Below are 144,179 nucleotides of genomic sequence, written 5' to 3'. Positions count from 1 at the left end.
TATAAATTTAAAAGAAAATGATTTTCTTTTCCTGAGGACAGAACGCTTTTATAACTCCACTTAACTAGCTGAATCATTCGAAGAAAATGTATTCTACCGTACATTGCAAAGAATTCGATAGTTGTTGGAATTGCCAAATGTATCAACAAACTCAAACATATCATCGATGAGTTTGAAGTTCCATGAAAATTTTCATCGTATGTCTGTTGTGCAGTTGTGGGCATGTGGAACAAATTTAAACCGTTTGTAGGCTACAACAATGACATTTTTCAAGACATTTTGGATGAGTTGGTACTTTTGACAGAAAGCCACACAGCAAACTTCACCTGCAAACCAGAACGAACCGCACCCCATAATCAATACAAGAAATCATTGATTGTAACTTTCGAAAGGTTTTTCCAAATACTTTTGTTATGATTTTTTTTGTGTTCCGGTAGCTACCTCCAACGGTCGCGCTGTGAGAACGTGGTTTTAGCAATTACTGACATTTGTAAAGAATTGTTTGCGCTCCAGTAGGCCTATGCATGGGCCTATGACTCAAAACCGATTGAAAAGCCTAACTATACATGTTGTGCATCAATTCAGACGTCGCTAAATTTTATCATTTGATGCTGTGATCCGCAACTTTGCATTGCAAAAAATCCAGAAAGGGTTGAATTAAATCAGGGATGTCCAAAGTCCGGCCCGCGGGCCAACTCCGGCCCACGAGACGTTTTTGTATTGCACGCGCCTGTTGTTGTACAATGTGTTATTTTTGGCCTGCAGACACACAAAAATCATATAAATTCAACTTGCAGTTTTCAGAAAAATTATTGTGGCTGTTGGCCCGCGAACATTCATTATCAAATCTGGCTCGCGTGGGAAAAAGTTTGGACACTCCTGAATTAAATTTTTAGTTGAACTATTGTCGTTGCCTGTAAGCCTATTATGTGTTTACAAACTTTTCTAGACAAAATAGTTTGCCTCAATGGCATTTTTGCTGCAAGTGTAATCCAGTGATTATTGATGATTTTTATATTGAACGAAGTTCTTTTCATGCTGAGGAAAGTAGGCTAATTTCAGCTTAACACGAACATGCAACGCTAGATACAAATTAGTTGTATATTTGCTAAAAAATATTATGGGGCCCATTTTTCGTATTGTTTCCCGACCAGTGCTGAATTCTCTCGGAGGCCCTGCCTGTAGTCTACACCTCACGTGATCTGTTTCCCACCGCATAATTTACTCGTAATCATTCTCGTATCATTTGTTCAGTTTGTGCTTTTCAGTCCAGAGTGTCGTTACAGTTAGAGTGCAATCAAATTTATCTTACGATTTTTCATTTCATGTATTGCAGATTTAATTCCTGAGAGTTGATTTTATTTTAATTATTATGTTATATTTTTGTGTGTAATAAAGTATGCTAAACCCGCTAAAGTTACTATGTTTTATTTCTCTATGGTTCAACAAAGCAAACTCTCTACCAAAGCTTTATAATCTAAGAGTAGGAAGCTACGATCCTCGGTGGTAGGCTGCGGTAGTTGAAATACGCGTTTGTGTGTGGAAAAAAGTTTATGTGGCTAGAACCTTGGAAGGTTATGTTCTCTACCGCCACCACATGGATCTTTCAAGTTAAGCTACAGAAAGATCGTCGTAGTAACAGAATAAAATATTTTTAGTGTTATCATGGCGTAGGCTATTTGTGACATTGTATTAGGCTAGGCCTACATGTTGAATGATTTTTGGCTACTTTCAGTAACTATATTTTTAAACAAACTCTTATTTCAAGCCTTAAAATATTTGCCCACCTAAAATTTTCTTTCTAGCTACGGTACGTCACTGCCAAATGAGCAAATGTAAAAAGGCCAAAAGCACCGACAAGCCTTGCGGTTTTTCAGAACCTACGTTACTAAGAGTTATAACCCTCAAAAATGTTTTGCCCATAAAATTAACTAACACTGATGCGTTTTTTAACTGATTCTTGCTACTTTACTTTATTCATTTCGTCAGTATGTTTTTGTGTTGTGCCATCGTTGCTGAACAGGTTGTGTATACCTATTTTAGCCACCTTGATAAAGTCAGTCGTGCTGACTGACGAAACGTCGGAAATAAAAGCTAGGTATCATCTTTAACATCAAGAGGCAACCTAGTAGGCCTAGCCTATAGTCACCAGAAGAACGCAAGTGAATTTAATTATCAAATGCCTGGTGAACAGTTTCACTCTGTTTTTAACTAACACTATTGCTCTCCCAGGTAAGTTTTAACATCGCAATTTATGTTAGTTAGCCTTGCAGTGCCCGCTTGCATATTAAGCCTACCTTGGGACCGGGCGATTTTGGGCTCATTAGGCCTCTAAGGGAATGAATTTCTGCCACTTGTATACGCATGCTGTAGTTGACTATGGTCGACTGTGCTATGGCTAAAAGTTGCTAAATCTATTAACGATCCGTTCTATTATGTTATAACTTACACTACAGCATACATTTTGCAGAGCGGCGAGAATTGCGTTTTTTGCGAGTCGGGTCAGCAACGAGCCGTGTTTTGTAGCCTACAACTCAACGATCACAGAACATTACGAATTGAGTTAGCAGCGCAATAAAGCGTGAAATTGTCGAAGACGAAAAATAGTCATTTGTGACGCCCTTTTACACAATTTCAAGCAAATGTAGGCTAATCGAAAATTGGGCTTATTAAGCGATTTTTTTATCACTAGAATGTATAAGAGTAATTCTGGACAGGACCAGAGCAAATTAAGCTCCGCAAAGCTGATTTTATACCATAATACTCGATAAAAATCTGGTTCAGATGTTAAGTAAAATGGTCTTGGGGAAAGTTTGTTTCCCTCTGCTTAGGACGTTCGAATATCTTATGGCGCTCTTAGAAAAGAGAGGGGGGTTAGGGTTATGTCAGAGCTGTCATATGGTGTATATCTGTTGGCTGTAAACTGTAGGTGTGGCAAGATGACATCACACCGAGCCTATCAGAGGACAGTATGGGTCCGGTACCAATAACCACGGCCTCCAATCACGACCCCTCTAAAGAAAATAATATCATTGCAATGACGATTTCATGCTTTCTGTTTTCAAGGTCCTTTGCGAAGATTCCAGGCCCAAAAGCACCCACTGTCAACGCTAATGGCGTCTTGTGATATTTGAACATTACCTTTTACATTTCAGGCCTATTCCAATGACCCACACCCAGAATTTGTCACAAACGTGAAAAAATACATGCAGTTTATTACACAAATAAATCCCCCAACATACGAACATCATAACATGCACTTGGTAACACACTTATGCAACAAACAAGCAATACATGGCATCCAATAGAATTGTGACCAACAATCATTCTAGTAACTGTTTAACACAGAAAATCAAGCATGCATCCAGTAAAAGGAGATTACCCATAATGTAAACTACAGTCGCAACTCACACAGCAAATCAGTCGTTTTTTACATTGATTCAACGTCTGTAGACGTTCACGACGTTGAATCAATGTAAAAATCGAAACGACTGGTTGCCTGTCTGGGAATGTGGTGCCCAAAAATATAAGACTGGTTGAAGATGCAATCGTTGGAAGACAGTAGCCTATGTTCTGCTAAAACAAAAAGATATCATTAATAAAAATCAAGCCAATTCTCGAACCAGTCCATCTTTCGTTCCAAGTGCTGCACCGATCGCAGAGCATTAACCCTTTTCATTCATCATCGGCGGCTGAACAAAACATAAATAGAAAGTCCCCAAGAAATGAAATGAAAACAGCAAAAAACAACACGAAAGTAGCTGTTAACCACTCAAGTATAGTATAATCATTGCTAACGCGATGAAGCAGACTCTTAAAACGAATGAACAGCACAGTTTTCCGCATGCAAGTCAACAGAGTAATCGCCTTTCTTTGTGAAGTATGCTCTGGTATATACATCAGTTATATTCAAAGAGCTTTAAACAGTTTAAACAATAAAGCCAGTATCACAACAGAAAAATGTAATACGACTGAGCACCGCCTTGGGTTTCTTGGTGAACAAACAACGGGCAAAAACTAAACATGTGCATCCATATGTTATTTATGCAGGGTTTTCAGGATTATTGTCAGGAGTTTAGTTGGTTGGAAGTTGTAGCAATAGTTAGTGATTATCATCGCTCATTTATACAAGAACGCTATTGCTCCCATGATTGGAAATGTTGCAAAATGAATATCAAAGGATATCGAACCAGCTAAATCAGGTCTACCTACAACAGAGGTTTTTAACCTTGACCCAGTTCTTAAGGTATTAACTTGGATACTTTTTGTTTGTGCAACATACAAAGGCAGTGCATGATGAAAGAGCAATAACTAATCTTTTTGGAGATCCTCAACCTAACAATAAAAAAGATAAAGGACTGACATGATACAAAAGCAGTTTTTATATCAGGATTTAGATTCAGTCGACTGAAAGGAATCTCCATCACTTTGTCTACTTTCAAGCCTGTCAGCAAGTCTCTTGCTAAGATGCAATCATATGTTCATGGTGGGTGTCGAACCAGCATCCATTCGATTTCGCAACTCTCCTGGTGGGGATGGGTTGTACTTTTAAAGGCAAGTTTGACATGGTAATCAGATTCAAAGTCAAATGCATCTAATGATCCGGCAATAGCTGGTGAGTACACCGACGGTCTGCGGGTCTTGATAAAGATTAAGAATGTCACTGTACGAGAACAGGTCAAGCGCATATTTTCAAACAATCCGCACACTTAATGTGATGTGCGTGGGATATAAAAATGACTGATGCTTTCATCATCATGATCATTTACATTCAGCTTTGCCCCACCAATGAGAGTGGTAGATTATCAAATGGTTACGAAAAAATTATATCATTAAGCAATAAAATTCCAAAAAATCATGAATAAGGGTAGAAAAACCGCTGCCAACGATAGCAGAAATAAAAAAGCTGAAAACATGCAGTAAGGTAACTATAAAAGAAAATGACATATTTTCGCAAAACGTAATGCTACACACTGTCATAGCAGATATCGCAAAAGAACAAAGCTTGCTATATCAACCAAAGTCTGTGCGGCGATAATATAAAATATAGGGCGTCCTGATTGAGTTATGACGAGTTACTTCTGTGTGTGGGATAGCCCATATGTTTCGATCATCCATGCGAAGCCACGAACCTAATCCAATGTGAAAAACGTCGGTTGTATAATGGCCACCGGTCACTTTTTCACCGTGGTGATATACAACTGCAAACAATTTATAAGATCTCTGCGATAAGCTATGCTTTTTCGAAGATTTTAGCAAAAGTTCTTTACTTATGATTAAATCAGTCTTAAACTCAATTTGTTTATCTATTTTCTTTGTGCCACCATTTTTGTCGTATACAAAACGTTTCAAATGGAGAATAAGCACAGGCGGTAAAATGTTGATTGTCTGTTGACGAGATGCATCGCTATCAGAGTCTTTTTCTGTAAAACTTTCCTTTTTTGTCAAAGCGAGCATAGCATCTTCTAAAGATGACGCCTGGTCGGACGGCACGTGTAGAGGTATACAAAAGAAGGGCTCATACGAAGCTGAAGCCTTTTTCCCTGACCGGAAGACAGTGGTACACAATTCTCCTCGAAATATTCTAGATATTAAAGTATTTGAAACGTCCACTCTTCGAGTGATAGCACTTCGGTTACGTTTGAGTTTAACAACTTCTTCCCAATCATTCATGTTGTCATCATTGGCGTTTTCTGTGTCATAGCAAGAATTAAGGCCATTGACATATTCAACTTCATCGTTCTTGCCAGTGTCACTGTCAGTCAACAATCTATTAGTATTCTTATCATAATGCTGCAACAACTGGGTCATTTCCTCATGAATTCCATTTAAAACACAGGACAAAAACTCTTCAGCATCTTCTTGGCTACCTCTTTCGGACAGAGTAGATTTGATGGTTGCCAGCATCTTGTAAACATAGCTTGGCTCAAAAGGAGGACCTTGCTTCACTTCTTTATTAGGCTGCTGGTTACGCTTTGCTGACATCGGTCGAAATTCTGAAGCTAGTTGTAAAAAACTGTCCATGATGGGAGTTGATGTTTCCATACGCTGGGATGGGTTGATAAATGGTAAGCACTTCAACATTTGAATGAAGGGAGGACATGCCAACAAAGCCTGGAGGGTGGCATTAATATAACACCAGTTGCTTGTGTTGATGAATCCTCTTGGAATAAACGCCTGTGGCTTAAAAACAAGATTGATGTGCAAAAGTTTTTCTGCATACAAGCCAGCTTTGGGGTCTTTATCAGGTTTTACGACCACTACTGAGTTAGCACTTTTTTCTTCTGTCGTCACTTCAGTCTTTAAAGGATTTAACTTCTTGTTTTTCTGTTCAGCCATAGAAATATATTTTCTCTGTTGTAATTTATCACACTGACTAGTGGTTTGTGCTGATGCTACAGGACCTTCATTGTTTCGTAGCAAGCTTGCCCAACTTGGCCGAATTTTCTGACTTTTTTGTTCAGTGTTTGATTTACAATTGTCATTTGTTTGCTCTTTTGTTGCCGGGACTTCTACATTTTCTTTGTCATGTTCACGTTTTGCAGATGTTTTTTCTTCATCAACGGAAGTCACAACTTCAGCAACAATTGACTCATGTGAAGACTTTTCACTTCTGTCATTGCCTGACGCATTGTTTGAAATTTCAGAAGCAACTTTAGTAGATTCAATACCGCCTTCATCAACATCGAATCCTATGATATCACACTCCAAGTCGTTTTGACCAGTTTTCTCACTCTCTTCTGCGTTTTGAAAGGCTTGTTTTGATGGATTATGTTTACCTACTTCCTTCAACAATATACTGCATTGCGGCTCCTGTAACTTCAACGCCTTTGTGCCAGAAGCAACATTTTTAACTGGTAGAGTGTTTTGAGCCTCTACTGCAGAAAACGTGAAGTTGCTGCAGTGCTGAGCACCTCTGTCTTCCAAGGGCCATGAAGGAGGAAATTCAATACAATCATTGGAAGCAAAACCATCAAAATATTTGCTGTCAATCTTTCCAAACTGAAGCTGTGGAATCTCAGCACTGTTGACCTCCATAAGGTTAGCTATAGGCCACTATATTATACTACATGAAATAAACATACTCTTCAAACTCCTTAAATAGCATCTAGAAAAAGTATTAACAGAAACTTATAAAAATCAACAGTACTTATGGTTTTATCCAAATTGTGTCATTGGTCAAAACAGCAAATTCAAGCTCAATTTGGATAACACCCACAATGTTTAGAGTGATGTAATCACAAGAAATGTGCATGGAACAGAACAAGAATTAAGTATTTCACTGTGTTGTGAGTGGGTCTGCTACTATCCGGAGAATCCGATTCGGAGAATTCCCTAATATTCGGAGTCAGCCTTTTTTGGAGAATTGTAAAATCACAGCGGCATATGTACATTGAAAGGAATTAGCTTACAATAGAGAAATGAATGATTGGATTGTTGATGTTTGTAATGTATTGATGGATTGGATTGTTGTAAAGACCATCTGTACGCATAAGCTATGGCAGTAGTTTCCAAACATTTTTAGCCATACAGCCGTTTCGCAGCATACACATTCTGGGCTATACAATCGATATTGTTTCATCCACCTTCTTTGCATCATGTTTATGTCATTTGTCATGCCATTCATTTTTTAAATAAGCTATTTGTTGATTTTATATGATATTTCCAATATATTTCATCCAGTGTTTACTTTTGAGTGCCTTCAGCCTGTAAGTTAGTATTTTGAACAGACTGTTCAAAATATTTGTTTTACATCAAAACAACCTTTTTCGCAAAAAGATGCTGTAAGTCAAAACAATCAAAGCATGTCAGCAAAACTTTTGAATGTAATGCAAAGGTAAACCAAACGTGGTAGCCTATCGGTTTCATCGAAATAAAGGAAATATGTTTGCAACCAACTAATTGGTCAAGTTCTTCGGTACGATAGCCTAGCTCCCGGCCCCAGCAAAAATTGTCATTTTTACATAGTCTAGCGACGTTGAAACGTTGATGTCTGAATACGTTGAATCGTGTACTAACGGGAACTTTTGCCGACTAGGTATAGGTTGTAACTGAGAAAAACATTTACAAAAGCCATTCGATTTGTTCAAAAAACCCAACTAGCCTAACAGTTCGTATTTACATTGATTCAATGTCTGAATACGTTGAATCACTCAGTTGGCCTATCACTTTTCTTTACATTGATTTCACGTCTGAGCAGGTTGATTCAATGTAAAAAAACTGTTTTGTTGACTGGCACGACAAGCTTGTAAATGCAATGGTCATTTTGCCGATCAATTGCAACACCGATTTGCTCCAACTGAGTTTCATGATTAACAATAGAGGTTAATAGGATAAAGTCTCAACGAAAAAGTGTCAACAAAAAAAAGACAGTTACCAAATAGCATTTGACATAATCAACTAAGTTAAAAAACTTAAAACCTAAGTGGCAGTTTAGAATGTGAATTGTTTAGAAACAGAAGGCGTCATTGGATTTACAGAAGGCGTCTGTTGAATTTTCAAAAAATCTCCGAATCGGGATTTCTCCGAATCGGATTATACGAAACGGGCCATTCCGGCTGTGAGTACCGTACATACAGTTATTTCCAGAATAAACTGTCACACAAGTCATAACCCAATTGTTGTTAAGCAATGACTAAAGGTTGGTGAAGAAGTATGGAGAGCATATTCAGTAGAAACATTAAATATATAAATAACACATTTATGGAAGCTACAGCTTTTTAAATATGGTCTAAAATGTGTCTTTGCATCAAAATGGGGGCACTTTGGGCCTCCATCTTTTCAAAATGCTTTGAGACAATCTAATTTTGAAACTGGATTCATGTACCGGTAATATATATAATATATACAGACGAAATCGGTTAATAGTATACTGCTTAAACGTATCAATCATTTATTTGAATCAAAACCTGAAATCCCAAACCAAATCCAATCTGATGTTAAGTAAAAACATCGGTTAAGCGCATACCGCTTAAAAGAATAAGTCGGATAAAAGCATCAGGATTTGCTTCTAGTTTGCATACTTCATTCATTTAATCGTATAATTATACCCGTTAGCAAAAAGAGAATGTCTCTTTTTTGCTTCGCATTATTGTCTGCAATGTTCAAAGGCGAAATGAAGCAAAGGTGAGACAGACGCATGCGCTCAAAACAAAAGCCATAATCTTATGTGCTAGACATCGCACTACAAAGAACCAATTTTGGCACAGCTGGGCTTCATTAAAACAGAAGAGCACACAAAAAGAATAATCACACTAAAGAAGTTTAAATGCTTTTGATGTCATCCGTCGGCGACTGGCCTTCCAAGGAATGGGCATGGACAAATTATTTTGGCTTAAGAGGGAAGTGTTGGAAAGCATGTCCGAAAGTTTTTACCAGAAAACTTTGGAGAATTTTTTTTAAATTGCTGAAAAAAAGTAGCCTACTGTTGTGAAATGCAGTGCATCATTTCATTTGTGCAGTTTGGTTCAGTTGAAGAACATTGCAAATTAATTATTTTACCAGACAGTGCAAAAGACTTGAAAAAAAAACTTTGCGATTTCAAAACAATGTGTGTGAGCCGTGTTTTTCTACCATGTACCACTATTTTCGCAGGCCACGTTCCATACTCAAAACTACACAGCTGGTACGAGCTAAAAATAGCATGCTTGAATCAAAAACATCAACCTCAAAGTTCGCGTTGTGACGTCACAGAGATCGGTGAGATTAAAAGAAGTCCGATTGCCCCAGTTTGCAGAAAAATGCTTTGATCATACCTGCTCAGCCAAGTCAGCAAAGCTGGTCTTTTTTACATTGTTTCATCGTCTGCAAATGATAAATCAATGTAAAAAGGACCAGTTTTGCTGGCTGGAACATACAGCATAGTATAGCTTTGGTAGAGAGGTACTTTTTAAAAACCATAGACAGACAATCGATAATAACTTAATAACATTGAATTGCATAATTCAAAATTAATACAGAAATGAAATAGATACATAATTTCAAACGTTTTCGGCAAAACATGACCACACTCCCGCATAATTATGACAGATTGCTACCACCTTTTGTGTTTGTTCGTCAGTTGTTGCTTGTACGCAGGTCAGTGCAGTTTTATTGAATTTCAGCCATTTATTATTAACATTTCACGAATAATTTTGTTTTGTTTAGATGAATTAAGATATTTTCCTGAAGAGGGCAGAAAGTTTTGCCGACAAACGTTTGAAATTATGTATCTATTTCATTTCTGTATTAATTTTGAATTATGCAATTCAATGTTATTAAGTTGTTATCGATTGTCTGTCTATACAGCATAGTGTTATGTAACACAGAACTAGTAAACTCTTTAAAGTTTAACCAGAATTGTAAACAGTTGTAGGAAGCATCAGTTGTAATGTGCGTTGCAGCCTAGTCAGCACAGACATCTTCCCAACAATTACGCCTATTCACAATAAACCTTTTTTTTAGTAAATTGGTTAAACGAATCAATCGTATAATCGTATCAAAACGTATCAAAACATCTGGCAAATAGGTGATTTGATTAACCGATTTCGTCTGTATTTTCATTCCATTTTCAAAACATTGTCATTCCACTTACACTACAGTATACCTTTTAGTAAACCTTTTCGTCTCCTGTTTCATGCTAAAAAATCTAGTTTGTTGCTAAACTTTATGTTGCGCTTAGCTTAAAGAGTCGCAGTCCATCAACTTCTTGCATGGCATGTGTTTGCTAACCGAAGTGGTCGAGTTTTGTTTATAATAATTAATGGTACCGGTAGGTCGAACGTCGCGATAACTCCGAGTGTGGCAATAAAAGCAATCCTAGTGTGACGACATAATTACGTATACGTCATCCATCTGCATGACATTATGCTGAATTTACGTTGCTGCTGATGAAACACGCTTTCGCCCCCACGACCAAAAAAATAGTTAGGCGCCTATGTCCTACAGGATGGTCGATTGGTCATCAAACCACTCGACATGCAACAACTCAGTTACTTAGCAGGTACATTTTAGCAACTGCCCAGTCAGGGCTGCGATTTTTTCTTTCTTGTTGAACGACCAAAAATTCTGCGTTTGTTTGTCGAATAGTAGTATGACATCACAAGAGTCAGATTATAAGCGTTTGGCCGCGAATTACTGCATGATAGAGAATTTTTCCTTTGGCATCTCTTTAGTCTCGCTTAGTACGTTAATGCTTATGCACGGGGTCTGCTACTATTCGGCGAGTCCAATTTGACTAGTCCGATTCGGCGAGTTCCCTATTTGGCGAGAGCCCTTTTCGGCGAGTGCCCTATTCGGCGATTTTTGAAATTTTTAAAAGAAAATTATCGGGTACCGTAGCTTAATTATAATTGCCGTTTTTACATCGTTTTAACGTCGCTAAACGTTGAAATCGTGCAGAAAGGAATAAAAAGAAAATGTTTGAACTATTAAATTAAAATTCGTCATGTCAGTTCAGTTGTTTTTATTTCTGACCATCATGTCAAAAACAATACACGTCAACAAAGCAAAGGTAGAAGCGACAAAACGCGAACGTTAAAACGTGCTTGAATTCGTCATGTCAGTTCAGTTGTTTTTCTTTCTGATCATGATATCAAAAACAATACACGTCAACATAGCAAAGGTGTAGAAAAAGGTAGAAGCGACAAAACGCGAACGTTAAAACGTGCTTGTGACCGAAGTAAGTTATTGAGTTGAAAGAAATTTGGCACGGTCGCAACACTTTCAGAAAAATTTAAGATATGAAGGGAGAATAAAACAAAGAAAATGTTACAAAAAAAAAAAAAAAAATTATGTTTATGTCTATAAGTTAGTACTTTTGAATAGTTAAAATGATTAGCTTGGACCAACAAATGTGTGGCCTACAGCTTGGATTGAAAGGAAATTATCGGGTACCGTAGCCTAGTTATCCCGACCAGCAAAAATTTGTTCCAAGAACACAGTTCATTTTTACATTGTAGTAACAGAATGAAAAGGCTAAACAAATGTGTGGCCTATCGTGTTAACATCGCTAAACGTTGAAATCGTGTAGAAAAGGGAGCTTTTGCTGACTAGGACACTTTGAAACTGAGAAACATTCACAGAAGCCCTACGATTTGTTCCAAGAACCCATTTAGCATAACATTTCATTTGTACATTGATTCAACGTCTGAATACATTATCTTAAAAATGCAACGTATCGTAGACTTATATATAGCGACCTTTCTTATCTGTGTTTCTGATTCTGAACATCTGGATGGAAACTAGGCTATTTTCTTGATGTAAAAAACTTGCATAATAAGTAGGCTTTATTGTGTTCTTTTATTGTGTGCTTCTGCGATTATTTTCTCCTGTATCAATCACCTGCTTTAAGTTATATAACGGTCCAAAGGAAATCTTAAATTTGTTTTCGTCATCTTGCACTGGCTACATAAATCCATCATTGTTAAATCTTTCAAAGGATGGCATCTCGCCTGGTGCGAGACAAATTTCCTGCAGATGTCCAGACTTCCCAGCCAGCAAACGTGTTTATATATTAGGGTGATTCATAAATTGATTTTTTTTTTAAATTCAATGGGGCACCCTCTTGTATCGTGTCAATACCTGAAAAAATAATCCTGTCAAATTTTTAGGGCAATCGAAAGCATTTTTAAGGTTGCTACCGACTTTGAAAGCTGCACATAATTCACAAATGGGTTATTCCCTGTTAACTCAACAGGGTGTGCAAGCTCGACCCTTTTAGATTTTCTTGAAATTTACACTAAAGTTTCATATTGATGTATAATGAACACAAAAAAAATTTCAGCTTATTATCTCAAGACGTTTAGAAATTACAGCCCTTCAAAAGTCACCATTGAGGTCCCTCAAAATGTGTTCATTGTTGAAGTAAAATTGTTGAAGTTTGGAGGGTGCAAAGATGAAGCCCGAACCATCTTTACACCCTCCAAACTTCAATAATTTCACATTTGTTTGGTGTCAGTCTCATGGTGGTTAATTATCAACTAGTATAGATTAATGATATGCAAAACGGTAGTTCTGTGACTATTGGTTTGGGAGATAGCGGACATCAAAAATTGATAAAAAATTTTCAAATGTAAAAAAATTCAATTTTTGAAAAGTTCTATCTAAAACTAATTTGAAATTAGCCATTTAGGTGGTAGATATGAAAACTAGGGCTACTTCTTAATCAGAATACCAAATTTCAGCTTTGTAAATGCTTTAGATTAAAAGTTATGAAGACCCAAACATGGAGGAAAATGTACAATTGTACATGCGAACACATTTTGAGGGACCATGGTGACTTTGAAGGACTGTAATTTCTAAACGTCTTGAGATAATGAGCTGAAATTTTTTTTGTGTTCATTATACATCAGTATGAAACTTTAGTGTGAATTTCAAGAAAATCTAAGAGGATCGAGCTTGCACACCCTGTTGAGTTGACAGGGAATGACCCATTTGTGAATTATGTGCAGCTTTCAAAGTCGGTAGCAACCTTAAAAATGCTTTCGATTGCTCTAAAAATTTGACAGGATTATTTTTTCAGGTATTGACACGATACAAGAGGGTGCCCCATTGAATTAAAAAAAATTTCAATTTATGAATCACCCTATTATATATACACACTTACACAGCACAGGGTTCGATCTTAGCGGTAGTCCGCTAGCCAATGGCTAGTGAAAATTTGCGCAAACTAGTAGAAATTTTGCAGTACTAGTCCGATTGGCTAGTGAAAATATTCACCGGTGAAAAGTTTTGGTTTACAAAATGGCGATCGGCGACGTCACTCTGAAATACTGCAAACGAAGAAGGCGGCAAAGTCGGTCGACTGAGCACATGACTACTTTTTCTCGCATTTTCGCTAGACACGACGCGTGGTAATAGTCAGCACAGAGTTGCCAATTTGGCTTTTTTGAAGCCAGATTTTGAGAATCTGGCTGTTTTTCAACTCGCTTGGCTTATTTTTTTTTAAATAAAAAAAGCCAGAAAAATTAGGCTTTTTCTGGCTTTTTTTTCATGTTTCATCGATTTTTTGTCAAATTAATAAAAAACCAACATAACTTTGGCTTTTTTTGGCTTAATTTTATCTTTCGCAATTTTTTTTTAGGAAAAAGTTTGGTATGCGTCAATTCGAGCAGTAATTTCTACCTTATATTTGGTTGTAGTGTCCGACCGAATTTCGTTTTGAAGCCGAAACTAGAAATTATTCTAGTTGCTTGTCTTTTCATTAACTATGTTTCTGCGTTGTCGCTGAAGTCAAAGTTCGGTGGGGCACTATTTGGTTGTGCACTTTTTATATGTGTATGTTTAATGAATACTAATTGGCTTTTTCAGCTGTTTTTTTGCTGGCTTTTTTTGTGACTAGGTCTGGCTTTTTTTGGTGAAGACAGGTTGGCAACCCTGGTCAGCACGGAGAAGACAGCATCCCAGCAAGCAGCAGTTAGCGAAATTAACGTTTTTTTGTTGGTATATTGTGATCAAATGCTGATTCAACGTTACTACAAAGTGTCTAACGCTTAATGTTAGCTGGGTAGTTATCGCTATTGAGGCTTCTTTGGATTGCTACCTTGTCGTAGTTGAAGAGCTTGTGTGCCTCCGTGACCTAGAAGATGTTTTTGTGCGTATTGTTGCTCTCTTAAGTGCGTACTGAAATCTGAAAGCCTTTAGTTAGTTTCAGTCTAAGCCAAAACACTTATCTTAATACGTCATCAGACAAGTGAAAAGGCAGTAAACTGGTCGGACTAGTGAAAACGGGGAGCAACTAGTCCGGTGGGCTAGTGAAAAAAAAAGTTAAGATCGACCCCTGATACATGTCAATGTAAAAACGACGGGTTTTGCTAGCTGGGTTGTGTGCTTTTGTGAATGTGCAAAATCGCCCATTACGTAATCACAGAAACTCTTTCAGTGGAAGGAAGTCGAGTTGCAACCGTGTTTATCTGTCTATTATTCTTTATTCACATTGCAAAACATTTCTGCAATCTTGGAACAACAAGTGCATAAGTCAGACATAAATACAAACTTACAAACACGTTGACAACTAAAAGTAGCCTACTTCGGTTATTTTATCTATAAAAGAAACCTGTTGTGTCGAATAGCATGAAACGTGTGTGGCGAAATGTTTGATGGCAGGCGTTAGAACTTCGATCAAAGCATTTTTCCGCAGTGCTCAAAATGTTCTGGAAGAGAACTCCTTTCCATAAAAATAGCGGCTTTTTTCATCTGTATTTCTGAACATCTGGTCGGAAACTAGGCTGTACATGTGAAAAACTTTCATAGCAAGTATCCAACAGTCATTTTACCAGAGCAATATTGTTAATTGGCTCAAACGGCGAAATACAAACTGGCATAAATGTTGACAACTCAACGTAGCCTAGGTTATTTCATCTATAAAAGAAACCCGTTGTGTCGAATAGCACGAAACGTGTGTTGCGAAAGGTTTGATGCCAGGCATTGGAACTTCGATCAAAGCATTCTCCCACAGTGTTCAAAATGGCGGCACTGACGCATTGGGAGTTTCTCGTGTGAAACATCGCTTTTAGACCTTGCTTTAAAGTACCTGGCGCAAGAAACTTTACGTAAGTCAGCACTTTTATGATTGCATCACGTGATGCCCTCTCCGATTGTTCCTCGATCTGACGACGTTTAGTCCTCTCTCAGTTTTTTTTCCTTTTTATTTTCTGTAAGGCACGGCGTTTGTCGAATAGTGATGGCGCGTGTTGAGTGACCTCGTCACCAAAAAAGGCAAAAATCGCAGCCCTGTGCCCAGTGTCCAAGTCAGCCAATGACATTTACTTGCTCAGTTCAGACTTGTTTGGTCAGGGTGGCAACGATGTCGTAACCCCGATGTCGTTGTCTCATACGTCGGGATGAAAAAGCTTCATAAGCTGTTGTCCGCGGTGAGTGATTATGAATAACGTTGCCGAATAGACTTCATATTCGTTGAGAATACACTTTTTGCTGAAGCGTAGGCCACAAAAGCAGAATTTTGAAAGTAGGCTATTACATTTTCAATATTTATTGTGGTGTTTGTTACGATATTCTTTTAGTTTGGTACAGCTTGTGGGATTAGTTGATGAATAAACAAAAAAACAAGCAATTTGGTACGCTACCATTTTTAAAAGTTTCTGATTTTATTCGATTACATTTTTCTGGGTTAATTGTTTTGTTTTTTTTCAGATGTTTGCTAAAAAAAAAAAAAGTGGCAAAATTTCGTTTCGACTTAAAAAAATTCGTTTCAAACAACCCTAATTTTTACCTACATATTATAAATGGACAAAAAAATTTTGAACATCTGGCAACACTTCTTTCAAGGGACGACGTGTTCAGGGGACGACATCGGTGGCATCCATTTGGTCATTGCTTGCTAAACTGAATGCTGAATTGTTGCTAACTCAGTTGTCACTTGCTCAACTGCCATTAGCTCAGTTCACAGTTAGGCTACTGACTTGTAGGAGACTTCCTACAGGAATGGTACCGTGGTCTAGTCCTTTTTTAATAAATACACTGGCCACTGATTCTGATGCAGCCAGAGCCAAAAACCAAAGATGTACATGGACTTGGATATAATATAAATCATGTCGGATTTCTGCTAATTTGGATGATGATGTTCGCCCTTCGTTTCCGAAGTTGGCCGATGAGACTGAGATCAAGCTTTTTTAGTGTGGGCTTTGGTCAGTGTCAGCTGCATGAGTGCGGAGATGGCTGATGAGTGATGAGGCCTATCTGTGCGGTGAAACTTCTACTGCAGGATGGACAATGGAAAAATGGTTGGCTAGGATCGAGAAACATGACTTGCGCGTGATTTTGTTTTAAGTGAGGGAGGGCTGCGCAGAACTCCAACCTCACTCTCTTGTCTCAGGTTTCAGGGACTAATGCCAAGACATGGTTAAGACGATTGGGTGAAACATGAGATCAGGATGACCATAACGTATTCGTGACACGTTATGCTCTTGAGCACGTCCTACAACTGTGATACTGGGTGGCGCCTTCCTGTCCGTTGATCCAGTGATGAGTTTTTCCACACAGTCTGCACAGTGTTTGTCCGCACACATCCAGATTTGAGTATGGTGACAAGCCAGAGTGGTGTTATTTGAACCATAGCTGGGGCCCTGACAGGTGCTACTTCTACGGGCCACAGCAGACCTGGGAGTAATGGAAAACTAAGGAGTAACTCATTCCCCATCACTCCAGAGTTCCAAGACTGGATAATGTTTTCTTAAAAACCACAAAAAATACTTTTTGTTCATTTTGTTTTGACAAAATGGTTGCATAAAAACCTCTAACCATAGAATCGTGTTACTTTGACAATTTTTACTTTTAGACTTGTATTATAATGTTAATTTATTGTTGGACTTATAATCGGATTTGGATGTCAACTTCAAATCCGGGAGTGGAGTTCAGTGCTTCCACTTTTACAAAGCTAGATTCCCACTTGTATTACCACATTTGTCCTCAGATTACCACATTTTCTGCTGGGATTTTCTTCCCGATTTCAACCGCTTTTGACTTACTTTTACATTAAATATGACTCGAATCGATACTGCTAGATGTCATGGTTTGCAATCTCGAAAATTAGGTTGTGACTGTCGGAAAGCTGCTACTGGAAGAAAGTAAGAAACACTATCTTTGTGTTTATCACTATTACGGTGTCTAGTTAGCGCTGATGCTAATTGTTGAATGGTATATTTATGATAGTCGCACAAAGTTTGCAAAATGCTTTCCCTTCTTTTTCCAGGATGCCATCGATGTCGTCCTCTGAACACGTCGGCCCCGGATGTCGTCTCTTGAAAACACTGTTGCCAGATGTTCATCTTTTTTTGTCCATTTAAATGTAGATAAAAATTAGGGTTGTTCAAAACAAATTTTTTCAAGTCGAAACAAAATTTTGGCCACCTTTTTTCTAACAAACATCTGAAAAAAAACAATTAACCTAGAAATTAATTTTTATTTTTGAGATGTAATTGAAGAAAATCAGAGACTTTTAAAAATGGTAGGGGTAGCGTATCAAATTGATTGTCTTTTTTGTTTGTTCATCAACTAATCACACAAATTGTGCCAAACTGAAAGGGTAACGTAACAAACAACACAATAAATATTTAAAATGTGAACTAATAGCCTACTTTTGCAATTCTGCTTTTTTGGCCTATTCCCAGCGAATATTAAGTCTTTTCGGAAGCGTTATTCATATTCACTGGATGCAACCTAATTCGTACCATGAACAATTTATACCGTCAGTTCGTACCTTGAAAAGGTAGAGAGAAAAAATTAAAAAAAGCTGAAATCGCAGTTTCCACAAACATTTTAAAATTTTCCGCAAACAAACAAAAATCTTAGGATCATTACTAGAAATTTTAAAATGTTTGCAGAAACTCCAATCAACCCTAACCCCTAAACCTTTTAAAATGTTTGCGGAAACTCCGATCAACCCTAACCATTTTAAAATATTCTCAGAAACTGCGATTATGGACTTCGGCAAACTCTTAGGATCATTACAGGAAATTGTAAAGTGTTTGCGGAAACCGCGGAAAAACGGAAACTGCAATCAGCGACTTCGGCTTTGTTCTATTTTTTTCTCTCGATCTTTTCAGTTTGTTTGTTTGCGGAAACACCCTACTGTAACCCTTTTAAAATGTTTGCGGAAACTGCGATTAGCGACTTCGGCAAACTCTTAGGATCATTACCGGAAGGGTCAAATCATTATATTTCAACAAGACAATTGAAGCGTTTAGAACGAAAAGTGACTAAGTCACAAAATACTACTAAGGAGATATTGACATGAACAGTATTCAATTGCATTGTAATTTGTAAAATCAAGATTTAAAAGATTTTTTTGTTTTTGCCATATGTCAGTGTCTACAACCCCAACCTAGTTCTGATTGCACTATTAATTGATTTTTTAGTTGAACTTGTCAAAAAATATTGATAATATTCTTTTTTGGACTTATGCACTTTTCTTCAAAATTGCTGGACTTAGGCACTTTTAGACACAAATGATGGACTTAAGCACTTTTAAGTGTTCTATAGGCCTAACAGAATTTGCCATCTCTCACTCCAGATACTACTGTAAAGTAAGCTATTTAAATATATTTCTTCAAACCTCGTACTGATAAGACATTGGAATAATCTGCAAAGAATTATTTTGGGTTAGAAATATCTTGAAAAAATTAGGCTGGCAGCACATAACTGTTACTGGTAATTAATGGGGTGAAAAACAGGTAAAGTACAGAGACTTCCCCACCTTCATTGGCAATGTACAGTAGAATAATAATTGGGTTAGGCCTACTAGACTACATAATAATAATTGGGTACACTCTCAAAACCTTCTTCCCTTCATTAGTAGTGTAGTATAGCAGTAAAGAAGACTGGTAGATAGGCTAGGACCTTTACAGCATAAGTTATAAAAATAATAGTCCAATCTAATAGGCTACTTAATCTTAGGTTAAGTGTACTTCATTTCGTTATCTGCTGGCACCAACACTCCATCGAATAGCCTAATCATGTCCCATGAATATTGAAGTCTGCACTGCTAAACTTCTTGCAAACTGGACCTGTGGACTGCTGAATTTGATTCGAAAGCAGCAGGCCTATAAATACTACCGGTATTTGATCACTTATTTGCAAAATATCTACAATTAAAAGCTGATAAAAACACTACCTTTCTTAACATTTCTTAAAAACACTACCAATGATCCTAATTCTTCACCTACCCTACCTAAACCAGAGGCAGTGTCCCAGTCTAAATAACCGGTAACCAGCTAATGACTTTAGATCCTCTAAAATGGAAACCGATCAAAAAGCAAAATAAAAATCATGTCACGTGGTTAAATGACTCGACGCTATTGGTCAGAACGGACTTAGCTACTTTTAGAAGAAAAAATCACCTTTCCGTTCAAAACCTGTATTCGAAAATGATGGCTTAGCAACCTTTATACCAAAATATTTTTGTGTCTGGTGACAAAGGACAATGAAAGCAATACGTTTTTGTACTTAACTCAATTCGAGTGAAAATGTGACTTAGTCACTTTTCGTTCTAAACGCTTCAATTGCAATTTGTAACCCAATGTCTCAAAAACTCATGAATTTTTGATATAAGGTGCACTTGAATGAGCTAAATCTGATAAAAGAAATTTCAGTGAAATCCATCAAGAAATGGCGGAGCTACACTGATTTGATTGTACCACTAGAGGCGCTGTGCGCGACAAGGTAAAAATACAAACATTGATAAAATTTGTAGTTCTAATGCTAGGAATGTGGCGAAAACTGGTAATGTACCATTTTTGGGGGTGTAGAATTCAAAAATGAGGTCAAATTAAGCAAAAAAGACTTGCAAATGGGTCAAAACTGGGATTTTATTTTCAAAAGTGACCTATTTCAAGCGCGTGCCCTCCGAAAAGGGGACATTGTTTCAAAAAAATAAAAATAGGAAAATGACCTTCGGGAATCAAGGTATCATGTCCAATATTCAAAATAGGTGCCCCAATGCGTTTTATAGACAAATTTCAAATTTTAAAATTGCAATGAAAAAAAACTCTGAAAAAGCACAAAATACTGTAATTTAGTGATCAAATTCAAACATGAAAAGTTTTTACAATTTTTCAAACAGTTTTTACAAGTTTTTTTCAATGCATTGGGGCACCTATTTTGAATATTGGACATGATTTCTTGATTGCCGAAGGTCATTTTCCTATTTTTATTTTTTCGAAACATCATCCCCTTTTCAGAGGGCACGCGCTTGAAATGGGTCACTTTTGAAAATAAAATCCCAGTTTTGACCCATTTGCAAGTCTTTTTTGCTTAATTTGACCTCATTTTTGAATTCTACACCCCCAAAAATGGTACATCACCAGTTTTCGCCACATTCCTAGCATCAGAACTGCAAATTTTATCAATATTTGTATTTTAACCTTATCGCGCACAGCGCCTCTAGTGGTACAATCAAATCAGTGTAGCTCCGCCATTTCTCGATGGATTTCACTGAAATTTCTTTTATCAGATTTAGCTCATTCAAGTGCACCTTATATCAAAAATTCATGAGTTTTTGAGACATTGGGTTACACCCCTTGTTGAATTATAATGATTTGACCCGGAAATTAAATAAAACATCGATCAGCGATGTTCTATTTTTTACTCTCGATCTTTTCAGTTTGGGCACCTTTTAAAATGTTTGCGGAAACTGCGATCAGCAACTTCGGCTTTTTTAATTTTTTCTCTTGATCTTTTCAAGGTACGAACTGACGGTACAAATTGTTCATGGTACGAATTAGGTTGCAACCGCGGAAACACCCTAACCCCTCACCCTTGTAAAATGTTTGCGGAAACTGCAATCAGTGACTTCGGCAAACTCTTAGGATCATTAATTTTAAAAGGAAATTTTAAAATGTATGCGGAAACTGCAGAAAAACGGAAACTGCTATCAGCGATGTTCTATTTTTTTCTCTCGATCTTTTCAGTTTGTATGTTTGCGGATACCGATACTCCGATACCCTAATCTTAACCCTTTTAAAATGTTTACGGAAACTGCGATCAGCGACTTCGGCTTTTTTTAATTTTTTCTCTCGATCTTTTCAAGGTACGAACTGATGGTACGAATTGTTAATGGTACGAATTAGGTTGCACCCATATTCACTCACTGGGAACATGGGCGTTGACGCTCGAGCTAAAATGCAACAGACGCAGCATATGAAGTCTATTCGGCAACGTTATTCATAATCACTCACCATGGACATGGGCATTGACGCTTGAGCTGAAATCCAACAATCCGCCGCATATGAAGCTTTCTCTTGCGGCGTAAATGATTGCGCGTCCCAATATGTGAGGGGATGACATCGGGGGTACGACATCGGCAGGGGACGACGTTGTTGCCACCCCTTTTTCCACTAGCCATCCAGAAAAATTTTTGTTGGTTAGCCATGCTTTAAGAAAAATTGGTTTCTGTCATTGTATCTGTTATGTTATTTTCTGTTTCTTTTATTGGTTCAAATCCAATTTGATTTCTGTTTAATAATCTCTGCCTTCTTTGCTAGTACCGGTAGGTCTCACACAATTAGGCTACTCAGTTTATTAACAGTACCGCCACCGGTTATTAACAGTTATTAAAACGTCCAAAATAAGTAAATAAAGTATTTGACACTGAAGCTAGAATCTGAAAAAATGTCTTGACTATGATCACATGGTCACCCTACCTTTAAAGTCAGGAGTCAGGACGCATTCCGAAATCAAACTGAAAACAGACGAACATGTTAGTCAACTAATCGTATGCTATGATCGTTAGTTTTTTTGCATATCTGTTCGATTTCGGAAGACAACAGTTTAAATGCTCTTATTTATTGATAATATTTTATGACAAATTTTAAAATTTCCATGTTACCACATTTTTACTGCAAGCATGATGAAATTTCCACAATTGTGGACTGTAGTAATTTCCACCACAGTGGAAACGCGGGTTGGTCTACCTAATAGGGTTGCCAGAGGTTAATATAAAAAAGAGCCCAAGCTTATGCAAAAAGTAGCCCAATTTTTTTGGGGGTTATAAAATGGAGCCCAAAGCAAAGAGATAGGCGATTATACAAAATTCTTCCCGAGCGCTTAATGATCAGTCCCAAATTATAAGTGTTTTTCCAGTTTTTCACATCTTTCAGACAGATTGGCAACCATGCATGCACTCAACAGTTTGTTAAATTACCGTAACTATAAACAAGTAGCCTACTGGTACCACACCAAGTAACACAAAAAATGGTTTAATTGCTTTTCGTGATGAGCTAACGCATCAAGAGTGTTCCCCTCAAGACCATCAACAGTTTTAATGACCCTCCAAGGTCGATCAACGTAGAAACTATCTTTTTTGTCTTTGTTTTTACTCAAATAAATTGTTAAAAAAAAATTCACTAGCCTTTTTTTTCTCATCTTTCCACATTTGTAAAAACTTTATTAAGGTGTTGCAACCATATGCCATAACTGATTGTCCTGCTTTGGCATCATGCACGTTATAGCGTCCGTGTTTTGTCGCTTCTACCTTTTTCTAGACCCCTGCTATGTGTGACATATATTTTTTTCGTTGTGTTGGTCAGAAATAAAAACAAACTGAACTGATGTCTACTACTCCACTGCATTTTCATGAAAACCTGGCTCACTTCAGTTGCAAGGATTGCCAGATATTAAAGTCTAAACATGCATATTTTTGAAAATTGGCATCTTTATACCAAATTGGTTAGTCTGACCAGCCTGACCGAGGCCTCCGAAAACGATGCTCCTCAATGAAATAACTACGAATTAGGTAAAAATCTCAAACATGATACAATTTTTGCATAAAAAGTTATAATATTTTTTTAAAAAAAGTAGCCCAATTGGGCGCCAGCCAAAAAAGCGCGCCCAACGCGAATTTTTGGCGCTTGGAGAAATCAAAAGTAGCCCAATTGGGCGTAAAAGCGCCCAATCTGGCAACCTTACTACCTAACTCTGAAATCCGAACGTGCAAACCAAAAACCAATGCGGACAAATGTTGCCAGACGTTTACAAGTGAACAATGACTTCAATTTTCCTAGTCCGAATCAATTAGGCCCCCAAATTTGATAAAGTCATTTGGTTGTGGTGATTTTCATTAAAACATACTTTATTGAAAAAAAAAAAAGCTTTCTAAGAATAATGCAAAAAGAAATAAAAAATGCACTTCCATCGGCTTGCTGGTGCTAGTGATGTGTTTGCAAAATCTCTTTTATCAAAGGATGAATAAATAGCACAACACGCTCGGAAGTGATGTGACCTACTTTATCAACCACCGTTCACTCGACAGGCGGTCATTGTTTAGTTGAAACATGTATTGCTTGCAAAGTTATGTTACCTAGATAATTTTTTATTGCTTTGAAAAATGTGTAGGAGAAATAAAAGCGGACATTAGCTTTTTTCTAACAATTACTCTTAAAAATAGCATTTTTTCTCTGTCTGCTAAAAAAAATTAAAAACCGTCCTGGCTCACTTGGCTCCAAAGCGTTTGAAATGATTTTCTAAGCTCTTAGTTAAAAACTTCTTTACTCAAATGGAATGATATTTATTTTTTATTTAATGTTAGCTTCGCTTTAATTTTTGAAAATTTGTGGACAATAGATTGCCATCTTTCAAAAAATGAGCTTTCTATGGGCCTATTCTGCTTGTGATTACAGATTTTTTTGGGTAACTGGTTTGGGAAAAAAAGATGTATGAGGACATATCTAGGCTACATAGGAGAGATGTGGTACCAATGAAACAAAATGAGTATTTTTTCCGTTGTCACGCGTGATTTTTGCAGTAGCCTACAGGGTTACTTAAGCGTTTGAGGGAAGCACATATTCTTAGCCTACTGTATTTAAGCATAGCTAGGGTTTCGGATTGGATCACAGATTAAAAAATCATTTCAATTTTTAAATGTTCACTTTTTTGTATCATTAGTCCCACCTGGGTGGGACCTTTGCAACACACCAATGGGACCAATGAGACAGGTTTACTACTTTCACAACAACTGCATTTTTCTGAAGAAATATTGCATTTTGTGTAAAAGCAAAGAACAAGCAGTTTCTACAGGGATATCTAAAGAAGGGGATACGAAGGCTTTTATTACGTCTGACAATAGAAGGGCTTATTGTTTATTGTAAATAATCTGTGTTTATCGTAAAATGACAATTGGCACCGATAGTAGTTTAATAAATCTTGTTATGATAACTTGCATTGCGCTATTAGCATCAGGCCTGGATATTCACAGCATGCTCATGGTTGCTTGTTAATTCAACTACCCATATACTTGCTTTACATCTAGCCTACTGCAAAGGCTTTGTTAAAAAAACAGCTTACTTGCAACTTTTCAACTGTCTTTGTAAACAAGTATTCTTTAAATATACTCTATGTAACATTTTCTAACTGTCTTCTGTAGCTCATTGTACCAGCTGCACTACAAAATTTTCTACGATTTTAAAAGGAACCACATGTTTAAAGCACTGTAAACTACCGCCCTGGTAGTGTCATGAGAATAAGGCAATCACTGCGAGCCTTCATATCCCCTTCTCTAGATATCCCTGAGTTTCTAGAACGAACATGGACAGATGGAAGAACGAACAAGCTGATTCAACACAAAATTGTTTAAACAGTAACAGTTAGCTAGGGAGGGGTCGTCACAGACAAGTCTTTGATCGGGCAATGTGATATTGTTACAAGTTCATTGCAAGTTTCAAAACACCAGACAAGCGTTTCGTTTTGGCAACAGAGGTTGGATCTCGCAGAAGACACTCAATATCACAGTGTTCCAGCCAATTGTTCACCAAATCAAACGTCATATAAAAACCGTTATGGTCTACTTAACCTAGCTGGCATCTTACGTCATGGAAATTGCTAAAAAATGTCCAAATATTGCACCATCGGTCGTAAGACCTGATGAAATATCGCATCACTACCTTTGAACACCGGTTTGAATTGCGTGACAATGTCTTTCACTATTGCGTCACAGTAGCCTACTGTGTACGTGCATTTGAGATATTGCTATCTATTCTGGTCATTCGTAAAATTGTTTGTTGGAAGTCAGTCGCAAATTTAACTGTTTGCTTGGTGCTTGCTAGCTGGACAAATTTTCCGTCTTTTATCCAAGTAATCTGTTCTGTAGTGACAGTTTTAGAGGCGTACGGTGTTGCGTCCCATTTTCGATAGTCGCGGGCTAATTTTACAGGAATACACTTTTGAATAGACGTTTCAAAAGAGTGTTTATTTTTCGGTCATTACATGCAGACGAACGGATTTGGGAATCTTATGTTACAATTTTCCCACGAAGAGATTATGGTTTACCGCTGTGACCACACAGTGAGACACAGAAGCCACATTTTCATTTTTTGGGACCACAAACGTTCCTACATTTTGTCAGATGTTTTCTCAATTCAATTTCATATTCATTATCTTGATTGTGCAAGCCGGCCGATAAAATGTTTAAATTTATCATCTGCATTTGCATGAACTTTGGCCACTACATAGGTTCCAGTTGAAAGACGATCAGGAATTATGTTTGGCAATGCATTTTCCTCTCATGAAACATCACTGGTATCGGTGCAAACACTCTCAACGTCAGTTTCTAGATGAACTTACACAACACTGCTTGTGCTAGATTCTGTAGATTTTCTTTTAAGATGTTGTGCTAGCCGCTTCTTTGGAGAATTGTCAATAATCACAGCTGATTTACGTTTTCGTGATTTTCTCTTTCTTCCCTTTGCAACAGCTTTTGGATATGGCCGTATTGAAAATAACAAAATCGAATCATTTTGTTGTAAAGAAGCTGAGGTACAAGGTTCAGCTCATCAAGGCTTAGCTCATCAAAAGTTATAAAATTCTCACATTGTATGTTTCCAGAAATACCTAGATTAGTCTTGGAGACATTCATAAATTTAATGTAGTGTGATAACACTTCAGAAAATGTCCCATTTTTCATCCATCCTTCAAGTGTCTTCCAAGAGGGGTATGATCAAATTTATGTTTTTTGGCAGCTTTTCTCACAGATAAGTTATATTGAACAATGTCATGCAGAGCATTATTTAAAGCTTCATTTGAAAAATTCATTTTTAAACCTTTGGATTGCTTTAATATAGGCATTTTCTGCAAAAAATGCTTTCAAATTCATATAGGGACCTTTGAGACATGGTCTCAATTGACAGTGTCTCAAAGCTCTTCCATCTCAAAAACTTTGAATTAAACGATGGTTTTACAAAACTCGACTTATTATCTCTCATAAAGCCTACCAATCTTGTAGAACACCTTCTCACCTAGTAGCCTACATGAAAAAACTTAAAATCTTAGCATTAAAAACTTAAAAACATGAAAAACTTAGCATTTGCTATAACAAACACCTTGTAATGATTGCTTGCCTGTAGTTCACCTTGTTTACTCGCTTACATAATCATGTGTGCCCTAGGTAATTGTACGCTTTCTAGTTCTGTACTCTAGCCTTGCCACTGATTCATCCTGCAGTTGTACTGGCAGAACGAGGAGAATAGAATTGCGCAGAACTATGTCTACCGTAGATATATTTAGTTAACCTTATATTTGTTTTGTTTGTTTAGCACGAATTTAAGTTGATTAAAGCCAAGTTATGTTTCTAGTTTGGTTTATATCGTAACAATTTAATCAACCTTATTTATCTGGTGATGGAACGTTTGTTGAAACCGAAAGGGCTAGACCTTGACCCGAGTGACGCACTTGCTGTTAAGCACTACAGACATTGGCTGAAAACGTTTAACGCCTTTCTTGAAGCAGTTCAGCGTTCTGTGCCAAGCCGTGAACCCTCTGAAGGCGACCAAAGCTCTCAGAATTTCGTAGCAGTAGATAAAATAGCATTACTGCACTGCTATTTGTCACCTGAAGTGTACGACCTTGTTGAGGACTGTTCTACCTTCGACGCAGCAAAGGAAGTACTCGATAAAGCCTACTTAAAGGAGAAAAACGAAACTTTTGCCCGTCACCTTTTACTCACCAGGGAACAGAAGCATGATGAAACTATCACATCGTACGCAAGAGCACTCAAGGCACTTGCCCGAGATTGCCAGTGGCGAGCTGTCAGCGCAGGAGATTTCAAAAGGGAATTAACTCGAGATGCATTTATTACTGGAATCTCTTCTTCAGCTATCAAGCAGAAACTACTAGAAGAAAAATCACTCACCTTTGAGGATGCTATAGCTAAGGCTGAATTACTCGAACAAGCGCACAACCAATCCGGATGTCTTTCAACTACTCTTCAATCTTCCGTCGCTGCATCGTCAAGAAATGCTAATATCCCACTAAGGAAATGCTACTTTTGCTCTGGAAAACTGCACCCGGGCGGAAAGATGGAATGTCCTGCTCGGGACGCTTCTTGCCAAGCATGTGGAAAAAAGGGTCATTTCGAAAGAGCCTGTTTAAAATCACAAAAAAGACAAGACAATCGTATCAAAGCACAATCTGCATCTGCTTCAATACTGGGAGATCAGCACTTATCGTCTGGATCTGAAGATGGCATTGTCGCTTCAACAGTTTCTTCTTATTTATTGTCGGTTTTAGCCGGTGTGCCATCCTGCTTGTCGTCTTTTTCAGTTTCCGTGGAAATAGCCGGAAAACACATCACTGCTCTTCTAGACTCCGGGGCATCTCATAGCCACATTGATTGGAAGGTTGCGAAATGGCTTGGGCTGGATCCTCCATCAGGACCCACTTCTTCAGTTTCACTAGCTCGCGTAGCTCAAAATTTTGAGTGTCTCGGAAAGACTGCTGCTAAAATGACTTTATTTAATCGCGAATATGATTTACAACTGGGAGTTGGACGCGAACTTTGTGCAGACATCATCCTCGGACAAAACTTCATGGCGCTGCATCGACGGGTGATTTTTGAATTCAATGGTAAATAAGAGGATATCATAATAATACCTTCAAACTGTAGTGTTGTAGCGGCTAAAGTCACAGCACCTCGTCTATTCAAGAATCTGGATCCAGGAGTCCGACCAATCGTGACGAAGTCTAAACGTTTTAATCCAGAAGATCAGCATTTTATTCGCCAGGAAATCAACAAACTCCTTGCTGATGGGGTTATAGAGCCTTCTACTTCACCTTGGAGAGCTCAAGTTTTAATCGCAGATGACTGACGCCATAAAAAGCGGATGGTAGTAGATTACTCTCGCACCATTAACAAGTTTACACTTCTTGACGCCTTTCCTTTACCAAGAATTGATGACCAAGTGAATGCCATTGCCCACGGAAAGATATTCAGCACATTAGATCTAAAGTCAGCTTATTACCAAGTTCCCCTGTGCATGGAAGATCGAGAATACACTGCATTCGAAGCCGCAGGGAGACTGTTTCAATACTGTAGACTCCCTTTCGGAGTTACAAATGGAGTATCAGCATTTCAAAGAACTATAGACGATATTATCCGCAAGCATAAACTCCGAGGGACATATGCATATTTAGACAACATTACAGTTGCTGGAACAAGTAAAGAAGATCATGATCATAAGCTCAAAGCTCTCTTGAAAGCTGCTGATGAAGAAGGTTTAACGTTTAACGATTCAAAATCTCTTATTTGCAAATACGAAATCGACGTAGGCTTACTTGGCTACAAGGTTTCTCATGGAGTAATCAAACCCGATCCCACAAGATTGCAACCACTACTGGATTTACCCGTTCCAAAGTGTAAAACTGAACTTCAAAGAGTCGTTGGGATGTTCGCTTACTACGCTCGTTGGATACCTCAATTCTCACAAAAGGTAGGCTACGTCTACTAAACCTCGCAATTACTGGAAACACTTTCCCCTTATCTCAACTGGCGTTACAAGCTTTTGAATCATTAAGACAAGGACTTATGAATACTTGTCTATCGTTTATTTGTGATGACTTGCCCTTTCAGGTTGATTGTGATGCATCTGAACATACAATAGCTGCAACTTTAAACCAAGGGGAAAGACCGGTAGCCTTTTTCTTAAAAACACTTTCAAAATGCGATAGAGCGTACCCTGTTGTAGAAAAAGAGGCTTTAGCTATAATCGAAGCAGTTAGACGTTGGTGTCACAATCTTCATGGAAAAAGTTTAAATTAATTACTGATCAACGAGCTCTTTCATTTATGCTTGACCCAACTAGCAAAGGTAAAGTCAAAAATGCCAAAATTCAACTTTGGAGAGCAGAATTGGGTTGCTTCGACTACAGTGTAGAGCATCGGCCAGGAGTCGATAACGTTGCTCCTGACACTCTATCTCGCTCCAAAATGATCGCTAGCTACTCTCAACAACCCAATCTAAAAGACATTCATCGCCAACTTGGGCACCCGGGAGTTACTCGTCTTTGGCAATTCACTCGTTCAAAAAACTTGCCGTTTTCTCTAGATGATGTGAAAAATGTTTGCAAAAGCTGTCGTTCGTGTTGTGAAGTGAAGCCTCGCTATCACAGCTTGGATAAAAACCAACATTTAATACGTGCCACCAGTCTCTGGGAAAGAATAAGTATCGATTTCAAGGGTCCAGTAAAAGGTGTCAAACCATACATTTTAATGGTTATTGACGAGTACTCTCGTTATCCATTTGCTTTCGCATGCAAAGACTAATCCTCATCAACAGTGTTAAAGTGTTTATCAGAACTTTTTGTACTATTTGGCGTTCCTGGATACGTAGCCTACATAGTGATAGAGGTTCGGCCTTTATGTCCAATGATGTAAAAACCTACCTTACAAGTAAAGGTGTGGCTACCAGTAGGAGCACACCATATCATCCCACTGGTAATTCACAAGTAGAAAGAACGAATCAAACTATTTGGTAAACCGTACAGTTAATGTTACATGATCGTCAACTTCCACAGGAGAGGTGGGAAGAAGTCCTACCTGACGCTCTACATGCAGCGCGATCATTATTATGCACCAGCACAAATGCTACTCCGCACGAACGTTTTCTTAGGTTTGAACAACGTTCAATGCTCGGGAAGAGTTTACCTGGTTGGTTGCTCCAACCAGGATCTGTCCTGCTTCGTCGGTTTGTCAGGAACAAGGACGAGCCATTAGTAGATGAAGTTGAATTGCTCGATGCGAACCCTAGCTTTGCACATGTTCGATATCCAAATGGCCGAGAATCAACTGTATCGACTACAGACCTTGCTCCTTGTCCGCAAAAAGAAAAACCAGCAGAAGACAACAACGTTACCACCTCACCCGAACTACTGGATTTAAGTTCACAACCTGCACCTGAATCACCAAAGTCCGTACTTGAATCTCCAAAGTCTACACCTGAAAATCCGGTTGTTGAACACTCGCACAAACCGGCCGTGATCGATGTTGAGGTTCCTGCCCTTCGCAGATCCTATCGGGTACGAAAAGAACCTGACCGATATGGTGCTTATGTGAAACATTGATGTATCTATTTTCTTGAGACAACAAGTATCGAAATTCTAAACATGTTCATAAATCAGCGGGGAGGAATGTAATGATTGCTTGCCTGTAGTTCACCTTGTTTACTCGCTTACATAATCATGTGTGCCCTAGGTAATTGTACGCTTTCTAGTTCTGTACTCTAGCCTTGCCACTGATTCATCCTGCAGTTGTACTGGCAGAACTAGGAGAATAGAATTGTGCAGAACTATGTCTACCGTAGATATATTTAGTTAAACTTATATTTATATTTGTTTTGTTTGTTTAGCACGAATTTAAGTTGATTAAAGCCAAGTTATGTTTCTAGTTTGGTTTATATCGTAACACACCTGAACATAATATTGAAAGTTTTCCAGAAGTACTACTTTTTACTTTTGCCTGCCAAAACCAAACTTTTGTCTCTCGTTTCCGCGTTTGCAACAAGCTAACTTTCAAACCTCGTGGCAAAGAAGGTTTATGTAATCTCGTTCCAATAACTACAAAAAAAGTTAATTTTTAGTAGGGGTCGAAAACGAGCTGTGTTGTATTGGTCCCCTTGTATCATTGGTCCCACATCTCCCCTAAGTTGCAACACAATCTAAAAACTACAGTTATTTTTCAAGCGTGGAGATAGTCTAAGATAGTCTAAGTAGTTCGTTTTGGAGACCTGTAAACAGTAAAGATGCCTTTGTCAAACCATGGTCAAACAGCTAGCCCAGGTATGTGTAACATTCTTTTGCTATCGTACCAAATACGCAACTATAAACGATAACGCTGGCCGCATTAATTATATTAGAAGAAACATTTAGTAGGCTATCATTTTTTTATAATCTTTAGAGTCCCAGTTCAACTAAAAACCTTTTTCAAAGCAAATATCATTAGCCTAATGTTTCTAGGCCATCAAGTTAAAAAACTTAAAAAGGGATGTCGATTTGCAACACTCTCTCTCTCTCTCTTTAGGTATCATAGCTGATGCAGCCCTCGATGTACAATGATGTTCCAGTTTGATCGATCTCGTGCTTCTTGCCAAATTTTAGTAGGGTTTTTGATAAGTGGTTGAAAATTGTGCAAAAATGTGAATCTTTGTGCTCCTCTTGACCGTTTACCTAGAATTTTTCCACTTAAAGATAAATCTTCAAGTTCGCCTTTCCTTATAATGTGACCTAAGAACTTCAGCTGTCGCATTTCTAATTTGTTGAACTTTTGCATCATTGTAGACTTGGCCATAGTACTGAAGTAGGTAGGCCAGTTCCTTTCTTCAGCGCCTCTGTGTTTAGTCAGCCGCACTGCTTCCAGCCGTACCACGAGGAGGTAGGCTACACACTACACACTTTGCAACACTAGATGTCGTTAAAGAGGCCTTGAAACAGAGGCTACTTCAACCCTTCGCTAACAACACATTAAAACTTCATTTTGCACAACATTGAACTTTACGTTGATGCTTCGTCGTCTATCGTTGATATAATAAATCAATAACATCTTTCAAACGTGAATCCTTGTTCTTGAAGTAATTGCGATCAATCATCATCTAAGATTTTAAGTCAACCCAGATCATAGGCCTATCCATTTTAATCAGTGGCTCACGCAGACACGCACAGAGTCCTTCATCTGGTGTAATATTCGAGCTTTCGTAAGTGTAGTTTCCCTGGAAGATGCACAAATGCATTCAGCTATCGTGTCCTCCTTTTAGCTACTAGTTGCCTTTTAGTTACGTATACTTAGCGAGGCAAAACTGTGCTTTAGTTTACTTGTAGGCTATCGTTTCACATTAGGCCTATAGCCACACTAGCGGGTCGCATGTTGTTTGGTTGTGGTGGCGAGTCAATCAGTTTTGTTTGGTTAAATATTTAAGAATAATAACCGTCTTTGTTTAATCTTTAGTGTTAAAACCAACTTGCATGGGGGATACTATCTCTAAATAGGGGAAAGTCGTGTAATATGGACCAGCGTGTAATATGAAACAGCACGTTTTAGCCCTTTTAAAACCTCGAAAACGATATGCTTCGTAAACAGCTTGAAAGAAGAGTTGAACTAAAGGATAATGGCGGAAAATTTATTTCTTTGTGCAGCTTTCAGAAGGCATGGCGAGGGAAAACTTCAAAGGGGTCTGTGCTATCTTATTTACAGTGTTTATGTGATTAAGGTTTGTGTAAGTTCAAAGATACTTAGGACTAAGGAAGGGTTATTGTCGTATAGTGACGTTATTGCTAGTTAATGTATGGAAGAAATTTTAGTGTTTGTTCTTTTAATTATTTTATGAGGTTGTTAAGATTTTTTTGTTTAGTGAAGTGTAATATGGAACAGGTGGTGGTGTGTAATATGGACCACTGTTCCACTGTTCCGTAATATGGACCACTGTTCCATATTACACGTTGCTGACAGCTGTTGTTCTGATGATGCAAAACTGCAGGATAGGCTATTTCAGTTGTAGGGCAAAGTGGGGCGTGTTGTCACAATTTTTACAAATCAGCATATATCTCGTTCTGTACCAATGGTATCGAAATGCTTGATAGTGCAATTGAAAGAGGTATCATTCGACTTCTTTTAGCTATAGCTAAAGTTTTTCTGGATTATTTCGTTTTTACATAAATGCATGTTAAATGCAAGTGAATGGGCTGTGACAACACGCCCCACCCCGGGGCGTGTTGTCACAGAGCATGGGGCGTGTTGTCACAAAATTTCTGCACATGCTTTATGACTAAAATGTGACAGAAACCAACAATAATGGTTTTAATACAGGCTGAACGAATAAAAAAATATGCGAGATGCAAAAAAATTTAATTTACAACATATTGGTAAAAATTTTATGCCCATTGTCAAAAACAATTAAAATGTCATCTTGAGAATTATGTGTTACTATCGAATATATGTGAGTATCATTATCTAATATTAATTTTTATTTCCTGAAAAAGCGTTGTATTTTAACAAATACGCATATTACCTCGTTGTACAGTATAAGCATAATTAATTTTTTATGTTTCTTAATATTAAAAATGCACACCACGGAGCGTGTAGTCACAGCTGTGACAACACGCCCCGTGGTATGAAATCACGTGGTTTCAACAACCATGTGTACATCTCTACTTGCATGTCTTATCTGTTTGGTATAATGAAAAGAGCAGGCATAAAGCTAATAAATGGTATCTTTCCTGATCAGTTATGATCATACCTTAGTTTGCCAGACCATTTTTTAGTTTAGTTATAAAACCTGATTTTGCCCAAAATTCAATGGCACTCCTCATAATTTCTGCTGTGGTGAAAAATTTATTAACCTTCACTGCTTGTACGAAAGAGAACTGAAAAGTATGCCTTCCATTGAAAACTCGTGGTGACACGCTTGGGTTATCACATGGAAATCGCGCTGTGACAACACGCCCCTGTGACAACACGCCCCACTTTGCCCTACTCTAACTGATTCTTTATTGATATAGATTAATCAAGGCAACACATTCTCGACTATAGACAAATATTGTACAAAATGACAACCCGTTTTTTAAGCAAGTCCAAGGGCATAGGCTACGTGGAAAATGGGATTCTAAAGCTTTGGATCTCGCCATGCGGTCTGTAAATAATGGCACTATGGGACTTAATCAAGCTGCCAAGAAGTTTGGTGTACCTAAAGCAACATTGAGTAGGTACATTAAAGGTTCTAATGAACATGAACCTGGGTCTAAAAAGCTCCTTGGAAGACAATGTGATCTTCCACAGGAAATTGAGGACCAATTATCACAACATATTGTGAGCATGGAGTCGCGATTTTATGGTTTGACTCTCATAAGCCTATCAAATCGTCGTCGTGTGAGCCTCTGGGGCCGAGGGTCTATCCTTTTACAACCCCAGATTCACGATGTTCCCGGACTACACTGGAAGGCTACTAGAGAGCAACCAGTCTTTGGTTTCATCATCCATGACACGCAGACCTTCCACTCCGTTAGGTGGCTTGAATATGGAACAGTCATTGATGATGTGGTCTGCGGTCTGTTCCTCGGCACCACATTCACAAGAGGAGGAAGAGGCCATTCCCCATTGGTGCATGGTTGAGCGGAAAAGCCCGACACCCGTACGGAGACGGTTGAGGCGCACCCATGCCTGTCTTGGTAGTGTCAGGCCGATGGGGCGCGTGTCGGCGTATGGGATGAACGAATAGAGTCTGGTGGCGCTTAACTTCCATTCAGAACTCCATTTGTGGTCCGCCCAATTAGCCGCAGAGATGTCTTGTACATCAGCTTCGTTGATGAGAAGTTGAGCGGATGGCACGAATGGGTGTCTTGATTTCAGTCGACAGGGGTGCTCGCTAGGGTGCATCATCTGCCCCTCATTTTTTTGTTTGATTTTCTGCAGTGGATTAAAATGTTCCTTTTTATGATTGTTGAAGATGTGCAACTTTTCAGACGAATTCATTAACATCTAGGGGTACCACAATTGGATTAAATTATGTCATTTTGTGTTATTTTGGGGTCATTCCATGGCTACTGGTACAGTTGTAGAACCACATGTCGTCGATTTTTTATGAAATTTCATATGTAGAACCTTCGTGCAATTCTGAGAAAAGTGATACCAATTTTACCAAAATTGGCAAAGTACTTTTTGAGATATCGGCGATTAAAAATTTGCTCTTTTTGTGATCGCTCATGGGTAAACATTAACTGCAAATTTTGTTTGACCTATTATGAAGGTGTTTTAAATGGTAACTTGAAAAATCCACTGCATATGAATTATCCAAAGTAAGGAGATTCTAAAAAGATATATTGTTTGTTTGTTTTTATATCACTACAGGCCACCAAGTGGCTAGTTTCACACATGACTATTTGTGATCAGTCATGCATGACGAAACTTTGATCGCTTATTGCAAAAAACACTCTACTTCGATTTTTCTGCAACTTGGCTTAAATGAAAGGTAATTTTCCTGGCTTTCTAGCTGCCAAATATGAAGTGGGATATTTGAGCAGAAATGAGGTAGTTTGCTGTAGTAAGTGTACCATGTATTTTTTAAAGTGAAGAAAGAGTGGGTAGCACAGTTTAAACAACTGACTGAGGGGAGACGTTAAAACTAATTCCGTGATCGGTTACAACGTAGTATGCAACAGTTACAACGTTAAATTGGGATTCTCATGAATTGGACAAACACAAACTGAATGGGTTCCGGAAGCTCCTACCAAAACGCACCATTTTGGCCTTAATGTGCAAAATTTTGACAAACCAATCTTCTTATCTGGTTGTCTCTTTTTGAACTCCTGATACAACTCATTTAGTGTCACCAAAACCAATCTTCCAAAACCTCAACCACGTCAACAAAGGGCTTTCCCTCAAGAGATTATTGATTTTGTGTTTAAGTTCTATAAAGATGATGAATTTAGTAGGTTACTTCCAGGTCAAAAAGATAAAGTGTCTGTGGGAAAAAAATACTATCAACAAAAAAGATTGGTTTTGGGGACACTAAATGAGTTGTATCAGGAGTTTAAAAGAGATAACCAGATATGAAAATTGGTTTGTCAAAATTTTGCACATTAGGGCCAAAATGGTGCGTTTTGGCAGGAGCTTCCGGAAGCCATTCAGTTTATGTTTGTCTAATTCATGAGAATCCCAAGTTACCGATAGAGGCGGGAAACTTGGCAGAATCTTACAAAGACTTGCTTTCTTTAATGGTTTGTGATATTACCTAAGAGAATGCATGTTTTGCAAGTGTGACCAATGTCCATCTTTAGAAGTTTTGAGAAGCCACCTTAACTCGCTGTTTGAGGATCATGACGAAGACATCACTTTTAAACATTGGACGACAGTTGATAGAGCAGAAATTGTTACGATGATCACGAGTAGCCTATTTCAGATTTCATAGAAACCTTGATTGAGAAGCTGGTCTAACTTCTTCCACATAGTTATGTGTCCAAAGCACAATCAAATTATTACAAGTCCAGAAAAGAAATTTTGCAAGAAGGTGAAGTTTTGATTGCAATGGACTTTTCAGAGAATTATTCCTTTCATGTGCAAAAAAAATGCAGGGCTTTCACTGGCCACACGCCCAAGCAACTGTGCATCCAGTACTTTGCTATTACAAAAACGCCGACTCCGACATGGTTGAACACTTATATATCTCTTTGCTTTCTATCAGGCATACTGGTTCGTGACGTGCAAATGGTGTATTACATTCAAATTGCAAAGTTTAAACATCTTGTCAAATTTATCTTGTTGTGCTATGGCTGGTACTGGTTTTTAGCACCGTGCCAAGTCAATGCACCAACAAACGACTTGCGCTTTGTTGAAGTCTTACACCAACAAAGAAGAATACAAGCTCTCTGGTAGCCAAGGTAGCACTCAAGTATTTTATGCTACACACATGGTACTTGTCTGGGGAACTTGCTCCCTTTGCCCTTTTCAGCACCAAGACACTGCCAGCTGAGAAAGCAGCAATGGCAAGAGTAATACTAAAGAAAATGAAAAGTTTCAGACAGCCATTAAAAAGATTTGGAGAAGGTTTTGGAAAACCAAGGTTGATTCCAGTGTTCTTCATTGATTAGATCGGCCAACTTGGTGGCCGGCAACACTGGAATCAACCTTGGTTTTCCAAAACCTTCTCCAAATCTTTTTAATGGCAGTCTGAAACTTTTCATTTTCTTTAGTATTGCTCTTGCCATTGCTGCTTTCTCAGCTCCTGCCAAAACGCACCAGTTTGGCCTTAATGTGCAAAATTTTGACAAACCAGTTTTCATATTTGGTTGTCTCTTTTTAAACTCCCGATACAACTCATTTAGTGTCACCAAAACCAATCTTTTTTGTTGATAGCATTTTTTGCCCACAGACAATTTATCCTTTTGACCTGGAAGTAACCTATTAAATTTATCATCTTCATAGAACTTCAAAACAGAATCAATAATCTCTTGAGGGAAAGCTCTTTGTTGACGTGGTTGAAGTTTTGGAAGATTGGCTTTGGTGACACTAAATGAGTTGTATCAGGAGTTTAAAAAGAGACAACCAGATATGAAGATTGGTTTGTTAGAATTTTGCACATAAAGGCCAAAATGGTGCGTTTTGGTAGGAGCTTCCGGAACCCATTCAGTTTGTGTTTGTCCCAATTTAACGTTGTAATCGTTGCATACGACGTTGTAACCGGTCACGGAATTAGTTTTAACGTCTCCCCTCAGTCAGTTGTTTAAACTGTGCTACCCACTCTTTCTTCACTTTAAAAAATACATGGTACACTTACTACAGCAAACTACTTCATTTCTGCTCAAATATCCCACTTCATATTTGGTAGCTAGAAAGCCAGGAAAATTACCTTTCATTTAAGCCAAGTTGCAGAAAAATCGAAGTAGAGTGTTTTTTGCTATAAGCGATCAAAGTTTCGTCATGCATGACTGATCACAAATAGTCATGTGTGAAACTAGCCACTTGGTGGCCTGTAGTGATATAAAAACAAACAAACAATATATCTTTTTAGAATCTCCTTACTTTGGATAATTCATATGCAGTGGATTTTTCAAGTTACCATTTGAAACACCTTCATAATAGGTCAAACAAAATTTGCAGTTAATGTTTACACATGAGCGATCACAAAAAGAGCAAATTTTTAATCGTCGATATCTCAAAAAGTACTTTGCCAATTTTGGTAGAATTGGTATCACTTTTCTCAGAATTGCACGGAGGTTCTACATATGAAATTTCATAAAAAATCGACGACATGTGGTTCTACAACTGTACCAGTAGCCATGGAATGACCCCAAAATAACACAAAATGACATAATTTAATCCAATTGTGGTACCCCTAGATGTTAATGAATTCGTCTGAAAAGTTGCACATCTTCAACAATCATAAAAAGGAACATTTTAATCCACACTGCAGAAAATCAAACAAAAAAATGAGGGGCAGATGATGCACCCTACTGCTCGCTTGGGAGAGCAGAGATCTTGTGGTGAAGAAGGTGGCTAGACTCCAGTGCCCGTCGACCGAGGGACAGAGTGGCTTCTTCGCGACGAGGCTCAGCAGGTTGGATGCCAGCGAGAATGGGGAGACTGTCCAATGGTGTGGGACGCAGGCATCCGGTCACTGTGCGCAGGGCGCTGCCCATGGCAGCGCCGCTGCTATGGCAATGAGCACTGCGGCACCAGACAGGCGCACAGTACTCTGCTGAAGAGTAGACAAGGGCTAAGGCTGCTATACGCAACGTATCAGCCCTCGCCCCCCAGCTAGAACCTGCCAGGCGCTTGAGTAGCGCAGCGCGGGATGTGAGTTTCTTGCGCAGTGACACCAAATGGTGGTGGTATGTGAGCGATCTGTCCAGTGTCACCCCAAGGTATCTTGGTTCGGGGCAGAAGGACAGAGATTTTCCGTTGTTCTGGACGTGTAGCTCATGGTCAGCTTCCCGATTGTGGAGGTGGAAAGCTGCAGCACCAGTTTTGGTTTCGCTGAGTTTCAGTCGCCAGTTCTGGAGATAAGCTGAGAGAGTTTTCATGTCCTGGCTCAAAGTGTCTTCTAGATTTTCCCACGACTTTGTAGAGTGGAGAATTGCCAGGTCGTCCGCATAAGCGTATTCTGCGGAGACCGTAGTTGGCAGGTCGTGGGTGTAGATGTTGAAAAGAATTGGAGCCAGGACCGATCCCTGTGGGATGCCGTTTTTTAGGCGTCTCAGTCTGCTTCGCCGTGGGCTACCGGTGGTGAGGGTGAAGCTTCGATTCCTGACGAGTTCCATAATCATATGAACCATATGTCGGTCAGGAAGCAGGCGAAGCAGCTCGCAAGTAAGGCGCGATGCCATACGGTGTCATAGGCAGCTGTGAGATCTAGAAAGACAGCGCCGGCCTTTTTTTTGCCTCAAAGCAATCCTCGATGTCTTGGGTTAAGAGTGTGACCTGATCTAAGGTGGATTTTCGGCGCCGAAACCCAGTTTGCTCTTTTGGAAAGAGCGGGTCGATGATTGGGTTGACGCGGGCATAGATCATTCTTTCGAGGATTTTGAAAGGAACACAGAGGAGGGATATCGGACGATAACTCCTTGGGTCCTCTGGTGGCTTGTGAGGCTTAGAGATCGCAACTACTAAAGCTCTTCTCTAGATTTTTGGGATTGTGAGGTGGTGCAAGCAGGAAGAGAGGAGTCTACGTCACCAGGATTTTAAGGCATGGCCAGCATGGAACACAAGCTCAGGGCAGATCTTATCCGGCCCAGGAGACTTGTGTGGTTTCACTAGGCGGAGGGCGGTGGCGAATTCCTCTGGAGTGAAGTCTCCAGAGATTGTTTCTTCTTGTGATGCTTCCACACGCCACAGGGCAGATACTTCCTTGGCAACAAGGCGGGATGCCTTGAGGTCCTTTGTCTTGTACACCCCGTTCTGCACTAGCTGGGAAGCGATGGTATTAGCAGAAACGGGGCACTGACGAGGGGAGTTTGCTGAGCGCCCAGTGAGGTTGTTGATGATGCTCCATGCTTTGCGGCTTGAGTGTGAAAAGTCGATGGTTTGGACAGCTTCGTTCCATCGCTCAAGCTTCTTTGTGTTCAGCCGCTCAAGTAGTCTGGTGACGGCGGTGTTAGAAGCAGCACCACTTGTGGCGCCTAGGTAGGAGCGATAGAGAGCTTCACACTCAGAGTCCCAGCATGGTGTGTAGCTGGTTCGATGGCCACGTGGTATTGTGGCCATTGCCACAGTTATTATGGCATTGCAGAAGTCCTGGTATGCCTCGTCTGCGTTGCATGTTTCAGTCGATGGTAACTTTGCAGCAGACTTTTTTGAAGTTCCATCGCTTCACCGGTGAACTCGGGACAGGAGCCACAAGTTTTGAGGCGATAATGAGGGACGGCCAGTGTTGGGACCGCGGGAACTTCTCAAGCACACGTCTGTCTGGAAGAGAGCTGTCGACACTCGCGAAGGCCAAGTCAGGGTTTGTCCTTGTTCCCCAGCGGCCAGAGTGGAAACTGGCTGGTTCCTTTGGGTTGAATAGGAGGGCAAGATAGTTTGCAGAGGCCCAGTCAGCCAGCAATTCTCCGTCGCTGGTTGTGTTGCTGTAGCCCCAGTCAATGTGCTGGCAGTTGAAATCGCCAGCGTAGAGACTGGGGGAGGGGAACGTTGGAAGGGATGGTGGTAACATTCGCGAGGATGGGGCTTGTAGATGTTGACGATGTTGTAGTCTGAGATACAAATGCACACCCACTCAATCTCGGGATCAGTTGGAGATTGGTCGACAAAGGTCCACTTCAGGCTCTCATGCACAAACGTGGCAATGCGTACTTCCTGCTTAAGGTAGACCCGGCTAGCGTGTAATAGGGAATAGCTAGCCTATCTGCAGAGGCGCAGTGGGTCTCTTGGAGGAGGATGACGAGTGCTCGGTTGGTATGGGAAAGCTGCTCCACAACTTTAATCTTTCTTGTTGTGTAGCCTTTTGTGTTGAGCTGCAGAAAGGTGGGGCGTCTAATCTCATCAGTTGCCCCTTGCAGCTGTGCCGTCCATGTGGAGGCTCTTTGTTGACAAGTTTCGTTTGGCATCTGCTTGGATGCAGATGTTACTCACAGGATGGGGCACGAGGAGCCACTTGTCGTCCATCCCAAGCAATAAATCAACCAAACTTGCTGGAAAAGAGTGGTTGTATGGGTTTTTGCGGCGACATCCACAAATTTCTTTGAGAAGTCCCGAGGCAACCTCTCTTGTACGAGCATCTGGGTTCAACAAGATACCAGTTGATTGATTTTTTAACTTGTTGCAAGAGACTGTTGAAAAGGAGGAACTTTCTGCTGATAGAGTGTACAATATGGACAAATCAGGAATTAGCGTTGTACAAAAAATGTCGAAAGTGTTGGCCCAAAAGGGTAAGCATCAAGTTGGGTCGATTACAAGTATGGAGAGAGGCCAAACAGTTGCAATTATTTGCTGCATGAATGCTGAAGGTAATTTTATCCCTCCTGGAATGATTTTTCCTCGTGTACGAATGAAGGATGAACTCAAAGATGGAGCTCCTCCTGGAACACTTTTCAATTGTCAAGTAAGTTCAATAGCCTGCAGTGATAAGATAGGCTACATTATATAATGTAAAGAATGGTTATGATTTCTAGTTTTCAGATTATTTGTTGGAAGGCAATCTCCAAGTTGTTTCTTCCTTTTTTTTCAGAAAAAAGGATGGATGAATTGCGAGATTTTTTCAGAATGGCTCGAGCATTTCAAAAAGCATACCAATGCTTCAAAAGAGAACAAGATCTTGTTGATCTTAGATGGCCATAAAAGCCACATTCAAAATCTTGCTGCTTTAGAGCGTGCAACAGAGTGTGGGGTTGTCATGTTGTCTCTCCCACCCTACACTAGCCACCGCATGCAGCCATTGGATTTGACTTTTTTTAAGCCTCTCAAAACATATTATTCCCAGCATATTAATCAATGGATGCATGCTCATCCAGGGCGGGCAGTAACCATGTTCCAAATAAGTTCATTGTTGGGCTTGGCATATGGTAAAGCTGCAACTGTCAGTCATGCGGTCAATGGGTTTCGCAAATCTGGTATTTATCCTGTCAACAACTTGCAGTTTGAAGGGAGTGACTTTCATCCGGCAGATGTCTGCGATAGACCTTATTCTGGGAATGTGGACCCTGGGTTACAGGTACTAGATTCAGAGGACAAGGGAGCTAATAGTGTTCAACCCAGTGACAGTTGCAACAACAAAGAACAACCTGATGTGAATTCACCAACAACAAGTACCCATTGTCAGTGTTGCAGGTGTTCCAGACAATTGTTCACCAAATCAAACGTCATATAACACCGTTCAGGTCTACTGAATCTTGACGTCTGACGTAATGGACTATTGCTAGAAATAGAAAGTGATACCTGAACCGTTGAAGGAAGACATTGATTTACCTAACAATTTTGTGTTGGCGTCAGATAGAGTTGCTGCTTTAAGAAAGAAGGCTTTAAAACAACCTGAACTTCGTAATTTCCTTACTAACACCATGAAGGATTTTAAATCTAATGGCTATATTGAGCGTGCTGGTGAAGCAGAAAATGTAAAGGGATTTGAGTGGTATTTACCATATTTTGTGACGTCACAATTAAAAAAGCGTATTGTTTACGATGGCAAGTCTGAATTTCGAGGAACTTGTAGCCCTTAGCTAAATACACGCGCCGAAGTATGCTCAGTCAGCTTGGACAAAATTTTGATCCGCTAGGCTTTGGAGCGCCATTTTTTCTAAAAGCACGCCTGATACTTCAGCAATTGGCGATAGACAAGTTTGATTGGGACACCGAGGTCCCTGATAGCTTTGCTAAAAAGTGGGAGTCGTGGCTTCGCTCTTTGGACCTGCTTAAGGATTTTTCGTTACCGAGATGGTATTTTGCAAACTCTGGTGTGTGTAGTCCGGATGATGTTGTTTCATATCAATTACATGGGTTTAGTGATGCTTCGAATCAAGCTTTCTCTTCTGTTGTTTACTTACGTAGACTGGTTAATGGAGTTCCTAGTGTGTCTTTCGTTTTGGGTAAATCTACCATTGTTGTAAAAAATCAGTTTTCTTGGCCGATAGCTAGGAAAGAGCTTGTTGCCGTTTTGAATACAGCAAGACTCTTAAAACAGGCCTACGAGGCCTTGAAGATGTCTGAATGCATTAAATATTTTTGGTGTGATTCTCGGACTGTGTTGCAGTGGGTTAAAAACCCTGAGTTACATTTGAATAAATTTATCACGCGTCGAGTTGAGCATATTTTATTGTTGTCTGGAGCCCTGGATTGGCGTTTTTGCCCTACCGATATGAACCCAGCCAGTGGCGTACACATGATTTTCTCAAGGAAGGGGCCATTGACAGTAGCGTAACCAGGAAATTTGAAAAGGGGGGGCTTTTCGACCGGCGGGCGAAGCCCGACGGCGTTTTCGCCTAAGACGTCACCCAGCCGCGGGGGGTCTGGGGGGCCTCCCCCTGAAAATTTAAAAAAATTACTTTGAATTTGATGCATTCTGAGAGCATTTTCAACAAAAATGTGGGTATAAATATTCCTGTAAAATGGTGCTGTCAGGTGGCATAGCAAAACGATAAGATCACGTTTTCTTCGGCATTTTTCGGAAATAAAGCTAAGTCTCTATGTTTTCTGTTGCTAATTCCTGGCTGAAATGTTTGAATGTTTGGTATTGGCAAAACTCGCTCTTTTAATGCAGTTTTGTTTAAAATTAGGCAAGTTTTTTTTAGACTGAAAGCATCATTCCCAAGCATAAAGAGACTGAAAGCATCCTTCTCAATATCGTGACGTCACACGCGTGCCGAAGGGGGGGGTTGTAACCCTCGAACCCCCCCTGGCTACGCCACTGGCCATTGATATCCCAGTCGTCTTCATGATATCCCAGTATGGTTTTAGTTTAGACTTTATCTATTTCTTTCTCACTATAATAGGCTTACAGAACACTATGCTACATTGGCATACCTGGGGTGGGGTAGGTGGATTGGGCTATGTATTTCGTATTGGCTTAGTCTATAGAACAACATTGTTAATTGCTTTGACAGTGCAATCCAAAACACATCAAATGCTTTAATCTACGTCGTTAACTACTAAAACATTTTTAAGGGGGGGGCATGGCCCAATGGCCCCCCTGCGTACGCTAGTGAACCCAGCTGATGTTGGCACAAGGCCAAATCTTATTACAAAGTAAGAATTTCGAGAGTTGTGGTTGAATGGTTCTAGTCTTCACTATCAGTGTGAAGAAATTCCATTTGTAGAAAATGCCACTTTAGTACCTGTCCATAGCCTATATCTTCGTGACGAAGAGGAGTCGCTTGATGTTGGACAGGGTGGCCTTAACAGATTGATCGAGGCCGCACCTTCTTTGTATGTTATGAAAAAGAGAATCGCTTATTTGGTTGCTTTTGTTGAATTTTTGTACTGTAAAACAAGAAAGCGTAGCTTTGTGAAGCCAAAACTGGATGCATCGTATCTTAACAGTGCTTTAGAGTTGGCTGTAAAGTTTGTTCAGAAGAGCGTGTATGGCGATGTGGTACATTTAATGACCAAACGATCGCCGGATGCCCTTGAAGAAGTGATAAAGCGGGGTAGTGTTGGCGCTTCGCAAGGTGAGAAGGAACGCTTGAAAGAATAGAGTTCACTTAAAAAGTACAGACCTTGTGTAGATGACGCTGGTGTAATCCGCATTGAAGGGCGCTTAAGTAATTCTCCCGAGATGTCTCTAGAAGCAAAGCATGCGATTGTTTTGCCTTCGAAACACCCCTTCATCAGGCTTGTTGTACTGTCGCATCATAATCGAAATGCGCACTGTGGAATACAGCACACTTTGTTGTCGACGCGACAGAAGTTTTGGATCGCTAATGGTAATGCCTCCGTGAAGAGGTATCTTAATGACTGTGGTGTATGTGCGATTGAGAAATCGCGGCCTACAAGGCAGCTCATATCTGATTTACCCTTGTCTCGCACAACTGCGCATAGGAAACCCTTTTTTGATTGCGGCTTAGACTATCTTGGACCTTTAACCTTTGTTGAAGGTAGGAGTCACAAAAAAGCTTGGGGACTCTTGTTCACATGTATGGCATCTCGCGCTATTCATGTTGAGCTGGTTACGTCATTATCGCTGAGTGATTTTTTACTTGCCTTTACAAGGTTTACAGATTTACGTGGGCAGGTTAATGCTATCTATTCCGATAATGGAAGCACCTTTCAGGCAGCATCTAAAAAGTTACCCGAGTTGATAAAATCAGCTGAATTTCGCAACGAACTGAGACAGAAGCAGATAAACTGGAAATTTATACCTCCGTATGCTCCGGCGCAAGGTGGCGCTTGGGAGGCAATGGTAAAACAATTTAAAATTGCATTTTTTTACATTTTGAACACTTCAATACGCAAGCCCAATTTTATTGAACTGCTTACGTACACAGGCAGTGCCGTTCGGATCGTGAACGAACGCTCTTTGGTACCTTTGAGTGACGACCCTAGGGATTTTACTGTCATCACCCCTGCCTCACTTTTGACCCCATACTTAGACCCATACTGTGCTGTTGGGAAACCACATGATCGTGACCAACTAAGAAGGGATTATCGGTTCAATTTGTCACTTTCTCAGCAGTTTTGGAGCAAATGGATAGACTTTTACTTGCCAAGGCTTTAGGGACGGAAAAAATAGTTAAAAATGGCCGAGAATTTGGAGCCTGGTCAACTTGTAGTGGTGGGTTCTCTCCAAGACATTGGTAAACGTGGGAAGTATCAACTTGATAAGGTGCATGAGGTAGTTCCACAAATTAGGAAAGGGAAGTCTGTGGTTCGTAGAGCTAAAGTTGCCGTCTGCAACTATGATGACATTACGGGGGAAGTGAAAGTAGACTACGTGTTGAGGGATATTTCGTGCCTCGCTCCCGTAAAGAACACTTAAGTGTTAGGGTTTGAGCCTGGTTTTGTCTGCGGTGGTCGACACTTGAAGAGCCCAGTTCCAAAACCGCTTAGGCGCCACTTTTACCAAAATTGAGTTTAGAGTGTCATTAGGTAGAGTATTACCATAGGTACCTACTATCCATTCCTTTTTTTCCAAAACCTTCTCTTTCTGCTTCAAATTCGACACTAAAAATTGCGTTTTCTTCCAAAACCGCTTACGCGCCATCACACTTTGTTTCCAAAACCACTTGTATCCACAATTAACCAATCATATTAAGCCATTGTATGACGTGACATATCGCTGATTGTTAAACCAGAGATATAAATACAGAGATAGGCAAAGTGGCCAACTCGTAAATCGATGTTGAAAAATGATGACGTCACCGTCACGGTGCGTGGATATGGATCAACCGCGATCAGGGAAAGGCTACGAGGCATTCACTACAGTATTTCCGATTTCGGAGTTCACTTAGTTTACGTTTTGAAAACGAAGGTTATAAAAGCATACGATATATTTTAGGCTATAGGAAAATGGAAGTTTTATCTATGTTCCAATACGTCTTGGCTCACACGTTTTGTACAAACAAATGGCATGTTGTTTGACAAAAGAAAAGGCATCCGATAATTCCAATCATGCCATTAACTGATAATTTCAATCCTTTAAAGGTTTGGTCAGATATGATTTCTTTTTTCTAATTGTCCTGGAAACTTGAGTGTCTGCATTTATATGTTCATGCCAACTATTAAGATACGGCAAAAATAGGGGAGAGTGCCCAACAGTGCCCCGGGTGCCTACAGTGCCCCTCCCATCGTTTTTCACAATCCGTGACAAATTATTCACTCAAGCGTGCATTACCATGGCCACGTGGTCCGTAGAAGCTGCTGAAACTAAGTTAGGCAGAAATAAGTCATTGCTAGGAGTAGGCAGAAGTGAAAGTTTGTTTTAGGTGGTAAAAAGTAAATTTTCAGAACTGTATTACTTTTTTTGTTACAGTTTTTACGGTGGCTTCAGAGATGCTTCACAAGTTTTTTATGTTTGGTCAGTCACTAGACTAGGTTTCAGTAATAACGTTTCAGATCGTAGGCCTGGGTAAAAAAAACTGACGCCATTTTATCTTGTAGGCCCGTGGTTCCAACAGTGCCCCACCCTGAGGTCTCCTACAGTGCCCCGGTGGAGCACTGTTGGAAGCCATGAGATTTTATTAATCAATGTACAGTGCCAAAATGATTATCAACATTTTATGTTCTAAATGGCAGATTGTTAGGTATTTTCTGAATTAAAAAGCTATTTGTGTCCTCTTATCAAGAAATGGCAAGACGTAAGATTGGAAATTGTCCTCCTAAGGACATGAAGGAAGCTTGCAAGTGTGTGCTGAATGGTACTATGAGTCAGCGAAAAGCTGTTAAAAGCTTTGGCGTTAATAGGCGTTCACTGGCACGATACATGAAGAAATGCCAGAGTGGTGGACTGGACGATATGCAGCTGTCCGACTTTGAACCAAACTATGGGGTAAATGCAATATTTTCAGCCACAGAGCAAAAAGCTGTGAGTTGCTATTTCATAAGGACTGCCAAGCTGCATTATGGCTTTACTTTCAAAAATGCAAGACTTTTTGCATATGAGCTTGCTGTTAAATATAACAAGGCAATTCCGCCAAGCTGGACGAGAGAGAAAATGGCTGGAAAAAAATGGCTGAATTCTTTTATGAAAAGACATCCTGAACTATCTTTAAGAAAACCTGAACTGACCAGCTTGTCTCGAGAAACTGGTTTTAACCGCATTGTCGTTAGCGAATTTTTTGACAATCTAAGAAGAGTGTGCGAAAAAAACAACTTTAGTCCAGATCGCATTTACAATGTGGATGAAACTGGGCTAAGCACAGTCCAGAATGCAGGCAGGGTAATTGCAGAAACTGGATCTCGCCAAGTAGGGCAGGTAACCTCTGCAGAAAAGGGGATTACCACTACAGCAATTTGCTGTATTAATGCACTGGGAAATGCCATTCCTCCAGCGATGGTGTTTCCCCGTGTCCATTTTAAAGACCACATGATCAACGGAGCACCAGCAGGAACAATTGGTTTTGCTAACATATCAGGGTGGTCAAACACCGAAATCTTTTCGCAATGGCTACAACATTTTGTGAAATTTTCCCACCCCACTGAGGAAGCTCCAGTCCTTCTTCTCATGGACAACCATGTATCACACATTGGTGTGCAGTCATTGGACTACGCAAAAGAAAACCATGTTGTGCTTTTGACGTTTCCTCCGCATTGCTCACACAAGTTGCAGCCGCTTGATGTTTGTGTGTATGGCCCACTGAAAACTTACTATCACCAAGAGTGCAGCAATTGGATGCTAAACAACCCGTCCAAACGCGTAACTATCTATGAAGTTGGCGAGTTGTTTGCAAGAGCCTATGTCAAAGCATTTAACCAGCAAAATATCACCTCCAGCTTCAGAAAAACTGGATGTTTTCCATTTGCCGATAACATCTTTAGCGACGATGATTTTGCTCCATCTGAAGTTACGAATCAGCCAGCTCCAGAATTCGACTCTGAGGTACAAGCCCCAGCTTCATCCAGTGTTGATGAGCAAGAGGTTGAAGGCAGAATCTCTGAAGGTACAATAGCAACTCTTGAACTGCCCGTTACGTCACCAGTTCAAACTGACTTCACTCCGGAAGTAGTACGGCCGTACCCAAAAGCACAAGCCAGTCTCACAACTACTGAAAAACCCAAAAGAAAGCGAAGAGAAAAGGGAAGATCATTAATTCTCACCAATACTCCCGTCAAGAACAGAATCACTGCGCAGCTTAGTGAAAAGAAAAATCCTCCAGCCAAGAATAAAAAGAAGGAAGCCAATAAGCTGAAGAAGAAACAGAAAACCATCACAAAACCCAAACCTGTTAGACGTGCTCTTAAAGTGGCTTCTATCGATAATGAAGGTGCTTCCTCGACCTCTGATAAAATTTATTTTTGCACTGTTTGCCAAGAACAATACAGTGCAGAAGATCCAGAAGACTGGGTGCAATGCTGTTGTTTTGGTTGCAATGCATGCTCCAATGAAAGATCTTCAAGCAAACATTATTGCACCAATTGGTCGCATGAAATCTGCTTAAACAGCGATGAAACACCCCTGTGTTTTGACTGTGAGGAATCTTCGAGTGCCTGTCCTGGAAACAAGTGAATCTTGTCATTTTTGTGTCATTGCAATATTATAGGTGTTGGGGAGTTTTTGGTATGTTTCTAAATTTCGGCTGTGGAAGAAGCTTCCAGTGCCTGAACTATATGTAGGCTTATTGTTTAGTAATTTTGTCTGTCAGATTTGATTATTTTTCTCCATAAATCAAGCCATTTCTTGTGAACCACATGTCAATATGGGCCTACCAAAGTGTGTTGTGTCTGTATCTTGTGTTAATTATAGCCTACCTTCCATGTTGGCTAAATCAATGATGTCTTTAATTTCTTGCATTGCATGTTCTTTCACTGATTGACTGTTGAATAAACACCTTCCTTGTCATTGCAATTGGTAGTTAGGTCATAACACCAAAGCTTTTAAAAAGGTAATTACAGCTCTGATTAAATCAACTTGAGCTGTTCTATAAGCTACAGCTCAGTGTGTTAGTTTGGTTCCTTGAAACCCATTCGCTATCTTTCGTTTAAGCACAGTCACCACGATGGATAGATAGCATGTCCCACATGTTATGATATTGTTGCTGGTATATTTTGTGTCTGTGATAATTGTGTAGCCTATGTAGCCTACCACTTTTTAAAGGTTTTGTCTTGACCTGACCAGCTCAGTGTCATCCATCATGTGATATACTACCGGTACTAACACAAGTTTTATACCTAGGGTAATCATTGCAAAAAGAGTGGCTCAACATTGCAACTAAACACATCAATTACTTTGATAGGGGCACTGTTGGATCCTACCCGGGGCACTGTTAGATACCATATCCAACAGTGCCCCACTTTGACAGGTGATTTTTAACGCCTGATTATGAAAGTTATGTAAAACTTTTAAACTTTTTTTTATGTGGAAATACTAAAGAAAAGGAGGAATTTTCATAATAGAAAAAAAAAATTTGAAAAAAATTTTTTTTTTGATGTCTAAACCTCAATTTTCCAAAAATCGGGGCACTGTTGGTCACTCTCCCCTACACCTTTCAATCGTTAAAGTCTGGCATCAGTAGGCTAGTTGAATAATATGGTTTTAAATCCGGGTTACCTGCTGTAAAATTGCATGTTGTGCTCATCAAATCCAAGAACCTGTTAAACATGGAACAATATTGAGCTGTGGCATTAAAACCATACTTCTCCAACTCCATTGATACGCAGCGACTTAGTGTTTGGGGAGCAACAGCAACATTCATTTTAGAAAAAAAAGTCAAGTAAGCGTGACTATTTGATATTCTTGGCAAATATCGCAACTCTCGATTCATCTCAGTAAAGGCCACTTCTTTAAAATGATCTCACAAGATCAATTCTCTATTAACGTATTGCATCAATCGTGTTCCTCCAACTCGGTTTGCATATAAACAATTTCTTGCTATTTTTATAAGAAGGGGCGGATCATTCAATAATTAAATAAATTAATTAAATAAATAAACCTATCTTCTTCAGTGAATGGATTTTTTACTTTTTCAGAACCAGATCCCAAAATTTCCAAACACTTTTGATTGTTTGCGCTACCATCACAAACAGTTCCCAGCACTTTCAAATTACAATGTGTCTCCAAGCTGTCTACACCTCCCCAAACAATGCTCACTAAATTATGACATTTAGCTGTGTTTGTTGAATCATAGGCCAGAGACCGACTGATATTTCCTGCAAAACTTATAACATAAACTACAAGCATATAATTGGCCACATCTAAATCGGTTGATAAATTTGATCCATAGGCTAATCTGTAAAAATCTATGGTTTTTTCGGTTTCCGGTTTGAATACTAAATTAGATCGTACTTTCATTTCATCAAACATTATATAAAAGTATTTCTCAAAATCTTTGCATGAATCCATGAATGACTTTTTTTAATGCATCCGGAATATGATTGTTGAATGTCCCGGTTTGGTTTTGATGCATATGACGATAATCAAATAAAGTACGTTTTGATGGCAAGCGCAAAACTCCACGAAGTTGATCCGAGTTGATCATATGCAGAGGAACTTTTTAACTGCAGGCTGAGAGCAAATCGGATAATCTCAGAATGATATTTTGTTTTACAATTCTTTTGATTAACTTCAAGTTGACTTTCAAAAAATATTTTTTGAAAATCAGTCAACATTGTAATACATTGTATGCTTTGTAATATACAATGCAATTAGTGCCAATGACCGGCTTTGTTGTAATACCGGGACACATTTTTTCTGGATGTGCTTCTAATTCTGTGATTTGGGCACCAAGCTTGTTACAGAACATTGTGTCCTGACTGTCCTCAGACACTTTAAAATGAAAGTTAGACACACTAAATTTGTATTGTAGCCTAATGTTGAGATATTTAGGCTACAATAAGAACAAGGTCATTCTTTTGAATTGAAATATAATCTGCATGTTCTTGAAATTGCCACCCAATTCGTTTTATCCTGTTAAAAGATTTCCTGACATCTCCAATGTTTTCATGTAGCCTATTGATGGTGTAATTTGGTCTCGGACCAGTGTTAGACGCATAGTGGATACAGCAGCTTATCACCGGTTCTCTGTGGCAAGCTTAAGCATGGGACGGCACCAAACTTCAAAGATTTACTGCTACTTTTGGAATTTATTATTATGTCCTCTGCATTAAAGTGTTCCTCACAAATTCCAGCATTTCCTTTGTGAAGAACTTGTTTAATATTATCTCTTGGATCACGTTCATCTCTGTACTTAAGTTAAAGTATGACATTCTTCAAAACTTCATTATGCCACACTTTGTAGGCTACTTCCCTTTCGCATAAACATTGACAGTTTAAATATAGAAAAACCTTTTACTTCTATGCGTGTGACACTGAGGAATTGGGCGATTCGAAGCTGGCATTTATAATCTAATAAATAACTGCAAATAAATAGTATAATGATAACATTCCTGAAATTATAAAACAAATATGAATGATTATAACAACAGAATTCATAACTGTAAAATACACCACAATTCATAACCTAATCTTGCAAACGGCAATAAGAACTACCATGCCCATGACTAAGTATTTAGCCAGGTAGTTTAAAAACTGAAACTCTTGCTAAACCTCCATGTTGCTTCCTACATACTCGCAAAACAATCAATAAATCCAAAAGGGCTACCGTAATCTGCTAGGTTTATTGCCGACTGGTCAATAATACATAGCCTACGGTAACTTAGCTTGATAGCAATTAAGTTATCTACCATATTTAATTTTCCAATAGACGAATATTAATGCAAGCTCTACAAAACTGAATTGGAACAATCAAATTCCATTGAACTTCCTCACTAAACCTGTAAACCTCTGGGTAAACTGCTTGAAATTATCACGTTTTGCAGTTTGCGGGCATAGAGAGCTGCGGCTTGATCCCTATCCAGTCAACCGTGACCGCTTTTCAACATCGCCGCTTGTTTAAAGCGTGCGCGGATTCTATTGCCTATCTCTTGTATTTATATCTCTGGTTAAACCGTTTTCGTCATCGTTTCGTAATAAGCAGCAGTGTTACCATTTGGAAAATTTCACTACCAAATTCGAGATTTGGCAGAATTTTACGTTGTTTGGCAGTAAATTTTGAGTTGGCAGAACTTTGGCAAACATTTTTGGTGAGTTGACAGTCAGTCTCTGGTCAGTTTGGCAAAATTTGAAATGTGTTTGGTAGTTTGAAGCACCTACTATCTGGCAACACTGATAAGCACTGTTATAGGCTTGCAGCCTATTGTTGCAGCTACCAACGGTGCTCAGACTGCTTAGTAGCCTACTTGAGCTTTATAACTGTGTTTTTTTGCTTTGTTTAAAGTGAATTTGGATTGTGGTGATGAATTAGTGGTGGTCAGCTTGGAAAAATGGTTTCAAAAATTGGTTTCTGTCATTCTGGCAATTTTTATTCTCCAGTTTATTTCCAAAACCGCTTATATCCACATTTCTAATTTTATAAAAAGGCGATTCTAAGCCTTCTAATATTCCTTAGATCTGGACAAACGTCAAGGCTCAATTCAGTAGGTAGTTATACATCGTTAGAAATCAAAAGCGCATTACATTTACCAAGCGAAACTGTCATAAACGTTTTTCGTGGTTTTCTCGAAATCACCGAAAGTGGATGTAAGCGGTTTTGGAAACAAGCTCTTTACTTGTCTGAGCCCAGAACAGTCGGTTATTATCGCAACAATTGTATATAGCGTCATTTTAGCGTGTACCTATGGTACCAATTTCATGTATCGTCGTGTAGGCTATTATTTTTATTGCTGTTCATTCTTTGCATGCCCTTTGTATTTGCATATTAACTTAAACGTGAGTGATTCAAACAATTTGTGTATCGTGTGTTTTTATTTATTGGCTCACGATTGTCCTTAAATTCTTTTTTAGTTATGCCATGTTAGACTGTCATAACTAGGGGCCGCTATGTTCCCGACAATTGTTCACCAAATCAAACGTCATATAAAACCGTTCAGGTCTACTGAATCTTGGCGTCTGACGTAATGGAGTATTGCTAGAAATAAGCAAAGATTGCACCATTGTTTGCAAAACCTGTAAAACATTGCAGCTGCAGCATAACATTACATCATCGTTAAATCTTTAATTACGAAACAGGTGTAAGCCAAACTTGAACAGGTGTAAGCCAAACTTGAAAAGGTGCTTGAATAGCTTATCATTGCTTATGGTTATTACGTCACATAAGCTGCTTACGTGCGTTTGAAATATTGCAATCTATTCTCGTCATTCCTAAAATTGTTGTTTGAAAGTTGGTCGCATATTTAACTGTTTTGCTTAGTGCTTGGCAGCTGGACGAAAGTTCCGTCTTTATCTCAATAATTTGTATTGTAGTGACAAGTTTTCAGTGGTGTACCCAAATTTCGCCAGCCAGTGGCTATTTTTACAGAAATACAATTCTCGAATAGACGTTTTCAGAAGAGTGTTTCTTTCGGTCATTACATACAGACGAACAGGTCCGGAAATCTTATGTTACAATTTTCCCACGAAGAGATTATGGTTTACCGCTGTGACCAGCAGGATGTGTTGAGTAAAAACAGTATTTATCTATTAAAAGTCGGTTCCAAATGAAAAAAAAACACATAAAATCAACAATACCACAACTCGGAGTAATATTCGAGCTCTCTTAAGTGTAGTTTCGCCTTATCAACTGGAAGATGCACAAATGCATCCGGCCTCCTTTTACTTACTAACTTTATTAGTTTCTCTTTTCCTTACGTTTACTTTACGAGGCAAAGCTGCCTTATGTTACTTGTGTCGCATCAGTTTATAGCCAGGCTAGCCAGCCGTAGGGGATGGTTTGGTTGGTTGAGCTGGGTAACGGTTGATCCATCCGGTTTTATCGCAACGTCGTGCATGATTAGTCAACCGTTTCATAACGAAAATATGGAAAAACTTGAAGTCCATCAGCACATGTAGTTTTAGGGATTTTCTACAAGCAGAAAGATTGTGAAGCAGTTAAATGTAAAATGGTAGCCTATAGTAAAAGTAGTTTTGAGAAAAATAAGAAATGTGTTATTTTTTCCTACGATGTTTCATCGTTGTCTTAATGGAAATACTGGGATAGGTGAGGGCAACTTACTCTTTGTTTTAGTAGTTCTCGTTGCTTGATTAGCCTGTTAGTTCTTGGCAATTTTTCATGAATTTTGCAAATGGCGGCGATGTTAACAGTTGAGCCACTTTCAATGTTCACGGTTGAGCCATGCCTTTATCACAAGGAATGTATTTTATGAGCCGATGGTCCTTACGTACTGCCCTAATTTTGTTGTAGCCTACCGTACTGGAATTGATGCGTAGAACTGGTGGCGTAGCCGGGAGCGGTCCACTGCTCCCTTAAACTTCCATAAAAGTAATTCTTTGTGTAATGCGCCAGTTTGAGGGTAAATTTTTTTAGTACTTCCTCCCCTTATATTTTTCTCGATAGCAACGCCACTGGTTACTAATGTTCGTTTTCTTTACAAACCTCGCGAAATCGTTTCAGAAAGGTAAAAGCACCTTCGTGCAAAGTTTCTTATTCAATGATTCTCACTGTTTTCAGTAGTTTAAATTTCTGTTCGTTCAGTGTTTACTGTTATTTCATTTTAAGACACTAGACACAATACACAGTTTAAACATTTTTTTATTGTCTATTTGCAAGATGTTCAAGAGAAGAGTTTATTGTGTTTGATGCAGATTGAGCTCTCTTTTGGGATATTTTTTGGAAGTGAAATAATGGTGGATCAACCGTGAACAATGGGTGGCTCAACCGTGAAATTTAGGGTATCATTTGAGCCGGCTGAGTGTCAATTTCAAAATGCCAATAACTGATATAAATCAGGTTCAGTCGCAAACACAAACATGCTCACAAGAACTGCAAAAGACTGAAATTTATCATGATGGTTTCGGACTTTTGGTAAAGTTTGTCGTTAAATTTTTATTGCAGAAAAATCGATTTCTGGCTCAACTAATTAGACCTTCCCCTAAGTTGTTTGATTCTAGTGGCGAGTTTAAGTCTTTACGATATGTATTTTGTTACAGAAATTATGATGCAATTATTTTTCTTTTGTTACACATTAAAAAAACGTCTTTGTTTATTTTTAAAATCAATTTGCGAGGGGGGGGGGGGGGCATTACCTCTAAATACCCATTATCAGTATTGCAGGATGTGTTCAAGTAAAAATAGCATTTATCATTTATCTATTAAAAGTCGGTTCCAAATGAAAAACAATAAAATCAACAATACCACAACTCGTAGCTGGCCTTAATTTTCCCGCGACTACGAAGCAAAAGTAGTCCAATTTTGAGGCAAAAATCGTAGAACTGGCAGCCCCTAAAACTTGTCAAGTATTGTTTGCAATGTTAGGGTGATTGATTGAATCTTTATCCTCAGACTGGGAAAGCTTCTTGCGGAGCTTAATCCTGGCAGTTTCGCATAGCCTACTTGTAGAGGCTTTGAATACCGAGATTGATAGAGTAAAGTTTCCGATTGTTGAAGTGTTGTTATAGGGGAATTATTTCATCCATTAAATGCCGCTGAATGGAGAGCAGTCTTTAACGTGCGTTGCTCAAACACACACCTCGAGAGTCGAACCAGCGTCGCTTGATCTCGAAGTTTCTTTGTTCCAGAAGTCACGCGCAAACCAACTGAGTTACTCGGGGAAGGATTGGCAAACAATTTGAAAGGTCATCGGATCATAATGTTTACACTCGCGTTAATCGGAAAAACTAGTCCGAACAATCCTGACAATAAGTATTTAAGTGTACCTCTTGGAAGAGGTAGGCAGTAGCGTGCTACTTTTGTTTATTGGATCATAATGTTTAATCAGCAAAACTAGTCCGAACGGATTTGGAAACCCTGACAATGGGTATCAAGTAGTAACGCTTGCAGGTCTCTGGTAAGAGTGTAAACAAAAAACCTAACTTGAATTCTTCATTAAAATTATTTGATAAAAATAACCTTTGGCAACTCTAATTATACCAAAAAAATTAATAAGTTTAAGAATCAAACTTACTTTCATTGATGTTTATCGACCTCAAGTTGAAGAAACCTTGGTTTAAAACATAAACAAACCTTGGTTTGATAATATTATAAACATTTTAGTTGATATTACGTCACCTGATGTAAACAAGCAGTTTGTTGTTGTATTTTTAACTCAACCAAACAAAATCACTGGATAAAACATAATTTTATTATAAACATCAACAAATAACTAAAAACATCAAAGATCCTTGTGAGTAGTGTAAATATAATTGTAATCATCATCGATGCTAACCTCGATCTTCAACTTCTGTAAAAGACAAAGCGAATAATAATCAAAGTTGATTTAATGTTGGCACAATTAATTGTTATAATGTTGATACAACATAAACAACTCTCACTTTATTGCCCAACCGATCCAGTGCTTCTTGTATCGTGCTTCTTTCCTCCATAAAACGAACTCTTACTGTTAATTTTGCGGAAAATATATTTTTTTGTAAAGTGTCGATTTCGAAACTAGCGGCCGTTGGAGGTATACTCCTTTTTAGGCCGTTCTAGTGATAAACAATTAACGGATAACATCAATTTATAATAAAGTGATATAAAATAATTAACGCCCCGTTAGATCAGTAGTTACCCACCCGACTGAAGGTCAAGCGGCGATGGTTCAGTTCTGGAGGTGTGCGCTTTCAGAGCTGCTTTCCATTCAGCGGCACTTAGTGAATGGAATAATTCCCCGGCAACAATCGGAAAACTTCACTCTGTCAATTTCGGTAACCGGCCCTGCGTCAAGAGCCGGTGACCGGGTTTGCGCTAAAAGCTTCTACAAGTTTGCGAAACTACCAGGAATCACCTATCAAGATTTTGTTAGTCCAAGGAGAAAAAGATTCAAAACTAAACCAATAACATCTTTTCAATAACAGGATCCTTGATCTTAAAGTAATTATGATCGTCATAAAAGTTAACCCAGGACGTACCCATCTTTAACCAGTGGGTCACCCATAGAGTCCTTCATCTGATGCAATATTCGAGCTCTCCTAAGTATAATTTCGCCTTGCAAGTTGAGGGATGCACAAATGCATCCAGCTATCCTGCTCCTTTTAATAATTAGTTGATTTTTTCGATACGTTCACTTTGCGAGACAACTGTGCTTTATTTTAAAATTGTGCCGTTTCACTTTAGGCTATAGCCAGGCTAGCGAGCCGCAAGTTGTTTGGTTCTGGTGGCGAGTTTAAGTCTTACGATGCTTGTTTTGTTACAGAAATTGTGATGCAATCATTTTTCTTTGGTTTCATATTAAAGAACAAAAAACGTCTTAAAATCTATGGTTGTTTGTCTTTTGTTTAGTCTTAAAAACCGTCTTAATTCTTAAAATTAATTTGCAGGGGGAGTACTATTTCTAAATACCCATTGTCAGTGTTGTAGGTTGTGTTCAAGTAAAAATAGTATTTATCTGTTAAAAGTCGGTTCTAAATTAAAAGAAATCAACAATACCACAACTTGTAGCAGAATAATTTTCACGCGACTACGAAGGAAAACTAGTCTAATTTTGCGGCAAAAATCACAGAACTGGCAACTCTTAAAACTTGTCAAGCATTTTAAAGGGTTATCGGATTATAATCTTTATCTTCACTGTAAGCTAGTGTTTCTCAACCTTTTGTGGTTCACGACCCCTTTTAGGTGCTTAATACAGCCTGCGACCCCCTTCCTGCTCTCTTTTCAATAGATAATAACATTCAATTTCAAAGAACTGCTGAATGTCACGACTTTTAATGTTTGGTATTTCAAACCGGCCTCATGGCGTTGAAAACTTTTTAAATGCTTGCTGATGTGATTGGAATGCTTTGTTTCTAAATGCTGTTTTAACTTTGATGGCTTCATAAATTCAGCACTGAGAACTACATTGCACAAAACACACTGTGGCTTCTCAATGCTGTTGCTAACTATGGAAGTAAAATACTCTTCAAAATACTTTCGTTTCTTGCCCATGGTAAGCAGGCTATAGAACTGAAATACGTTTACTCCTGACTAATTAAACGCAACTGCACAATAATTGAAATCTCATTTAGACAGATGTTTTTTAACAACTTTGTTCTTAACTTTTACCGCAATTTTCTTCAATTCGCCGACCAAGGTTTTTCGACAACTAACTTTTTGAGACTGTTAAACAGGCTGACCCAGTTCATTCGTTCTACTTGAACAAACAATGATAAATTGGCCTACAATCGAGCTACACGTTCTCTTTCGTAACAGTGCAACCAATTAGTCCTTTGCTACGACATTACTGCACACAAAATGATTGCTGCAAATTTTTTTCATTTTTCCGGAATTCTTTGCGACCTCCATGACAGGACCTTCGCGACCCCCAGGTTGAGAAACGCTGCTGTAAGCTATCTTAATTGGTAAACTAATCCGAATGGAACTGGCAACCCTGATAATAGATATGTAGAGGTGCTGCTTGCAAGTCTCTACTTCCAATTAAAAAAAATGTAATCTTGCAAAACTTTGACCAAATCAACTGGTTTGTAGTCATCTACGATGTGGCTCATCTCGATGACTACTTTTAGACATGACTCATTGAAATTATTTTTTTTTATCTAATCTAGCAACACTGTTAACAAATAACTTAACTTGAATTCTTCATTGAAAATATTTCATAAAGATTAATACGTTTAAGAAACAAACTAACTTTTGTTGATGTTTATCGACCTCAAATTGAAGAACATAAACAAACCTTAGTTTGATAATATTATAAACATTTTTGTTGATGTTACGCCACCTGATGTAAACAAGCACTTTGTTGTATTTTTAACTCAATCAAACAAAATCACTGGATAACAATAATTTTATTATAAACATCAACAAATAAATAAAAACATTAACGATCCTTGTGCGTGACGTAAACAACTTTGTTATCATCATTGACGCCAACCACGATCTTCAAATTCTGCAAGACAAAGCGAATAATTGAGGTGGATTTAATGTTGATACAATTAATTGTTATAACGTCGATACAACGTAAACAACTCTCACTTTATTGTCCAACCGATCCAATGCTTCTTTTAGCTTGGATCTTTCCTCCATGTTCGGATCTCTCCACCCACCGTCTCCATCATCGAGGGATTCCAACATCACAACTTCCCCCTCAACTTTGTGTAACACCTCGATGACGTCATCAGCCCTCGAAATTAGCTTCCATCTACGACGGCAAAAACATTGCCGTCGCCAAATCAACAAACCTTGGGTTGCGGCGGCAATTGCCATATGCTTTAATCAAAAGAAATTTTATGTGCTTCTTCTTCATCGTGTGTCACACGGCGGCAGCCCAGAGCATCACGCACGCTATTTTATACGCTGACAATGCTCTTGTGAACTGTAAAAAGTTTGCAACCTGATAAATGCTGGCTTAATTGTTACGCAAAAGTTATTCTTTCATCGAATGCTTATTTTTGACCGGTGTCGTTGCGAATATAAAAAGTGGTACAAAATTGGATAAATGATTCTTTGGCAGTAAAGAAAAGGAATGCTTCCGATCATATGGCATCGCGCGTTCATGAACGGGCAATTTTGCGTCTTCAAGTATTCCAGTGACGACGCGACAACCTCATCCTCCGATGATTCCGATTCTGACTAGTTCTTTATCTAACAGACTTTGTGTTGCTCGCAGTATCCTAATTGTGCTGAAATTATGTTAGTGTACGTGTACTGTATACGTAAATTGAGGCAATCTTCTAGCAGGAAGCTATTGATTTGTTATCGGTACCTGATTGAGCAATTAACGTTATTTTATGCTAATTTAACGTCACTAGATGTCGAATTAATGCAAAACAAACGTAAATATCTTATTGGGCATTGTTGTTACGAGATATAACTCACCGGAAAACTTAAATCGATTTGTGCTGACTCGAACGTTGAATCAACCCAAAATTAACTTACTTTCCCCCCCCAATGAGTTATAACGTGAATCACCGTAACAGCGTGCGTATCGCGTTGATCGCTGCTTTTGGTATTATTACATCACAACAAATCAAACAGTGCCGTCGTGATAGACTATTCGATTATTTTTTTCTCTTCTCGTTTTGCAAGTTTTGGTACAATTTTTTCGTAATAAACGTTCACAGCAATTGCCGAGGCAATTTCAACTTTTGCCGTTTGACCTCGTCAACGTTTTTGCGAAGTAAAAATATGCTAATTTTGAAGACTGTGTGAGTGTTCACAGCAAGTAAAATAGTCCGAGGTGAGATCTTGGTGCGATGTTTCTGCTGATTAAACTCCCGCTGCGAATAAATCAAACAGGAAGAAGTTTTGAACAATTTTTGTCCGAATTAAATGCTCATTTTGCGACGGCATTTTCATTGCCGTAGCAGAATGGCTATTATGACGTTTGCGGCGGCATTTACCACGGCAATTGCCGTGTGCCGCCGCTAATTTCGAGGACTGCGTCATCGACAGATAGGAAGTTGTTATGGAGATGCATCCAAACAATCTAAACACAAAATAATTATGATTAAACAATTAAGCAAACAATTTATTTATGTTGTGACTTTTTGTTTATTTATTTTAATCCAAAGACAGGCAAGACACAACAATAACACAGGGTTGAGCATTTCAACAGTGTATTGCATATTTACAAATAGTTCAACATTCAAACGTTTTCGGCTTAACTTAAGCCCTCATCAGGAATCTGCAAATGTTTATAAACTACAATAAATTTCACTTCTTCACAGTGACTACCATAACTAACTAAACAACTAACTAAAAGCATCGAGAAACACGCAACGATTAAACGCAATAGAGTGGAAAACATACAGACAGACGAAAAGCAAATTACATAAAGAAAAGGCAACTGCGTGACTAAGTTACAAATGAATTTGCACCACGGGGTACGTGATACACTAGTAAATGTTGAGAAGAATGGAGGCGCCTCCCGCAAATAATTTAAACAAACAATTATTTGCGGGAGGTATTTTGCGTATATTTGCGGGAATTATTTGATCTCAACCAACGCTTCAAGACAACTTTCTACTTTCACTTTACTACGCTGAAGAGATCGGAAGATCGAAACACTGGCCTTTGTCCGTAGTTACTTTTCGTAATGTCTTTTTAGACATTCTTTTTGAGTCAATAATACTTTTAAAGAAATAAAAAAGAGTCAAAAGGCATGTAAATTTCACTCTGTGTGGAGCTACATGTACTTGAGAGGTTAACTGTTATTTTTTTTATTCACTTGTTGATTCATTCATATCAGTTTGTATCCTCTGGGGATCCTTCTCTTGTATCATGGGCCAATCCTATAGATGTTTGCTGGTACACCCCTTCATTTTCTTTAAATTTTAATACTTATATGTGCCGCTAGAATCTAATTTCTTGTATTTTAGATCCATCTCAGATGATTGTTATGTTATGTCCTAGCTCAGTTGCAAATTCTTGTATTTTTTTCTAGTTTTTATTTGTAACAAATTCCTGCCATTTCTTAGCACAAATTCTCTTAAAAAAATCACACCTTCTAATAGGCTGTAAAACTACGTTTCGCTGAGGTCCAAAGTTAAAACTTAAATTCAGTCTCATTGTCTCACAACAATCACTCAAGTTTCAAAAAATCATCATCTCAACCAACGCTTCAAGACAACTTTCTACTTTCACTTTACTACGCTGAAGAGATCGGAAGATCGAAACACTGGCCTTTGTCCGTAGTTACTTTTCGTAATGTCTTTTTAGACATTCTTTTTGAGTCAATAATACCTTTAAAGAAATAAAAAAGAGTCAAAAGGCATGTAAATTTCACTCTGTGTGGAGCTACATGTACTTGAGAGGTTAACTGTTATTTTTTTATTCACTTGTTACTTTGTGAACCTTGTTGAATGAATATCAGACGTTAAAACAATGCAATGCAACGTTAAACCTACGTAACAACTGACCATGAAACAATGTAAACGTTGGTTATAAAAGTTAAACATGATTTACGGATCCAGGCATCGATTTGATCGCCTCCTTCCATGGATGGAATCGATTGGAGTTCATTTCGCATCTGACCAGACCAAGGATTCCAACTCGCGTCGGCATTGACTGGAGGAATGACGTCACAGCATGGATGTCATTCTGAGAGGCGGAGGGATTCATCAAAATCCACCCTCCATCAAAATGACTTCCTGCAGTGACTGTCACTTCCAAGTCGTTGCCTTCCCCAACAATTTTTGTGATGTCGATGATGGAGCGAACATCTTTGTGATCTAATAATGCATGAATAATATCAATCAATATTAGCTCGGCTAACCAGGTTGTAATGTAAAACCAGAGTTTGGAACCATAAAATAATCAAACATTGAACACAAGTTGTTCATTAAAGAACACAACATTAATTTATTTATATCGCAAACAAAAATATAAACAAATTATTTTGAATAAAACTTTCAGGTTTGAGTCAAAGTTTTAATTTGAAAATAACCTGAGTTGACTTTTGTTAGCTGATCACAAAATCCCAAGTTTTGTCTTCAACGGTTTTGAAGTTTTATCAAATTAAGATGAAATACTTAGGCTAGCTTTGCAGGTGGAAACTAAACTTTTGTTAAAACATTAAACTAACCATCAGAGTCTGCAAATTAAAATAAACTTTGATATCTTTTTCGATAAATCTTCGAAGCAACTTCAGAACTTAATAAAAATTTCCCAATCAGCCATTTCTTGATGCAGCTCAATCCAAGCTGATGCTTTGCCAAACTCAGAAGACACGGACAGAAACAAACTTTAAAACATTAGACTGATGAAACCAAGCAGAATGATGACAGAATTGAAAACTGAAACCAACTATTTCTTGCTGCGACTGAATCAAAGCTGATCCTTTCTCTTCAACGACTGAAAACATTGGCTGTCAACGACCGGTTTGCGCCGAAGATTTATTGCAAAATTGCCAAATAAATTAAAGCGTCAAACTGTAAATTGAAGTTGTAAAACTAAACCAGTTGAAAAAAAAAACACTCAATAACGTTTTATCAAAAATAAAGTAAAAATTACGAACAACTTGTAAGTTGCATAAACACGCGGATACTTAAAAAAACAAGTTTGAGCTTGCTGATAAACTGCAAAGTTGTGTTATAAACGGCAAGATAAACCAACACAAATTGTCGTCTGCAGTTTTACGCGAGCTTTCTGCGTTGTGTTGCCCAGAAAAAAAAATATTTACCTACGAATTGTGCCTGAAAATTCATTGTTTAGATTTTGAAGTTAATTTGAATTAAATCATTTTTGTAATTTAGGGCCATAAGTATTGAATTTCACCTTTTCTTAGTTCTAGTTGGCTATAGCTCTTAAAAGGGCCGTAAGCAATGAACTGTCCATAATCTGGAAAAACTTGTCGAAAGTTATTGTCGAAGGGTTGCCACCAGAGATGTGTAACAACCGGAAGTCCGGAGTAAAAGGATGTGGACTGTGGAGTCCGGCTGTTTTAAGCCGGATCCCGAATTTTTGTCCAAAAAATGAACCAAGTTTAGTGTTAAGTAAAAATAATTTTTTTTTTGAGAAACAGACAATAACTTTGTAAAGTACACATTTTCCGCAAGCAACAGCATGCGGAGCTTGAAAATCCACACTCCGATCATCTCTGGTTGCCACTCCACAACCGATGGTATGGCTTTTACGGAAGCGTAGGCTAAAATGTTGAAAAATAGTTAGGCTATCTTGTCAAGACCATTTCAACTTCAAGGTCTTGCTTGGTAAATAAATTGACTTTTGTTGCCTGAACCGTGACCATGCTTTTTCAACTTTGTTGCATAGCTCACTCATTGTAATTTTATGCCTACTGTGTTTATACCACGTAGGCCTACCAAATATTTGTTGTTTTAACTTTTGTTTCCAAACCTGGCTGATTCTATTCACTTGATAATTTTACAGTTTTTGACTGTTTTTAACTTGAGGTTTGAACACTTTTTAATCCTATCTTAGTACGAGTTGTTTTCGTACGCGGAAAGTGCGTCACGGCTATCTTAGCCCCGTGTTAATTAATCGTTGATAACGGGAGCTATGAAAATCACAGAGCCAAAATATTTTGCAAGATAATAGCCATGTGTATTGTGCATATAGAAATTAAACTTTTACCCAACAAATTTATTGAAATAAATTGTTTGAGATGTAAAAACGTCAGAAAGTCGGTTTTTATTCTGATTTTCCAAAAATAGCTTCAAAATTGAAATTTTTGAATTATAACATAGAGTAATGCTAAACTAAACAAAAAATTAATTTTGCTCATAAATATAAGCCATTTTTGGGCATTTTTACATTTCAAAGTAAAGTAATTGCACTAACATTTATATTGCACTTACATAATATCTAGCATTGCACGAAAATATCTAGCCACCTGAGACGAAATGCTTATTGTGAAGAGCAGGAAGGTAGAAAAATGATCAGTGTAGGTTTAGAAAATTCGCAAAGAACGAAAACGAAAAGTCAAGAAACTTCACATTTTTAGAATATTTACTTCTGTGAAATATTTTACTAATAGAGTGGTGCATCCCCATAAATCCCCGTGTCGCTACAGATAGGGTTAAAAATAAAATTACTTTTAAGCAAAGTATTTAGACAAAGTATATAGAAGAATATAGACTACTTTGAAACTGGTCAAACATTTTACCATAGAAAACTGTGTTGACCATGTAAAAATATTTACTTACTTGCAACTTTCCGAGTTTTCTTACACAGCTCTGAAATAAATACTTTCTGCTTTTGCAAATTTTCACCTGAAAAAAAAAACACATTCTTACAAAACGTAAGCCATCATCACTTTTGCAGACTTACAGCAAATCACGCTAAGCTCTGAAAATAATTTTTTTACAGAAATTTTTAGTTTGTAATTTGTTGTAAACTTTTGAGGAGCGGTACAGATCTGGGTTTTGCCAAAATGTTTTCGAGATGACGTGTAAAAAAATTGTGGAAAAAAATCCAACTTTACTACACTCTGGCTTGTCGTTTTATCCTAATAAAACAAACAATCTTCATGTGCAAATGAACTTTTCAGCTTTCGAAGTGAAGAAATAAAGCAGCCTGTGTTTTAAATTACTTCATATAATGTTATTAAAATCTTAATTTAACACATAAGAACCTTCTGATGATCCGTTTCGGTGAAACAGGCTGTCAAGGGTTTAGATAGTAATAACTATATTTGATTTAACTGTAAAGTATATTTTACCTGGTGAAGATAGTCGGGTTTGCTGTGAAGATTTTTGGAGTGGTAAAGCAACAGATTCTTCTGAGGGTAACTGAATGGTGGAGGAGCTTGAAAGGCCTATAAAATGCAAACAAGTTTGCAATAGCTAAAGTATATAAAAGTTACTTAAAGATTACTTTGCGAAGTTTATTAATCATCTAACCCAGGGCTAGACACACAATTGATTGCCAGCGTTGCCTCATAGTTGGTAACACGTGCTGTGAACCCTTTATAAAGCCGTGGGAAATATATTCCCATGTACGGTACTTTTATTGCGTCTCGCAAGCGTTGGGAAATATATTTCCAGATAAATCGTGAGCGCCACCAATGTGAATGTGTGAGAAACTGCTTTCCGGTTTCCGAAGTCAATTTGATCATGCGGTTAACAGAAGCAGGAATTCCAGGAAAGATTTAGTGGATGAAAGAGATGTTTTTGAAATTTTCATTGTTATAGTTAACAGGTTGATTCTGAGCAGAGAGAAAGCTTTAAAACAAATATTTTTGGGTGTTTTTGATGATAATATATGTCACAAGGTTGCAGAACAGCAGTTTTTCTAACAGAGTCTAGTTAGTTTGCAATGGTTAGCAGTGTTATAACCTCACTACCCTGGGAAATATATTCCCACTGCCTGTTAGGTTGACAAAATTTTAAAAATAGATGTTGACAACCAATGATGTTATTTTGATAGTAATAGAAAAAAGTCTTTTTTGTTAGATTTAACAATATTATATATTATTGTACTGGATGGCGGTACTGTTGACAGGGGGTCCACGGGCTAATTTTAGACCAGGGCCCTCCATGATTTTAGGGGCCCGTAAACTTGAAGAAACCAATACATATTTTTTGGGATTAAGCATATCCTTCTTAGAAGTGTTTTGATTGAGGGCCGAAGATCTCATTAATACAGGGCCCAAATTATCTTCGCTGTGGCTATATTTACACTACATAGTGTAAATATTGCCACAATAGCGTTGCCAGATAAATTGCCAGATGCATTCTGCCCTAATTTGAGAAAAATTTAAAAATGTTGAAAACAAAAACTTGTGTTTTGGAAATTTGTTTAGTCCTGGACAAAGATCTAAACTCTAACCTTATTTCTACCTCTAACCCTTACCTTAACCCTTCCTAACTTTAATTCTAACTCTGGCAACACCTGATTGTGACCATAGCAACAAGTGGGTAAAAATAGCCACTTTGAATTATCTGAATGACTCAACCTACTGGAATAAGCTATGGCACCAGTATCCTGTACCACACGCATTCAGCCAAATCTTGCCTTATTACCATAGCCGTAGGAAAGTAAAACATTTTGGGGGGGCGAACAAAATTTGCCCAAATTTTTCAAAGTTTGCCCAAATTTTATCTTTGCGTAAATATTTCAAAAGCACAAAATTACTCACAATCTCTGAGGTAGTGCATTTAATAACTCTACAGGCATCAACTTGGCCGTGTACGAGAACACAGGCAACATAACATAGGCTACAACAGCAAAACAAGGCTAACTTAACTTTAACGTGCATTTATAGACCTGTCTGTGTCCCAATTAAATAAACGATCAAATTGAAGCACTCTTATGTGGCACAAAAATATATATTAAGCCTAGCTGGATTCAACAACAATTTAAACTGACTTACAGCAATAACCGGGTAACAATTGATGAATATCCTTGTCGTCAGATTATTTGAAAATCTCCAGCCTAACTTCACTAAAACTAAAGGCCAGACAAAAAGTAGCTCAATCTTTTCAATATAAAGATAGTCCAAAGACTCAGTCAGTAGTGTATTTGTAAATTTGCATTGAAAAAAATCTAGAATGACAACCTATTTACTTATCAAACCAGTAACATTAAGGGTCATTTCATTATAATTCATCCAGAAAATTGAAATTTTGGAACCATAAAATTTAGAATTGTCTCATTTTTTCACAGTTTAAAATGCTTGAAATTCTGAGTTATTTGGCACAAATTTTGTCAAAATTGGTTGAGCAGTTTTTGTTTTATCGCTATTTAAATGTTTGACCACCAGGTGGCGATTTTTTAAGTGAGCCGCATAAAAATGCTTATATCTTGGGACCTAGTTGCTCAATCTTCATAAAATTGGTATCTATCCCCCCATTTTCAGGGGTGGGCTTTCCAAAAATGAAGGTTAAAATGAGCTAGGAGTTATCCTTTTTGTGATATAAACATTTGTAGTTCTTCGATTGCATGGCCGATTTCGCCATGCGGCCATGCATTTTTTTCAAAATTTTTATGATCATTATTATTAGCATAGATGTTATATTCCAAAAATATCTTTTAAATCACTTACAATTTACAACCTCATAATAAAAATTGTACACAAAAATGCAGATATTAATTTTTTTCATCAGCCCATACTGGGTGGTCCGCCTCTCCTCCCCTTACTATGCCACTGTATGTCAAGCAAAGAATAGTAGTATAATACATTATTACACAAAGTGAAGGAGTCAAGACATAAAGATGAAGTAGTTTAATACATCGAAAGGATTGATTGATTGAATCTTTATCCTCGGACTGGGAAAGCTTATTGCAGAGCTTAATCCTGGCAGTTTCGCATACTTGTAGAGACTTTGAATCACTGACGCAGGCCGGTCACCGAGATTGACAAAGTGAAGTTTTCGATTGTTGAAGTCTTGTTGCCAGGGAACTATTCCATTCATTAGATGCCGCATGAGCTTGTCTGATGTGGGATGTAATGAGCTTGTCCGATTGGTCACAGCGGTAAACCATAATCTCTTCGTGGGAAAATTGTAACGTAAGATTCCCAAATCCGTTCGTCTGCATGCAATGACCCAAAAATAAACACACTTTCGAAACGTCTATTCAAAAGTGTATTCCAGTAAAATTAGCCGCGGCTATCGAAATGACTGGTGCAACGCCGTACACCTCTAAAACTGTCACTACGATACAGATTACTTGGATAAAAGACGGAGAATTTGTCCAGCTAGCAAGCACCAAATAAACCAGTTAAATGTGCGACCGACTTCCAACAAACAACTTCGAGAATGAATCAGAAAAATTTGTGATAACTCAAAGGCACGCCAGCAGTAGCGCGACGCAGCATTTCATGTCTCTCAAACTGAAACAGGTTTAAACCGGTCTGACACGAGTCTTACGGACGATGGTGCAATTTTGGCTCATGTTTTAGGAATTTCCATGACGTAATATTCAGTAGACCCGAACGGTTTCTACATGACGTTTGACCAGGCGAACAACCGTCTGTAACATAGCGGCCCCTAGTTATGACAGTCTGACATGGCATAACTAAAAAAGAATTGACGACAATTGTGAGCCAATGAATAAAAACACATGATACACAAATTGTTTGAATCACTCACGTTTAAGTTAATACGCAAATACAAAGGGCATGCAAAGAATGAACAGCAATAAGAATAAACACGACGATACATGAAATTGGTACCATAGGTAGTAGGTACACGCAAAAAATGACGCTATATACCATGGTTGCGATAATAACCGACTGTTCTGGGCTCAGACAAGTGTCGGCCACCGCAGACAAAACCAGGCTCAAACCCTAACACTTAGGTGTTCTTTACGGGGGCGAGGCACGAAATATCCCTCAACACATAGTCTACTTTCACTTTCCCCGTACTCTCATCATAGTTGCAGACGGCAACTTTAGCTCTACGAACCACAGGCTTCCCTTTCCTAATTTGTGGAACTACCTCATGCACCCTCCCAAGTTGATACTTCCCACGTTTACCAATGTCCTGGAGAGAACCTACCACTACAAGTTGACCAGGCTCCAAATTCTCGGCCATTTTTAGCCATTTTTTCCGGCCCTGAAGACCTGGCAAGTAAAAATCGATCCATTTACTCCAAAACTGATGAGAAAGTGACAAATTGAACCGATAATCCCTTCTTAATTGGTCACGATCATGTGGTTGCCCAACAGCACAGTATGGGTCTAAGTATGGGGTCAAAAGTGAGGCAGGGGTGATGACAGTAAAATCCCTAGGGTCGTCACTCAAAGGTACCAAAGGGCGTTCGTTCACGATCCGAACGGCACTACTGGTGTACGACTGTACGTAAGCAGTTCAATAAATTTGGGCTTACGACTTGAAGAGTCCAAAATGTGAAAAAATGCGATTTTAAATTGTTTAACCATTGCCTCCCAGGCGCCACCTTGCGCCGGAGCATACGGAGGTATAAATTCCCAGTTTATCGCTCTCTGTCTCAGGGCGTTGTGAAATTCAGCTGATTCTATCAACTCGGGTAACTTCATTTGAAAGAAGCATTTAGTCACATCAGCCATGAGACCAAATCTACCAAGCCGAAATCTAGGGTCCACGTCTTTTAGGCGCTGACAGTTAGGCGCTGGTCTAATAGGCGCGCACACTGTGGCGTCTGGATATTTAGGTGCAGAGCACTGTGGCGCCCGTTCATTTAGGTGCTACTGCTATTCCTAGAAAAGTCTGTAGACTGTATCAGCTTGGCAGGTAGGGGCGTAGGGCAATGCTTTTCACACAAAATATTATATTGAACAGGAAAATATATTGTTTTGTTAATGCGTGTGCGTTGTTGGTCATGGCTTCAGTGAGTGAAGTTGCTTAAACTGGCAATGCTTTTTCACACAAAATGTTATATTACACAGAAAAATATTTGGGTGAAGCTGCTTGAATCGGAAATGATTTTCACATAAAATGTTATATTGAACAGAAAAATATGTTTTTTTAATGCGCGTGTTCAGCATTTATTTGTTGTTAGTCCAGGTTTGCGCCGACGAAAGCTTTATCAATAAATTATTCAAGTTTCCGAACATGTATGAGTTCACTTTTAGTTAGGTCAAATAATAACTAAACATCAGTAAAAAATGTACCGTAGGCTGTACTCAAGCGGGCGGTAGGCTTGAGTGAAGAGTAACTTAGTTTTCCGTCAAAACCCGGACTAGGTTTAATAACGAGCGAAGTCTCACCATTATGCTTGCAACTTGTAGCCAAGGTGTAGCCTATATGCCCTGTAGAAATGTATTCATGTGAACAGTAGTAGAGCGTCTTACGCGTTCTCGTCACATGGCCAATCCATCCCGAACAGAAGTAATTTATATTTAATCTAAATTACCAGACATTTTTCACACAAAACTGTTGTATTTACGCGGTAAAAACATGTCATGTGATCGACGTAGACGCACAATCTTGACATCAAATGAAAGCATACATCTTCAGCTATGCGAAGATGCAAAGCTTTGCAATAAAATTTAAAACATTTTATGTACAACTAGCAACTCCAAACGGTATTTTTTCTAATTTCTAAAAAAATTACAAATTGGCAGAAAAGTATACTTCATTATAATTTTTACTACCCAAGCATGATACAATAATATGAAAACATATGTAGTTTAATCGAATGCCAAAACAATTCTGCTCATGAGAAAAAATTTACTTCGTTTCTGCGCGCAATGCTTTAGGAGGTAGCCTACAGCAGAATGATTATGGAGAAATTTGGAAAATTTTACGCAAAAAGTTTACGTAATTTAGCCTACAGTCTTTTTGATCGAGAAATTCCAAAGTAAGGGGTTGCCTAGCCAGTTTTGACTGCCAATTCCAATGAGTAAAAGAAAAAAATCCACTGTGTCCCCATCTTTAAGAAGTCCTCATCTGATAACTGCACCGCCAAAATATTTTTTTTTAATTAGCCAAAAAAGGACAGGCAAAGACTATGGATCTGCCATCATTTACATTATTTTTTTGCTTGAAATAGGCTACCTTTTAACCTTGGACGTAGGGATACTTCCTTGGTCATCATGGCAAAAATCCCAAGACGTGTGTATACGTCCGTGGTCGCGAAAGAGTTAACTAAAAATGAACTCAATAATGTTCGGAAGCTTCAATAATTTATTGATAAAGCTTTCACCAACGCAAACCTGGACTAACAACAAATAAAACAATAATAAATCAATAAAACAACAATATATTTTTCTGTTCAATGTAACATTTTGTGTGAAAAGCATTGCCGGTTTCAGCAGCTTCACTCACTGAAGCCATGATATAATTTTCTGGCAAGCTGCCAAGCTGATACAATCTACAGACATTACTAGGAATAGCACCTAAATGACCGGGCGCCACAGTGCTCCGCACCTAAATATCCAGACGCCACAGTGTGCGCGCCTATTAGACCAGCGCCTAACTGTCAGCGCCTAAAAGACTTGCTCCCGAAATCTAGCCAAGACATCTACCAGAGGGTTTAACAAGTCAGGACCCGAAAACATTACATCATTAACACAAGTTCCTCGAAATTCAGACTTGCCATCGTAAACAATGCGCTTTTTTAATTGTGACGTAACAAAGTATGGTAAATACCATTCAAATCCCTTGACATTTCCTGCTTCACCAGTACGCTCAATATAGCCATTTGATTTAAGATCTTTCATGGTGTCAGTAAAGAAATCACGAAGTTCAGGTTGTTTTAAAGCCTTCTTCCTTAAATCAGCAACTCTATCTGACGCCAACACAAAATTGTTAGGTAGATCAATATCTTCCTTCAACGGAACAGGTATCTCAAATCGACCATCTTTCAACTCAATATTCGGTTCGACAAGTTCTCTAGCCAAATTATCATTGCGAGACAATTCACAGGTTTCATTTTGCAACGTCAAATCCTGAATGACTTTATTCAGGTCTGCTATTTCCATATCACGAGACTCAATTTTACGCTGAAAGCCAGAGATGACATCCGACTCTGAAGACGTCTGCACTCTGCACACTTTAGCAACGCTTTCATCTAAGGGTGACTTACCACCACAAGCCAACCAGCCGAGAGGAGTGAGCAAAGCATGTGGTTCACTACGATTTTCACCAACACGCTCTTTCTTTGCACACATCAAATAAGCGTTGTCGTTGCCAATCAGTACATCTACAGTACTACAATCATTCAAATGAAACATATTCACGTCATGAAAATGACGGAAACCATTTAAATCTTGTTTATGCGGTAAAGTTTTAACATCGTCAGCCCAAGCTGGGTTAACCACCGAGGTTATATCACAAAACAGTTCATCTGTCTCTAACGACTGGATGTTGAGTTTGACAAGGTCAGCACAAGTAGCTTTCTGACCAGCCAGGGTATCCATTTTAAACGACGCTTTATCGTACGGTTTAAGATCAAGTTCACACACCAAATCACTCGAAACAAACGTCAACTGCGAACCAGGATCATGCTGACAATACACCAACTTCGATTTGCCAGTCATTGGATTCAAAACACGAGCAGCAGTAACGCGGTTAAAGGCTGCTTTAACATTTCCAATCTTAACATTACGCACAGGAACTCTGGCATGAGCATCATCTTTCCCAACCGAATCCAGAGAATCACCTGACGTCACATAAAAATCATGCAGAAGAAAATAGTGTTTCCTATCGTTGTTAGGCCCACACTTACGACAGTTATTTGCATGAACGCAATCCCTAACCATATGCTGGCGCAAACAGTTCAAGCATTTGCCAGCTTTCACAATGACATCTCTCCGATCTTTAGGTGTCAAGCGCAAAAATTCTTTACAATTAGACAAAAAATGATATTCAACTTGACCACGTGACGAACAACAAATACATGCCGGTAGGTTTTTACGTCTGGCTTCACCACCGCGCGGTGCGCCAACAACAGTCGAGTACTGCGAACTCCCTGACATCACATCATCATGGGGTTTTACAGACGTCTGCCTAACCGGACATGAAGGCAATTTTCCTTTGCCAAACTTTTTAAATTGCTGCGACTCACCAGAATCGCCCATTAGCATAATGCTAAAATCAGTCGACTTACGCGTTTCCTCCCGTACTACAAATTCAAACAAACTCTGAAAGGTAGGCTCATCAGTGCCACCATACTGATCACCTAAAAAGTCAAGATAACGCTGCTTAGCGTCAAACGGGAGTCACTTAGCCAAATCCAAAACAAAACGTCCTTCTAATTTATCACGCTGACCATAAGCTTGCGCGTGAAGCAAACACTGCGATAATTCATCTTTAAACTCTTTCAGATCACTGGAAGAGGTCGAAGTCAATTTGCTACCATAGCGATACTTTCTAATTTCCGGTTCTACAAAAAGACCTCCACGAACCCCAAAACGCTGGGACAAGCGAGCTAACGACATTTCTATCCTGTCTTCCTCTGACAAGCCAGGGGTGTCAGAAACCAAATTAGCAATCGTTTGCGCAGCTGTCCTAACACAAGCTGCTTGTAACAAAGTCAAACGAGTCCCCTTAAAGGGCGAAGCTGCCATTAAGGCCGTAACACGATTTTTAAAGAAGATAAATGGCATATTATTACCATCGTAACCAATCAAGGCCGCCTTATCGAAAAACGTCCTACTATTTTGGTAGGGGGCAAAGCATTACTACTAATGGCGGCCCCGTGACCTGTACGCTCTGGGGGAGGAGTTCGGTTGTAATTCGCAGACCTTGGCTCTACAGCATTCGGAAGACCCTTAGCCGCGGCCCCGAGACCTCCTGAAACAGCTGGAAAACGTGTGGATTGCCCTGGTCCACTCACAGGTTGAACGGGCGTTTGGAAAAGGTTATGTAAATTAAACTGCGATTGATGTTCATTTCTGGAATGCCTAGGAGAGCTCTTCTTAGAGCTACGCCGGGAGCCCGCCTCTGATCGATATTCAGCTAAAACTACCTCTTTTCGTTGTTCAGCCCTCAACTGAGCGTCTTTGAGTGCGAACTCAGCAGCTCTCGCTTCGGCTCTCGCGGCGGCCTCTGCAGCTCTTGCAGCAGCCTCAGCTCGTATGGCCTCAGCTCTCGCTTCGGCCTCAGCTTGTATCTGGAGCTCCTCTCGTTTTAACTGTAGGTTAATTTGTGTAACTATCCGTGACGAGCTCTCAGACATCCTAGTGCTTACGTTTGAGGCGCTATCCTCAGGATGTATGTCAGCATCCAACCTATCTGAGAACTCACTTTCTTTTTGTTCGAAGTTATGTTTTAAAGAGTTAAATTCGGGATCTACCCTATCACGAAGTTCTGCCAAGATTGCAGAGTTAAAGATTTTAGTCAAAAGAGCATGGAAATGCAGCAATTCCTCTTCTAAAATAGATAACTTAGATTGAAAAATTAACAGTTCCTGCTTATCACTCAAAGAACCTAGGGCCACAGAAAGTTCCCCAATTTGAGTCAAAACATCCCGTCTAAGATGCCGGGCCTCTCGAACTGACTTAGCCTCATCGTTATTGGGTCCCTCCCCAGAATGGCCTGCCCGACCGCAAAGAACATCATCAGGCTTAAACTCAGTCGAGTCTACGGCGGTCGAGTCCTTGTCGCCACCGAGTGTAGACATATTAAATGTTGGGGCTAAATTAACAATTAAAAAAATTAAGTTACACAAACACACAAAATTATTAGGCTACAGTAGTTATAAAAAACTTAACTGCCAAGACCGTAAAAATACAAAAAAGAATTTAAATGCACGATACCGTAGCTGTACGAGTATGAAGTCCTAAAGTCCACAAAACTTGCTTGGATTCTTCCACTTGAATCTACAAGCACAGATGGATTGTCTTTAATCTTCTTTCTTGCCAATGAATGTCAAAGTTATTTTTCTTCAGTACCAAACTGAGAAGAAATGTCTTTACTTTTCTTTGCTTCTGTAAGAGTGTAGACTACCAACCAACAAATCTTCTTTTATTATTTCTTGTACTTCTAAGTAGTTCTTCCGCACTAGCTGACAACAAACACGTCGTTTATTTTTATGCCTTCAAGTGCTTCTTGGCCTACCCGCTAACAAAAATCGTCGTTTATTTTTCTTGCTTTAATTTCTTCTTGACCTACCAACTGACAAGAACTCGTCTTTTATTTTTCTTGTTTTAATTTCTTCTTGACCTACCAACTGACAAGAACTCGTCTTTTATTTTTTTATGGTCACAGCGGTAAACCATAATCTCTTCGTGGGAAAATTGTAACGTAAGATTCCCAAATCCGTTCGTCTGCATGCAATGACCCAAAAATAAACACACTTTCGAAACGTCTATTCAAAAGTGTATTCCAGTAAAATTAGCCGCGGCTATCGAAATGACTGGTGCAACGCCGTACACCTCTAAAACTGTCACTACGATACAGATTACTTGGATAAAAGACGGAGAATTTGTCCAGCTAGCAAGCACCAAATAAACCAGTTAAATGTGCGACCGACTTCTAACAAACAACTTCGAGAATGAATCAGAAAAATTTGTGATAACTCAAAGGCACGCCAGCAGTAGCGCGACGCAGCATTTCATGTCTCTCTCAAACTGAAACAGGTTTAAACCGGTCTGACACGAGTCTTACGGACGATGGTGCAATTTTGGCTCATGTTTTAGGAATTTCCATGACGTAATATTCAGTAGACCCGAACGGTTTCTACATGACGTTTGACCAGGCGAACAACCGTCTGTAACACCGATGTAGGTAAAAACAAATGAAATCAACACAGCACCAAAACCCGAATCTCTCAGATTTTAATGAAAATTACATGATTTGAAGCCCTGTAACAAACAATCATTTTCCCAACATTTTGTCTTTCTACGTCGAGTACTTTTCGAGATAGAGTGATTTGAAATTTTAGTCATTTTCACCACTTGATGGCGCCATTTTCACATTTTAACCCATATCTCGGCCAATTTTCATTGTAGACACACGGTTGATAGCTCATTTGAAAGGTAATTTTAAGCTCTATCAATCTATTTAAAAATAATGAAACTTTATTTAATAATGAAAGAGGAATGTTGTGTTCTTGGTTGTAAACTTCCGACGAGCATAGCAAAAATATATATTTTCAAAATCAAAATTTTTTTTATTTTTTTTTAAATTTGATTCTTCTTCTACAGCCATGCAAAATATTGTGTTGTGTTTTGACCATTTTGTGTGTTTTTCAATCAATTCATTTTCCTTGCTCTAACAATTCACCATAGTTTGCTCTGCATGACATTGTAGCCTATTAGGATGCATTGTATAGCCTATCTTGTCTGTACTGTAGCTATCTTGAAATTACACTAGGCAAGGTGCATGCATGGTATGTGGATTTCAGGTTGTCATATACAATGCAGTGTGCCTTCTAGATTCTAGAATCTTGATCTACTGAAACAATGTTTGCTTTCTACTACAAAACTATCAGTCAGATGTAAAAATATATTACCTATTGGCTATGGCATAGTTTGCGCTGGTTAAGCCAGCATAAAATCGATAGCCATGATGTTTGGCAACACATTAAATACGGTTGTGTTCTTTCCATCGTGCAAACAATGCTTCAAAAGTTAATTTGAATCATTTCTTTACAATAGTTAGCTACAAACACCTACTTGCCCGCCTAGCTTGCAACCCTGCTCAGTGCTCAACCAAAATGTTTTCTTGGACTAGCCTATGCGATAAATGTAGTCATATCAATGACCTTAAACGTATGATCACGGAAATATTTGAAGAAAACCTGCTCGTTGATTCAATCACATACAAAGCATGGGTGTCTGTTGAAATAAATAAATAAAAACAACTGAACTGTTGACCGCACACATTTGGAAACCTTAATAGACCCCTAGACAAATTTGCAGAAAGCCTGTTGGAAAAACTATGGATCCTTCAAAGACATGATTTTATAGCTAAGCAACAATCTGCAAGTTTGAATCGAATGAAACAACAAATTGATGGCTCTGTTATAATTTTGGGTGTTTTTGCTGAAAATTACTCTTTTTTTGTGCAAGGTGCTGCTCAAAGTTATCATTGGACATGGACAATTATGCAGGCTACCGTTCACCCATTGTAATATACCACAATTTTCCTACTGCTGAAGATCCATCTACGGTACTTCTCTGAAACACATTTGTTTGGCCCTAATTTCTGATACTCTTCAACACAATGCTGTAACTGTTCACACCTTTCAACGTCATCTATTCAAATATTTGCAATCTTTTAAGTTTCTTGTAAAAAAGGCAATCTATTTTACCATCACATGGAAAAGGCCGCTGTGATGGAGTAGGAGGTACCATAAAACACTTGGCTGCCAAAGCCAGCCTACAAAGAGTGTCTGATGACCACATTCAAACACCAACGCAACTTTTTGTTTGGGCCGAAAAGAGCTTAACAATAAGTGAAATGTTTGTATGTTGAAGATGAAGAAATTAAACGACATGCATCGGACCTTGAAGAAAAGTTTTCCTATGCAAACCCAATTCCAGGTACACAAAAATTACATTTCTTTGAACCACTGACGAAATCTACTGAGAAGCTGATAGTCAAAGAATATTCATTGTCATCCAATTTTTCCACCGTAACAATCAACAACAAACACAGTTCAAAAATTTGACAATGGGAGGAAATTACCTCATATATATGTTATATGTGTATTGTGTGTATGAGAAGAATTGGTGGCTAGCATATGTTTAGAAGAAGTTCATGAGTAATGACGAGCTTGAACTAAAATTTCTGCATCCACATTCCACATGGTCCTGTATCATCATATTCATTGCCAAGAAAAGATGGTGTTCTGATAGTGCCACGCAATTCTCTATTTTCATCAGTGGATCCTCAAACTACTGCAAGCTCTGGAAGGACATATTCCCTCACCAACAACGAGTTGTTGCATGCCGAACAGATGCTAGCTTTAAAAATTCAATTGCAACTTGAACAGTGAACTAACGTGTAATGCAGTGTTCCCACCAAAGTCAGTTATTTATGTAAAATATGTATTTTAAGCAATATTCTAGGACTACATCTAAAAGTTTTAAAGGTTTTGTGCAACTTAGAACTTTCATTTGAAATCAATCAGCAAATCAATTCTGTTGATTAGGAGGTGTGTCTACGTCATTTGATGGGCATAGCCCTATACAGTACCGGCATAGGCGTCGATTTTTTCTTAGAAGAGAGGAATTCTGGGTAGGCGAGAGTTTTCAAACAGATTTCATTGAATGTGTATGTTCGCAATGGTTAGTCTTTCTTTCTCACAAAGACTGCGTTTAGCGTCGCTGCTGCAATTAAGCTTTAATAGGTTTGATGTTTGCTTTCTTGCGCCTTGCGATCTTATGAGCGCTGCTAAACTAAACAAACTTTTTTATGTTTTCCTTTGCGACTTAAAAAGCGCGTGACTCGTGACCTGTTATCTTTAAAGTGGCGCCTTCGGATATGCTGCAAAATGTTCGGACAGGTGACTACAGTAACAAGTACCATCAGGGTTAAGACGCATCCATTGGAATTAGGAAAAAAGCTTCCTTTGCAACGCACGACCATCCCGGGCGGAAGCTGATCCGGTAGCATGCTAACGTCAAATGGAGCAGGTCGAGATCCATGGCTCATGCTGTCTTCTGCAACTACCGGTGCATTGCCTGAGACATTGACTTCACCACTGTCCATCCTTGAAGCACTGCTTTCTTCGTCAATGTAATCTAGCGTTCATTCGTGCTGGACGTGACTTCTTCAGCGTTATCATCTTGACGCCTTTTGGAAGCTGGTTTTAAGAATGCGCGAATAGATGTTTGACTTTGCTTCATGTTTAACTTTTCAATAATGAAATGACAACATCGCGCGGTGCCCCAATTTATATCCAGCAACAAGTTTGTGAGGAAAGATTTTTAAAAAGAGATTGTTTCAGTACGTCTTTAGTTTGTATCGGTTATTTTATTGTCATGTTCATCATGATGTCATATTCATATTCCTTTACGCTGACGTGGAACTGAAGTTTGACTGTGACTTAACGAAAGTGAGACCATTCGGAGAAAAGATCAAACGTGGCTTTCTCTCACCAGGAATTGTCAGCGTGTGGCAGTGGCAGTTGCCGTGGTAACAACAATGCAGTGAGTACCGCCTTTTTTCAACGCAGCGTTGTTGCGAAATTGCTTTGTTCTGTCGGATACCTAGCGAGAGGCATGGCGTAAAACAAGAAGTTGCGCTGCAGTTGGTTGGATAATTCAGCGTTTCACTAAAACGGTAATAATTGGAACGAACACTTCATAAGTGTCATGAAAACAGGGTGGGCGAAACATATTTTGCCCACCCTCGTTTCACGGCAGGGTGGGCGCCGCCCACCCGGCCCACCCTCTTTCGACGCCTATGAGTACCGGTACTTTCTACTTTGCATGCAAATTAACAGTACGATCACGATAACAAAGATTCAGTGTTCGTACTTTTGGCATACTGGTACTCGATTTTCGTGGTTTAAAATGAAAGTTAATGCATTGCTATGAAATAGCTGCTGCTTGGAATTTGTGCCAGAACTTTTGTTTTCGCGATAGTGTTATAATTTTGCATGCAAAGTATAGAGCCATGCCCACCCAATGACGTAAGCACACCTCCTAATCGCCAAAATTGATTTGATGATTGCTTCCAATCAAATAAAGTTGCATAAGTTTCATTGGCATGTTTGTAAAGTGTGGATTTTTTGGTATTTTATAAACTACAGTTAGCTTTGAGTGGATTTCCCCTGTAACAGAAATTAATATTATTAACACCTTGGAGGGAACACTGATGTAATGTATGTATATTGTATATTTTTGACTTGTTCAAATAAAGTGACCAGCTTTTATTGTTTGTATATTTTATTAGTAGTTTAGTAGTGAGTTATGTCCACGAAAATTATTTATATTTGCTTATAGTTAACCTCTGAAGGTAACGGTCGACAATGTCATTGCTTAATCATGAATTTTTATCATTATATCTTGGCTATTGGATTTCATCTTTAGAACCTACAAAAAGCTATGTTGTATAATATTATTTAAAGATTTCCTGACACACGCAATACAAACTGCTACAATAGTCAACTTCATTCCTCAAGCTGAATTTGTATTTTTCAAAATGTTGCAGCATTGCGAAAATATACAGAAGCAGATGATTTAAATTATTTCTAAAACTCCCAGTCTCTTCTTGCTTAATTATATTAAAGACACACTGTATGAAGAGTTGAAGACCTCCTCTTCATCGAAGCTGTACTTATTTATAATTAAGATATCTCAGCATTTAGCTTGTTACTAATTCCCATGTAAGTTATCCTGCAGATACGTATAAAAAATTTAGTAAGGATAAACAAAACAAAAAAAAAATTGACTAAGGAATATAAAATTATTAAAAAACACACAGAATGGTCAAAACACAACACAATATTTTGCATGGCTGTAGAAGAAGAATCAAATTTTAAAAAAAATAAAAAAAATTTTGATTTTGAAAATATATATTTTTGCTATGCTCGTCGGAAGTTTACAACCAAGAACACAACATTCCTCTTTCATTATTAAATAAAGTTTCATTATTTTTAGATAGATTGATAGAGCTTAAAATTACCTTTCAAATGAGCTATCAACCATGTCTCTACAATGAAAATTGGCCGAAATATGGGTTAAAATGTGAAAAATGGCGCCATCAAGTGGTGAAAATGACTAAAATTTCAAATCACTCTATCTCGAAAAGTACTCGAAGTAGAAAGACAAAATTTTGGGAAAATGATATTTTCATACATTTTTACTAATGATGTGATTTTCATCACAATCGGTGTCGTCGAGGTTTGAAAATGCAAAATTTTGTGTTGATTTCATTTGTTTTCACCCATGGGAGAAATAATTATATCATTTTGAAACATGTCTCGCTGCTACTGGTAGGACAGTGTGCACAGTACAATTGTGTTACTTTAATTTGTCAGAAGTTACATTAAAGAACAGCGATAGTCTTAATAGTAAAGTGAGCTATATGCAACAATCTAAGAAATACATAACAATCTGAGAAAGAAAGTACATTGCAAAATAAAGTCACACTAGTATTCTGAGGATATAACTACTATCATTTCTGAATTGGAATATATAGGCTTTGTCTGCACTGATCATTGTAAAATTACATACATACATCATTGTAAGATTATTATTGCCAAGAAGTGTACGAAACATTAAAGATAGTTTTAAGTGATATTCTGCTATAAAATACAATTAAAAAGGATTCAATAAACCTATAGTTTTGCATGCATAACTAGTGCATCCCATTTTGCATTTAACATTATGTGACACTGGACAAAATATGCTCACTGCAGAGCCATCACAACATGTGAGGGGCAATAATCGTAATGAATAAAAACGCAATTGAACAAGGGCCGCCATGCATGTAAATGAAGAAATTCAGGACCAGGCACACTGGCACAGCGCTTCCACGCTGGAATCTTTGTTGAGTATTTCTTACTGGCCTATTTTCTTGAGTATTCCTCAGCTTTTATATAGAAGAAAGTTACACTTGTTACAGCTTCAGAGCAGTATTGAAAGGCAGCTGCAGAAGTCAAAGTTTGGTTAGCAGTTGGTCTGCCTAGACTTTCGTTACCCAGCTTCCTTTTTACTACTCCACCAATCCCGTCACATGGAGATTTACCATGACTTGTGGCAAAAAATAACCAACTTGCAGACTCTTGAACAAAGATTCCAGCGTGGAAGCACTGTGCCTGGTACTCGTGGATACCATTACTTTAGTTCAAGTTGTATTGGTTCTTTCAGTTTTAAGCTCGCATCAGATAATTCACAATTCGCTGGCACACATTGTTTCTTCGATGCAGCCCCAAGTATAAACATCCAAGATGTAAGTGTCATGTCTTATGTAGCATGTGTTTATGATGAACAGTGGTGGGTTGGGCTTGTTGAAATCGTGGACAAAGAAAAGAATGATGTTCTGGTCAATTTTATGCATCCTTGTGGCCCCTCTCCATCTTTCAATTGGCCTGGCCGTGAAGATAAGTGTTACATGTACATTTCTTCAATCCTGACGATTTTGGACAATCCTTCCACTACAACTGGCAGAATATACACATTTTCGGCTATGGAAACTGTGAACCGTCGCTTCATTTGCATTCAAGATGAGCATTGATTGGCTTCTATTATGTTGGGTTTGATTGCCTGAAATTGCTGTCTAGGTCTTGACTAATGTTACAATAATGGCATGCTGTTCTATGTGTCCAAGTGTGCAACAACCTTTGTTCATTTATGTTTTATATTTTTGCTTCCTCTCACAATGCTTAATTACTGTACAATGTACATGCTGTGGTTTAAAGTTTATTCGCATACATGGCAGCCCGTGTTTAATTGTATCATAATTTATGCTGCCTCTCACATGTTTAGCTACATGGTAGAAACCGTGGTTGTCGGTTTATTTACATGCATGGCGGCCCTTGTTCAATTGCATTTTTATTCATTACGATTATTGCCCCTCACATGTTGTAATGGTTCTGCAGTGAGCATATTTTGTCCAGTGTCACATAATGTTAAATGCAAAATGGGATGCACTAGTTATGCATGCAAAACTATAGGTTTATTGAATCCTTTTTAATTGTATTTTATTGCAGAAAGTCACTTAAAACTGTCTTTAATGTTTCGTATATTTCTTGGCAATAATAACCTTACAATGATGTATGTATGTAATTTTACAATGATCAGTGCAGACTAAGCCTATATATTCCAATTCAGAAATGATAGCAGAAGTGTATACACTTGTAGTTATATCCTCAGACTTTATTTTGCAATGTACTTTCTTTATCAGATTTTTATGTATAAATCTTAGATTGTTGCATAAAGCATATAGCTCACTTTACTATTAAGACTGTCGCTGTTCTTTAATGTAACTTCTGACAAACTAAAGTAACACAATTGTACTGTGCACACTGTCCTACCAGTAGCAGCGAGACATGTTTGAAAAATAATATAATTATTTTCCACGTATCGGACAAGCTCATTACATCCTTTCGATGTATTAAACTCCTTCATCTTTGTCTTGACTCCTTCACTTTGTGTAATAACGTATTATACTACTATTCTTTGCTTGACATACAGTGGCGTAGTAAGGGGGGGAGGGGCGGACCACCCAGTATTGGCTGATGAAAAAAAATTAAAATCCAATGTTTTTGACTATTTTAAAAATTCTGCATTTTTGTGTGCAATTTTTATTATGAGGTTGTGAATTGTAAGTGATTTAAAAGATATTTTTGGAATATAACATCTATGCTAATAATAATGATCATAAAAATTTTGAAAAAAATGCATGGCCGCATGGCGAAATCGGCCATGCAATCGAAGAACTACAAATGTTTATATCACAAAAAGTACAACTCCTAGCTCATTTTAACCTTCATTTTTGGAAAGCCCACCCCTGAAAATGGGGGGATAGATACCAATTTTATGAAGATTGGGCAACTAGGTCCCAAGATATGAGCATTTTTATGCTGCTCATTAAAAAAATCGCCACCTGGTGGTCAAACATTAAAATGGCGATAAAACAAACACCGCTCAATCAATTTTGACAAAATTTGTGCCAAATAACTCAGAATTTCAAGCATTTTAAACTGTGAAAAAATGAGACAATTCTAAATTTTATGGTTCCATGGCCTGGATGAATTATAATGAAATGACCCTTAAGTTACTTAATCCATGCTACTTCAAACACTATAGCCTAAAAAGAATTTGACAGTTTATGATGCTATGCACATCAAACTTGCACCTTTGAACAAAACTACTTTTAATATCACAAATATTGATATCATATTACAATGAAATCATACTCAATGTTCTTACAGAACATCATTAGAATGATATTCTTACTTCATAATGAAGCAGCTACTCAAATTGCAAGCACTGAAAAAAAGCGACTCCCAGGTAGTAACTTCAAGCTTAATCCTTGCCACAAAATATTACAGACCACATTACCAACAGCACTATTTACATTGCCTGATGCATCAACTGCATGAATTGGATGACAAAACATGAACAACATAACATGTGTTTTTATATTTGATTGTTGTTGCTCTAATACTGATCATAGATAGTAGGCTAAATAGCTGAGCATATCAACCCCTGGACTAGCAAAGACAAACAGCAGTTTAAACAAAAAACTTCTTTACATATAGAAAACAGTTAAACAGTAGCCCACAAATTACATGAAACTAAATGCTGGAAAATTTACAAATTGTTTTCATTTAATATACTTTTTCACTTTGTGCAGGCCTATGCGGTAGTTCGTTGCCAAGATCAAATGCTCACAAAAGTGGTGTATGAGTGGCTTCACAACTGTTGATTTTTAGAGTTTATAACAAATGCTTAACTTGTTTGGCCATATCTAAAAATGATAAGCTATCTTTGTAGTATTTAAGTCAAGTTTTGTGAGCATAGCATAACTCATGATAAGATTAATTTATCCAATAACTAGATAATTTTGCTCAAACATTTTACTAACAACTATTATACATTAGTACAAGAATCCAGTAGGGTTTCAAAATTCTACCAATGAAGAAATGTAAACTAGTGTGTATACTGTGTATATCCTAATAAATATCTGTAATAAGCTTACCTCAGCTCGCCAAATGCATTATTTTACATTTAGTTTCTTCAGATAGTGAATTGAAAGTTACATTCTGCCCAAATTTCTATACCATATACAAAGTTTTCAAAATTGTTGATGCTACATTTACATTCAAAGAAAAATGTTAATGTATTTCATACAAAGTGCAACACAATAAAGTCACTAAACTGGTAAAATGTTGAAAACTCATGGTAAGAATTAACGAAGTGGCTATTTTTACACACTTGTTGCCATGGTTGCTTGTGAAAGGTGTTGCCAGAGTTAGGATTAACTTTTTTCAAATTAGGGCAGAATTCCTTATCTGGCAACGCTATTACGGCTATATTTACACTATTATAGTGTAAATATAACCACAGCAAAGAATTAATTCATTCAAATAACTAGATATTTTTGCCCAAATGATTTTTACAAACATCTACATCACAGTAGTAAGATATTGAGGAAAAAACCCAAAAAACTCTCATAAAGTTACCAGTAGGCTACCCAGCAAGCCTTTAAATCTTATATATCTAATGCAGGTGCAGCCTATGTTTTAGTGAAAATCAGTGATAAAGTTACATTTGTTTGCTAACTGTGCTCTTTTACAGTTACTTTTTGCAGTTTTAGAATCGAAATTTATCATTTAAATGCCCAGATTGCAATACCACATGTAATTGTTTCCAAAATCGATGATAATGCATTTTACATTCATTGAAAAATATCAATGTATCTCATAAATTATAATAATTATATAAAGTCTATAAACTGGTGAGACTTCGAAACATCATGGTAAGATTGATTTGCCCAAATAACTTGACATTTTTGCCCAAATTCGCGACATTTTTTTTTCATTGGGGGAGCGACCGCCCCCCCTGCCCCCCCATCTCCTACGGCTATGCTTATTACTATCGTACTGTATACTATTTCAGGAATATATTTGGTATTTGTATTACGTGGTGATAAGCTTCAAAGCAGTAGACTAAGTGTGTATACCACAATGTCAAGACCCAGACCGATGAACATTGCTGAAACGCTTGAACAACTTTTTCAAGACGATGATGGTGATGTTCCAGATCATGCAAGTGATTCAGAAAATGAAGGTGATTCTGATGAAGATTACAATGATACCATAACTTTTCAAGGCCCAGTGGTAACCCGATCTGCTGCAGCTACCGGTACCACATCCTCACAAAATGGCCCATCTTGCAGCTACTCATCCACAATGACAACAAGGCAGTCTAAAAAAACAGCAAAAAGAAAGCAAACTGCAAATAATATTGTCCAACTTCCTAAGAGGACTCGTCGTACTGCAGACAGGGCTGCCAATGATCTTCATATTGCTTTATCAGCACTTCCTGCTGCTGATGCTGCTGACGAAAGTGATGATGATAGTAACATTGATATAGTTGTGAACAATGACCAACCAAACTGGAGTACAGAAGTTTCATCTTATTTTTCATCTCTACCGAGTTTTGATGAACCGACTGCACCTGAAGTTTGCCATTCATTTCGCAATTGTGCTCTTTCAGGAGAATTTTTTCAACGTTTTTTTGACATCAATCTTTTGCAGTTTATTACAGATGAAACCAATAAATATGCTCAGCAGAAACAAATAAAAAATTGGACTCAAACTACTGTCGAGGAGATCAAAGCATTTCTGGGAGTTTTAGTTGTTATGGGCATTATTGGCCTGAAACAAGTAGACTTGTATTGGTCTTCTGATCCTTTCTATGCAACTGGCACAGTGAAAAATGTCATGACATGCAAAAGGTTAAAAAAATTGCTTGAAGCTTTTCATGTCAGTGACAATCAAACTGCTGTACCACATGGACAGGTTGGCTATGACAAACTTCAAAAGGTCCGCCCTCTCATTGAGCAGTTGAATACAAAATTTCAGGAAGAATACAAACATTCTAACTGTCAATCAATAGATGAGTCCATGGGATTATTCAAGGGGCGATCCTCAATGAAGCAGTATATGCCTAAAAAGCCAATTAAACGTGGCTACAAGGTTTGGGTTCGTGCTGATCCTGTCACTGGATATATGTCACAGTTTGAAATATATACAGGAAAATCGACGCAAGCTGAACAATTTGCAGGTGATAATCTTGGCTCAAGAGTAGTGAAAACTCTTTGTCAGGGCATCAAGTGTGGTGATTATGACGTACCACTACTTGTTGTATTTGACAACTTTTTCACATCTCATGACCTGATGAAGTTTTTGCAAGAAAAAAATCTCTTTTCTGTAGGCACAGTGCGAATCAACAGGAAAGATTTACCTGCTGAAATGAAGAAAAAGCCAATAATGAAAAGGGGTGAGCATAAAGGCTTCACTAAAGAAAATGTTGGTGCAGTATTGTGGCAAGACAATCGGCCTGTGGCAATGCTCACAACAGCCCATAATCCCAATTTACTTCAAACTGTAAACAGAACTGAGAAAGATGGGAGCAAGGCCAGTGTCCCATGTCCAGAAGCAGTCATAGACTACACTGCATACATGAGAGGAGTTGATCGTTTTGATCAACTGAAGGAGTCCTACAGTGTTTCAAGAAGATCGAAAAAGTACTGGTTCAGGCTATTTTATTATCTGTTAGATGCTGCTTTGGTGAATTCGTATGTGCTTTATAGCATTTTCAATGCAAACCATGGTGCCGCAATGAAACACATTGACTTCAACAAACATGTGGCTGAGCATCTCATTGAAAACTTTTGTTCAAGGAAGAAAAAAGGGTTTTCCTCTGCATACTATATGAACAAAAACTACAGTGTTAATGGTAAAGCAATTGGAGTATCACCAGAAATTCGTTTTTCTAATGTTGGCTGCCACCTTCCTGCTGAACTGGGATCTTACAGGCGATGCAAACTATGCTCAACAGCTGAGCATGACAAGCGAAGCAAAATTTCTTGCAGCACTTGTAAAGTACCACTTTGCATTGTCCCTTGCTTTGCTAAATTTCATGAAAAATAAACCCAAGTTGTGTGTTATTGAAATGACTTCTTTTGAAATGAGTGTTATTGAAATGAATCTTTTTGTTTTTCTTTGATTTCGCTTGTGTTTTCCTTGAAAATGAGCTTTAGCACAAACCGCAGACAAGGCAGTGGGAAAAATATTACCATTTAGCTATAGGCAGCGGTAAGAATATTCCCGGGCGTTTTGGACATGAACTAAAGTGAAAATAAGAAGTTTTGGCATGGTTTTGATATTTTGGTATATAACTAAGCTCAGCAATATAAAAAAAATTTAAAACATATGTCACGTGACTACCGCCCATTAAAGGGTCTGGACAATACAAACTATTTTTCTTCAAATGCTTGATCCGTTTTACTGCATAACATATTTGACTGTATATTTTAACTCTTTTTACTTGCGCAATACATAGCGTATTGTTTTTTAAAAGGTTAAACAAGCGCTAGATGTACAGCCAAAAGTGTTTGTAAACTTAATTTTGTGTCATGCTGAATGCCGTGTGGAAATAAAATGAGAAACAGTGAGCCCTTTGCACCAATAACTTTTTATCAATCGTAAAGTTACCATTTCCTGTGCTTGGATCCAGCAAAAGACCGGATAGAAATTGTACAACAATGGACCAATGATCATTGAGCAGATTGTTTTGGACGAAGGAAGCAAACTCTCTTGATGGCATTTGATAACAAAGATACAAAGCTGAAAAGTACTCCTGGAAGGTTTGATGTGTAAAATATAATTGTTGGTTACCTTCCAGCAGCGGACATGTTTTGTTGGATCCTAATAAAAGTACCACAAAATCCTGAACTTCGCTGATGGTCAGATTTTTTTGTGCAAGAGTTTTAGCATCAATAAGTACTGTACCCTCTTTTGTCGCTTTAAAGGCGATTTCAGCCAATTTCATAACAGTTTCAACCGACAAAGAACTTGTGTGGTCAGACGCTTTAAGATTTTTAAGCAAAAAATGAAACACTTTGGTCATTGTGGAAATGCATTTCACTTGTCCAGATGAACACAATGAAGCTTTGACATAAAGTTGTAATATAAGTGGGTTGTGGCATAATGATTCTAGCTGGGGTGCTTTACTGGTTAATGATTCCCAGAGTTCATCGACTTTGCTCTGGTTATTTAATAAAGCCTCGAACAATTTCCTCATATCTGAAGCGGTTAAATCACGAAGAAAGAAAATAAGACTTGGTCTGCAGTTTTTAGGAACGGAAAGCATCGCGTGTGGACGAGAAGTGAAGATGAGGTGGCAGTGACGTAGAAATTGTCCTTGGCAAAGGCTTGAAACTAGTTCCTGAGAAGTAAGTGAGCTGTTATAGTTGCATGTCTTTACAGTTTTTAAAATACTCCATTTCACTTGATCGTATCCGTCAAGAATGATACAAACTTTTTTTGGATTGTTTTTGATCCATTCAAAAGCAGAAGAAGCTTTGTTCTCGTTTAAGTTGTAGTTGCTATCTCCCAATAAAAATTCTTTCAAAGTAAATGTTTCTTCTTCACAGTCGCTCATGTTCATGAAAAGCTTCCTTAAAACAACAAGATCACCACATTGACAAAGACGCCTAGCCAGGCGCTTGGACAGAATCGTTTTTCCTGCTCCAGGATATCCAATTATTGAAACAAAATCGTTCTTTTGAGCATCTAAAACTAATTTATCAAAGTCAACTTTTTCGTCAGATTTCGTTAGTTTAAATTCATGGGTTTTGGGATCATATTTGTTGTCATCGGGAACAAGATTTCCTTCGTAAAATTTAACCAAAAAAGTTCAGCACACATTTCTGGCAAACCATCTGAAGAGATGTTGAAATAGCACAGGTCGACGTCATATTCAGGATCATACAGCTGGAAGGTCGTTTCTTTGAGCTTTTCTATTCCGATGTTTGAGCCTAAAAACAAAAAATCAAATTTATTAAATTTTTGCATTAAAAAGTAGCAAATGTGGATCCTGACGTTTTTCAATTGTTTCTTACAGTTTTTCCCGCACATCCTTACAGATGTAACAACTGCGGAAAAAACATTCCAAATCAAATTAAAACAAAAATTTCCTGAAAATGTAATGTAAGAAAACACACCTATTAGCCTAGTATTCAACTTTTGTTAGGTTTTAATATGCTGTTAGTAAACTTATCTTTATGTAACGCAAGAATAAGATAAATAAAAGATGCGCTCCCACTACACAGCATGCAACGCTTTCTACCCAGACAACCACTTCATCTGGTCCAGAATATTTACAGATGAAGTGCATGCCGCAATTACGTACAGTTACAACGGAGTAACGCAGTTGCAACGCAATCGTTGAGCAAAGCAGAGTCACGTAGTAATTAAGCTTCCGCAGGCAAGGTAAGGAAAGAACAATAACAATAACGCAATTCAATGTATCTGTTCATTATGTCTACAGATGAAGTGCGTGCCGCAAATGTATGAAAGGTTTCGACACAAGGGACTGTATAATGTACAAAACACGTCCCTAGCCCAAACCTCTTTGCAAACCCTTCCCCTTCTTTTATAGACTGCCCCTAACTGTAAAGCTTAAGTTAGGATTCGTTTAAACCTACTTTGTCGAAGCAAGGAGTGAGAAGATGCAGAAGTTGATCTCGGTGTTGTTTGCTCATTGTGAGAAATTGTTTCCAATGTACCTTTATTAACATGTGATCAAAGTTAATTAATGAAACTGCAATTATATTATCTGCGACGGTTGAATAACATACCCGATGAATCCACTACTTTTACATTGATTTGACGTCTGCAGATTCTGAATCAATGTAAAATTCTAATCAGCACAATCCGTTACTTTTACATTGATTTAACATCAGGTTCTTATGTTGAGTAGTGACAATTATTTTTTAACCAATCCAAATATCACAGACGTTTAGTATCATAGCGGAGCTACTTTAAAATTGTCAACTTTTGTATTTTAGAACTGGCAACAGTGATGAAATCAGATTGAGACTTCAAATAAACTTTTGTCAGACAGATATCATATTAACAGTGACTCAGTAGTTGCCACTAATTATTCAGACGCAGTAGCGGAGCTAGAAACAAATTCATTGTAGTTTCAAGGGAGTAAAAATTGTAAGAGAAAATGAACAACGCTTGTGATAACCTTCCATCCTTAGATTCGCCGATTCACAAATAAAACCAGTTAATTAGTTTATTGTGTCAAAATTACCGCTATCTAGATTTGGTTGTGACGCTATCTGACTGAACAATTCAACTTCTAAATTTGAAACAAAAAGCTTCAAAAAAACCTTCTAATTTATCCAATCGAATGTGTTTTAGCTTTTTTGTTTTTTGGGGTAGCACGTGACCAAGTGCCTCACTGGATCGCCTACTGCACACACCAGATTGTCAGATAAAAAATGTTGAGAATTGATCTAACAAGATCGAAATCGCTCGTTTAGCAGTAAAGATTACACTGACTCTCGTGAATATTGATTTGTGTGTATATGATTTTTAAAATTACACAATAAATAGTATTAATAATAGTAAGTAACAAATACTACAAAAAGGTTCTCAATGCCAAGTAGAGCGAATTACATCAAATATAGTTATTACTCACTAAATTTTTGACAGCCTGATTCACCATAAAAGGGGTAGGCTATTATCAGAAGGTCCTTATTCAAATAGAATCTATTTCTATTTCAATAAAGACCTTCTGAGGATTCCCCTTTTAAGGTGAAACAGGCTGTAGAGGATACTAGTGAATATTATAATAACTATATTTGATGTAATTTGTCAAATTAATGCTTCGGAAATAATTCGCTAACATTCGAGAGAGGCTATTACTAAACTCTATGTGGCTGTGCACACTTCATCTTGGAAAAGCCATTAGAAAACAAGCAAACAACTTCTTGGAATAACAATTTAAACCCTATACTAAATGGTGTGCTTGTCTGTGTTAATACTAGTGGTGTTCTGGAGGCAATAATTTGACCGGAAGCCGGATGTTCCGGCCAGAGAATTGCAACTCCACCCTGAGATTTTGATCTGTTTTGTGTAATTAATGTTTCAAACGAGCGGTTCAGGTGCCTCATGGCAATGTTTTGAGTCCTTTAAAATTCCGAGGAATTGAGCACTATACCAAAAATAAAGTCCTGCCTTGTTCTATTTGATGTCTCTCCTGCCTCTTCACTCCCACTTGGTTCTGAGCTTCAAAGACGAGATGGGAGTGGGTGACACTGAACCGACTAAGAACGGGAGTTGGCCGCTTCAATGCTTGCTTGACACGCTGGGGCATAAGAGACTCTGCTGGGGGTCAGTGCATTGCGACGGAGCAAACAGCCAACCACATCATCTTTGGGTGTCTCATCTATTCCCCTCCCAATGGAATAACAGGCCTCCGCACACTTGACGATCTGACGAAAAGTTGGCTCCAAGTCCTTCCATTCGGTTGACTACAAACTTTCTGCTTCATACGAACGACGACGACAACGAGTCCTTCAAAAGAGTCCATTTATGAGTAAATGTTTGGGTTGATTTCAAATTTAGCAATGTCTTCTATCCACTTTATGCAGTATTGTTTTTTAAGATTTTGATTGACTGCCTTGATCCAGTTTTCAATCTTACATTTCATGTAAGACCAATGATATAGGTAACATGCATATTCTTGCATTACTGCAGTACCACAATCATAAGAAAAATTAAACATACCCAAGATTATGAACTTGATCACATCCACACAAACACACAAAACAAACTTTCACGTAAACAATACGCACAAACCTCCGGGCCGGAGCCACTATCATATTTGGTCCCATAGTCCGTTGAAAAAAATTGCGCAAAATAAAAAAAGAGGCGTTTGGTTCGAGCCGAAACCAGAGCTGGAAGTTGTTTTATCACAAGACCCTTTAACTGCCAAGATTTTTTGATGCATTTTTCAGAATTTAGCTTGAGCAAGGCTTTGATTTGAACTTTGTATTTCTAGAATGGTCACTGCCAGAAAAAAAAATCTATACATGAAAGTTGTTGCATTTTCACCAGTCTTTAGAAATATGTTTACAACTTTTGTGTATTCTTATTTGAAAATACCTTAAATGACTATAAAAATTTTGACAAAATACAAAAAGTTTGCGTTTTTTAATTTTTTTTTTTCGTTTTCGTTTGGTTACACAGTAAAACTAGCAAAAATAAAAGGTGGTCATCGCAAAGCATGTTTCAATGTGAAAACCATCTCACCTGGCGTATTAAGATGATAGTAGATCACAGTTTGATTGACTGTTGGCTTCTGAACAACTGTCCCAGCTGAAACTATGGTGTTTTCAGCTTGTCTGATATGAACTGATGTTCCAGAAGACAAATCACTGTCAGTTGCCACTGACAGTTCCTGAAATATAAAAGTTTTGAAAGATGGGACACAGATAAATTATGTGTTATAAAAAATCCATGAAATATAATACCATTGGACCGGTTCTGAGCTGTACCAAAAATATCGTATATTTGCACCAGGAAAGAGGTTCACTACCTTAATTCGCGGGGACCAGGCTGGAGAGTCAAAGTATTTGTGGAGAGAGAGTGTGGATCAAAGAAATTTATACAACTTGTAAGCAAAATTGTAGAATGGCGGTGCTAGCCAGGAAACCTAGCTTAACCTTCCGTAACAAAAAATAGTCGATCTACGGCGAACCGGGCATCCCATCGTATGTGCTGATGTCACACTGTCGCAATTTTTTCTAGTTCTTACAAGTAAAGAGACTTTGGAAAGATTGATGACGTAGTTGATTGGGATAATTAAACGTTAAATAATCAGATAAATGGTCGAATAGTTTTACTTGTGAGATGATAGATGAAATATCTTAACCCTATCTGTAGCGACACGGGGCTTTATGGGGATGCACCACTCTAATAGTGAAATATTTCACAGAAGGAAATATGCTAGAAATGTGAAATTTCTTAACTTTTAGTTTTTATTCTTTGCAAATTTTCTAAACCTAAACTGGTCATTTTCCTACCTTCCTGCCCTTCACAACAAGCATTTCGTCTCAGGTGGCTAGATATTTTCGTGCAATGCTAGTTATATATATGTTAATGTTGGTGCAATATTAATGTTAGTGCAATTACTTTGAAATGTAAAAACGCCTAAAAATGGCTTATATTTATGAGAAAAAGTATTTTTTGTTTAGTTTAGCATTACTCTATGTTATAATTCAAAAAATTCAATTTTGAAGCTATTTTTGGGAAATTAAAATAAAAACCGACTTTCTGACGTTTTTCGCCTCAAACAATTTATTTCACTAAATTTGTTGGGTAAAAATTTAATTTCTATACGCACAATACACATGGCTATTATCTTGTAAAATATTTTGGTTCTGTGATTTTCATAGCTCCTATTATTAGCGATTAATTAGCATGGGGCTAAGATAGCCGTGACGTGCTTTCCGCGTACGCAAACAGCTCGTATTAAGATAGGGTTAAACTGACAAATAGTTCACCACTTCCAGCACATAAAAAAACAAATTCTGAACAGCAAACGACTTTGTTGATTTCAAAATAAATATACACTACTACTTGCAACAGCTACTTATAATTGGTAATAACTTCTACTTTTACAATCTATTCAATATCGAATGGAACCGAACAATCGTCTTCAACATACTTTTCATTACACTTCTAATTCCCATAACATACAACTATCAACACAACTCTAATAATAAATGTAAACAAATCACGTGGCTATTTATATCAGGTTTGCTTCAACCAGAAGCTTCCAGAGACTTTAGGCCAATATTGCATCACAAGAATTCTTTCTTATGTTGCCATCAGTCTTTTGGTCAACAACAAGAAGTTTCCAGAATGTCACGTAACCTACACAAAATTTCTAGAAGCAGACCTTACAATAACAGATTGCGTAACAAAAGGTTACTATCGGTCAGTAATCGGACAATACAACAAGAGAATTACGCATTAAAATGGTTCACCCATCCTAGAACAAAAATGTAGCTGGCCGCCCGAGCTACGCATATTGATTGTGACACACAATGCCGTGTCATCATTAACTGGTGACTTCATTGATTGAACAACGATTCGCTGATTAGTAATAATAATAATAATCGTGTTTTTATTTGTGCCCATTGCGATTACATACAGTACACTGCGATCCCAGATGCGATACAACAGACTACAGGAAGCAGCGAAATGACATATAGTCTTCGAGTCAGCTGCTCCCCTTATTTTGGCTTGCCATTAAGTGTTTTTGCCGAGACACAGCCACGTGCTCTGGAGCAGTGTCGAACCCACGTCCTTTCGAACGTCGCGCAGACGTTCTCACCACTCGGCTACGCAGCCGACAGTTAGTGCTTATGTTAACCCACCTTGGCATTTCTGTCCATACCAATTCCAGTCTTCTCTCTACTCACTTCTTTGCTTTGAGTTTGTCCTTCCAGGTTGTGAATTTCCAAAGTGTCTGGAAAGTAGAAGATAGATTCACACTCAAAAAAGAATAATTGCGACTTCCTGACATATAATCTACAATATCGAGGATACATTCAAACATACGATTTTTGTCAGTATCTACATAATGGCTAACGGGAAGCATTGAATCAAGTTTGATATCGATAAATTTCACACTGTTAATCGACCATGGAAATATTAAAGTAGTCGACAGCGCTGTGTGCGATCTTTGGGCTTCATCATTACTGGGTTCACTCTGATCACACGCTGTAGCCAAGGCAATGTAGGGCAGCACAGTTTGTGATGTGTCAGAACAGCGATGAGTCAGCACAAAAGACAAGCAATCTTGTAAAAAGAAAGCAAACAATGTGGACAACAGGTGTGAACATTTGCAAGTGTTGTCCGCCCCATTAGCTCAGTTGATTGAGCGCCCGGTGTTGTGCACGAAAAAATGCAAGATCAAGCGGCGGCGGTTCAATTCTCGGGGTGTGCGCTTGAGCAACAAATTTAAACACTGCTCTCATTCAGTGGCACCTAGTAAATAAAATAATTCACAGACAACCACACTTCAACAATGGGAAACTTCACTCTGTCAATTTCGGTAACCGGCCATGCGTCAAATGCTTCTACAAGTATGCGAAACAGTGGCGGCTCGTCATAAGGGACTGCGGGACTGCCGCCCAGTGCCGTGTCAAGGGGAGGGCCAAAGGGGGCCCGGCCCCCGGGCCCACCATCTCAGGGGTCCCACAGATAATAGACTTTTGCGTTTCAGTTTTTTCTCTATTCTCTAGTAGACCATTCCTTTCGATTGGTGGTGTTAGGGGTGTGATTCTCAATTAATGTTGTTTCGGTCAATGGTCTTTCGACTCTTCAGTCAATGTTTGTGGTTCCATACAATGTTAGTAGTTAGTTTTAGCATGTATATACATGCTTTGTTCTCAAATTTCTGTGGTAGGCTATTTTCTAGTATTCTTTTCAATCAGTGGTGTTAGGGGTGCGGTTGTCACTCAGTGTTTTGTTTTGGTCCAAGGTCTTTTGACTCTTCAGTCAATGTTTGTGGTTCGGTACAATGTTAGTAGTTAGTTTTAGCATGCATGTTCTTTGCTCTCAGTTTTCTTTAATAGGCTTATTCTCTAGTACCATATTCACTTTGATCGGTGGTGTCAGGAGTGTGGTTGCTAGTTAATGTTTTGTAATTGTCTTTTGGCCCTTCAGTCAATGATTGTGGTTCGGTACATTGTTACTAGTTAGTTTTGACATGTATCTGCTTTGCTCTCAGTTTTTTGTAGTAGGCTATTGGCTATTCTGTAGTATATATTTTAAGCAATGGTGTTAGGGGTGTGGTTGCTAGTCAATGTTTTTTCAATCAATGGTTTTTCGGTTCTTCAGTCAATGTTTGTGGTTTGGTACAATGTTATTGGTTAGTTTTAACATGTATCTGCTTTGCTCTCAGTTTTCTGTAGTAGGCTATAGGTTATTTTAGTATTTATTTCGATTGATGGTGTCAGGGGTGTGGTTGCTGGTCAATGTTTTTTCAGTCAATGGTGCTTTGGCTCTTCATTCAATGTTTGTGGTTAGGTACAATGTTAGCAGTTAGTTTTAACATGCGTGTTCTTCGCTCTCAGTATTCTCTAGTATTGTTTTCGATCGACAGTGTTAGAAGTGTGGTTCGGTCAATGTTTTTCATAAATTGTTTGGTGCAGCATCACTTGTAGTAAACTACTTGTTTGAATGGAACAGTTGTATATGTTAGTAAATGTTAGGAAGCACAGAGGGTACAATGTTGGTAAGTGGAATCGGTAGAGCTAATTGCTAAGCCCCTTTAGTATATGTCATTGTCAATCAGGTAGGTTTATTTGTGCATGAGATTACAATAAAGTGGTTTAAACCTATCAGGCAAAACATAATACCCACTTGGTGAAAGTGTTGAAATGTTCTGTTTGCTAAAGCTAATTTTGTTGCACCCAAAAATGTCTTGCTCTGTTACGCCTACGTTTTTAACACAGTCAATTGGTTACCGTTGTAAAATTTCGGATATTTGTAATTTTAGGGAAAAATTGCTCCAAATGTAGTTAAGTAAATTAAAATTCCCCCAATTTGTCAATTCTTGTCCGGTTTAAAAATAAATAAATTTAAAGTCTATTCAATAAGCATGCAAAGTTTCATGCTAGCTTCTATTGTGCGTTAAGTTCTGGATTGAATGATTCCAATACTTCATCACCATTGCCAGTAGCCTAAAATTGTTAATGCTTTTGGCTTTCATTCCGAGCAAAGGTGTAGCTATGACATGTTAAACCTGTGTTTGCTATCACTTAACCTACATTTGTGTTGTTTTCAAAACTGGTCAGGACATTTATTGAAGTGAACCACCTTTCCATATCGATGTAGTAAAAATACACACTATACGTTATTATGATAGCTTTTCTTGCCTGAAGGGGGCCCAAAATTATTTTGGCCCCGGGGCCTATAAAGGTCTTAACACAGCACTGCTGCAGCCCCCCCAATATTTTTGTGCATATGTGAATTATAATACATATAGATAGTTTTACCATGTTTTTTTAATTTATTACGCTTCAAAAATTAAAAAATTGTTAATATTAATTTTTTTTGTAATAAAAATATTTTTTGGAATAAAAAAATTAATTGGCAACCCTGGGTCTGCAAATTTTGGGTGGAAGGCACTTTAACATGCAGATATCCAATCCATGGACTTCTGTCCAATCCAACCACGAACCAATGAGATGCTACGTTATCTGTCCAATTGTGACCATTCCAGCATTCAGCCAGAGACATGTAGCCTACTTATTACTTTGAACTTTGTTTGGTAATTACAGAAGAAAAAAGAGCTATAGCAGAGGTGGGAATCAAACCCACATCAATGTAATGACTACCACCGCCCTAACCCAATGCGCCAAGTCAACCGATAGCAAAGCATTGATTTAATTTAGCTAAAATTTGCGCTTTTCCTTTATTCTTCCTAGACGCAACCTTGATGACGTCATGAACAGCGTAGCTTTTGATTGGGGCGTGGTTTATTAGAAATCTGCTTGTTAAAGTGCCTACCCAAATAGAAACAGACCCTGATCAGGGATTCCAACATTGGTTTTCGTAAATCTTTAGGGTAAGCGTGTGGAAGTTATCGATGATTAGGTAAAAGGATCGTAGGTTACTTTACTTGATCTTTGTTTTGAGAAGTCAATGAGACAGACTGGTTTTGATGTGAAGTAAAGCTAATTACTGTAATTATTTTTAATCATATTCATGTCAGACCAGTAGAAGCATGAGATGTATTGTTCACGCTTGTCTTGAAAAGAATTATTAGGCTGTGATGTTTTCAAGTAGGCTAAGACTTCAAATATGTTATACAGGTTTGTACACTTAGAAAATCGGTGTCCGGTAAGGTTTATAATTGTTTATATTAGGTTACTGGTTGATGCAGCCTCCCCATGTTTCAAGACCACGAGCCGCCACTGATGCGAAACTACTTGGGATAACCTATCAAGACTTGTCAGTCGGAGAGTCAGAGGATTAAGATTCAAACAAACAACACAGGCAACTAAAGGTGGTTACAAAATGGAGAGATGCCTTATTTGGCGACAATTTTTCAATTTTAATTTTAGCATCTGATATTTAGATACAACAAAATATTGTTAGTCCCGTGGTATACATTTTTTGTTTCTTTTTGAATACTTTAATTACAATGCAAACAGCACTCAAAGAAGTTCATAACATAACTGTCTTTCTTCAGAACAACTCAAAAATTACCAAACGGTATCACCAACGGTGTCCTATAGAAGATTGTAGCAATTTTAGGTAGAAAAAAATCGCGGTAATTATGGAGTTAAATTTAACGCACACAAATCGATGCTACAATCATACTGGTTGCAAATTTTCGTTTTCTTGCAGTAAAATGTAGCAACACATTTCAAAATGTGATATTTATGTGTAAAATATCGAAAAAGTTATGAATATCAAAGTAGACTAATCTACATATCATAGAAACTCCCCAAGCAAACTTACCAGGATTGGTTTCATCCACCACTTCCTCATTTTGAACAACTGTTCTAGTTTGTTTGTGAGACATTTTGTATTTAGTTTAAGAAACTTGAAAAAAGAACAAGTTAACAACTATGTAGCGTATTTGTAGTTAATGCTACAAAACGCAAATGTGATTGATTTTAATGATGTTTTCCTCAAGAAAAACATGGCGAATCAAGAAATGATAAAATTTTATTGAGCAAGCCAACATAAACCTTTATCTTCAATAACAATAGGTCCCACTGACGCTTTTTAATCTTTATGTTTTTTGGCGAAAAACCAGCCTGTTTAACAACAAATGGTACAAACTCATCCACGCGGATTCATAAGTTATTGTTTTAACGTCACAAGGTAGGTTTAAACGAACTGTCTTAGCCTGATGCTGCGAGTTTGCTGTGGCAATAGTAAGTTGCGCAAGCTTTCGGAACACAGTTCCCTAGTCATGTGCTATGATGATCGCAGCATCAGGCTAAGACAGATCGTTTAAATCTACCTTGTGAAGTAAGCTACGATCATGCTGCTAAAAGCGAAACTCAATCAATTATTGTTCTAACTTAAACTTATTTTCATCACCAAGACTACAAACCATAAACAGACACAACATAAGACTACAAACAGCACAGTTTAATTCGGTTACTTTGTTTTGTCTTTCATCAGACTACGACCAAAACCTCAACTCGTCGATTGTGCGGAGAAGTGCTCAGCAACTCGGGTTTTATAGCGGAATGGTCACGTGAGCAATGAGCATACAAAAAAAAATGGAAACTTCTTAGTGAGAAACAAGCAAACCTCTTGCAATAAGCGATGTAGTTTATAGTGTTACATCGTTGGCACATGTTGAATCAACGCAAATGAAAATTTTAGGGTTTTGCATTTGCTTGACAAAGAGTCAACTGTTTTTTTTTGCTTTTGCTTGTCATCTGCACTTTCACTGCGATGGAGAGTAGAAAATAGTTGACATTTAACATTTATAAAACACTATAAAGTTGTATGCTTAAATAGAAAAACACAAGTTTTTATTGCATCTCATTACCATTGAGCACAAATCAGTGATAAAGTATAAGAGATGGTGCCTGTAGTGTAGAATATATAGTTAACATATAAAATTTATCAAACAATATAAAGTTTTAAGCCATATTTAAAAGATAAATTTTATCGCATATCGTTACTGTCGCAAATCAGTGATAAAGGGTAAGGGCTGTTGACTGTGGTGTGCTAGTCTTTAGAGAACAAGGAGTTGACACAACAATTGACGCAGTTCGTACGAGGGCGGGTACACTTCATACAACAATTCTAGCCTTTGTTTATATTTAAAAAGAATACTATGCTCCTGTTTGGTGTCGCAGTACTTACTGTCGCAACATTGATCCCGGCCAATAGTCTTCTGTCTTTGATTCTCTTATGGGAGAAATTTCCGGCTTGTTTCGTTTGCAACCATATCACTAGTGACACAAGTTCTAGAAAATGCATCTCGTTTGATTTTATTGTTGTTTTGCATTCACGTTCTTGGGATGCATTCTTGATGTATTGCAGCTTGCTGCTTGCATTGCACAGTACAACCACACATTATGTTAGATTTGCGTTGTGTGGCGTTAGATTACGCAGTGCTTGACATTGTTTTGTGATTGTGACATAATTTCCAAATTGTAATGTTAAGATTATTATCTGCTGTAGTTTTTCAACAAAAGTATTCATAAAGTAAAGTTTTAATTTAAATTCTACAAAAACTTGTGTTGCCATGTTTGAAATAAATTAAAACAGTTGACAAAATTGTGTTTGTGGCAGTTGTTTGGAACTAAAATAAATTGTGGTTTTGATCAACACGTTATTGATGATCTTGTTCATGTAATTGGAAGATAAAATAACATGTCTGCTTGCATTGAAAAAACATCTGGCAACATTTTTTTAACATGCGCACTTCTTGGCAGTTAACGTAATCTGTTTGGAAATCCCGTTCTTCTGAACCCCTGCCTGAGTGAGAATCAAACCTTCGTCGAGTTTGTACTACGATGTCCAGCACGTTTTCACCAGCATGTCATAATCAACATGTCTTCACCAACATGCCTGAATCAGCATAAGTCTTAATCAGCATGTCTTAATCAGCATGTCATAACCAGCATGTGTTAATCAGTATAAGACTTAACCACTTGGCCACGTTTCTAGACAATGAAAGAACAGCTGCCACTAATCTTTTACCAATCATGAGAGCCTACATCGACACTTATTCTGGCTGATGCAAAATACTGCTTACCTGTACCAGGGGTGTAATAAACGTTGTCGGCCTAATAGCTGATGCAAAGGCGGCCGAGAGAAACAAACAAGCAACCCCACTTGTTTCTAGAACTAGTTGCAAAGTTCATTTGATGAAAGTGAAAGTAAAAGCAACAACAAACAGGTCGACTTATTGCTTCACTGACGTTTCGCGCACCATGACAATGCGCATCCTCAGAGCGATTAACATGCAAAATAAAATTTACAAAGTTATACACTGCAGTGCGGTTTAAAGCAAGACAAAATGAAACACACATTATTTTAAAGGTTAGCCGATGTAGCAATTTAACCCTATCTTAATACGAGCTGTTTTCGTATGCGGAAAGTACGTCACAGGCTATCTTAGCCCCGTGCTAATTAATCGCTAGTAACGGGAGCTATGAAAATCACAGAGCTAAAATATTTTACAGGATAATAGCCATCTGTATTGTGCATATAGAAATTAAATTTTTACCCAACAAATGTAGTGAAATAAATTGTTTGAGGCGAAAAACGTCAGAAAGTCGGTTTGTATTCTAATTTCCCAAAAATAGCTTCAAAATTGAAATTTTTGAATTATAACATAGAGTAATGCTAAACTAAACAAAAAATTACTTGTGCTCATAAATATAAGCCATTTTTAGGCATTTTTACATTTCAAAGTAATTGCACTAACATTTATATTGCACTAACATTAACATAGGCTATACTGTATATAACTAGCATAGCACGAAAATGTCTAGCCACCTGAGACGAAATGCTTATTGTGAAGGGCAGGAAGGTAGAAAAATGACCAGTGCAGGTTTACAAATTCGCAAAGAATAAAAACTAAAAGTCAAGAAATTTCACATTTCTAGCATATTTCCTTCTGGGAAATATTTCATTACTAGAGTGGGGCGTCCTCATAAAGCCCCGTGTCGCTACAGATAGGGTTAAGTTGCTTTATCAACATTACGTTAAAACAATGCAATGTGCTCATCCGGAACGATGGAAATCTATCACCGAAAGCTGTTAAATCATTATTGTCTTTACACGCAGGCTTCGTGCCTATTTGAACACAGTTGGAAAGGTTATTGTATTTTGATCTCTTCTCGAATTTCTGTTGGTCTCCACGGCTTTAAATTTATGCTTAATGTTGAAAGTGTTTACGTAATTTAACGTGGAAAGTAACCGCTCAAACATATTTTGGCCAATCTTTAAAATAATGTGTGTTTTATTTTTTTCTTGCCTTCAACCGCACTGCAGTTACAGTATAACTTTGTAAATTTTATTTTGTATGTTATTAGCTCTGAAGATGTGCATTGTCATGGTGCGCGAAACGTCAGTGAAGCAATAAATCAACCTGTTTGTTATTGCTTTTACTCTCACTTTTATCAGATAAACGTTGCAACTAGTGCTAGAAACGATAATTGTTCAGATGAACAACCCAACGTTTCAGTATTCATGTTGAGTGTCAGTAGTTAATGCAAGAACATCAAACAAGTGTATAAATTTCTACGTGCATCTGAGTTTGAATATAAGGGTTAAAAAATACCAAAGTTCTCAAATTTAGCATTGAAACTGCCAATATTGCAATCATGTGTGAGCCTCATCTTGCACGGCAGCGTTTGGTTTCCAGTCCATGACGCTATAATAGCGACGTCCACGCTCTCTTCTATGGATCATAATGTTAGACGCTATATCGCAACTATTTACCACTTTTGAAACGTTATATTGTGACCTCGTAAGGTCTTTCGCTTCCTCTCCCATTTCACTATGTACCAATGTATTGTCGTGATATCTTGAAAAAATAAAATAAACCAGTTGTTGTTGTTGTTACATTGTACCCTAAACAGCAAAAGTTATTGAAGTGTAGCCTATATTTCATAAAAAAAACATAATTTGACTTGCAAATTGCATAAAACAACGTCGTTGTAAGTCGCTTGGTAATAAAAGTTGTTTTCATATCACTTCAATGTTGTCCTTCAGCTATTAAAACCTGCTGACAGTGTTGGTTTACGTGTCGACTGACAGTGTCAACTGTCAACTGACAGTGTCGAATTGGACCTAAACATTTTTTCCCGACTTGGACAATCAAACCATTTATTTTCTAACGAATTACACTGGTCTATAAAAAAAAATTTTTTTTTTGCTCCATGAACATTGAAGACTGATTTAGAGTAATTTTGGTGTGCTGAATCCGAATCTGACCTGAGATTTATCCTATCACGTCAGGTTTGTGATATATGATAACAACAAATTGTTACTTTTGTCAGAAGTGGAAGATTTGGCACTGCGTTTCCCACCAACATATGCAGTGCTAAAACGAAAGGTTAGTGTTAGACAGGCCAAAACAGCCTAAATAAGGTTACTGGACAAGCATTGCCATAAGCCTGCTTAAATCTTTCTGGTTTCATGCAAAACATTGATGGGGGAGGAGGTCAGTTATATTTTTAGCCTCCCTTTCAGCTTGTTGTTACTGCCTTGTTAATAATATTGCTTAGAAAACAAATTGGTATTAAAATTATAGTTGGTGGGTGTATTTCAGCTACTTATGCACCACATGGCCTGGATTTCTGGATATAGCACAATGTGTGTGTGTGGTAAACGCAACGTCAAATTTTCCACTTTTGACAAAAGTAACAACTTGCTATTACCATATCTCACAAACCTGAAGTGATAGAATAAATCTGATGTCAGATTCGGATTCAGCACCCAAAATTACTCTTAATCAGCTTTCAAACATAAAAAATCACCGATATCGAGTAAAGTAAAAAGTTTCATTTCAATGCAAGGAAGAATAACCCATCACAGTTACAACTTGCAAATATTAGGCTATAGTTACATTTTACAAATATTACTGTATTGAACATAGTAACTAAACTTATCTTGCAAATACGAAGACATCGTTATTGAGGAAACCAAAAATTAAACGAAAGATGAATTATGACACAAAAGGAACAAATCGTTTCATGGCCGACTTCAGATAAGGCCAGATTTGTCACAATTTGAGGAATTTTATTAACAGGCTGACTCTAATTGTCTAAACAATGCAGTTACGACAACCAAATAGTGTCTGATTGGGTGATACTTTGCTTTACCTTTGTCTAAAACTGCACAATCCCTCAGTTTGAAAGCAATGATTTGGTTAACCACACGCTTAAAACAAGGAACTGCATTTTTTAGGCCAAATGATACTCGCTTAAATTGATACGGTTGCCCGCCCGCTTCGAATGCAGTGTACTTTTTTTCTTCAGGGAGCAACATCACTTGGTGATAGGCACTTCGCAGGTCTAGTGTGGCAAACCACTTGTGCCTAGATATCTCATTAATTATGCTATGGATTTTGGGTAAAGGATATGCGTCTAAATCAGTAAATTTATTAATAGTTTGACTATAGTCCACGCACATGCGTTTGTTATGATTCTCGTTTTTTACAACCTCCACTTGCGCACGCCATGGCGATGAGCTAGGCTCAATGATGTCGTCCTCCAACAGTTGAGAAATGTGATCAGAAATAAATAACTGGTCCGCTTTAGAATAATTACGCCTTTTAGCTGCAATAGGTCGACAGTCGGACGTCAGATGTTCAAACAACCGTACTGTTTCAACACCTCGAATTAGCTTTAAGACACCAAGTTGCAAAGGTAGCCTAACTCAGGAAATCCAAAATTAAAACTCACAGTTTCAATTTTTTCCGGTGATTTTGGCTACAGGAGCCGTCAATTTTGGTTATTGGGGACAGATTTTCGGAGTAGTCAGATTATTTGCTCCACCATCAGTATCGAGTGTCGAAGAAGCGGCTGCTTTGACTCAACTCTTGCGTTCGTACTTTGCAACGTTTTGTGTACATGAAGAAATATTTACAGATGGGGGGTCCCGAATTTACTGCTGCTGTCAATGGGCTCTTAAAAATTGGGATGTGCAGCACCGCGTATCATCATTGTAATAAAACACATCTAGTTTTAGTTAACCTTTGTTACGCTTTAATAAGCTCGTTACAAACTTAACACTATGGAACATAAAATAGAAAGATAATAAAACAAGCGCTCACACTACAAAGCATGCAACGCTTCCTAGCCACTGCACTACAATGTGAGCAGCAGACTCATCGAGTAAAGCAAATCACGCAGCAATCAGCTAGCCACAAGCACAGTAAGGGAAACACAATAGCAATAATAGTAACGCAATAATAACGCAATTTTAAAACATTCTTACCCACAACAGTTGAGAGCATATAGAGAATTACAGAAAGATAACAAGGCATTTTACATATAAGGTACAAATCCTTATCGATCTATACTCCTTTTCGAACCCGACTAGATCGATGCGGTTCTTGAATGAACCTTCGGAGCATGCAGGTTGGGGATTGTTGGAGGGTTGATCTGCTGATTCATCTAAAGCAGTGGTTCCCAACCTTTTTTTGGCTGTTACCCTAATCTCCACCCTGAAGTGAGCCAATTACCCCCACGATCAATTTTCAAAAACAAAAATGTTTATTGCTATGTATTTCAAAGGGCTAACTATGACAATCAAAATGCAATACAATACTGAATACAAGATAACAATGCGTGGTAAACATTCAATGCGAAGGTCAGGCCTGGACTTCAGGCGCCAGCTTTGTGATCCTGGGCTTTGTGGTAGGCTACTGAGGACAATTCTTGTGTCGCTTTCGACATCCAGGCGATTGTGCTTCTTTGTCTTCATTCCCAAGACAGTTGAAATTCCTTGTTCACAGCGATACGTTGTTGAAAAAGATGTCAGGATATTTATTGCTCGTGTCGCTAATGTTGGTGCGTCCTGGAGTCTACTAAACCAGAAGGTTTCTAAGCCTTTTCCATTGAAATCAAGTTTCAACGCTTTGTTAATTCGGAGAGTGATAAATTCTTCTTTGGCCGAAAAGTCGTCATCATCCACCTGGCTGTCATCACATGTGAAGGGCTCAGTGCACCATTAAAAACTAGCCGTGCTCAAATTCGGAAAGTAGTTGTCCATCTTCTTGGCTAGCTGGCCTAAGTGGTCAGCTATGTCCTTCTTCAACGCCGCTGTCAACTCAAGTCCATTGCCTCCGAGATACATGTCAAACGTCTAAAACTGTGCTTCTTCCAACTCGCTTGTTCCACAATTTAACCTTTGCGATAAATGCTGCTCCGGCTACTTTGGTGTCGATCACAGTTACATTCTTGCCTTGAATTAAAAGATTGCCTTTGTTCGATTCACCAAAGATATCAGCCAGGTAGCACAGCTGGGAAATCCACGGTTGGTTAGAGAAGTATTCAGTCAAGTTCGACCAGGTGGGTTATCACTTTGCCATGAGACAGCCATCGTACTTCTGTGTGGTACAGTAATACTTCGTATATTTCTCCCATCTTCTTGCACAGTTCCTTGTAAAGACAACTGTTCCATTCCTTCGCTTTTATAAAGTTTACAACCTCCGGTCTCGTTACCCGCCGAAAACAGGCAAATTACCCCCGGGGGTAATTTACCCCCAGGTTGGGAAACACTGATCTAAAGCATTTGGGTGCTCTTCGGTAGGGCAGCCGTTGTCAATACTCATACTTTGACCAACGCTCGTACCGCTGAGGGAAACGCTTTCATTCAAAGCATGCAGGTTCTTCTTCCATTCTCGGAGCAATGTCACGCAAAGAAACAGTTGTTTCCCGCCAACTTGGCAACCGGACTACGGCATAATTCGGTGTAGTGTGGAACACATCAATCTCGTCCACTACCACGTTGTATTTGCTGTTGCGGACATGACGTTTCAGATACGCAGATCCTGGACTACTCAACCATGTAGGCACAGACGTTCCAAATGAAGATTTACGTTTGAAATTGAATAGACGTTCGTGGGGGGTTTGATTGGTCGCAGTACAAATAAGTGATCGAATTGAATGAAGAGCACCAGGAAGCACTAGTTCCCACTGACGAGTATCCAGTTTTAGAAACTTTAGAGCTAACTTGATCGTCGTTGTTGCAGCCCCAGTCGGTGTGCTTGCAGTTGAAATCGCCAGCGCAGAGACTGGGGGGGGGGGGGAACGTTGGAAGGGATGGTGATAGCATGTGCGAAGGTGGGGGGTTGTAGATGTTGAAGATGTTGTAGTCTGAGATACAAATGCACACCCACTCAATCTCGGCATCAGTTGGAGATTGGTCGACAAAGGTCCACTTCAGCCTCTCATGCACAAACGTGGCAATGCTTGCTTCGTGCTTAAGGTAAACCCGGCTAGCGTGTAGTTGGAAATAGCTAGTCTATCTGCAGAGGTGCAGTGGGTCTCCTGGAGGAGGATGACGAGTATGATATGATACTCACGGGATGAGGCACGAGGAGCCACTTGTCATCCATCCAAAGTAAAGTGGTGAGCCTCTGGAAAGACACTTGAAAGGGCTCCGGTTTGACATCGCTCAAGAGCATGCGGCTGTGTCTTTCACACGACACTTAGACATGCCTAAAAGTGGTCACGAAGATTGGCTTCCTTGCCTTCCTGTTCACTTAATCTAAATCTTCAATCACCGAGCGTAAGCCTGGATACGACAAACAAACAAACATTGTTGTCGAATATTTACAATAGCCCTGATTTGTATACCTGTATTGCTTGGGTAAATACTCGCTATTGAAACACATAGTTACAGCGCTGTTTTCTAATAATAATAATAATAATCGTGTTTTTATTTGCGCCCGTTGCGATAACATACAGTACACTGCAATCACAGATGCGATACAACAGAGAATAGGAAGCAGCGAAGTGACATATAGTCTTCGAGTCAGCTGCTCCCCTTATTTTGGCTTGTCATTAAGTGTATTTGCCGAGACACAGCCGCGTGCTCTGGAGCAGTGTCGAACCCACATCCTTTCGAACGTTGCGCAGACGTTCTCACCACTCGGCTACATAGCCGACAAGACGTCTAAGTATTATAGGAAACCTAAGTTTTACATTTAGGTTCAAGATTATTGTAAACTAAACGAAATTAAGTTGAAACAAACAAATAACCGACTTTTTTGTTGTAAAGTTGAAAATCATGCGTTTATATATGACGTAATTGTTGGTACAGTGTTAAGATCGGAGAAGCAATACGTTCCCAAGTTAGAATTTTGAAAAGCCAGAAAGTTTCAACGAAGATTTTTTAAAGTCTGCTTGACATCATGTTGTTGAAAGCAACTGAAACATAAAATTGGCTTTCATCTTTTTAAATGGAAGCAGAATATTTCCTATCTCTCTCAAGCATTTTGTCCCCACCAAATTGCTGCATTCATTATTTGGCTTAAACGTTTATCTTCCTTTTACATACGTCATGTTTACGTTGTGTGGTAAAGAAGTAAACGCTTCTCGACAATCGCTTATTGTCTTGGTGTAAAAGAAAAACAAATAATAGTTTAGTTCATAGTGTTTGGATTTACATGGATTTGTCTGTTGTGACGTCATAATCGTCGCTTTAAAGCTAGAATGTAGGATGGAAAATACTTCAAGTTCTAATAGAATATAATGAGGAGTGTAATCATTTCCAAAGCATAGAATTATGCAAATAAGCAGTTAGTAAAGGCTGAAACTAGATGGGTCGTCTTCCAGATAAATTTGAAATCAAGACCTCGAGTGAAAATGTATCGGTATTGAACCAATAAGCTTTGATCAGGGTTTTTTAGCCTTATTATTCTAGTTTACCCTTGAAGAGTTGAAGTTAAACTTATTACCACCTGATATTACTACACTGACCACGGAAATACAAAAGTAAATCCAAAACTTTCTAAATGTTGCTTTATGATTTCACAATACGCTTTGACGACATAGGTGTGCTTATGACGTTGTTGCTTTTGTAGGTCAATCAAGTTCTAATGGAATTGGCCGTTGTTGGCCAACATAGAACGTAGACTCAGTAAGGATGCACTGGGAAAACTATACATCACAAGTGACTTATGATGTGCATCATTGCAAGATGTTACGATCGCGTCAAATCCATTCCAATTCTTATATCACGTCGTCCCATCAGGGCATGCTTTTACGTGTTCTTGGTCTTATCTTTTGTGATAAAATATCGTAAATGTTACAGCATGGAAGTGTTGGAAGTCAAAAATAAAAACGAGCTGAACTGAAACCAATACAGTCTGCTGTTTATAAACTAACCAATCGTTGTATTGCACCAGATACTTCATGTTTTTGTAATAAATTAACTTTACGTGTCTTTTTTTGCAGTAGTTTATAGTTGAAAAATGTGAAGCTATGAAGTTGCATTTGATCATATCAGAAGCATCTTATTTCCCAAATGAATTTTGGACTTAACTGGTTTGGACAATATGATCGGTGTTGGACTAAAGTACGAAATTTCAATTAAAAACTGAATCAAAACCGATTATTTTGTTGGTTGATAAATAATATCTTTGAGCGAATATTGTCAAAGGCAAAATTTATCTAAGTTGAATACATCACTCAAATGCTGTACATTCCACAACACCAGTTACCGTGTTATCTGAGTGAATGGTTTCTTCAAAAATTAGTTGGCTGATAATATTTACAAAATAATTTGTCATTTTGGGAAAAACAAAATAAAACCTTTCTTTATTTTCAAGGCTCAGTATTTCTAAAAGACATTTACCTAGACAGAAAAATCTATCATTTTACATTGATTCAAAGACATTGAATCAATGTAAAAGTGACGGATTATGCTGTTTGGGTATTTACAACAGCAGTGACCTAACGTTGGCGTCAACGATGGGCGATGCTCTTGTCTTATGGCTGGAAGGCTCCAAAGAGATTTTTTAACAGCTGACTTGATTTCGTCTTATAACAAATAACTGAAACGTCAAATTGGTTCTAAGCCATTGTAGAGAAGCAGAAATACTTTTCATCGTTCGCACGCAATTCATTTGCAGCTGCAACTGCTTGTTCCTGCGTTTGTTCAAACTTTCCCTTCAAACAACGTTACAACTACGTTTTATGCTAAACAAGTCAAAGCGTACTCACAATTGGCTTGGTGTTTTGCGAAAGCAAATGGAATGTTTTGGTTCATATCCTTTGGCTTTGTATGGATTTGTTTGCAATGAATAGAGCCATTAGGGTAGTCATATATGTTTTTGTCGTACATAAACTGATAACAACGTAAAACTACGTTACTTTGATGTTTAATTGACATGTTATTCATATTTCTGTTTGAATTCAGAAAACATGAATTTTGTTTTTATTTAATAAAATTTAATTTGAACTTTAGTGAGTTCGTAGATGCAATTTAAAACAACTCCTATAAACATTTAAATTGCCAGAAATTCCATCCTCCTTCAGCGTTTGTAGAGCGATCATTGTCCGCTTTGAATCAAACAAACGTTTTGCAGACGCAAATATCGCATCCTGCATGAAATTGTGGCGGAATGTTCTTTGGGGCTTCTGGCGCTAAAACGCTGGATCACAAGTGACTCATTTTCGATGTGCATCATTGCGAGATATTACGATTGTGCCAAATACATTCTAATTTGTATATCACGTCGTCCCTGAGCATGCTTTTACGTGTTCTTGGTCTTACCTTTTGTGATAAAATATCGTAAATGTTACAGCATGTTGGAAGTTAAAAATAAAAACAAGCAGAACTGAAACCAATACAGTCTGCTGTTTATAAACTAACCAATCGCAGTATTGCACCAAATACGTCATGTTTTTGTAATAAATTAGCATCATTGTCTTTTTTGCAGTAGTAGGCTATATGGTTCAAAACTGTGAAGCTATAAAGTTGCATTTGATTATTATCAGAAGCATCTTATTTCCCAAATGAATTTTTCGATTTAACTGGTTTGGACAATATAATCGGTGTTCGATTAGTAGAAATACGAAATTTCAATTCAAATCTGAATCAAAACAAATCAAAACGGATTATTTGTTGGTTGATAAATAATATCTTTGAGCGAACATAGTCAAACGCGAAATTTATACAAATTAAATACAATCACTCAAATGTTGTAGGACAACACCAGTTACCGTGTTATCTGAGTGAATGGTTTCTTCAAAAATTAGTTGGCTGATAATATTTACAAAATAATTTGTCAGTTTTGGAAAAACAAAATAAAACCTTTCTTTATTTTCAAGGCTCAGTATTTCTAAAATAAAAATACCCAGACAGCAAAATCCATCATTTTTACATTGATTCAACACTTGCAGACATTGAATCAATGTAAAAATGACAGATTTGCTGTCTGGGTATTTACAACAGCAGTGACATAACGTTCGCGTCAACGATGGGTGATGCTCTTGTCTCATGGCTGGAAGGCTCCAAAGAGATTTTTTAAAAGCTGATTTGAAACTGAAACGTAAAATTGGTTCTAAGTCATTGTAGAGAAGCAGAAATACCTTTCATCGTTCGCACGCAATTCATTTGCAGCTGCAACTGCTTGATTCTGCGTTTGTTCAAACTTTCCCTTCAAACAACGTTATATCTACGTTTCATGCTAAACAAGTCAAAGCGTACTCACAACCATATTTGGCTTGGTGTTTTGCGAAAGCAAATGGAATGTTTTGGTTCATATCCTTTGGCTTTGTGTGGATTTGTTGCAATGAATAGAGCCATTAGGGTGCGATAGTCATTAATTTGGTGGTACACAAACTGATAACAACGTAAAACTACGTTACTTTGATGTTTTATTGACATGTTATTGTCATATTTTTGTTTGAAGTCACAATATGTTCACAAAGCATGATGTTCTGTTTTTATTTAACAAAAATTAATCTAAACTTTAGTGATTTCGTAGATGCAACTTAAACAACTCCTATAGACATTTAAATTGCCAGAAATTCCATCCTCCTTCAGCGTTTGTAGAGCGATCATTGTCCGTTTTGAATCAAACAAACGTTTTGCAGACGCAAACATCGCATCCTGCATGAAATTGAGCCGGAATGGTTATTGATTAGATGAAATAGACCAGGGCTTCCCAAACGTTTTTGCTCGCGACCCCTTTTAATCTCCTAAAATTTTCTGCGACCTTTTACAGTTGACATGATAAACAGTGCGAAATATACATTTGTGATATTTATTAAAAGACTTAATTCGAACCAAACTAGAGTAGCATCAACCGAAAACACATTTATTCAGTGTGTTATAATAATAATGTTATGGTTTTATTTATTGTCGCTCTACAACAGCTAAGGTCTTTTAGCGATAGGGCTCATTTTAATTTGTATCAGGTTTACGATGTTGTCACATTATTACCCGACTCATTCTCACTGCGCTATGCAGGATAGAACACAATCGGTACCGTTTTTAAAGTCTTCGGTTTGACCCGACCTGGAATCGATCTCAGATCTACCAGCACCAGAGCCGAAGGCGAAACCACTCGGCCACTGAGCTGGTGCTTATTCAGTGTGATGAGTGCGACTGTTTTCTGCTGCAAAGCAAATCCAGTCGTTGCTCAACGTTTGCTACTGCTAGTGCTGGTCTCAAGGCGGTTTCTATCTTGCTTATTAGTCTGGAACGGTATTTTCTTGCAATTTTCCTCAACTTTGATAACGTTGACTCGCACAGACGCATGAACACAAACGGCAGGAGTGCAGTCACTGCTGAGTGAGATAATTAGGCCTATAGATATTCCGCTTTAACCAGTTAAAAAGTGTGAAACTTTTTCCAGAAAATTCAAGCCGCAAGCCCGCAACGTAGAGTCAGAAAATAGATCAGCATGTTATTCCTGAGATTTGGAAGAGAGGAGCTCGGTATTTTGTTTTTGTATTGCAAATAGGTTTTGGATCCTTTCTAATTTGGCATTGTTTAATTCTGGAAGAAAATACTTTTAAAACTGTTTTAACAGATTTGACAAGTGGTCGATAATCACAGGCTTAAACATTTGGTTCCACATCACTGTTAGTCAAAAACTCTATAGATGAAAAAATTTCAATTGAATCATTTTCAACTTCTTCTTTCTAGATGTTTAAATTTTTAACGAACGCTTCAAGTTTTTGGTTTCTTGATTTCAATGTAAAAACATTGGTGTTTTTTCCTTAGGGGAACGTTCAAATATTACGCAACTTCTTCGAGGGGGAGGGGGGGTTTATGCAAAGCGTTACGTTAGCGTCACATCGGGGGGGTTCAAGCAAAACGTTACGTAACGCTTTCGAGTACGGAATGGTAGTTTTTTGTGCTGAGTTCATAGTGAAAAAGCATTACATGGGGGAGGGGGGGGGGGGTTGAAAAAAACGTTACGTTGGCGTTACATGGCGGAGGGGGGGTCAAAAATTCGGAAAAAAAGCGTTACATAATATTTGAACGTTCCCTAGAAGGATAAATTCAGTTCCTTCCATTTTTCAAGCTAATTTCACAAATAGCATAATTTTGATAGTCAGATGTCATTGCAGAAATGATGGACCAAGTTTGATTTTTTTCCGCTGAAAAAACCACGACTTCATTTTTCAACGTTAATAGCATTTTTAAAGTTTTGTTGTTGAGAGCCATCTTGTTTCACAATGCAGTAAAAGGGATTTAAACTGAACTCTCATTACATTTCACCATAAAAACTTGCAAAAATACGGGTATTGAATGCGCGACTCAAAGTTAATATTTTCACAGCATCTTCCACAATAGCATTCCGATGAAGATATATTCTTTTTAGCTATTAAGGTCTCGCAATGAATCATAGCCTATAGTGTATAAATGCAATACTGTATGTATAGGCCTATCACTCGCAAATTGCACTTTTGCATGAAACCCAGCTGTATGTCCTGTCATTGCAGAAGCTCCCTCAGCAGACATGCCAACACAGTCTTTCCAAAATAGCTTCACTTCCGTGCAAATATTGACAAAATTATCGTTTCATTCGATTTTTTTAACCAGCTTTCGATTGATTCGATCAGTTTTACTTTTTCAATATTTAGCTACCAGCATGCGGTCATTAAACTAGCCCACTACCAGGGCCAGGCATGTTTACGCAGAATCTACAACTCAGTTAAGAAAAATATTTTGAACAGTTACATCAGTTTTAACAACTGCGTTATAATATTGTGAAGAAGGGGGCGTTCTTCCCGGCTATCAGCACAAGGCTGAGCACTCACTAGTACAGCGAGCAGCTGCGATTCGCCAACCATAACGGTGTAGCTTCCACGCTAGCCATTCAGACCATCCAATCAACAATATGTTTCTCGGCAGCCGGTGAATGCCTCGTGTGCTTCTGGCTAGCATGGAATCAGCGATCTTCGTAAGAGCGGAGACAATCATCGTTATAATCTATGAGCCCGATGTACGAGGACGACGACCATCACTTGTTACTTTGTAACCTCAATGTAGATTGTAGAACCTGTTGGAAGGCGACAAAGATTCCACGTTTCGATGTTTGAAGCTCCATGCTTTCTCAGTGATTTGGTTATTTTTTAATAGACCTCCATCACTCAAAGGCGATGCATGTCGCTTACGTAAAGACGGCAAAGCAGAGCAAGGATAAGTTGGAGAGGTAAGGTACGCAGCTAGTAGAACTGAAGAAGAAGATCGAAGTGATCAAGGAGGCCAAACAGAAGGAATTCTACCGGATCAGTAATCTGAGGAATACCATCTGCCACGCGGTTTGAGACCGGCAAGATCCAGATCAGATCCATATCAATTTGGATGAAGAGATATCAAAATAAAATATTAAGGAAAGGAACTTCAGGTGACGACAACAATAATTATTCAATGTTGTGTTTCATAAACACCATGATGTGGGTTCGATTCCACGTCTAGTCGCTCTATCATCAAGACAACCTTGCAACTTCTTATTGAAACGTTCCCCAGATAACGAGACTAAGAAGAAGGTGATCGAGAAAACATTGGAGGAGACCAAGGCCACGGTTACCAAGGCATCGGATGAGGTGAAGATGTTGACAGTGAAGCTTGAGACCATAGTGGAGGTTGATGATGGATTCGTTTGTGTCTGGACTTATTGTCATGAACTATTAGCAAACTATCACTGCCATTGTAGTGTCATCACACGTGGACGCGCTTTGTTCTGATTGCCGTACGTCACTTGCTGAGTTAGTCGCCAATCCCGAGCAACGGATATCCGGAATATTATCGAGGTACTCAAAGTTCTTACAAAATATATATGCACTGTATATTAGGGTGGGCCGTTTTTGACTTTTTTTCGAAATTCAAAAACGGCTAGTCATAAAAAGTGGCACATGCATGAAAAAAATACGTGTGCAAATTTTCATCAGTTTGGGGGTGCATCTTCTGCCCCCGCAGGGGGGTCAAACTTTCAATTTAAAAAAAAAGGGGAAATTTCACTTTCCGTTTTAACATAGTTGTTTTTATAATTTTTCTACTGGCTAGTTATAAATTGTAAGTGGGATGTACCCAGAACTTTCCTATGTAAAGGCATGTTCGAACCTTAAGGTTTACTGCCCTCACATCGACGACCAAACTGCTGAATTTTCCCCAATTTGAGATGCTAGTTTGTCATTGCTCAATAAGCAAATTTGTCGCAAAAGGACGAGATGGTGTTAACGCTGTGCGCTCTTTTATGTTCTGTTCATTAACTTTGCAGGATGATACGAATGAGGTACGAACATCAGTACATATTTATGATAAAGAATTACAAAAAAAATGATCAATATTTTGAAGTCAAATTCTAGAGGTGGGCCTAAAGGTCAGCAATATTTGGACCAAATAAAAGAATCTACAAAGCAAAAATATTTGAAATCGGTTGTTGTAGCCAAAGTGTTCCAATTTTCTGCAATGTACTTGCCCGCAAGAAAATTGTGTCCCTGTTACAGAACAACTGTTCCTTCTTGATCAAAGAACAAACCGCATAATGGTGATTGATAAACATGATAAATCGGCCACAAAATCTAATTTTAAACTTTTTCCGAGGAAACTCGCAAGATCAGAACAATTCCGTTCTTTACGTGAAGACCCATCTTTACGTGAAGACCCAGGAGCACGCACAAGTAGCGTTTTGGTTAAAACACCTTTAACTTCTTATTCAAGCTCAGAAACTTTGTCATCCAATGAAGAACGCTGCGAAGATTTTGATTATCAACCCAGTTTTGCCTCGGAAACCCCAGAAAAAGCAAGGTTACTTCCAGTTTAGTAGTATTTGCTGAATCATGCGATCGTAGGCTACTGGTATTTCAGATAGATCTGCAGCACTTATTGCTTCATTATTTCTATAAGATGCGGGAGTTGTCAATCAGTCATAGATAAAAGCAAAGTGAGAAGAGCGAGAAAAGAAATGAGGTTTACAACTCAAATGGAAAGTAGGCCTATCATGTGCATAAATTTGCAAAGCATATATTTTGATGGCCGAAAAGATTAAACCATCAAACAAGATGAAATTGGTGGGCAACTTCGAAAACGTTTCGCAGTTGAAGAGCACATTACTTTACTTGAGGAGCCAAGTTCTCATTTTATTGGTCATTTTACTGCAGCCAACGGATCTAGTGTGTCAATAGCTACCGGGATTCTTGAATATCTTGGATCCAATAAAATTAGCTACGATAATGTAATGGCAATTGGATGCGATGGAACCGCAATAAACACAGGTCAAAAAGGCGTCTTGATAAAGCTTCTGGAAGATCATTTCCAAAAGCCACTTCAATGGTTAATATGCCTACTCCATAGTAATGAATTGCCTCTTAGGCATCTTATAAAAGATATGGCAATACTAGCAGACCTGATAGCTTCACTGGGCCCATTATAAAGCAGCTAGCCACTGTCACACAACTAGATGTTGTAAAATATAAAGCAGTTCCAGCACCAGAGATTGAAATTGATGAAAATGACCTCAGCACTGACCAAAATATTTTCTACACATCCACAGAACAGTGAAAAGTGGAGATATATCAATTCATTTCGCATATAGGAGTCCAAGTATGATGAACCACTCAAGATGGTTGAACACAGCCAATAGAATTCTACGTTTATATGTTGCATCTAACACGTCAGCTGTATTGGTGGAACGTGTGGACTATATTATGAATGTTTATATTCCAGTATGGTTTTCCATTATAAAGGAAAGCAATTTCACTAATAGCCAAAACATTTCTTTATAATTCTACACTCTGCTCAGAAGCTATCAAATAAAGCTCGCAATATCCTCAACAAAGTAATATAGAAGAATGCGTTTTATGCCCATCCTGAAAACATTTTGATTGCAATCATATGTTATACCGAAGAGTATGTAAGGGAAATAAGATGGAGAAGAATTTTCAATTCAATAATATTATCATCTCACAGCACTCGTCAGCAAAAATTCACCCTGTCAATATCGCAGTTCAGTTCCGAACGTTGCTTTGAGATGATAGACTGGCAAAATATTCCAGTTAAGGAACCCCCACCGATGCGTGGTGTTGACAGCAGTGTGATAAAAGATCACATCAAAACAAAGATTCCTTCACAACAGTTGTTTTCTACGTTTTCTCTGTCACACACAACAGATGCTCATCACATGTGGTGGACAGCATTGAAAGAGATGGGTAGCCTACATTAAAGCAATATTACAATCACGGAAAAAAAATTCCTAGGTTCCAGTAGAAACAAGATTTTATGATTCATTAGACTTCAGCCAGAACTAAATTTGAGCAATAATCTGGGAAACTGGCTAAAAGACCTTGTTGTTTGTAGTATTTTTGACACAATTTCGTTTTTTTTTGTTAACACAAGTTCTTTTTTATCGTTACATTGCTGTCAAACAAAGTTTACTCTTGTATGTGGTTCTGTAGTAGCCTATCAAGTGAACGTTTAATGGTTTGTAAATGACAAATTTGTGTAAACAAGATCATGATAACAATTCACATGGAACTGTTCAAGTGTACAGTACATTCCATTTACGGAACCTGCAGATCCTATTGCTTTTATTCTGAAGTAAATTATTATAGGTTGCGTTTTATAGCTGCAACTGATCAAACGTAGTCTACTATTGCTTTTAATTTAAGCAAGACTACGTCTTATAGTTTGTCAGTTCGTATCATCCTACAAAGTTAGTGGACAGAACATAAATGAGCGTACAGCGTTAACACCATCTCGCCCTTTTGCGACAAATTTGTTTATTGAGCAATGACAAAATAGCATTTCAAATTGGGGAAAATTCAGCATTTTGGTCGTCGATGTGGGGACAGTAAACCTCAAGCTTCGAACATGCCTTTACATAGGAAAGTTCTAGGTACATCCCACTTACAATTTATAACTAGCCAGTAGAAAAATTATAAAAACAATTATGTTAAAACGGAAAGTGAAATTTCCCCTTTTTTTAAATTGAAAGTTTGACCCCCCCTGCGGGGGCAGAAGATGCACCCCCAAACTGATGAAATTTTGCACACGTATTTTTTTCATGCATGTGCCACTTTGTATGACTAGCCGTTTTTGAATTTCGAAAAAAAGTCAAAAACGGCCCACCCTACTGTATATTCCAGAGATATCTCTGCTATGATTGCAATTCAGCTAAAGATGGAACAAACAAGTTTATGTTCATGAACCTTTAGTAAAGATTGCAACAAACATCAAGATTATGTTTGAACAACACAAGACAAACCCCCTGAAAGTTTTGTAACCAATCCTACTATGTAATTGGATTGATGGTCCACCCCGAGATCATCGGCCCGATACAGCGGTGGAGACTAACTTTCTTGGTACCAGACAATTTACGACTTGGCGAGGAAGCTGTTGGAACTCAACGATGAACACGAGGAAGTGGAGAGTAACTTGCAGAAGAAGAAGTGGAACCGATTGAACCAAAGCTTCAAGTGAGGACGCAGGGATGGCTAACAACATTGATTATATAAACAAGTTGTAAACTTTTTGTCAGGATTGGTCAAGTCAGGCATTAACACCTCCCACCTCTGCTTACAATCATCAGCAGATCAAGAAATGATTGACATTTATTTCAACTCAAATCTCTTGCTGGTTTGCATTTTCATACAAACATCCATCGCTTAAACAGAAGGATCGATCATTATTTTGAACATCATTATGCGCAAGCATTCAGCAGCAAGCAGTTGTTTGTATGCGAATGAAATAGTGAATATGGATCCCTGTCATTCTACCCTCGTCTGAAATTGTTTTCTTTGTTAACTTTGCTAGGAGGAGCGAAGATCAAGGAGATTGATGAAGTGGAGGTTCAGATGCAGAGGAAGTTGAATGAAATTAAGATCACTCAAGGAGCAATGAACAAGAGATATGCCAACACGGAGCAGAGCATCGCTGAACTCCAGTGAGTGAGTGAAATGGATATTGACTGGAAATGTTCTTTGAAGGAATATTTTTCGGAACTTGCAACGCTTCGGAACATTTTGGTCCATCTTTCCTACATGATTTCCTGACGAAGGCTGAGGCTGGGTAGCATGATTTTAAAATAATACAAAAACAGACTAACTTTTCCAATGCCATATAAACAGATTTATCTTTGGACTCGAATTATTAAGAATATTAATATATTACAAACATTACGGTAATAACAATTTTTTTTTCAAGACTGAAACATTTTTATAGTCTACATTATAAACTAATAGCTATCGCAAAGATGAACATGAAGAAATATTAAGAATTGCAATATGCTGCATACATTATGTAACTACTTCACAGTGTAGATTCAAACGATCTGTTATCGCCTGATGCTGCGGGTTCTTTTTGGCAATATCGAATTACACTAGCTTTCGGAACACAGTTCCCTAGTCATGTGCTATGACGATTATGTAACTACACTGGAACGAATTTGTATTTAACGACCAGTCTTGGGACAGAATTAACAAGTTCCAGGTTAAATTCGCCTTCGATTTGAATGTTGTTCATAAATCTAATGGACATGTTTTGTTCGTTTACGTTGATTTGACGTTATGTTTGATACCACATGAGCGAGTATGGATAACTTCATATCTAACTGGAAAAAGAGAATGGACTAATTAACACTTGAAGACTTAACTGGATGATGCCATAGGTCCTGATGAAGATGCTGAGAGTTTTTTAACTTTTCTCGACTGTCATCTGTTTTACGTTACACCTTGTCCGGTGGCTCATGACTAGGACGATTTTTGTAACCTAAAAAAGTGCAATTATTTTTCGTCTGGACTCTTTTCAGGATCTGTTGTTAGAATAAAATAAATCTGAATATTGTAAAGTATTGAAAATAAGGAAAGAAGACTTCAAACCCTTATAAATTATTTTTGTTTTATTATTCTAACGACAGCTGCGGAAGAGTATCAGACGAAACACTGCAGCTTCGAGCTATGATCAACCTTCTGTTCGTTAATCAACGTAAAGTAACGCAACTACAACACAAACTTTATTTTTATTAATGTTTCTACTCTCTCAAACTAAAGAAGATGAAGAAGGGGCATCGATTTGCAACACTAGGTGTCGTTGAATCGTTGAAGAGGCCTTGAGACTGAGGCTACTTCAACCCTTTGGTAACAACACTTTAAAACTTCATCATCAACAGCATCGAACTTTACCTTAATACAACGTCGTATATCGTTGATATAATAAATCAATAACATCTTTCAAACATCGATCTTTGTTCTTGAGATGATGGCGATCATCATCTAAGCAAGCACAGCTCGTACTCATCTCTAACCAGTGACTCACGTACAGAGTCTTTCATCTAGTGTAATATTCGAGCATTCGTAAGTGTAGTGTCGCCTTCAAACTGGGGGATGCACAAATGCATTCAGCTATCGTGCCTTCTTTTAATTATTAGTTGCTCTTTTCGTTACGTTTACTTACCGAGTGTTTTATTTTACTTGCGTCGTTTCGCTCAGGGTTACCATATTAACGGTTTTAATGCCAAATTCGAGAAATTTGGCTTTTGTTGGTTATCAGACCACTCGGCATGCGACAACTCAGCAAGTACATTTCAGCTACTGTCCAAGTCAGCGAATGAGATTATTATCTAGCATCGGATTTGTTTGGTTGTCGCTTGTTAAACTGAATTTGCTTGTGACAAGCTTCGGTTGCTCAGTTTCATCATTTTCCAACTTTAGCCACTTGCTGAAATGATTCTATAGCTCAATTGTTACTTGCTCAGTTCACAACTGCTGACTTGTAGGAAACTCTTTTTTATTTGTTTGGCAATTTTCGGTTCGGCTTGTGGCATTTTTTGGAAGTTCTTCATTGGCGTTTAAATGGAAGTAAAAACCCTGTTTTAGTTATTATTCATTGTTCAAAGTAAAAGTATGACGAAGTACAAGTAACAAATTATCGTGTTACCTCCATTTCCCAAGCTAAAATTGCATTTTGGGCTTATTTTGTCAATGACAGCATTTTCCTTAATTTGTCAATGACAATGACAGACAACAGCTGGAAAGCATGTGGATTGTACTGTTCCATCTACGGATTGAACAGGTGTCTGGAAAAGGTTACGTAAATTTAACCGCGATTGATGTTCACTTCTGGAATGACTAGAAGAGGCCTTCTTAGAGCTACGCCGGGAGCCCACCTCTGATCGATATTCAGCTAAAGCTACTTCCTTACGTTGTTCAGCCCTCAACTGAGCGTCTTTGAGTGCGAACTCAGCAGTTCTCACTTCGGCTCTCGCGCGGCTTCAGCAGCTCTCGCTTCGGCTCTCGCGGCAGCCTCAGCTCGTATGGCCTCAGCCGCTCTTGCTTCGGCCTCAGCTTGTATCTGGAGCTCCTCTCTTCTTAGCTGCAGGTTAATTTGTGCAACTATCCGTGACGAGCTCCTAGACATCATAGTGTTTACATTTGAGGCGCTATCCTCAGGATGTATGTCAGCATCCAACATATCTGAGTACTCACTTTCTTTTTGTTCAAAGTTATTTTTTAACAAGTTAAATTCGGGATCTACCCCCGGGACTACAGAGAAGGGGACTTCCGACTCAAAAACGGCATGGGCCTTAAGAGGGTTACTACCGCTCAAACGAAAATCGACAAAAGATAACATCTAAACGTCTTTCTGTTTCATGTAACAACTTTTAAGGGTACTCAGCACAAAATTGAGTAAGCTGTGGCTATATTTACACTATATAGTGTAATAATTACCTCAATAGTGTTGCCAGATAAGAAATTCTGCCCTAGTTTGAGAAAAGTTTAAAGCTGTTGAAAACAAAAACTTGAATTTTGTAAGTTTTTTTAGTCCTGGGCAAAGATGAAAACGCTAATCTTATTCCTAACTCTAACCCTTCCTAACTTTAATCCCAACTCTGGCAACACCTGATTGTAAGCACGGCATTAAGTGTGGAAAAATAGCCACTTCCAATTGAGTATATATATGGTGAGGAAAAATATGCAAACACTGATAAAACGTAACTTTAGTATTATTTCACTACCGGTATAACATTTAAAATCATAAGGCTACATGGAATCGCCAATACTATGAGACCGTATAGCCTATATTCATTTTTTTGAAAAATTAAACAAAGATGATTATAATACTGCCGCAACGCCAACGTTGTTAGGCCTATGTGTTTCTGGAGGCTCCAGGTCCCCTGCTGCCACGGGCAAGCATATTAACCCTTGAAAGGGGGGTGTCACGACTGCCAAGTCGCTCATTGTTGCCTGGTTTCGGAGGAAGTTTGAAGTACCTTGATTAGGGAAGAGAAGAAGAAGAAGTTCTTTTATTTGCATCATCAGCACATGTTAAAAAAAAAGAAAAAAAAAGGGTAGGACCTCTACACAAACAGATAGAAAATAGTGTAGTGCAGTCGAGCATCTCTAGGAGCAAACAAACCTCCACGATCAGCTAACTCAAACAACTGGGAATATTCCTCTGGTACACACTACACAGTCTTGGATTTTATGTACATTTATAATCTTGCACAAGCAATTCTTTGCAAGCAGAGCACTTTCTTCGGTGAGATACACTAAGTTCAATGTATCCACTAACAAAGCACCTAACATTAGCATCAACAATTCAACATCAAATAAATCATCTATGCTAACTACAACAAAGAAATCATCAAGCCATTTGAAAGAGGAAGCGTCTGAAATTTCCGGGGGAGATTGGTCAGAGGATACCATGCAAGATGCTGATACCAAAGCTTGCTGTTGTAACGAACTTTTTTTCTGACTCGAGCAGCTGCTTTACTGACATGAAGAAGTTACCTCCATTGGTTTGACAATACCAACCAAAGCGCGATTCAATAGGATCAGACATGAATTTTCTACTCAGGACAATCAAATCCATGCTTCTCCTGGAGGTATTCAGCAAGTTTCGGAACTGCACACATGCTCTGAATACAAGCCGTAAACGTTTCAGTGGTAAGTCCATTATTGCTGGACTTTTCCACTTCATAAATATATCCATTGCTTTCCAAAATGCAAGTTTTTGTTTTCAACAGCTTTAAACTTTTCTCAAATTAGGGCAGAGTTCCTTATCTGGCAACACTATTGAGGCCATTATTACACTATATAGTGTAAATATAGCCCCAGCCTATTTATAAAGTCATTTCACTGTAATGGTTCTTAGCTGGATGAGTAAGAAAGCCTACCTGTTGCATACATGATTGTCAAATTCACATGCAGTAGCCTATTTTGAATGTAATGAAAGTGAACACTTTCATCTTCAACAACTTTTAAGTATCCTTCAGGCAAGATTGCGTCTTGCAGCTAAAGCAAAAAAGAATTAAAATCACAAAGAGCATCAAGTTGAAACAATGCAAGTTTTTGCTTTTCTATTCGTTCGTTTTCTTTGTCACGTCAAGAAGCAGTACCGGTACCAGATGTTGTTGGTCGAGACATAGAGAGTGTTTTTTGACAAATGCCTTGGCAGGTGAGGAAAAATAGATCTGGAACAGCATTTTCCTTTAGTCGCAACGTTGATACCCTTGGCACCCAAGTGCTTCACACCGGATGCAACCTAATTCATACCATGAAAAGATCAAGAGAAAAAATAGCACAAAGCCGAAGTCGCTAATCGGAGTTTCCACAAAAATTTTAAAGTTAGGGTTAGAGTTAGTGTTAAAAAAAATTAGGGTCCAGGTTAGGGTTAAAAAAAAGGCAGTGGCTATTTGACCGGCTCCGGTCTTTGAATCTGAAACACTATTTGACCGGTCATGACGTCACTGCATAAGTATTTTTTCTTTTTCTCTTTCAAAGCAAAAGACGTGAAGCGCCGATATAAACTTCTAAATTCAACACGTTTTCTTCAACTCAGTCCGTGGCGCATACGTTGCGTCTCGGGTTGCTATTCTAGAGGGGATGAGTTCGATACTATCCGGAAGCATTGATTTTTTTTTTTTATCTAAACTTTGAACCGAAGCGCATTTTTGTGGTCAATTTTTAATTTGAGTAGCCTAAAGCCCATTTTTTTATGTCTTTTCAAATGTGAGAAATAAAAGGGCTTTTATAATTTGCTGGAATTTGAGAATTTCTCTTGGTAATTTTCCGATTGTGATAAGTGGTCCAATTTTCCGATCGTCCATTTTTTTAAAAAAAAAATTACGCAACGTATGCGCCACGGACTGAGTTGAAGAAAATGTGTTGAATTTAGAAGTTTATATCGGCGCTTCACGTCTTTTGCTTTGAAAGAGAAAAAGAAAAAAGTACTTATGTAGTGACGTCATGACCGGTCAAATAGTGTTTCAGATTCAAAGACCGGAGCCGGTCAAATAGCCACTGCCTAAAAAAAATTAAAAAAGCCAAAATAACACACGGATCGGAGTTTCCGCTTAACCCTAACTTTAAAATGTTTGCAGAAACTCCAATTAGCGACTTCGGCTTTGTAGCGATCAAGGCTTTGTGCTATTTTTTCTCTCAATCTTTTCATGGTACGAATTGTTCATGGTACGAATTAGGTTGCACCCTTTCATGCCGACTCTATGTATTCTTCCCGAAAATGCTCTATGCACACTCTGTGCGAGTTAGTTAATGTCCAATCTTTACGCAGAATTGCTGTAAACCATTTTCTTTTCAACTCTTCATTCTTTGCAAGACAAACATTGAAATTTTGTCATCTGTCGGTTAGATTTGTGACCTGACTGGCATTGAGGTACCGTAGGCTACACAAAATGTATTACGGTAACCAACTAAATTGCTGATAATTGTGACAAAAAATGTACAAATATACAATAAACACTGAAAAACATATATGTTTGCAGGTAATTTATAGAATAGATCAGCCAAAATTGTTAAAAACATGTTCTGTCAATAGCCTCACAGCAATTGCAGTTGAACTGTCTAAAAAAGATCAAAAAGCTTAGCCTAGCCTAAATCACCATTTTATAACGTTGCTTGCTGTATTGCTTTTTGTTCAAGTCTTTCTCACCATTACTCTGCACACTTGTCTTAACTTTAAAGCAAAGCAAACTTAGACTACTACATCACATCTTAAGTTAACCTTCAGTCTTCAACTGACAAACCAATACTCAGAAGTCAGAATACTGAACAAGCGAACATGCCACTAAGAGGTTCGCGCATGCGCACAACGACCCTCTTAAAGCCCAATGACAGAAGCAAAATTTTTTCAGTCGGAAGTCCCCTTCTCTGTAGTCCCGGATCTACCCTATCACGAAGTTCTACCAAAATTGCAGAGTTAAAAATTTCACTCAAAAGTGCATATGGAAATACCGTAAATTCTTTTCCAAAGTAGAGAACTTAGATCTAAAAACTACCAATTGCCGCTTATCACCCAAAGAACCTAGGGCTACAGAAAGTTCCCCAATTCAAGTCAAAATATCCCTTCTAAGATACCGGGCTTCCATGACTAACTTAGCCTCATCGTTACTGGGTCCCTCCCCAGAATGGCCTGCCCGACCGCAAAGAACATCATCAGGTTTAAACGCAATCGAGTCGACGGCGGTCTAGTCCTTGTCGAACCGAGTGTAGACATATTAAATACTGGGCTTAACAATTAAAATTAAATTACACACACACAAACAATTACAGTAGTTATAAAAAACTTAACTGCAATGATCGTAAAAAATAGAAAAAAGAATTTAAATTCACAGTACCGTAGTTGTAGGGGTATATGAAGTCTAACCCCTTCTGGAGTCTTCCAATCTAGGCTATTGAAAGTTCCACACAACTTGCTTAGATTCGTCGAATTGAATCTTCAAGCACATATCAATAGTCTTTAATTTTCTTTCTTGCCACGAACCAACAAAGAAACGTGAGCTGGGAAACGTCTTTAATTTTTAGCTTGAAGTTTTTCGGTCCCAACTATCAAGACAACGTCTTTTATTTCTCTTCTTGTGCTTCCGTACAAACACTAGCCAGAAGACCGTCTTTTATTTTTTATGGTCACAGCCAGTTTTTTTTAAGGTTTGGTTTGGGTGACCGCTAAGTAGTTTTAAGAGACCGCAAGTGTTTCATTTAAATACCAAAAAATAGCCATAATTGCTTAAACGGATTATTTAGTAGGCTACTGTAGTTGCAAGTCCAAATTTTGGGAAACCGCTGGAGAAATTTGGGGGACCGTTTCGGTCCCCCAAAACACCTTAAAAAAACACTGGTCACAGCGGTAAACCATAATATCTTCGTGGGAAAGTTGTAACATAAAATTCCCGGATCCTTTCGTCGGTATGCGATAACACCGAAAAAATACTCTTCTGAAAACGTCTTTCAAGAATTGTATTTCAGCAAAAACATAGCCACTTGCTGTCGAAAGGAGAGCGCAACGCGATACGCCACTAAAACTTGTCACCACAATACAAATTAATTGGATAAAAGACGGAAATTTTGTCTAGTTGGTAAGCACAAGCAAAACAGACCAACCTTTCCAATGACGATTCTAAATTGACGAAACTGACTTGAGATATTTCAAATGCACGTATCAGCTTCTGTGACGTAACAGTGGTAAACATTGTGAAGCAATTCTCAACAGGTGTTCAAAGAAATTGTGCAATGTTTTACAAGTCTTACGAAGTATGTTGCAATCGCTGCACATTTTTAAAAATATTCCTTGACGTAAGTTATGTGACGTTTGATTTGTAGAACGATTGTCCGTAACACTAACAAATATAAGTCATAACAAACATTGCACGAAAATGTCTAGCCACCTGAAACGAAATGCTTATTGTGAAGGGCAGGAAGGTAGAAAAATGACCAGTTTAGGTTTAGAAAATTCGCAAAGAATAAAAACTAAAAGTCAAGAAATTTTACATTTCTAGCATATTTCCTTCTGTGAAATATTTCACTACTAGAGTGGGGCGTCCTCATAAAGCCCCGTGTCGCTACAGATAAGGCTAAAAGTTGTTTCTAAACAAAAAGAACAAAGAAATCAACATTACCACAACTCATAGCTGGCATAGATTTCTCCAGATTACGAAGCAAAACTAGTCCAGTTTTGAGGCTAAAATCGTATAACTGGCAACCCTTATAACTTCAAGGCATTGTCGGCAATTTTAGAGATTAGCAAACATTTTAAAAGGTTGTCGGATCATAATGTTTACCGGTACCCTCACTTTAATCGACAAACCTAGTCCGAATAAACCTAGCAACCCTGACATTAAGTATTAAAGTGTAGCTTACCTATTGGCAGTAGGGGGCTACTTTTGTTATCAAATCTTGTTATCCTCACTGTAACCTCAACTTTAATAGGAAAAACTAGTCCGCACCGAATGTGCAACCCTGATAATGGGTATTAAGAGGTAACGCCTGCAGGTCTCTGACTTAAAAAAAAGTAATTTAATCTGGCAACACTGTAGCCTATGCATATCAACTGATTCGACGTCACCTACAATGTGGCTTATATCGATGGCTACTTTGACATTTTCGACTTACATTGGGAGAGTGAAACCTTTTATTTTGTCTGTTGCGAGAATAGTATAGGATAGGCCTACGGTAGGCTACAAATTTAATAGTAGGCCTATAGTAGAATAGTACACCGTACAAATTTAAGCAATGCGAATAAAACAGCACCATAAAAATCCAGATCCCTCAACATACAGGAAGCAGCGAAAGACTATATTAGTCAACGAATTAGCAGCAAAACTACACAATGAAAGCCGACGATGCCATTTCGGCCTACAACTTCAATTAACGCCTGTAACAAGGGCGATTAAACTTTAATCAGTACACACAACAGAATATTTAAAAAATCACAAGTTTTCCGAATATTTTGTTTGGAGAGTCTTAACCATATCTGTTACTGCTTTCTTTTGGCGGCAAGAGTTACTGGCCGAGACCATCAGGTATACGTCTCTCATATTGCTAATTACTTCGTCGGCTGATATCAAATAACAACGGGAAAAATTATGCTATTGGTCAAAACTCTATCACTTCAATCAATTTATTTCGCAAAATATATTCGTAATTGTGTATTTTAGGTAGAAAAGGTGATAAAGACTTGGTTTTTGACCTATTTTCGTCATTTGTTGGTCAAATTTCTCAGTTTACATTTTATTTTGAAAGTCTTCTTGCATTGAACACAGAATTTCATCAATTTTGTTTTTCCATTTCTGTAAAAACAGTATTCCATGCACTTTTTGCACTACAAAGCAATTTGCGCAAATAACAAATTACAGACATATACAATAGGGTGGATCGTTTTTTAATTTTTTTTCTTAATCGCTTATTAATAGTGCGGAAAAGCTGTGCACTGACATTGTAAGCACAACACAAAAAAAAATTTCAAAAATTTTAATATCTTGGGTTGCCCCAAAGAAGTTGAAATATTGGAAAAAGCGGAAAATTTCCAAAAATTTTATTTTTTGTTTTAGTTTTTAATCACTTGTTAAGAGCGCGAAAAAGCTGTGCACTGACATTGTAAGCACAACACAAAAAAAAAATTCAAAATTTTTAATATCTTGGAATGCCCAAAGAAGTTGAAATACTAGAAAAAGTTGAAAATTTCCAAAAATTTTATTTTTGTATTAGTTTTTAATCGCTTCAGAAAATTTCCTAAAATCAATATTTACTTCGCATTGCTGATATCATAGTTGTCTGTATCCTATTTAATAACATGAATTTTCACCAACGTTTGCTGCCTTCCCTTTAGTGCGGACCTTTTGTGTGTTATGTGTAGGTAACACAGCACACACTTGACTTACTGCAGGTTTCAAGCTGTATCTCTCTCACGCAGTTACACGGATCGCAAATCGATCTCATGACGACTAGACCACCAGACTTGTAGCGTCTGCTGCATTGCACGACGTAGGTAGCCTATGGTAATGGTTAGTGCTGATCAGGGCCCACAAGAGGGGGGGACAACCGGTGCATTGCACCGGGGCCCGGTGAGTTCAGGGGGGCCTGACAAAATGTCTAAATTCATGCGCTAAAAAGGTTGATTTCAATGATTTTGCATAAAATATTGTTGTTATATTAGTTCCATGTGTCGATTGGGCCCCCTCATGGGTTTGCCCTTTTTTAAAACTACAGAATTTGCAATTTTTGAGTTCAGGGGGGCCCGACAAAATGTCTAAATTCATGTGCTAAAAAGATTGATTTCAACAATTTTGCTAAAATATTGTTGTTATATTAGTTCCGTGTTTCGATTGGGCCCCCTCATGGGTATGCCCTTTTTTAAAACTACAAAATTTTCAATTTTTTTAGTTCAAGGGAGCCCGACAAAATGTTTAAATTTGCATGCTAAGGTCGATTTTGCATGAAATATTGTTTTTTATATTAGTTTCGTATTTTGATTGGCCAATCATGGGCATTCCTTTTTTAGAAAGTACAGAATTTTTATAGTTCAGGGGGGCCCGACATTATTGATTTGGCCAGGCTAAGCATTGAATCAAAACTAGCCAAAACGATTGATTTTGACACAGCCATCAGAAATTTTGCTGGTAGAAAGGCCAGAAAAGCTCCTCTAAAACGTATAGGCTTTATGTGAATAGGCCTGTTTCAGAGTGTAGGTTTTATGTCATATTTCATTGTGTGCAGGCTGCCTTGAATTTGCAGTTTTTGTGGTGGTCAAACGTGTCCAACTGTACTTCCTCCTTTGGCTTGTTAAAAATGCAACACCGGGTCAAATTAAATCATTTGCAAATTTTCATTGTCTATTACTCTATTGTAAACACTTCAGGGCCATTACTGGTAAACATGCAGTGTTAACGAGTAGGTCAGCACCATCTGCCAGAGAAATATCCTCGGACAACTTCAAAAATGTGTAATTGTGTATCTGTACTACTGTAGCCTACATTCTTACAGTACAATTACCAGTACGGTACTGTACTAGTTAGATGTGCACTGTGCAGTCACTGGTTTGTAATCCTGTTGGAAGTCTAAGTTTAATCATGACAGAGACCAGCAAACAAGTCTTCCGGCAAGGCCTGCATAGCTGAATGTAGTGGAAATGTCTGCCAGGTATTTGGAGGGTGTGAATATTTCATTTGTTTATGTTTAACACAAATATTGCAGTGTGAGTGAATATTTCAGTTTATTTCACTGTTTTAATTTCAGCCTTAAGCCTGGGTTCTTTAATGTGAATATTTGGATGTGTAAGTTTTAATAACCAATTGATTGATCAGGTTAGGTTACAGTCATGACACAGAAGGTATTCCATGCATTTTTCTGACATCTTGTCAATTTATGACATTTAAGTAAGCAGTGACAGTTATGTGTAATCATATTGAACTGGTACTGTTGTTTAGTGTGATATTTTATGAGTTCAGAAAATAGTAAAAAGTATTGAAATATTGTTAGAATTTCTGAGTAAGAGGTCACTAACTGTCACTTTTTCAGTACAAAAGTGTTCAAGTGTTTTTTTTTGGGTATCTACAGTATTTTTGAGATTTTAGGATTTGTTGAATCATTTTGCTATACTGTACATATTGGAATGCAAGCAAGTTTCATGGAGGCAGTGCTGGAAAATAATTTTTGACCTTGTAGCAGGGCTAAATGTCATAACAGTCTAACAGAAATCGAAAAAAAAGTGAAAAGATTAGGTAGTGAAAGTGTGATGTTTGAGTAAAAAATCATAGGTTTTTTTGTTGTTGAAGTAAAGTTACTTTTAACTCTAGACAGAGTCAAAGTGTCCTAATTGCAGTGCAACTTACTTTTTCCAGCACTGCAGAAAGGTGCAGATTTTCAAAAATATGCTTAGTATATCAACAAATATTTTTTTTTATTTCTTAAGTTTTCGTTTGTTTTCGCTATTTATTTCTTCGCTATTCATAAAGGTAAAAACCAGTTACATCTTCTCTGGCCAGGCCATTCCAATCTTATTCTTGAATTTCAGGAACAATGTCAATATTGACTCAAAACAGGTCTTCTGTATGTATGCACTAAGCAGGATGTCTGTGAAGTCTTGATACATAATATAGCCTAGTGATAGATGTAGGTACATTCTGTAGGTAACTTCTGGGTACTGATCACTTGTTATGGAAATGAAGAGAAAGTGACTCTCAATCCTGCTTAAATGCAGTTTCACTCAGACAAGCAAAGAAAACCAAAGGAGTGAAAATAAGAAGCAACAGCCTATTGATCTTGAAAAGAACTTTGTATATATGTCATGATAGTGTCATTTCTACTATTCATCCTAGTATCTGCAGATTTCAAGGTCAGAAACAGTATTGTATATTAATGTAAAACTGTATGCACATTGCACACACAGGGGCACAGGAACGATTTTTGACTGGGGGGGGGGGGAGATTATGAAAAAAGGGCACTTTTGTGGCTGAAAGGCCAATTTTTTTAAATGTTTTAAGATAAGATAGGCATAGCGATAATGTTCATCCATGATTCTAGCAGCTCATTATCGAGTAAGTTAATAATACAAGAGTCCGGTATACAAAGAACAATCACATGGAAGGGCATCATGCTATGTTATAATGATGTAACCTACTGTGATACAGAACTTTGTGTGGTGGATATTATTTTGAGGCAAAAATGAAAGATTATATTACTTAATTAGGCTAAAAGCGAATAGCAAAAATTGTTATATTGCAAAATGTGCAGTAGCTGACATGACCTTCAAAGGGCACCATTGCCTCCCATTCAAAGAAAAATTGAGGGCAGGGGCATCCTTCCCCCGCTTCTGGCGCCCCTGTGCACACATATGCAATGCTATGTCAGCCATGCCGGATAGTATTGCCATTTCTATCTCTGTGTGTAACTGGTAGGCTATAGCCTATATCTGTTAATTTAAAGTTGTAAACACCACTATAATACTGCATTCTTTGTGAATTAATGGAGTGTTAAACCTAATTATTCTTTGTATTATATTTTAAACAGATCTGATTTAAAAATAGAAACACTGTCCAGAACACCATGTGTGCATTGGCCTTGTGGATTAACACGAACCGCAAATTTTGCTTGTGATTTGTGAGATATCATGCGACATGTCTTTCTGGGGGGGCCCGGCAACAACATCTGCACCGGGGCCCGGTAGGGCTCTTGGAGGCCCTGGTGCTGATAAATCTGGTATTATTGATAGAAACAAAGTGCGGAAATCAAGGAGTAGAAATTGAGAAGAATTGCAAGAGTCCAGGTCGGACGTTTTACACAGTTTGTATTTTGATGGCAGAAAAGACAAGACACTAAAGATTGAATTAGACGATCATGGGGTGTCTCACAGAAGATCTGTTGTTAAAGAGCATATGTGTATTATCGCCGAACCTTGATCTCAGTATTTTAGCCAGGTGTCTAACTGCGGGAACAGCCAGAAGCATTGCCGACTCCATAATATCAGCAGTTCATGATAGAGGAACAGACACCAGCTTAATAACAGCCGTGGGGTGTGATGGTACTGTGGTAAATACGGGTCATGCAGGCGGTGTTATCCGACTGTTGGAATTAGAGTTTCGAAAACCGCTGCAATGGTTGGTATATCAACTCCACTCAAAAAAATTACCCCTACTGCATCTTTTTGAGTTTTTGGATGGCAGTACAACTGGTCCTCGTGGGTATTCCGGACAGATTGGAAAGGCTTTACTTACATGTGATAAAATGCCTATCCGACGATTTGAATCAATACCAAGTAATTTGCCTCATATGGGTGTGACCGATTTAAGCACGGACCAAAGATACCTCTGGGACATTTGTCATTGCGTTTGTACAGGAGAAATTTCCAGGTAAGCTTAACTGTTTGAAGGTTGGGGGGGGGCTGTCAATTCAACTTTTTTGCATCAACAGTTGTATCTCTAAAACCACTGAGGCTGCGACTATGAGATTTCTTGACTTTTCCTAACTTTCATTCACCTCTATTGAGCTGAAATTTTGAGCGAATAAAGGTTATAAATTGAGAGATATAAGGCATTTCTCAGCACATCCTCTGAAATATTTCATATTCTATTGTTCAAAATTTTCCCACCAGCTGGATGAAAGTAATTAATTTGGCCCATGTCTCGTTAATCCTAACTGCTTCACAGCGTGAAGGAAATTGACAGTATGCGTGGACCTTTTGTTCTCACCACGGCTTATAAGCGACGTCGATACAAGAAAAGCTTCAACTTTGATACGATGAGTTACCGTCGCTTGCGGTTGAAATTGCGTAAAATTAAACATAAGACTTGGTGCCAATGCATCTAGAGCGAGAATAGTTTTTCGCAGACAATTATGTCCTTTCAATCAAACAAAGCATAGGCTACAACGTTATTGCCTACTATAGAAGCTGCTCTGTAACATATTATGATTTTGGTTTCAAATCTTTCCTTTTGTCCTACACACTATCAAAAGCAGAAAAGGCGTCGATGTTCCCAAAGCTTCTCACATATACTTGTAAACATTTATTTCCAAGTCGACATGTAAAGATTTGAAATGCAATACGCTTCTCATTTGTGTAGGATAAACCAGAACATCACGCTTTTGTGAAAAGGACGATCGTTCCACCACGTTTATACGTGATGCAGCTTAGTTGAATCAATATATTCGAGGCTTCTTGTACCAGGTTCACTGTCACTGATAAACTAAACCGCGATGCAGTACCTCGCAAAGCAATTGTAGCGTAACATTTCCATGTGCTATAACTCGTCATAAATTGTGAAAACTTGTGTATTTACTTGTCAAGTTGTCTCATGTGAAATATAAGTTTACATAGCAATGTCACAATGAAATCTTATCTCCGTTTACCAAACTAAAGATATGAACTTATGCGACGTCTTGCAACGTTGAATCGACGGAAAGGCGAGTAACTGCCAACCTAAACTGAGAATGCATGAAAGAAATCGTTTATTGTCGAATGGACGTGACGTCAGAAAACGATGAATCGACATAGGCTAGCGGCGAGAGATATTTTAGTTAGATAATGACACGCGGCAGCGCGTTTACATTGAATAAAAATACCTTTATTTTATCCATTTCTATTTCCATTCTTCCTAGTTTCGTCTCACAATAACAAACAGATGAAGTTACGCATATTTACTAAATTATTCAATAAACAATAATGCATCCAGCATTATGTCAGCGCTGATTGACTAGACATATTCACGATTTGGCCGAGTTGTGTGAGAATTGTACTCAATTAATCGAATCATTTATTGTAGGTATCACCTGCAAAAATTCAAGTAATTGCAGACTCTGCCTTCATAAGTGTAGTTTAGAAGTAATAGTAGCCATCTCATATTGAGCCAATCGAATCAATGTAAAATAGAACGCTTTTACTTGATAGCGCGTGTGATATATAGGTTTTATGTAACAACTACTTTCAGTTACATTGAAAGTGAATGAGTAAGCATTATGCAGTCTGTGACAAGGACTGGAAATGTATAATCAGAAAATATAACATCATAAAGTATATTGCGTTATGTACATCTAGTAATTTTTATGAACATGGTATCCTTTTGCAGGCAGGCGTTTTTATAGGGAAACAAACTTATTCCATAGTTTGATTAATAGCACTTATCCAACTGTTTCATAATGCGAATAGCTGTTTTAGTTGAATTTAGAAAAAAAATATAACTTATAACCGCAGACAGATGCAACTTTTTTCATGGTTTAGGCAATCGGCAGTACGGTGAACTATAGTGGTACATAACATAACCCGTATGCGGAGTAATGGCAAGGGTCAACCCAAGTAATGGAAAGGTTGTTTTTGAATTATGGTGATGGAATTCTTGTAATGCTATTGAACTTCATCTTGTTATGAAAAACTTATATTGTTTGCATTTGCAAGAAATATCAAACTTTTGGATTTTTTTTTTATCACTGAACTGTCCGTTAGTAGAATGTTTCTTTATTACCTTAGTTAGGCCTATTGGTAAGTCAGGAAAGTATTTGTTGATGTGACATATGAGGATATTCTAAGAGACCGAGTTATTTTGTAAATAATATTTGATTTTTGGACACCATCAAAGTTTTCACACAATACACAAATGTGCATCGAGATATAGTGCTCATAGTTGGGAAAAGTTAGATTGTGATAATTACAACTTGCCTAAGTAGGCCTACAGCAAGGGACAATCAAAATAGATGAAACCGCATTCATGGTAATATAGACGTTTTGCAAACTGCTCTTTTCATTTTCAATATAATAACAAGAATGACAGCTTATTTTCACTAAACATATAAACAAATATCAAAAATTATGGATGAACAGCGCATCTATATTTTTCGGTTTAGGTTCAACAACGCATTTTAGCCATCAACATGATGGAATATTTGGTAATTTTGTTGAGACATACCATTGCCCAATCGTTGAGTTTACATCAGAGATAATTTTATTAGATGATTATCAGTTTCACGCACATGGTTTCATTCAGCGTTACAATGTTGTTTTTCAAGCCACGTGGCGTTCATGGTCATAACGCAACATTGCAGAAACAGCCAATATTGATACCAGGTAGGCCTACTAATTATTATGCCGCTTTCATCGAATCTACGTCGCTAAACGACGAAATTATGCAAACGCCTGTTGGATTTCCCTTCTACGTGTAGTTTATCATAAACGTGAAAGCATTGTTCAAGAAGCTAATCTGAATCACCGTAGATAACCATAATATTCATATAGTTTCATCATCAGTAAATATGTAAAGTGCACTTAACAATTTTTGACAACGGTCTGACAATTTATTATATTGCAAAGTTTTGATTTATTCTCGATTTTTATAATTCTGTATAACAGCTTTTTTCTAAATAGTTTCTATGTGACTAACAATTTGTTTCATTATACATTTTCTTTAGTATTTCAACGCCATTATTAAAAAAATTACTTCCTTTTCACTTTTAAATAAAACATGGCAAGGCAAGGATTCAGTGCTCAAGAAATACTGCAACATGTTTTACTGGATTCTGACGACGAAAGCCAGGCGGATGATTTGGAGGATTCATGGCATTCCGATGCAGATGAAGAAGCGGATTCTTCTCTGTCAACTTCCGCAACAGCAATTCCGATCGAGATTGACGACCAGTTACCTTTCATGGGCGATGTTCAACCGGAGTTTGCGCCACCACGACGGATTATAACATCGAAAGACTGGTGAAGAGCATAGATTCCTCTCTCGACATGAACAACTACGATGATGCTGAGTTTCCCGACACACTGAAGTCTTATACAACTTTTGTAGAAAAGCCAAAGAACAGACAAGAGAGCGGCGTCAGCATTACTTGGTCTAATGCGAGACCGGTGCACAATGGGAGAAGGGGCCGGGCTAACATTATATCTGGCCCGACTGGTGTTAGAGGAAAAGCCAAAGAAGCCAAGACTCCTCGGCAAGCATGGGAACTATTTTTTTTTTAAACATTTTGAACATTAGCCTATTGTTCAAGAAACAAATAGAAAAACTGCCACACTCATTTCTCAATTGCCAGAGAGAATTTTAGATGACAGCAGGTACTGCTGTTTTGGCCCAACCAACAACGAGGAGATGCTGGCCTTTGTTGGATAAGGGTATTTTAGGGGGCTTTTAGGACAGGCTGGTCATTCCACGGATGTATTGTTCAATCAAATGCAAGGGCATCCCGTGCTTAGAGCAACAATGAGCAAGAACCGCTTTAAATTTTAATTTCGAACATTTCGTTCGACGACCAAAATACTAGGCTGCAACGTTGGAAGAATGACCGGTTTGCCGCATTTCGAGTCGTTTTCGAAATGTTTAACGAAAACTGCGGCAAACATGTCACTCCAGGTGACTACTTGTCGTTGGACGAAACGCTATACCCCATGAGGACACATATTGCCTTGAAGCAATATAATCTAAACAAGCCTGCGAAATATGGCCTTCTGTTCAAGTCGGTAAACGCCAGCAGATTCCCATACACATTTGCGGCATCGGTCTATTCAGGTAAACCGAAGGAAGAGCCATTTCATTTTTACGTTCGTGGAACAGAAGAAGTGGTAAAAGGAATGGTGATGAGCCTGGAACAACGCGGTGACCTTCAAGGTCGGAATATTTCGTATGATCGCTTGTACACCTCCATACCACTCGCGCAGTGGTTGCTTTACAGGGGTATAACGTCAGTGGGAACCCTCAACGCTATACGTAGAGGAATACCCCTGGAAGTGAAGCAAGTGAGTGGTAGGGAGGAATTTTAGTACGAAATTTATTGGCAGACGAGTGAGGCTGATCTCAGCTTACATTCTTATGTAGTAAAAACGAATAGTTCTGGCATGCGGAATATGTTGATGTTGACGACCATGCAACCTCTATTGGGGATTACCAAGGATAACGGCAAAAAGAAGCCAGGCTTGTATAAGCTTTACGACTTCACAAAGGGTGGCACCGATATCATCGACCAAAGGATGGGTTCATTCACGTGCAAAGCGAAGTTCCCACGGTGGACAGCTACTGCGTTTGCTTATGTTTTGGATACTTGCCGCGTCAACGCATCTACAGTTTTAGCACTAAATGAAGGGACTGATCCACGCAAGCGAAAGTCCTAGACTTCGGTTGGGAACTTGCCATGGAACTCGTGAAGCCATTCGTAAAGTTGCGATCTCTCCAGGGCCTGAACTATCACAATATACATAAGATTGAAGCAGTAATAGGGAAACAACCTTCAACAACAACTCCAAGCGGCAGAAGGGCCACTCTGCCCCAACTATCGTCGACACGACGTAGATGCGACGTATGCAAACACGCTATTATGGGAGAAGGTGCCAAAGCCAGAAAAAATAAACTACCAAAAAACCGTGGCCAATGTCAGTGCTGTGGAAAGCCTTTATGTCCTGCACATTCCATACGAGTATATGTCTAGCTTGCTTTTGCGTAGAAAAAACTATTTGAATGATTGCGGTTCTATAAACATTGGCTTCAACCACAGCCTAAACAAAACGCGAAGCTCAATAAAAGATTTTCCTTTTTTCATTTCATTAGACAGATAACTATTTTTACGTTGATTCAACATATCAAGACGTTGAATACTTGTAAAAATGCGCGGTTTTGCAATTAGATTGCTTATCAAAATCATCTATCCTTTTTTGTATAAAAAGTGGGTCATAAACTAATCGTAATACTGGATGTAAAATTCAACATTTTTATATGCTGAAACAGTATTGTATTCATATTTTATAAATCCATTTTCTATTTAGAAAATATCAATGTAATGCGGTTTGAACATAGCTGAATTTTAGCACGGATACAACGACTGATTTTATGATTTTTATACAAACAAGGACAGAAGAGAAGTAATCTAATTGCAAACCCGCGCATGTTTACATCGTCATGCAATGTTGAATCCACGTCGGAATGATTGTATTAGCGTTGTATTCAATTCCTCGTATTATCGAACTGTAAATGTGCAGTCACTTGTAATTTCAATGTGCCTCACTGCATATTCCTAAATATTTTTGAACTTGTGTGTACATAACCTGACAGAACACAGGTTGCTTTACCATTGAATCTAGTTGAAACACGTTGCTGCAAGAGCCTTGTGCCAATTGCTGCAGTCCGGTATTACTGTAACTAAATCAAAATACTTATCAATATTTTGCTGCCAAACTGACATTTTTATCGCACAAACGCCCATTAGGCAGCTAATTCTTTGTAAAGTATTTCTCCAGGTTCACAATGATTTGACGCATAATAAATACTACTTTGAATAAATCTAAATATTGTTTGGATTTTAGTGTGTGACGTATGAATCTTAGAGAGCTTATTGAATCCACAAGAAAATGACCCGAGGCATTACAGATTGCCCTTTTGACGAAAAGCGTTGTGACGTTCTGTTAATTAATGAACCGTAAATGTTTTATTTTGAATTTTATTCTGACTTCTGTTTACGTAGAGCATCATCGACTTTATCGGGTAATCTTACTCCTAGTACTAGCCTTGTATGTAGCCGAGTTCACATTGAACTTACATTGAGAGACGCTGTTGCAACTACAATACATTGCATTTAAACCGCGTTTTTTGTCGCATGATTTTTCATTCGTTTCGTGGATTACATAATAGTATTTGATAAACGCCACCCTGCTTCTTCAGCTGGTCTACATTTGTTAATAAAGCGTAGGAGTTGCTGTTCTTGGAACCGAGGTCACAAGATCATAATCCAAATTGGTGTGACACGCGTTCAGAAATCTCATTACTGCATGTAATTGATGAAGCATTGTTCTTTTAGTCAAGGAGCGAGGTTTATTTTGAGCGTGGGAAAAGTTATTATTTTGCATGAAAAATATAGATTCAAATTGAGATTATGTAAAAAAATTTTAATCACAACATTGCAATGCATGTTCTTCATTGCTCTACCAAAAAATAATGTGTAAACTCACGCTACAATTGGTTTAATTGCAAAATAATCCAAAAGTCAAAAGTCACCTCAACATTTCAACGTCTATGAGCAGTTCTAAAATTCACATAGTTTTAATTTTCAGATATGCTCAGCGTGAATAATTTTACAAAGTGAATCCCAAAGTTTTAAACCGTATCTTAAAAAATAACAGAGATATCACTCCTAAAGCATAAGAAGAATCGACAGCCCCCCCCAAACTGAGCAAGACTCCAGGAGCCCAACCTTGTAAGGGTTAAGCCCTCTGCATTCATTTGTGCATTGCATGACGTTTTCTAAAGAATAATTAGTAGTTTTACTTAAAATAAATTCTTTTCCTTTTATGTTCAAGTGACTACGTGACTTGTTTGTCTATATTTGGCCTCGGTTGTGCACCTGTGTTTTGCACCTGCATTCGTTTTCGTTTAAACCAACAACTTATTTCTCGATGATATAACGTTATTTTTCATTGATTTCTACAACCTTTATGACGTATTTGTTTTTCAACATTTGTCAATCTTTAGAGAAAGGGAATTTCGTAAATTGTGGATTGAGTCGTGGACGTCGCTATAATAGCACCTGGACAGGAAGCCAAAATGGCGCAGTGCCCAAAATGAGGCCGAGGAACAAATTTGTCTATCTGTTCCTCTAGTGCAGCTCTACACACTGATGCAACTAACAGAAATGAAATTTACAACCAGAATCGAAATTCGTATTTTTCTATTTATTTTAGTGGAATTTTGGACATATCCAAAATAAAACGCAGAGAAAATCATACCAAGTACGAGATTCTAAAGGGTTATTAGAAATATAAAATAACCAGTCATATTTCTAGTCCCTGGTTGATAGACGGAGTAACAAAGGTATACAAGACGATATAGCATCAAGCATTTGAAAGCCATTGGAAGCAAAAACGACCTTGAATGGCAATTTCGTGTCGTTATCGGACAACACATTTTTTTAAACATTAAGTTAAATGTTTTACAAACATATAAATCGACATTTATCACCCAAACATATAAGTAAATAACAATTGAATGTTAGAAACTGAGTGCGAAGTAAATAGCAACAGTTTGTTACAATTTAATGTAATGTACTGCAAAATTCAAGAAATAGGGCATTATGTAATATGCATACGTATAGTACAGTGCTTCCCAACCTTTTTCAGTTCGCGACCCACTTTTTATGCAAGTTTTTTTTGTGCGACCCACAATGAGATATGACATCTTTATTATGGCATTTTTACTATGGATCTTTACGTACTGAAAGAGTTAATGCAACACATCTAATTGTTACATTGTTGCGTAATAGTTACCTAATGATAATGCAATAAATTCCCGATCTAATAGAAAACATGGTGCACAATTCATGAAAATGGAAAGTCAACAAATGAAGTGAAGATAAGAGTAGCGATGGCGAAGGCGCAGCACTGTTCAAGACCAAACTGCGGCTTGTGAGATCCATAGTAATGATGTGTTTTTTTTACAAAAATTTTAACATTAAGTAACATTTAAAAATGCTTCGCGACCCACCTGAAATAGCTTCGCGACCCACCAATGGGTCACGACCCACCGGTTGGGAAGCACTGGTATAGTATACAAGTCATGAGCGTACATAATGTGGTTAAGACAGGAATTAGTAATGCATCGACTGTTTAAGTTTGAAAATAAATCAATCACATAGAGAATAACAGAAAACGTAACGTCTTTTCTGTTCTCCAGTATTAAATACACAGTAGGGCTGGGTATAACGACAGTATATGCAATGTACAAACAAATCTTGAAACACACGCGAAGAAGTTATCAATTTCTTGCATTTTTTCCGGAAAACTTACGCACTTTGCGGGAAACTTCAGAGGTTTCTTCTCCATTCATTTCACGTAAAATATTTTTGCACATACAATTGAAAAAACGTCGTGAAATCCCTTCTAACAAGTTGTGGCCTTTTGCACACATTGGGGTAACAGACCAAGGACAAATCACAAATTACACCGCTATCATAAAAAGCCAATGTTACAATCTCTATGAACAACCCTCTTTGACTTGGACTGCTTAAGAATGTTTGTTTTAAGCCTGTCTGTGACAGCTCTGCAAATATTTTATAACAAAGACACCCAAAACTAAACATTTCGAATATGGGTTTCCACAATCCTCCCCGATTGATATCTTTAAGAAATTGTACAGCCGAGTCCGGGATTAAGTCATCTGATTCGGTGATAACGGCAACACTGGCCTCCTTGCAATCTTTGCACCTATAACTGCTCTCCAATGATCTACAACAGTAGCCAGTGACATAATAAATTATGCAACAGTCATTGTCTGTTGGTGCAATATTGAACTGAAGGTCTCCATAAAGCGATTCTGCTTTTGAGATCAAATCATGCATTCCAGTGGTTTTTGATTGCACAGTTTGGTCAATTTGAGCTACTGAAATGCGAGAATACTTCAACAGTGAAAGTGTACGCAATTTTCTATCACTTTCGAGCAATTGCCTCATTGAAATATAGTAATTCGCTCCACTGAGTTGGCGAATGCGTCCAAAGCGACCTTCGATGGTATCAGATTGAATTTTTTCAAGCAGAACATATTTAAATCCACAAAAGTTAAATAGGTGTTTAGTGAGGGCAGGTAAGGCTCTGCATGTTTGCCGCAAAGCTAGGAAAGTCTCCTTTGTCAATCCTGACATCTGAAACAAAAAAGAAACACGATATATAAGGACAAAACTGCAGGAATACTGTTTTTTGTTCATGTTTTAAATTTGTTAATTAATCATGCCACATCTAACAGTGATAGATATTAGATACTAATTAGTAATTATATACAAGTTATGGTTTATGTAAGCAATAATAATAAACAGAGATTTTTACTTTTGCATAAAAAGTCAGTTTGTTGGAAAGACAAGTTATATGAACATTGAACAACTTTAAAGGTACCTTCCACAATAGGGATAGATTGGATACACAGTTTTAGGGGACAGAAAGAAAAATATATGTACTTTGCAATCAGTAATAATTAGGACAAGTAAAACTCGATTAAAAATTTCTGTGTTGTTTAAAGCTTATGAAACATCTACAGCTTATGCTTACCAATGAGGTTTCCCAAACAGATACACATTCTTCATATTCTAAAAGAAAATCTAATTTCCAATCATCATTATCTTCTTGCAAAAAATGTTCACAACGTTCCTTCAACCGAGCTGCTTCATTTGCATGTCGAGAAAATGATGTTGAGAGACAAGAACGGTTAGGAGTATTTTCATTGGTATAATATGCTGGCAAATTTTAAAAAACTGAAGGGTACGCATTAGGCTGGCGCAAAATCTCGAAAAAAAATTTTTTTTTTAATTTTTTGTCAGTTTGTAATATTGTTCCTTTTGGTAAATGTATCTCCTACACTAAATTTCACAAAAAAATATTAACGTTTGACCCTGGTTCACCTGGTTTGAATTTTTTCAAAACATCGAATTTTCGCTTATCCCTGAAACTGCTCACCCGCTATCTTCTAATGCACTCTAGCATCTTAATGGACACAATAAGAGGCAGTAACACAAACTTGTAGTAGCAAGCAAAGTAGTTTAATTAGCAACTCCATGAACACTGACGCATGTATTACTCTCAAAATGTCGAATTCTACCACATTTCAGACATGATTTTCTTTGTGCACTCTTCACGTAGTAAATATTTACTGCTGTCAGTTTCTTGAATCATTTTGTTTTGTTTTTCATATCTTTACCCTGCATTGCGGGAAACGGACTTGAGCGCTATGCATCGGTGCACGCCTTCCGACGTACACCTGACCCACGCTGCAGCCGACGGCAATGTCTGTTTCCGGTTGTCTACTCTACTTATTACTGAAATTTGGTACTACCCATTACTCGAAATCGATCACTGGGTAGAGGCAATTATCGTAAAGTTGCTTGCCCAGAGAAACAACAGCAA

The 144,179-nt window shown here is 38.1% G+C and overlaps 3 protein-coding genes across 5 annotated transcripts; 1 reads left to right on the top strand and 2 right to left on the bottom strand.

The window, feature by feature from the left end:
* Window positions 1-3,214: 3,214 nt before the first annotated feature.
* On the bottom strand, window positions 3,215-7,101 carry LOC145764662 (ubiquitin carboxyl-terminal hydrolase 10-like). The gene is made up of 2 exons (XM_082576309.1): window positions 5,757-7,101; window positions 3,215-5,693 (listed from the first exon to the last, which is right to left on the bottom strand). The coding sequence occupies exons 1-2, from the start codon at window positions 7,036-7,038 to the stop codon at window positions 5,014-5,016; spliced, it is 1,962 nt and encodes a 653-aa protein (XP_082432435.1). The 5' UTR covers window positions 7,039-7,101; the 3' UTR covers window positions 3,215-5,013.
* A 20,000-nt stretch (window positions 7,102-27,101) lies between these two features.
* LOC145786160 (uncharacterized) lies at window positions 27,102-28,334 on the top strand. Its single transcript, XM_082597812.1, has one exon. The coding sequence runs from the start codon at window positions 27,102-27,104 to the stop codon at window positions 28,332-28,334; it is 1,233 nt and encodes a 410-aa protein (XP_082453938.1).
* Window positions 28,335-57,018: 28,684 nt separating this feature from the next.
* LOC145765196 (uncharacterized) lies at window positions 57,019-89,554 on the bottom strand. Of its 3 annotated transcripts, none has more exons than XM_082576976.1 (6): window positions 88,752-89,554; window positions 65,920-66,015; window positions 65,405-65,470; window positions 62,706-62,971; window positions 59,775-61,227; window positions 57,019-57,051 (listed from the first exon to the last, which is right to left on the bottom strand). In XM_082576976.1, exons 1-5 carry the CDS (start codon window positions 89,407-89,409, stop codon window positions 61,138-61,140), a joined length of 1,176 nt encoding a protein of 391 aa, XP_082433102.1. In that variant the 5' UTR covers window positions 89,410-89,554; the 3' UTR covers window positions 57,019-57,051; window positions 59,775-61,137. The 3 variants fall into 3 exon arrangements, with proteins under 3 accessions (XP_082433102.1, XP_082433101.1, XP_082433103.1); XM_082576975.1 differs by lacking the exon at window positions 57,019-57,051 and adding an exon at window positions 59,569-59,688; XM_082576977.1 differs by lacking the exon at window positions 57,019-57,051 and having other exon boundaries at window positions 61,202-61,227; window positions 62,660-62,971.
* Between the last annotated feature and the right edge of the window lie 54,625 nt (window positions 89,555-144,179).

The sequence above is a fragment of the Aplidium turbinatum genome, chromosome 2 (genome assembly GCF_918807975.1).
Source record: "Aplidium turbinatum chromosome 2, kaAplTurb1.1, whole genome shotgun sequence".
In the NCBI taxonomy this organism is placed as follows: domain Eukaryota; kingdom Metazoa; phylum Chordata; class Ascidiacea; order Aplousobranchia; family Polyclinidae; genus Aplidium; species Aplidium turbinatum.
This window is presented reverse-complemented; position numbering and strand designations above follow the sequence as displayed.

What these genes read in the sequence shown, in the direction of transcription:
- LOC145786160 (XM_082597812.1), top strand. Translation starts at nt 27,102, where the DNA reads ATGGAACGTTTGTTGAAACCGAAAGGGCTAGACCTTGACCCGAGTGAC.
- LOC145764662 (XM_082576309.1), bottom strand. Translation starts at nt 7,038, where the DNA reads ATGGAGGTCAACAGTGCTGAGATTCCACAGCTTCAGTTTGGAAAGATT. An exon ending in TAATAGATTGTTGACTGACA is followed by an intron (nt 5,694 to 5,756) that starts GTGACACTGGCA and finishes GCTATGACACAG; the next exon opens with AAAACGCCAATGATGACAAC.
- LOC145765196 (XM_082576976.1), bottom strand. Translation starts at nt 89,409, where the DNA reads ATGCTTTCCGTTCCTAAAAACTGCAGACCAAGTCTTATTTTCTTTCTT. An exon ending in AACCCGACTATCTTCACCAG is followed by an intron (nt 65,471 to 65,919) that starts GTAAAATATACT and finishes TTTTTTTTTCAG; the next exon opens with GTGAAAATTTGCAAAAGCAG. An exon ending in GAAAACTCGGAAAGTTGCAA is followed by an intron (nt 62,972 to 65,404) that starts GTAAGTAAATAT and finishes ATGCATTATTAG; the next exon opens with ATCACAAAGATGTTCGCTCC.